The 142573-nt window shown below is 51.6% G+C and overlaps 2 protein-coding genes across 6 annotated transcripts; one reads left to right on the forward strand and one right to left on the reverse strand.

The window, feature by feature from the left end:
* Nucleotides 1-16802: 16802 nt before the first annotated feature.
* Nucleotides 16803-88617, reverse strand: FAM120B (family with sequence similarity 120 member B). 5 transcript variants are annotated; one of them, XM_082855819.1, is made up of 12 exons: nucleotides 88010-88210; nucleotides 78975-79085; nucleotides 76088-77557; nucleotides 70896-71076; nucleotides 58452-58553; nucleotides 51662-51834; nucleotides 47926-48018; nucleotides 35966-36172; nucleotides 34425-34533; nucleotides 31690-31782; nucleotides 25946-25997; nucleotides 16803-17956 (listed from the first exon to the last, which is right to left on the reverse strand). In XM_082855819.1, the coding sequence occupies exons 3-11, from the start codon at nucleotides 77534-77536 to the stop codon at nucleotides 25957-25959; spliced, it is 2448 nt and encodes an 815-aa protein (XP_082711945.1). In that variant the 5' UTR covers nucleotides 77537-77557; nucleotides 78975-79085; nucleotides 88010-88210; the 3' UTR covers nucleotides 16803-17956; nucleotides 25946-25956. The 5 variants fall into 5 exon arrangements, with proteins under 5 accessions (XP_082711945.1, XP_082711944.1, XP_082711946.1 ...); XM_082855818.1 differs by lacking the exons at nucleotides 78975-79085; nucleotides 88010-88210 and adding an exon at nucleotides 88552-88617; XM_082855820.1 differs by lacking the exon at nucleotides 78975-79085.
* Nucleotides 88618-101714: 13097 nt separating this feature from the next.
* DLL1 (delta like canonical Notch ligand 1) lies at nucleotides 101715-108974 on the forward strand (the record flags this gene model as incomplete). Its single annotated transcript, XM_082855430.1, has 10 exons — nucleotides 101715-101793; nucleotides 101982-102278; nucleotides 103003-103063; nucleotides 103295-103552; nucleotides 105342-105402; nucleotides 105919-106049; nucleotides 106171-106340; nucleotides 106456-106672; nucleotides 107803-108598; nucleotides 108788-108974. The coding sequence occupies exons 1-10, from the start codon at nucleotides 101740-101742 to the stop codon at nucleotides 108972-108974; spliced, it is 2232 nt and encodes a 743-aa protein (XP_082711556.1). The 5' UTR covers nucleotides 101715-101739.
* Nucleotides 108975-142573: the final 33599 nt, after the last annotated feature.

A 142573-nucleotide genomic window follows, 5' to 3' on the forward strand; every position in this document is an offset into this window, starting at 1 on the left:
ATGTTCCATCGCTCATCAAATCCTTCAACAAATATTTATTGCGTCCCTACTGTGTGCTAGGCATTTTGTATGTTATATTATGCATTGTTTTCCTTGGAAAATAATTTAGCATTTCTTAAGCCGCCCCTGGACCTGGCTGTTGAACCCGCAGGCAGGCCCGGATGTCTGCTTTAGATCATTTGGCCAGATCCCCAGAGACCCTCATCTCAGGGGCCTCTGATGTGCGGCCTCCTCCCATTTTGTGGTTACAGCAGCTGGGTGGCAGCCCCTCTGTCTGACAAAGTCACGCAAACTTCGTGGATTAGACTGTGCGGCAACACTGCCAGCTTCTCATCATCGCCATTTGATGGGAGGGATTTGTAGTATTTAACAGTTTTACATATTTAATAGCTATTTGTCTAAGAAGCTTAACACAATAAACACTGCCAGCCACACGGGCCCCGTGTGCTCGGCGTGAGCAGAGGCTGCCGTTGCCCTTGGGTTTACAAGTCCAGGCACCACCCGGGACCACAATCCTCCTCTGGCCTCCGGGTGCCCTCAGGAAGGGGTCGGGGGCCTGGGTCGGGAGCAGCTGGGACTCCTCAGTGCTTCTATGCTAACTTGCTCATTTTTGCGAAAGCAGGAAGAAAAAGAAACTAGCCTCAGCAGTGGACAGCACCAATTTGGATCCGGGCAACGTGAACGCTTCTCTGGGGCCCTACATCCCTTACACAGCAGGGACTGTAAAATGCGACTTTCCCAGGCTCCGGGCATGCCAAGTCCTTGCCACTCAGCTCAGGAAACAGGAGGGGTCTGTGGGAGAGCTTCTCTGTCTGTCTCAGCCTCCAGAGAACCTCACACTCAGGGCTGCTCTCCCTGTCTCCGCCCATCCTACCGTGGGCCAGCAGCCTGGAAAGCCCACCGCTGACGTGGGGACAGCGCCCAGCGCTGAGGCTCCCCCGCCCACCGTGGCCCCGAGCGCAGCAGAGGCTCGGCTCTGGTGGCCCCATGGCTCCCAGCACACGGCAGCCACGAGGGGCAGGCCCAGAAGAGGAGGGAAGGCACGGGACACCCCACTGACGGACGGCCCTCCTCAACACACTGGAAACATGGCACTGTCGCCAATCCCCGAGCCTCCAGGAAGGCAGCACGGAGCGACGTCCTGAGCACCCTACACAGGACCATCGTGTCTCACCTGGGTTTCCCAGATGCCTGTGGCACTGTCTCCCTTCTCTTTGGACCACCGCTCACAGCAGCTGCTCTGTCCTGCAGGGTCTGTCTGAGAAAGCATGAGGCCCAGGCGCTAGCGACACCCATGGAGGGAGGCTGCCTCTGTCTCGCAGTGCTGCCCGGTGCACGGGCGTCACCAACCCACAGGCAGCTCCACAGAGGGAGCGCCGTGTGCGGGGCACTGTCCCGAGTGCACAGCCGAAATACCCCTCATTCAGAGGACCAGGGCGTGTTCCTGGCATTGGATGTGTTTCTGGGAGCCATTCTGGCCTCGCTGATCTTGGCTGGGCCGGTGATACTCTACAGAGGACATGGGACGAGACGGGCTGGGCTCTGAGACAGCAGACGGCGTGGCCAGACTGTCACTAAGGTGGTCTTCAGATTGGCCAGGAACAGGGAGTGGCCGGTCGGACAGGCCTCATGGAGTGACCCCCCCCACTCCCCGTCTGGTTCTGAAGAGTTCAGCTACTCATGTGATGGGTCAAGGTCCATGTTCCACTTTTCTTACTTCAGGCAGAGTTCCGAAGTTCACCTCTTTCAGTCTGCGCTTTGCTGCCCGTGAAGCTGGCCTGGTGCGTCCGTCCCGCTGTTTCCTTCTCCTTGGATGGGTCCACATGCTTCTGCAGCTCTGCTGGTCACACACAGAGACTCTGGGTTCTCAGTGGCTGGGAAAAGCTGTCACTTTCCTGCCAAGCCAAGATTCTTTCATGCTAACTCCCACTAGCTGGACGTTTTCTTTTTTCTTTCTTTCTTTCTTTTTTTTTTAATAAAAGCGAAAACTACGATTTTGCTGCCCCTGTTATGGGACACCTTGCACACATTATGTTATTTGTTTATTAATTAGGTGGACGTTTTCTCACCCACTCCTTTCCCTCTGGCTTTGTGTAAGCATATCACACTTACGGCTGTGCAGCCACGTTGTGGCCATGAGGAGGCGCTCACCCAGCAGCCTGGTATCCGTGAGCACTGAAATAGCCCTGAGCTCCCCACCTCAAGACTCCCTGTTCTGTGAGAAGAACAGCTTGTTTGCTGAAGACACTGTTATTCCAGGAGTCTGCTACTTGTAGCTGAAAGCATTCCTTTTGACGCGGGGAGGATTTGGACAGACCACTGGGTAGAAAGGGGGCTCCAGGGATGTGCTGGGGGGTCGGCCAGTTGCTGGCCTGCTTCTGAGGACACAGAGGGTGGGCTTTTCTAGAACACCAGCCAGCCCTCGCAGGGCCAGAGTCACCAGGCAGCGTCAGGGCAGCGGGCGTGGACGTGAGGCCGGGAGCCCTGGCACTCACGGCTAGCGTGGCCCGGCCCATCCGAGGCGCCACGAGTGTGTCCCAGAGGGGTCGGCCCAGGCACCTCAGCCCAGGCTTTCTGACGGTGTGGCCTGGCCTGAGCCTGCCCCAACGCCTGCTCCCTCTGGCTTTACCCCAGGCTGGATGGAGGCTCAGACATGCGGCCCCGTTTGCCTGTCCAGCAGAAGCCACCTCCCTCCCTCTTGTGCCCCTGCCGCTTTCCCCAGGATTTACTGTGTGTCTGCTCCACACCTGTCCCACCGGCTCTCCCCACCCTCATCGAGACAAGGTTTGCTGCCCTGATTGGGGGACCCCGTTTCCCAGAAGTCTGACCGAAGCCTTGGCGCAGGCCTGAGCGTGGCCTGAATCCCACCCACTGCAGCGCTGGCTGCCCCTGGCCCCTCGGGCCCCCGTGTGTCCTCACTTCCGCTTCCTTCGACATGCACGTCTGCGGTTCTCAGTAGGTCATGGGGTGTGCAGGCACCCAGGGGTTGTGGCCGCTCCTGTCTCCTGAGGAGTCGGAGCCCGGGGGGCCTGTGGCTAGGTGCTGGCACAGGGCTTTCCTGGCTCGGATGTGGCCTCCGTCGCCCCTGACAGGGAGGGGCTGCGGCGCCGTGGGACAGGAGCAGAGTGCTGGGCCCCCTGGGAGCCAGCAGAACCGGGTCGCGGTGACCTGGGTGGGTGCCTTGTCTCCCAGAGCCTCGATTCCCTGATCTGTCAAGTGGGTTAGAGGCACGCAGCTCCCCGGCCAGCGCCGGGGCCCACCACCCTCCCTCCTGGGCCCCGTGCCGCTGCCTCCGGCCTCCAGGCCGCGGGCTCCGGGTCCGGGGCCCTCCACTGTGGGAACGGAGCGTTTGGGGCCCCGCCTCAGAATCTTCTCAAAAGCAATATTCTGAGCACCCCTGGCGGCGAGGCAGGCCTGAGTGGAAAGCTTCCCAAAGTGACTTTTCTTCCACACCCAGCCTCACCCTGCAGCCAGGACCCTGGAGGGCTGCCCAGGGCCCGGGGCCATGACGGGCAGCGGGAAGCCTGGGGGACGTCGGTCCCCCTGCCAGCAGGTTCGGGCTGCACCCCTCCCTCAGCCTTAACCCCATCAAGTCCTCGGGGGCCACACGGCTTCATTGCCTTAACTGGCTCAGTAAGCCCGCCGGCTTGTGATCCAAGGGCAAAGGCCGACGTAATCCTGGCTTTGGGGGTTCAGACCCCTCTGTGGAGTTGGAGACCCGGAACTTGCTCCCCACCAGCTTCCCAGCAGCGGAAGTGTCTTTGCAGCAATTCCCACAGAGAACAGCCCAAGCCCCCCAGGTGGCACCTGGAACCCCAAGCCATTGCTGGGGTTAGGTCTGCGGCCTGGGGGGGCCCACAGCTGACCTTTCTCATCTGCCAGCTGCCCTGTGCTGCCACCCCGCCCCTCCTCTGGGTTATGCAGATCTGTGACTCCCTCGGAGGAGGCACCGGGCAACCCTGCAACCGGCGGGAAGGTGTGATGCCCGCCAGGCTCCCACCCTCTGCTGGCCGAGGTGCAGGCGTGGCCACTTCAAAGCCCAGGGAGGGCGGTGTCCTGAGCGCCCCCTGCCGGCCCCTCGCAGGTGGGAAGTCCAAGTGTGAAGCGGTTCACGGCGGCACATTCCTCTGCGGCCGAGGCCGCGGTCGGGGCGTCGCAGCTTGCAGCCCCGACTTCCGATCGCTTCGCTCAGATGGAGGCCCAGGCACGCTCCCCCTGCGCCCATGCCGTCGGCTGGAGGGGCGGGCGTGGTCGTCCAGCTCGTCCTGGAGTCTCCTCAGCTCAGAAACGCTGTGATTTGTGACACTGGTGTGGGGCCAGCACGAGGGCAGGAGGACACCGTCCGCCGGAGAGAGGGGCCTGGCGTGTCCGTGGCGGGTCGGTCGGTGGAACGGTCGCCTGCCCCATATCCCCAGATAAGGGCCGGAGGTCGGCTCATTTTTCTTTCTCACGTGTCACGTCTGCATGGGAGGCTGGGAGGGAAAACTTCAGAGGAGGAAGCCTGGGCCGGGAGAGCAGCGCGGAGGGCAGCAGAGGGAACTCTTCTGCCCGAGGCTCTGCGGCGTGAGGGGCGTCGCCCTCGGGCGATTCAGCGGCTGGTCCGGGGCGGGTGTTGGGTCCCGGCACCCAGGTGGGTAAGCCTGGAGCCTGGGTGGGGCACGACCCGCCGGCCCTCTAACCAGGTCCTCGTCAGCAGGTGAGAGCCAGCAGGACAGACAGAGATTTTAAGCCGTTTGGGGTTCCGGCCACCGGGTCGGGCAGGAGTTCCGAGTCCCCCGGAGCAGGCTCCCGTGGGTCAGGCAGAGGCCTCCGGTCGAGAAGGGGGACATATGGACCACAGAGCAGCCGCGGATGTCGGGGCCTGGTCCCCAGCACCGAGAAGCAAGGTGGCCCCTGCGATGTTCTGTGCTGTCAACACTGATCACAAGGGGGACCAGGCCTCCTGAACCAGGATCCCCAGGAAATTTACACACAAATTCAGGTTTCAGCAGCATGATGTACCTCTTAACTGGGCCTTCCTGCCTCCTAGGGGCCCTGGGCGCCTCCCGCGAGCCCTGGAGTTGAAGCTGAATGTCAGCAGTGAGGCTGGGTCCCCAAGTCTGCTTCCCGGGCCAGGGGCACCAGCAGCTCCTCAGCAATGTTAGAAACGCAGGCTCCTGTGCCCGCCTGGTCCTGAACTCTGGGCGGTTCTGGCCACAAAGTCTGCGATCCACTCAGTCCGCTACAGGAGCCTGAGGAAATGTGGCCGAAGGGGCTGGGTCAGCGGTCAGCGAGCACCTGACCCAACGTCTGGGTCACACCTAACAGCCACTCCAAGCGCAGGTGCATGCCCACTCTTGTTTAAAGAAAGCAGATTCCTGTGTCTGCGGGTCAGGGCCAGAGCCCCGCCCCCTCGGGGCTGAGGCAGACCTCCGTTCTGTTCCTCATTTACAAGAGAAGTGGAGGACCCACCCTGGTCCCCAGAGGACCCACGGATGGCCGTGCCGACACTGCCCCAGAGGACACCAGGGCTGGTGGGACGCGCCCCCGGTCGGAGGTGAGGAAGGTGTGCCTGGTCCTCCTCTGTCCTCTCGCACGAGCAGAGCTGGGTGGTGACGAACCAGCCCCACTGCCCTCTCTGCCTGACCCCCACTCAGGGTCATACGGCTCCCTCTCAGAAGAGGGCAGGGACGCTGCCTCCCCCAAAGTCACGGGGACTCCTTCGGCGGGGGGGGGGGGTGTCACAGTGGCCCAGAGAGCTCCAACTCCGCCTGAGTTGAGCCGGGGGAGGGGAGAGGTGGTGGCCGGCTGAGCAGTGACCCCCCCCCCCCCCCCCCGCCTGGCAAGCTGCAAGTGGACACTCCACAAACCCCTGCTGCGTCAGGTAAGGCCCCTTCCCCTGGGGGCAAGAGGAGAAAGAAGAGCTGGCTGGCCTTGCGTGGGCGGCAGCTGCCGAGAGATGTAACTCGCGCGCACGCGCGCACACACACACACACACTGTAGACCCAGGTGAGGCAACACGGCACCATTCTCGCCAGGAGGGCGGGGCCCCTGCGGATCTGCCGGGACAGAGGATTTAGAGGTGCCTGTTGTCAAGGCGATCACCCGAGTATCCCATCCACATACTGTCAGGTTCTGCGATGAAACATGGGCTTTGGACACAAACACAGCAACGGCACTGCCGCCTGGGTCCCAGGCAGATGGGGCTGCACGTCTGTGGCCCCCTGGCCCCACCTCCTCCTGCCCTGCCCCCATCCCCACTGCTGAGGATCCCACGGGGCGGGCGTGGCACATCCGCTGAGAAGCAAGAACCATGGCTCAAGGGTGACTCCCAGTGACATCGAGCTTTGGGCCCACCCCTCGGGGGTCCCACCGGGGGGGTGGGGGGGGAAGGGAGGAAAGCAGCGACTGTTCAGACCTCCCGTGTGCTGGGCACTGCATGCCAGTCCTTACATGATACCCAGTGTTGTCCTGCTTTCCGAGCTGAGGGAACTGAGGCTCAGAGAGGGTAACTTGCTGAAAAGTCACACAGCCAGTCTCCCAACCACCTTGGCCACATGGCCCCGGCCCCTCATGCCGGCCACAGTTTCTTATGGAAATAAGGGTCAGCTTGTGCCTTGCTGGGGCCCTGGGAGAAAACAGGACTGGCTCAGAGAACCATGTGTGGGGCCGGGGAGTGGGGGTCCACCCCCCGTGAGCTGGACGTGCTGCAGGGAGTGTTTGTGATGGGAACCCCAGCCCCTCCCATCTTCTCCACCTCCTCTGCAGTCCACCCGACGTGGGGCGGAGGGCGTCCCCTGGCCCCCGGCACAAAAAGCAGCCGACAGGATCACTGGGCGAGTGGCTAAGGCCACTTACAGTCACAGTGCGAGGTCTCTGTGTGCTCAGCAAAGGTGCTTACAGAGGAGCACCTGTCTCACCCGTCATCACAATCACACAGCCAAAACACAACAGCTACGTCTGTGGGCAAAACTAAAACTGAACCGGGCAATCAGACCTGGCTTTGCGGCCCGACTACATGTAGAGGCCGCGGCTGTAGCTTCTATAAGCCAGATGCTGTTCTCCCCACAAGAAACAGGGACAGAGGGGTGTCAACGAGGCTCATTTGGGAGATCGGTTTCCCACCTGTTACAGATACTCCAGAATGAAAAAGCCTCTTCGGCTGCTGTGCAAATCGTAGTTTCTTCTCAGATCCGTGGGAACAGCTGGAAACTGGAGCTGGGCTCCGGGGGGAGATGGTCAGCTCGGGGAGGAGGACAGCGTCTGGACAGTGGGCAGGTGCCGCAGAGCTACAGACCCCGGACAAGGGGACAGCCTCCTGCCAGCCCGGTCGACCCCCCGAGGGGGGCCCACCTGGTGCCAGCCTGTAACTGGCACAGGACTCGCGTCCCCGGGAGAGGGGCAGGTTCACAGACTTGGAGACCTCAACCTTAAACCCGGGTCCCTAGTTCCAAGGCTTTTCAATTCTTGAGTTTATTCCACAACATACATATGTCCAGCTTCCTCATCTCTTCCCGGTGAGTTCATCCCATGCGATCACTGCTTCGTCCGTGTGACATGGGTTGTGTTGGGAGAAGGGGTCCGTCCTCGGAGTGGAAAGGCAGGGCTCCCGCCCTCCGTGGGGTCAAAGTCGCTTGGCTCCACTGGCCTCCAGGAGCAAGGATCCTGCTCAGACAGCCCTATGAATTTGAGTAAGTGATCAGAAAAGGCAGTTCCAGCGTTCCTGTGCCTTTTCAATTTGTACATGTTTCTGAATTGCAGTATTTTCTCTGCAAATTAACCCACAGGGAGAAAAGCCTCGCCCAGACACATGCTGAGATGTACATGAGATTTGAACACACCTCGTGGTTTCAGTGAACACCCAGCTGGTGGCTCCTCGGCCCCTGTGGATGGGCCCCCCCAAGCCCAGGCTGCTCCGGGCCCTGGTGAGGTCTCCCACAACAGTGCGGGTACGGGCGTGAGGGGCAGGGTCTCTGGAGGGACGAGGGCCCTCAGGATGGCCTGTGACCTGCAGGAACTTGGGCCCCATGACTCGGGGCTCACAAAGCCACCGAGGGCTCTGGGGGGCACACCTGTCCCAAGCCAGCCCTTCACATCGGGGTCCTAACGGGAAACAACGGTGTCCACGGGTCCGAGTCTCAGGTGAGGATTTTGGTGGCCACAACGCTGGGCTCCGAGCTCCGCTCTGCAGGGCCAGCGCTCAGCGGGCAGGTGACACGCAACAGCATCTGCACACACGTGTGACTGTAACTGTGGAACACATTCATGGAAATAGAGCTCTGATGGACGTGCCAAACCTTCTTCGTCCCTTGAGAAGGGAGGGATTTCGTATTGCCTGCTCAGCCTGACCCAAGTGGAACACGGTCGCTCGGGGAGTTTTATGAGAAAAGCTGGGCATCTTTTCGTTTAAGGGCGACTTCTCCTTCCTTCTCGTGAGCTGTGTCTCACGTCCTTTGCCTCCTTTTCCTCACTGACCTATTGGTCTCTTTATTATTGACTTAAATAACAAAGAAACTCCTCTCAGTTTCTGTTACAAACATCTTTTACAGCTTATCTTCATCTTCTGACTGGCTTACGGTGACGGTTTAGTTCCACGCAGAGTATTTTTATCCTTATGTCATCTTTTTGTTCATATCATTATGGCTTCTGGGTTTTTGTGCTATATTTAGGCCTTCCATACAACATAAAAACCCTCCTGTGGTTTCTTTCAGTCAGTACACGTCTGTTTCTCTTCTTTAGCATTCAGATCATTGATCTGTCTGGAATTAACTTTGATGAAGTACGGGGCCAGCTTTATAGTTTTCCAAGATGTTTGTCTATGTAGCACCACTACATTCCCCCAACGATTTAAACACTTTTATCATAAATGACATGTATTTTGGGTCTGTTTCTGGACTTCCTAATTATCCATTTGCCAGTAACAGAGAGTTTAAAATATAACTTCAAAATGTGTTTTAATATCTGATAGAGCTAATTCCTCTATGATTTTTCTCTTAGATTTGCCCTACTTTTATTTTTTCACACAAATTTAGATTTAACCTGTCTAGTTAAAAAGAGTTAACATTTTAGTTGGGGTTGCACTATGTGTGCAGATTAACTGTGCAGAAACTGGCATCTTCAACCCAAGCGCACGCGTGCTGGTCCCTGTCCCAGTGTGCGTGTTCCCCAGAGGCGCTATACAGTTTTCTTGCTGTAGGACTTTCATATTTCTTCCTAACCACATTGTTATACAGCTTATCTTTTTTTTGATGCTGTGATAAATGAAGCTTTTTCTTCTGTCATATCTCCTACTGGTTCTTGTTTCCAGACAGGAAGCCTGCTGATTACTTTGCCAAATTCTCTTATATTTTTGTACATATTTTTCAGCTGCTTCTCTAGGGTTTTCCAGATATACAATGAAATAATCTGTAAGTAATCATCACTTTATCTCATCCTTTCCCAGTTTTGTACTTTCTTTCTCCTGACTCAACTGCATGGGCCAGAACCACCAAAGCTGTGTGAAGGGGCTGTGGGATCGTGAGGGTCTGTCTTCTTCCCAGCGTCTCCAGGGTTCCCCAGGATGTGAGCTTTCAGGCTGAGACAGCACTGATAATATTAAAGACGTATTCATCAACTGCTGTTTTATTAGGAGCATTTTAAAAGCTGAGAGTGGATGTTGAATTTCATCCAATGTTTGTCGGCATCTATAGAGACATTTTAATCTTTTGCTCTACTAGATGGTGGTTTATATCAAAAGGCCTAGTATTGACCCATTCTTACTTCACTGGAAAAAAACTACTTAGTCCCTTATTAGTGTATAATCTTTTTAACAACTGCTGGATTCTGTTTGCTACTTACTTACTTAGGATTTTCACACTTGCTGATACATTAGATTAGTTGATAGCTTTCGTTTTTGCTGATCTCTTTGGTGTCAATGTTATGTTCGCTTTCTTTCTACATTTGCGATGGCTTAAATAATGTTGGAACAGACAGGGTAAATGGCACAGAGAGAAATCAGCACTTGCCGCCCTTTACCCAAGTAACCTGGAAATGGGCCTTTTATGTGCATCTGTTGGAAATTAAAAGATACTTGAGATATTATGAAGAAATTCCTATTTTAAAAAGCCATCGAGATAATAAGTCTAACGGGAGTTTTGCTTTCGGTAAAATTCCAAGTTTGACTTGCTCTTAAGGCCATTTGGTGCCCAGCAATGTGTGTTAATTTTATTGAAATAACACTATTTTATGCTCACAAGTGCAGTGGCGAAAGGCCAGGAAAGTGTAACTTAATGAGCAGCCAGGCACCTGCTTTCTCGTTTCCGGGAAGCGAGGACCTGCCTGCGGTCGAGCACCGGGCGGGTGACTGGAGATTGGAGGGAGCCTGGCAGGAGGTGGCCAGGGGCCCGGCTAGGGTGCGGACGCTTAACTAACTCCAGCGGGCAGTGCGGTGCGGAAGGCTGAGGGCCACTGCCGAGCTTGGGGGGCCGTGCTGATGAAGTGACCGCGGGGCACCAAGACCCTCGTGGTGACACCCAGCCCCTGGGTCTGAGGGAAGTCGCGTCCTAGAGCCACAAATGAACCTTTACAGCAGATTTTGTGAAATTCTGGGGGCGCTGCCACCACGGCAGCCGGGGGCCCTGTGCGGGACGGGCATCTCAGGAGGGGCTTGGGTGGGTGAGTCTGGCCACGAGAGGCTGACTCCTCCCCAGAGGTGGCTTCCTATACCGCACGGAGTCGCTCGGGTCCCTGGCTTCCCACTGACTCCCTGGAGACCATAAGATGCCTCAGGTCTTGCCTGGGCATCCGCTCCTGCCCACGCCCAGGGTCTGGCTGAAAAAGCGCCGAGGGGGCCCCAGAAACCCTGGAGTAGGTCCCGTGCTGCCCTCCTGCCTGGTCCCAGCTCTGGGTGGTCCCATCAACTTGGAGAATACGGAGGGCGGCCTGGCGCCCTTGTTTCTGGGAGGAACTGCCATGCTCTGCCCTCTCCTGATAAACCTGGGCGTGGGCCCTGCATGTGCAGCTCAGCAGCCTGTGAGGCCTCCTCGTGCAGGTCTGTGTGGTGCCCGGTGGAAGTGCCCCGGACACACGCCATCCTGATGGAGAGAAGCAGCCCAAGGTCACAGCCAGACCTGGGAGCTGGTCTCCCCAAGAACCAGCAGGAGAAACAGAATCTCTGTATCCCTAGGTTCTCAAAAAAGAAAGTAACCGTAAGCAAACAGGGTAGGGGGTCCCTGGAGAAAGAACCAGGCATGGCCTTCCTGACATAAGAAGCCATTTGGGGCCTAAGCCTTCTGTGATCTGAACGTGGACACAGCGCTTGCCCTTGAACAGGTCTCAGCAGTTAATGATCTTAATGGAGGCGAGGAACGCAGGAACAAAGGAAGACCAGTCAAGAAGCAACGGAACAGCGATGCGACAGAGTCCCAGCTCCTCCCCAAGGGGCGCACACCACAGTCTGAGTTACTCTGCAGGAACTAAGTCCTCCCCAGGAGGCGAAGAGTGATGCTGACCGTCCCAACTTCAGTCAGCTAAAGCCTGGGCTGCGTCCACCTCTGCCCAATTCTATGTTGAATTCTCTTCTGCTCAAGCCCCCTCATGAAGATGCAGGTACCCTTAGCTTAAGACATCCCCTATTTTGCTGCTCTGGGAAACACCCCCGGTGCTCTCCTTACTTGCTGCAAGTAATCAATCCTTCCTTCTCCCGCACTGGGCTTGGTTGTGTCTTCTGGCTCGACGCTCACCAAGAGGGGAACTCAGTTTTGGGGTAACGTAGCAAAGGTCTGGCTTTGCCCTAGACCCCTCCTAGCCTCCCGCTGGGGGGCTCCAGTCTCACCACCTGACACCTCGGTGGAGAGGAGGCTGCAACCGGCCCGCTCCCTTCAGCAGCTCTCAACCCCAGCTGAAAACACGGACTCTCTAGGAGGCTCCGCAGCTGCGCCCCCTGCAAGGAGCCCCCTGGCGCTGCCGGGAGGGACGTGGATCCCACAACAGGGCCCACGAAACGGTCCTGCTAACAGCTGACGAAAGCCCACCCATCTGTCCCATTAAACCAGCTCCCCAAACTGCGTGGGTGGACAGATGTTCCCTGGCCAAGGGGCCGTGTCCCAGCCAGTTGGAGCTCTCCCGTGCGGGCAGAGACTCAGCCCGCAGACACCAGCCTGAAATTTGGGGAAGGGTCCATTCCGGAGTCAGGCGCCAGGCGAACAGAAATACACGGCCACCCAGCTCTCAGACTGGCCAGCTCTCCTTCCAACCGTACGTGCTCCGAAGTGGGGGGAGAGGGCCAGGCCAGAGGCGGAGGGAGCGCTGAGGGAGGGGCAGCAGGGCCGGGAGGAAGGAAGACCGACCCCTCCCCAGCCCCATTCCAGAGCACAGATAAAAGTGAAACCTGACCGGGGAGTGTTTGTGTTGCCACGGTAACGGGGACACTTCAGCAACTCGGAGCAGATGGTCAGTGAGCAACAGGCAGCATATGCTCCCGTAAGCCCTGCCGTGGGCACAGATGGAGGGTGGGCAGGGCGCTCGCCCTGGTACCCTGACATTTCCTTCCCTGCCCTCCCCTTGGTGCTGCGTCACGGACATTAGCGCCTGTGTGTGCAGCTGGGCTTCAGTTAGCCGAGTGGGACGCTGACGACCAGGGGCCCAGAGCCCAGTGAGCAGCCCTGCCAGCCCTGGGCTGTGCCTGCGGCTTTTACAGAAGCAGCGCACTTCCCTGTGGGAAGGAGGAGAATTAAACGTCTCCTTCAGCGTCTTCGGGGACAGGGTGGGGCAGAGACAGGTCCTCGTGGGGACTTTGGGGACTCAAGGGCGGGAAGCATGTGGTCACGCTGCCTGGCCACCAGCCAGCGTGTGACCCTGGATTCTGCGTCTTGTGCTGTTTGTAAATCTTCACCGCATCTGGTCTGACCCCCTTCGTGGGAGGTTTAAGTATCAGCCTCCAGCCCGGCCGACGGGAGCAGACCCCTGCACACGCCACACCTTCCTCTGTCCCAGCTGCATCTGAACGTGTCCTGTGGCCCCTGTTAGGTCGGACACTCCCTCTTCCTCGGGCTGCCTGACTCAGAATGAGCCTTGTATGGACAGGACGAGAGTAAATTCCTATCTGGACCCTGGGGACAGAGTCTCCCACACAAATGTCCCGTCAGTACGTCTGCCCACAGAACGGCTGCGTCAACCTACGTGGCTTCTCCGCTGTCCCCAGGCTCCCACACCTCCATCCACGCCTCCTCCAGGCTGTCCTGCGTTAGCTTTTGGCCATTTTGTTTCTGATGCTTTTTTTAATGCATTAAATTCTAACCCGTATCTCTTCCCACTTTCCCTTTCCAGAGGTGCTGAAGTTGTCATTTCAGGGAAAACAACACAGAAACAGTTTTGTTGCCAATGAGGAAATCTGAAATTTCAAGCAAAAATTAGAGTTAGGAGCCCTTGTGTGAGCCACAGCCGCTGGAGGGTGTCCTCAGGGAAGAGCTCTCAGACGGAGCTGCGGGCGACAGCAGCGAGTGTGACTCTCGTGTAAGGAAACATGCCAGCGTTTGGAAGACTGCAGAACTCAGAGAGCCAGTATTTTCCACATGACCAAGCAGGGTACACAACTGTGCGCCCAGAGTGCAGGGCAGACCAATGCCTGTCACACACGCTGGGCCGGAGTTACTGAAGCGGTTTCAGATTCCACTGCAGTTGCCTTCAGAGAACTCCTGCCTGTGGAGTGTGGGATGGTTTCCAGGAAGCCTGTCCATCTCTGAAAAGGCACCAGAGGCCTCCTGCTCTCGAGCCACAGGCCTGGGGCCGGTCCTCCTTTTCTCTCAGACGAATGGCGCACTGCTGCAGACGGCCTCCTGTCTTTCCTAAAACCGGACACTAAATGGATTTGCGAAAGTGCAAAAGAATGCTGCTCTTCTCACTAATTTTTTTGGAGGAAATATGTTATTTTTAAATGAATTAATAAATACACATTTAAGGTTTTTTACCCTTTTTAATTTTCAATGCAGTAACCTAGAGTCCTCAATAGATTCTAGGTATAAAAGGGGTCTAAGACCAGTAAGAACGAGAACTGTTCCCAAGAGGATGAAAAGCACATTTTCTACGACTCTGTGTACTTGCTAGGGGCCACCAAAGCCTGGGAGTCTACTGTAGTGATCTGCTGCTCCTCCGTGAAAGAGAAATCCTTCATATCCAACATAACAAGGCGATTTTCCTGACGTCTGTCCACACAAGCTCAGAAACATTCAGTTTGACAATCAGCTCATTATAATGTGCTGTGAACGTTTCTACGAGGGCCAGGGACTGAACCTCGCTACATACCATCCGGGATTAAAACGATTTTAATCCAGCTTTAAGACTTGGAAAGGTCCAGCTGTTAGAAGGAAATATGCTGAAACCCAGAATATGAGAAAAGAGCAAAGGAAGAGGAGGATTTCTAAGGGGGGGGGGGGGGAAAAGAGCATGACTCTTTGGGAAAACCTTTTCAGAAAGAAAGAAAGTTCCGTAGCCTTAAATTGGCGACTCATGCTGAGTCATACGATCCCTTCAGCCACTGCGGTACTGTCTTCTCAGAAGTGCATTGCTCCGAGACCAACGCCAAAGGGATTAGACAATTTCCTCCTTTCGAGCTGACTGCATCCCCCTCGCCCGGCAGGGTGACCTGTCACTGCCCTGCTGCCTGGGACAGGAAGGCTGGGGTGACACCAGATGTGTATCAGTGGCTCAGACTATTTCAATATCTCTTCACACGTGACAGGCTTTTATCTTGGTCTGGATCCGAAGTTAAGGGCTGTGGCCTGAACATTTGATTCAACAGACAGGCTGGTGGCTTAATTTAATCGAATCATCTGCTTTTCCTGAATTTTAACAGCTACATGGATCAAGAAAAGGGAGAGTGTATCTCACGCCATTTTACACAAACTTATGAGCTAGCTGCTAACGCAAAGGACTGACAGGCTGGAGAGGCCGAATCAAACCACAAGACAGATCTTGGTGCCGGATCTGCCTCCAAGAAAATGGGGTTAGGAGACGACGAAGCTGTAGAACAGCCGGCGAGAAACCTGCAGCCCGTGGAACCTTCCGGAAGAGGTTTCCCCCGGCTGCTCAGCTTTACTAACATTCAGTGGCTCTAGTGCAGACAAGTGTCCAGGCGCGAAGCCGTGACCAGTGGGCCTCGCTCCCTCCTGCCCTCAAGTCACTGCCTGCCGGACCCCCTGCCCTCCGGCTCTGACCTCCGGGCAGAGGTGGGCGCTGACCTGGGTGCCCGCGGGGACCTAGTCGTCGGCACCAGCACACGTTTCCCCCGCAACTCCCTGCGTGTCCTGTGGGCGCTGACCTGGCTCCCCAGGAGAGAGGCTTTCTGGGAAAACCACCGAGACGCGAAGACCAGTCTGGTTTGGAGAGGCTGCTGCTTCTCCTTCTTTTTAGTTCAGACAACTTGCCGAACAGAGAAGGTTGAAGTCAACTTCAGTTTTTACCCAACCTCTAATAAAGCCGGCTTTCACCATCCACCTCCTCATTCAGAACTATAACCGCCCCGCAGACCCGCGCTGCTTCCGCAGAAGGCGGGTTCGGTTGGGCCGGGAACAGTGGGGGAGGCACGAGCCATGGCCTTGGGTGCCACCTGAGACCGTGAGGGAGTAGGTTTTCTAACCACACAGGACCTCGACGTGAGGGGACGTTTGCCAACAGTTGGTTGGCTCACCTCCGTGGATGGGGTCTCACGGTCAGTCTGCAGAGCCAGCTCCAGCCCTTCTTAACGCTTCACAAGGAGCTCCCAGAACATCTGGGAGACGGGAGCCACGGAAGAAGCCACGAGTCAGCTTCTGCTACACTAACAGGGAGGCAGCCGGCTCGGCCGTGGGTCACGTTGGCATCAAACAGGAGGAAGTTATGGGCATCAGGCCCTGCGGGGCCCCCCAAACGCAGCACCTGCAAGCAGCCCGGGTCCCCTCTCCCCACACAGAACTCCGGCTTCCCCAGAACATGGCGTTCAGCGTCCCTCTTTCCACCAAGGGACGCAGTTCATGGTCTGACAACATCATGGTCCGCAAGCCTGCTCTTCCCCAAAGCCGGCAGGACAGTGGGGTGAGGAATTCACTGGGCACTAAGCCAGGCTGACACTGAGGACCGGTGAAGATGTCCAGTCACCTGTGTGTCACCAGCCGAAGCTTCAATACCACGTACAAAACACAGACCCGCCTCACACCTGTGCTTCATTTCCCTTTTGCAAAATTTTTTTTTCTTTTTTGTGAGTCAGGAAATAGTGGTGCCTGCTTATTTATTTTTCTTCCTAAATTGTGGCAGGTGCCTGAAAGAGCTTGAAATTTTAAACAAGAAGCTCGAAGGATGGAAAAAAATGAACAGAACCAAATTCTGGGTGTTGAAACCTGAAAAAAAATCAGACTTATAAAATCCAACTAATTAGTACTTTAAAAAAGGACACTTCATCTCAGACGAAAACAGCGTCCCTGCCGTGCTGTGTTCCTCCACGGGATCACACACACATTGCTGCTGCAGAAATTCCCACAGCACAGTTCAGGCAGGAGCCTTCCTGAAACCCAGTCCCCCAGAAGCTCTATCAGTTCAAGGGAGCAGCGAAGTGGGGGACTCCCGGCCTGGTACCAAGGGGCGCGAGGCACAAGAAGGACCCACCGCACCACAGCTGCAGGGGTGGGTGGGCGCCCGGGGCAGGGTGCCCCAAGCCTCGTTCCCCCCAAGGCTCTGCTCCCCCTTGTGCCGCCACCGCAGGCCCTGCAAGAGGCTCAGCCGCCACTGTCCCGGCACAGCCCTCCTCCAGCACAGGCTACGGCAGCCCATGGAGAGCTACTGGGGTTGTGATGCTGACACTATTTGCTTCATAATTTAGCTTCCTTTCATCTACATAATGTCTTAGATTGAAAGCTGTATCAAGGAAGAGCTGTGAGCATAAGGAATCTAAGGTGTGTCTGCACGAATTTAAATCACATTAGAAGAACAACAAATCAGCACAGAAATCACTTTTTTCCTTTTAGGGAGTACGTGTGACTCGCATTTGAAGATGAGGACACCGGGGCCACAAAGTAGGAGGCGGCCAGGCAGAGTCAGGACCAGACCCTGCTGTCGCCACGGTAACCTCGTGGGAGTCGTCTGCTACCTAAGAGGCCTGGGTTAGAGCCCCAAGGCCTTTCCAGCTCTAGAACTTTAACTACAGGTCCACATGAAAAACAGAAGCAAAGAAGTCAGTCATGTTTTCTCATTAGTAACAGACTAATCATTTATATTTGGCATAAACCACACACTTGCATCACACCACTCACAGATCACCGTTACGACACGCAGAGAGATGGCAAACCCGACCAGACCACCTGTACAGCTGCAGGCTTCCCTGTGGACCTTGTGGAGAGTGCCGAGGAACAGAGCACGTGGAATGCGGCCCTGGTGCCCCGCTCCTGGATGGGTCACAGCTTTTCCCTGGTTCTTGCATGTGTCTCCTTTAATGATGAGGTCTGGCTAATTCCTAGGAGCAAAATGCTCACCACAAACCAGTCATTTCCACTCACCCGTAGAAAACTCTAACTCCTGACAAAATGGCCTTTCTGACAAATTTAAACAAGGAATCAAAACCTAAAAGCTGTACCATGGACACATCAATGCATTTTACAAGGATCCTTGTATGTCAGAGGCCTGGGCCCACCACTGTGAGAAAGTAACTTTCTGTGAAATCGTGTTTTTAACTCAAGGACAGCTGTACGAAGACACGAGTGTGCACTGGGCTGTGTGAAAATGAAGCAGGAGCTGTAACCACGCGCTCTGGACAGACAGCGAGGCCTCTGCCGTGCGGCCGACCAGAGGCCTCCTGCAGTGTGGCTGAGTTCTCCGCTCCCACGAGCGTCTCTGCATTTACATTCACTGTTAGGACGATACGTGTATTCGGGGTGAAGCTGCAGTGATGCTTCTGGGCGACATGTCGCAGGTGGTTTTCCGTGAGTGTCTTCAGTTCTGCCTTGTCTTCCTGGCTCCCTTCTCTACCCGCTGCCTGTGAAATGCACAAGGGGAACGGAGTTTAAAACACACACCACGTCCCATGTACGTCTTGGACTGGGTGCCGGTAACGTGTGAAACACAGTGTATTTTATGATGTGTCTTGACTGTAGGTAAGCCAGAGGCACTATGTTCAATGTCCAAGTTTTACACCAATTCTCTCTCCAATGGTGACAGGGCTCTGTCCCACCCAGCAGGCAGGCGTTGGCTGGACTGCCTGGAACACAAGTGGCTGCGTGAGTCTCCGTGGCAACCGCATCTTCTGAGCCAGCCCGCTCTTCCTGCCAGGACAGGACAGCTTCCTAAGCTGGAGGGCCTGGGTGTGCGGGGGGGTGAGCAGGAAAGGAGGGGTGTGTCAGCTGCAGTTCCCTCCACAGGAAGCATCACACCTGAGGCCGTGTGTGTCTGCATGGGTGCTGTGCTGCCTGGATGTGGAGGAGGGTCTAGGAGAAGCTGAGGGACCCCCTGCCCCTGCGGTGCCCCCTCACTGAGTGTGGCCTGGAGGCCCACAACGGGTCTCCTGATCTGACGCCACCAACCATGTGCTTCTTCCATGTGACCCCTGCTGTCCTCAGGGCTCAACATCATCCTTTCTTTGTGGGTCGCTCCTGCCTCGGAGATGCTGGAAGGTGCCAGCCCCTCCCCTCTGAGACGCTCCTCCCCGCGACCCAGGGCACCTGCACCCAACTCCTCCTGCACCCTCAGGCAGCTCTCCCTCAACCTGCCCTTTCTCCGTGGTCTGTGGGTGCTGGTGCCCCAGGGGCTATTCCTAGTTCTCTACAGATGTGCTCGCCGTGTGCGCCTGCATCCGTGTGCGTGTGCGGCGTCGGCGTCTCAAGGGCAACACACCCACAGGTTACTGCTGTTCCCCCCATGCTCCCAAGTCAACGCTACTGAGATCTCAACCCAACACAAGGCAGAAACCTGGAGGTTACTCCAAGGCCCCTCACCCTGTTTCCAAAGGTCACGCAGAGCTTCAGATTTTCTCAACTACGTCACCCCTTCTGTGCCTCCAGAAGAAACTAGAGGTCTCTGCTCTAAGGAAACTGAGCAACCCGAGGCAACAGAGCGAAGGATTCCAGTGTCAGGGCTTCCACAGGGGTCCCATGACTGAGAAGATGGCGGGTAGAAGGCCCGCCAGGCACAGACTTCCAATCCCCTTTCTAATGCCTGACTCTTCAACAAGAGCGGACACTCAAGAGTCACCTGGCATCTGAGGAAAAAAACTAAAGTAAAAACAGAGACCAAGACAAACATACAGAAAAAGAAACTTGGAAGGACAGTCTATGAAGGAAGAGAAACAAAATAAAACGAACTTACGGGTGTAATTAATCTCAGATGTGAGAGAAAACGTGCAGTCTTGACACAAAGAAGAAAATGTGATAAAAATTAAGTGTGTTGAGCTCTCAGAATTTGAAAACAGCACAATTAAAAAATTAACAGAAAGGATGGAAAATAAAGTTTAGGAAATTTCCCACAAAGTAGAGTAAAAAGACAAAAAGATATTAGGAGGAAAATGTAAGATAATTATAGGACTCAGAATACAGTGTCTAACCTCTGAGACAAATAATTGAGAGCAGAGAAAATGAAAGGAGGAAATCATCACAGAATCACTTGAGAAAAGTTTCCGAACCTGGAAGATGTGAATTGGCTTCATGTCACCGTCCATTCAGCAGGTGGGCCACGCTGGAGATGGACTGGCTTCCCCCACCGCCCTGAGCAGGGGCTCCTTGGAAGCTCTTGCTGGTGGTCAGGTGTGTGCCAAGAAGCTGGGCTGGGTGCTCTACGTCCCTGACTTGGGGCCCATCAGGATGGCCAGGCCTAAGGCCTTTCCTTAGAAGCTCACCCACACCGACCTCCTTAGAGAGTGAAGGACACACCTTCCTCACCACAGGCCAGAGACAGACCCAGTGTGTAGAGGTTGTTAATTAAGCAAAGGGGCCATCAGACTGACTTGGCTCCAAGGCCTTAGCAGCCTAAGTAAGCAAACCCTCAAATGCCTTGAAATCAAGGAACCCAAACCTAAGGACAACCCATCACAAGCAGCCAGAGAGGCTACGAGCTTCAGCCGGCCAGCAGCCTCGGGCCTTGCTTCGCCTCCTCCCGGCTCTTACTGGTGACGCCTCCAAACAGATTCTGCTCTGGTGCGGCCCAATTTGAATTGACTTTTTTCCTCAAATAAACTCTTAAAAATTTAATATGCTTTACTTTGTCTTTTAACAAAGTGAAAGAGAGTTAAGTCAGCAAAGAAAAGACATGGAAAGTTGAAGCAAATGCGGCCAAATCTTGATAATGAAGAATCTGGAACGTCCATTCTGAAGCTGAAGCTTCCATTACTGCAGGACAATGGAAAGAACGGCACGTGCTAATCAGAGCATAAAGGTGGATTAGAAGAGGGAGGTGCAGAGGTGAGGGCAGGCTGCGGGCCACGGAGGGAAAGGAGGAGGACGCAACCGAGTCACTCACGAAGGAGGCAAACGCCTTCAGACCCAGCTTCCTTCCTCTGCAAACCTCGGAGATAGAAACAAAACCTCAACGACGTGAGTGGTACTTTAGAAGCTTGACAGCGGCCTCCACAACAAAGCTAAAGGTCAGAGATGAACTGATGCCGTCACACTGTTGTCTGCTGAGGCCAGTTTTAGCTGCCAGACACGTCTCCCTATTTCTTTGTATGCCTTGTGATTTTCTGCTGAAAACTGGACATTTAAAGCGTATACTGTGGTAATCCTGGAGATCTGATCCTCCTCGTCTCCTGGCGTTTGCTGTTTGTGGCTGCCGCCTCTGTGCTGGGGACCAGCCTGAGGGGGACACGTGAGGCCTGCTCACGTCTTTTCTGAGCCTGCACCCTTCCCTGGCCATGTGTGGTGGCTTTCTAAATTCCCCTGTATATATGCTTGCTTTCGAATGTCCTAACCCTTTAATGTCTGGCTTCCAGAAGAGCACAAAGGGAAAAAAGAGGAAACAAAAGCGCCACAGGGGTTGCTCCTCTAAATACTGTGGGGTTGAGACAGTGGCGGCCAGCGCCTGTCCCTCAGCAATCAAGAAGCCTGATGTGTGGCCCAGGACCTCACTGCCCATCCTGGCTCCAGCAAGCTGCACTAGGAACGAGGACACGGCTGTCTGCCGAGGGCTGGAGGATGGGCAGCCAAAGGGGATGGATGGAAATGAATCACAACTAACCAGCCACGCCTTCCCCTGGAAGCTGCAGGCCTTCAGACTCCAGAGTTCCACAACAGCTCCTTCACACAGTTTCTGCCAGTACAACTGCTGTCCAGGCAGATGGGTCCTGGAGCCTCCTACTGCAGCATCGTCCCTGACATCACTCTCCTGCCATGAATTTTTGAATGTAGTATTTTCATTATTATTTCTAAAAGTAATTTTGATTTTGATTTCCTCAGTAAAAGTTCAGAATGGTAGATTAATTTCCAAGTGGGAAGATTTCTGCTTTTTGTCCTTCTGTTGTTGATTTCTTAAGTTATTTTCTTGTGGACAGAAAATATATCTTATGTGATTTCTGCTTTTCACTAAATTCGTTGAGATTTACTTTGGAACCTGTAATACCCAGTTAGACTTTTTAACTGCCCATTTATTTTTGAAAATAATATAAATAAAGAGGGCATATATTGTTCTGTATATTTCTATTACAGTAAACTTGTTAATGAAGTTATTCAAATGTATATCATACTTTTGTCTACCTGATCTGTATCTCTGAGAGAGAGATGTATTAAATATACTCTTATTGGGTCTGTTTCTCCTTGTATGTTGCTTATAATTTTGATTTATGTCAGGTGCATAAAGGGTATGACAGATTTTCCTCTATCATCTTTCTTCCCCCCTTTCTTTCTTTCCTCTAGAGTGTACCCCTACATTTTACAAACATACGCAAACTTACATTTTTCTAAAAACTGCTAGATTTATTCAAAACCTATTCTCTCTCTAAGCAAGATAAAAAATTTAGTCTGCCTTTACTTTTCACCTTTTTTGTAAAAAAATAAATAAATTTATTTACTTGTTTATTTATTTTTGGCTGTGTTGGGTCTTCGTTGCTGGGCGTGGGCTTTCTCTAGCTGTGGCGAGCAGAGGCTACTCTTCATTGTGGAGCGGGGGCTACTCTTTGTTGCGGTGCGTGGGCTTCTCATTGCAGTGGCTTCTCTTGTTGCGGAGCACAGGCTCTAGGTGCATGGGCTTCAGTAGTTGTGGCACACAGGCTCAGCAGTTGTGGCTCCCGGGCTCTAGAGTGCAGGCTCAGTAGTTGTGGCGCACGGGCTCAGCTGTTCCGCGGCATGTGGGAATCTTCCCAGACCAGGGCTTGAACCCATGTCCCCTGCGTTGGCAGGCTGATTCTTAACCACTGCACCACCAGGGAAGTCACTGCTTTTCATCTTATGCCCCAGAAACACTCATAACTTTCCTTATAATACTCTGATATTTTAGTCTCTAATTGTTTTTGCGTATTCATTTTTTACAGTTAATAATTATACAGCAATAACTATACATTTTGCTGATTTCTTTGTTCAACACTTTCCTATATCCCACGCATCCCTGTTAGCTGAAGTGCTCATTTTGCTAGAGCATACCCACTTTCTCTTGGAAAAGATCTGTTGGTCAAAATTTTACAATTCCTAAAAGTGTATTAATGTTTTGCTCTGATGTTACAATGCTAATTTGGCTGACTATAGGAGTCTGGGCTCAAAATTATTTTTCTCCAAAGGAAAGCAAAGAAGTGATGTGACTGCTGGAGAGAAAGCAGATTACAAAGGGTTTTTGCAAAATGGGAGGAATAACCAGGGGATGTAGCTGATGCTTCAGGAGCCGGGCGGTGGAGGGAGGCTGTGGTGGAGCAATGCCACTGACCAGGTGATGGGGACTTGAGAGCACAGCTGAAGAGACTCATGGGCAGTCCACCCACAGGAGGAGGCGCAACAGCAGATATTCCCTCTGTTATTCTGGATTTGTCTATTTCTCCTGGCATTCGCTTACAATTCAGATTTGATAACGCGCTGATGCTTGAAGAGGGCAAATGTGGCTGTAGGAATGTACAGAAAGCAGCGTTGTCAGCTGTGGCTGAGGTTGGGGAGAGTGCTGGAAAACTAAGCGGGGAGGAGAGGTGAAACGTGTGGACGGTGGGACAGAGTGGAGGCTGGCTTCCCTGAGGTCGGCGAGCGTGAGTGTTAAGGTGGGGCTGGTAAGGGTGACTGTGGGTTTTTCTCTAGCCACAACACAAATGCAAAGGATTGGATTTAACCGAAGTTTGCAGTTTTACCACAAAACATAGTAAAATGAGAGAGGCAAAGCAGTCAAGAATAGATACAAGAAAGTCACTTTCATTACTGATCATGGAAGGTAAACAGGGAGGGGATACAGCAGAGAAGGAATGTGAGGACCAATGAAGGGGGCTGGACAAGTGGACTGGGGTCCTGATCTGACCAAAGGATCACCCAGATCTAGAGGCAGGAAGCTGTGTGGCTGGACAGTAGGTGTTTAAAACTGAAGTTATTTTTTTAGTGACCACAGAGGGGACCCAGAGCAGGCTTCTCTCCTTCCCTTGAACTCTACGAGGCATTGGAACTTTGTACCACCAGAGGCCTCTTGTGCCTGTCTGCCTCCCCAGAGAGTCCAGATAAATTGGGGAGACTGGTTCAAGATGGCGGAATAGAAGGACGTGCCCTCACTCCCTCTTGCGAGAGCACCGAATCACAACTAACTGCTGAACAATCATCGACAGGAAGACACTGGAATTCACCAAAAAAGATACCCCACATCCGAAGACAAAGGAGAAGCCACAATGAGACGGTAGGAGGGGTGCAATCACAATAAAATCAAATCCCGTAACTGCTGGGTGGGTGACAGACACTGGAGAACAATTATACCACAGGAGTCCACCCACTGGAGTGAAGGTTCTGAGCCCCACGTCAGGCTCCCCAACCTGGGGGTCCGGCAACGGGAGGAGGAATTCCTAGAAAATCAGACTTTGAAGGCTAGTGGGATTTGATTACAGGACTTCGACAGGAATGGGGGAAACAGAGACCCCACTCATGGAGGGCACACACAAAGCAGTGTGCGCATCGGGACCCAGGGAAGGAGCAGTGACCCCACAGGAGACTGAACCAGACCTACCTGCTGGTGTTGGAGGGTCTCCTGCAGAGGCGGGGGGTGGCTGTGGCTCACCACGGGAACAAGGACACTGGCAGCAGAAGTTCTGGGAAGTACTCCTTGGCGTGAGCCCTCCCAGAGTCGCCATTAGCCCCACCAAAGAGCCAGGTAGGCTCCAGTGTTGGGTCAGCTCAGGCCAAACAACCAACAGGGAGGGAACCCAGCCCCACACATCAGCAGACAAGCAGATTAAAGTTTTACTGAGCTCTGCCCACCAGAGCTACACCAAGCTCTACCCACGACCAGTCCCTCCCATCAGGAAACATGGAAAAAAAGATCTATTTCCAAAGCTGGGAAATAAGGTTGTAGGTCCTACAAGACTGAATGAAAAGTGACTAGACATGCAGATGTCCTTAAGAAGGACCAGCAGGAAGTGGTGAGGATATTTCAAACGTAAGAGATATACATGTATTAAAATAGCGGGAGACTATATCCCTTTTTGGTAAATACCAGATGGGATTCAAACACAAGACAAAGTCAGGAGCTATGCACACAGAGCTGTCGGTCAGGGTGAAGCATCAGGTGCAAAGTTACAAACTGAACTGTGATTCGTTTAGGGTTTATTTTGTTTTTAATGACGTCAACTGAAGGACACGTCTCATGAGCGCTGGTGAGCATGTCTGAGAGTGCTGGGGTTCTCCCGAGTCGTGGTTGTGGCCCAGAAGGGGACTTGGGAGTCACAGCAGCTCCAGGCCAAAGGGAGACAGCTGCTAATGAAGGGCCTGTCTTCTAACCCCTAATCTAGATTTTCTTCTATTATCAAAACCTCAGGGGTTGAGTTCAGAACAATCTGGGGCTTACTATTTCAATTTTTGGATTATCTGAAAATTCCTCCATGAAAAGAATTTCTCTGAACTTGGATTCATTTAAGATATTTTTTAACAACAAGAGCCCTGCAGGGCTCACAGACAAAGAGCAACAAATGTACCACTCATTAGTGGCATCATAAATTAGGCTTCCTGTCTGATGCCTGATGTCTGCTGAGAACCCGGGTGTGTCTTCACATGCACAGGCTCTGGGCTTGAGCCTAACAAGTGCAAAATGAAAAGGATGACACAACAGAAGCAGAACCACGAGTCTCATGCTGTGTCAAGACTACGCAGTTACCTCTCCCACCAGGAAGGTGAGAAGGAAGCTGGTACCTCTTTCGCTATACAAACACTTCTGAGGACCAACAGAAGATATGGTTGGAAACTTTACTTTAGGTTAGAATTTATAATTAGAAAACAATTCCTGGAAAATGACATAGCTAGTAGACATCATGTCTTCAAAGACAAGATCATTTGGGAAACATCCTCACTATCTAGTGTTAAAGTTAGAAAAAGTGGGATATAATGAGATTCCCACTCATTAAAAGAAACCAACCATACCCACATCACAGATGAAGACACTGGAATGAAAATGTTAACAATGACCGTTTGGGGCCACGGAATCAGGTACAATGTCTAAAAATAAGCCATCAAAGGTGTTTCTTATATGATACGAGGGAGAAGACTGACAAGGATGTTTGTCCTCTTTACGTGATGCTGGGTCTAGAAGCCCCAGGTCAGCCCCTCCTCAGAGAAGACAGGCACTGTCTGATTACTTCACTCTGAAGGAGGGTGCTGGGTTTCATGGCCAGACTCTGCATCTTTTTCTGTGCACACTTTTTCTGAAGGAAGCAAACTCATCTTGAAACCAAGTTAACTTAGCTCCTTGTTGGGAGGTTTTAACATCTGAATTCTTTTAAAGTTTGGCACTTGACATGAAAGATGTGTGTTATAAAGACAGATATTGTACTTCAACCTTTGATAAAAGTGATTTGTTCTGAAGATATAAGTGGTGGACTTACCCAGAAGATGATTAATATCTTCTCCATTGGTCAGGGTCATACTGTCTACTTCCTGCACCAAATAAATATGAAAACAAAAATTCAGAATCAAATTTCTCTAAAATTCAAACAGAAAAAATGGCACATTTCTAAGTATGTATAAAAACAACACCTGAGTTATACTTGGGGCCGGAACTTTATTCTCTTTTCCGTTTTGGCCACCATAATTATTCCATTAAAGTAGGAAGCAATTAATTAAGAGGCAGCCCTGTGAGTGCAAGGAAGCAGCGTCAAACCTGCTCCCCTCAACTCCAGTTCCAACCGTCTGCGCTGCGCCTGCGCAGCCGCTGCTGTCAGTGAAGTCTGGAAATGGCCCTTCACGTGGAGACGGCTCACGGCACACTCCGCTGATGCGGAAAAGCGCGAGTGTGGTTCCCTCCGCAGCAGAGCCCAGGGCTTCCTTGCCCCTGCCCATGGGGCTGCTGCCCACCTTCCGCCGTGCTCACGGATGATGGGCAGTCTCGTCACCCACACCCCCAGGAGGGTAGCAGGAGGTCACAGCAGTGGCCAGAATGAGGTTTCCAGGCCCCTCCCTTGTTATCACAGATGATCGGAGGCAGCTTTACAACAGCCCAGGCCTCCTACAGAATTACCACAGAGAAGTGAAAATCTGAAGAAATCACAGGCAAATTTGTGACTACTGACTGTGGAATTTAACACATCATTTCTCACCAACAGCATGCAAGAGGTTAAACCATTCTCACTTTAGCTGCCGGCTAGCATTTTAAAAGTTCCGAAAGCTTTGATGTTCACCCCCTTAGTGAGGGGAGGTTCACACCTCTGCTGGTCCAGGGTCCCCACCCCTAGTTCACTGGATCTCAGCCCAGAAAGATCTCACAGGCTTGTGATTCTCACCTCTCTCGGCCGGCCAGGCCCAAATGGAACGGCTCGGCTCGCCTCTCATCAGGCCAGGGGGCGGCCGTGGGAAATCTCCCAACTTCTGGGCAGTAACTGAATACTCTCATTTTGAGGCATTCTTAGTTTTTCACCAATAGGAAGAATTTTGCCTGTTAACTCTGCCCTGGAAATAGTGACAACCTTCTGCTTGGACTACCTTAGTATCTCCAAAAAATACTAAAACAGGAGTTCAAAAGTAGACAATACCCAGCAAAAAATGTGCTGGCCAAGTGAAGATGACATAATTCAATCATAGCATAAAACTGAAAAAGTGGATTACCTAACCTGAAAAAACATATTCCTGTCCCAATAAAAGACTTTATGTATACAAATGTGTGTGTGTGTGTGTGTGTGTGTGTACGAAACACATACTATATGAAAACATCTGCAACTAGGAAACATGCGTGCACTGCAGTAACATTTTCTGAGCACTCTCCGTGTCAGGCAACATGCGAGTGCTCACACTCCTGCTGTTCATGTGCGTCCTGTCGGAACTTCCACCACCTACTCCTCGATTCCGAAGTCTGACGCCAACTCAGCGCTCACCACCTCAACTTGCCTCTGATCTGTGGCCCCCCAGAGGAAGTTTTTCAGCCCCAGCCCTCTGGCACTAGCACCCCTTGACTTTGGGGTGGCTACTGTGGCCCCGACAGAGCAGGGGTTTCCTTCAAAGACCCCTTATCAGACGTATGTGCTGGGTCTACAGGGAAAACACCCCGGAGGCACCGGCACCAGCTCGGGAACCACCGACACCTGAAAGAGGAGTCGCAGCTGCACCTCTGGCCTCATTCCCTGAGTCAACGGTTCCTTAAGTCCACGTATCGACCTGGGTCCTGTGACCTGCACTTGAGGTTTGGTAGTGAGACCTGTGGGGCCCAGAGCTCAGGTCTCTGGCAGAGGAGGAAGAAGGGAAGAGACAGCACGTTTCCCCGGGGGCCTCTGCTCTGCCAACGTGCCCGAAGCCCGAGACCAGGTGGGAAGACTCAGCAGACACACACAGGCCTTGCTGGCATGCGTCCTCGACCCCTCTCATCAGCCCAAGGTGGTGGCAACACCTGGCCTTGTGCTCCTGCAGGTGACAACCTTTCACCCTCCTTCCCCCAGACCCAACCACTTCCTTGAATCATTCCTCCCAGCACCTTAAAGCCCGCCAGACCAACGAGGAGCCCCTCGTTCTCCAGTCACCAGCTGCCTGCCAGCACTCTGGTCCAGTCCCACTGGGACACTGCCGCCCCCAGCCTCCCAGAGGCCCTCAACGTCCGGGTGTCCCCGTCCTTCTGCACTGACCTGCTTACTCTCAGGCTTGCGTCCGTCCACTGCTCTCTTCACCAACACCACTCAGCCTGACCTCAACCTCCACAGGGCCCAGTCCACACATGTAGGATACGTGAACGCGGGCAGCACCTGGGCCTCCGCACGACCAGCAGGGCTCCTGCCACTCCCCAGGGGGCCAGCTGTCAAGTCACGTGGGGTCTCAAGAGGAAGATTCCTCCCCAGCAGGGAACCAGGGCTGATGGTGGGCGTCTACGCTTCCGCCCTAAGGAAAGTCACTCTGTTTTTCTAATTTGCACGAGGAGAAATTGCCAGACACTACTCCTGTCTGCCAACAGAATTTGAAGAAACTTCTTTGTTTACTGCAGATCCAAGGAGAACTGTTTCTCCTTCAATGTTAACATGCTCCTGAAATTTTTGCCATCACAAGGAAGTAAGGACGAAGCCAACATTCACGACCTTTTCTCCTTGGCCCTTGGCCGGCAACCAGAGGAAGCTTTGACCAGGTTGAGGGCAATGTCCTGGAGAGGACTTGGTGTTTAAGCAATGGCTTCTGGTCCTGTGGTCAAGTGATGGCTGAACTCATACAGGCCAAGCCTGCACAGTCAAGCTTTGCTTTGTTTCCTTCCTTTATTTTATTTTTAAAAAACAGCTTTAACTGAGGTATAGTTGACTTTGCTTGCTTTTTAATAGAAAAACAACTCTAATAAACTAATAACTCTAATAAAACAGGTCAACGTGAAAATATTAAGGGAAACACTAGAGCTAACAGCAGGAGAGGAACAAGGTCTCAGAAAGGACAGCGTAGGGGCCACCAGAGGCCAGGTCCACGGGTGCCTTCCCTCCAGCCCTCAGCACAGCCTGCAGGAAGAGCCCGGCCCCAGGTCAGACGTCAGGGAACAGCCCCAGGGGATCTGTGATTTGCTCAGGCCAGGCCTCTGGCAGGTGGTGGACCCAGGTTTCGAGACAGCTTCTGCCTGTCTGGACCCAAGTGAAGTAAGAAAAGAAAGTCTGTAGCGTGTACTATTCTACAGGCTTCAAATTCAAGGGCGCACCAGGCCCAACGCCACCCGGCGTGGGGCAACACGAGGCCTGCACCCGATGGTGCGTCCCAAGGACACAGGTCTGCCTCTTAACGCACTCTGCAGGGCCACTGTCCCAGCGTGAAAAAGCAGCAGCAAAGGACCTCGGGGCTCAGAGCCAGAAGGACACTAGGGGTACCTGGGCCGGACACCCAATGATGAGGCCCAGGGGTGGTGCAGGAGCTGTTCGAGGTGACACACCCTCTACAGGATGGCCTGGTGCTGGCCAAGTGCTCCCCCGCAGGCGCCCGAGGTCACAGCCTCTCCCACCCGGTGCCCGTCTCAACCTGCAGCCTCCCACCCTGGCTCTCCTGACCCGAGGCCCAGCAGGAGGGAGGGGGCACAGGCCTGAGCGAAAGGGGCGAGGGAAGGTGGCCGTTCACAGAACACCAGGCCCCGATGGGGAGCGCAGGGTGGTGGGGGGAAGGGAGACGGCTGGAGAGACACTGGCAGGGGCCTGTCTCCTGGCTTTGGGAGCGGACTCTGGAGGGAGGGCTGACTCTGGCCATGCCGGGCCAGGCAGCTAAAGATGGCCCCCAGCTCCCCCACCCTCTGCGCTCTGCTGGGGGCCTGACTCCAGGGGGACCAGCATCGCACTCGTATCAGGAGTGGGGGATCCGGGCCCCCACCCGGCTCCAAGCCCACCACACAAGGCCTCGAGGCCCCAGGGCCAGCACCGAGACCCAAACCCAGTCAGAACCGCACGACGTTTCCTCCCGGCTCCACACTGAAGGCCGCGGGCTCTGGGCATGTGGATGACAGTCTGCTGCCTGACGGCCGCCCCTCCTGGCATCGCCCTGCTCAGGACACCAAGGGCATCTTGTGTGGCCCTCGCGAGGGGAGAGCACGGCCGGGTAAGGGCCGCCCCTGCTCCTCCGCGGCTGTGGCCCCCTGTGCACGGCTTTGCCCCTCTCCTCGGACCCCTCGTGTAACCCAGTGGGGGCGGGGGGAGGGGAGCCCCGCCTTTTTCCCTCCAGGCCTCCGCATATCTGTCCAGGGTCCTCCTTCTCTCAGAAACACCTTCCCCCTGGTTCCCCTGAGGAAGGCCCATCGTTCTCAAGAGTCAGAAGCTGAAATTCTGCCTGTTTCCAAGCAGTCCCACTGCCCAGCTAGAGGGGGATGGGGCTGACGGATGAGTGCCATCGGCAGCATGTCCCTGTGCACGACGCAGGTGTGACGGATGGACAGCCCCCCAGCCCAGTGTCTGAGGGGCTGCGCCCTCGGCCATGAGTCCACAGCATTGCTATCGCCTTCGGATTCCAGAGCGTGCACAGACCTGCCTATGGTTTTCCGGTGCCCTGTCTGCAACCGAGCCAGCCTCAGCGCCTTCTCGCTGTGAAGTCATGGGAAGGGGGCATTCTCCCTGCTCAGTGACACGGCACTACGTGATCGTTCAGATGACTCAGCTGGCACTGGGCGGAGGCAACCCCGGCCCAACAATGGACCAGGGATTCTAAGAAGATGGAACTTTACTCACTTTGTTCAACCAGCCCACCTGGAAGCTTCAAGTGACAGAGGGTGGCGTCATTTGTGAGGGCAGAGACTGCAGGTGAAGTAAGCTCAAAGGAACAGCTGCAGCAACTGTGAGTCTAACTCTGGGAAGCTTTCCTCTCCCCACAGGGATGGGCATTTCCGAAACAGTCATCATAAACTCTGGCCTCACGGAACCGTACAACAGACTCCTAACATTAGGTAAGTGCAGATTCTACCAAGAACCAGCGGGAAGAACTCAGCCCCCCACAGGCCACCGCGGGACGAGCAGTCCACACACAGCCTGGCTCGGAGTCCACGTGGCCACAACGTACTAAATTCATCTTTATGCGTTCAAACCAGGTATCTGTATTACACACATAAGAAGCAAAGGATTCATCTTACTTCCCAGATCACACTGTTAAGGCTCTTACGTATAAAACCAAGTCATAGGGCTTCCCTGGTGGCGCAGTGGTTGAGAGTCCGCCTGCCGATGCAGGGGACACGGGTTCGTGCCCCGGTCCGGGAAGATCCCACATGCCACGGAGCGGCTGGGCCCGTGAGCCATGGCCGCTGAGCCTGCGCGTCCGGAGCCTGTGCTCCGCAACGGGAGAGGCCACAGCAGTGAGAGGCCCGCAAAAAAAAAAAAAAAAAGTCATAGAACAAGTCATAGAACGTAAGAAAATGTGTTTGTGTTCTTATTAGAAGGGTGTATGTATATGTAGCCTTTACAAGAGCCTTCCTTTGAGTAAATCACAAAAAACTGGGTCTTGAACAGATGAATAAATTGACAGAAAATGAATAAAGCGGTGAGCAGAGGCAGGCTAGCACCGAGCATGGCAATTACGTCTCCACTTCACTAGGCAAAGCAATCAGATCTATCAGTACATTTATCTGTTTATTTACTTGTAAACATAAAACATATTTCCAAAACAGCTGCGAGGCAGTCTCCGGAACACTGCCGCCACCCCGCCTGCCTCTTACCTGGCCCCTGGTCCCTCCAGTGCTGTCCTTGGCCAGACCGGCTGTACCCAGAGCTCATCCTGTGGTCGCTGGATCCCTGTCGGCCCCTCCGCCCTGTGGGGACACGTGATCAGCACGTCAGCAGCTACCAGACGCAGAACTCCAAATGGCAGTCGTGTTTAAGAGTAGAGCAAGGTGACCCTGGGCTGGCAGCTCCCAAACTTCTGACGTCCTTACCATCACAGGGAAAGCCCCTGAAAAATGCAGATGCTGGGGCCACGGCACCGCGGCCGGGTTGGCTCAGGGCTGCACTTAAACCTGTTCCCAGGAGAGTCTGTGGGGGGGACGAGCAGGCTATCTTGTCAGGTCCCTCAAAGCAGGGCAGTAAGTTCTCCTTTCTGCCTCCTCGGGCAGCTGCCCTGGGCAGCGGCCACAGGCCCAGGCCCGCACTGCTGGCCACCAGCACGCGGGGCTCTGGGACATGGTGGGCCTGACCAGGCCACGCTCTCCTCCCAATTCCCCGCAAACTTCATCGGCACGCAATCAGCTCACTCTAAATTCTTCTTCTAAATTCCTAAACCCTGACGCTTTCTTCTGTCTGTCTCTACCAGAATTCAGTACTAGCAAGTCTAAGTACATATTTAAATGTGATTCTAAACACTACCCTGGTACCTCACACTATTCCATAAAGAAAGGAGGCCAAGCCTGCCCGGCACCAGCCACAGGGGCGAACCAGCGCTCTGAGGACACGGGCAGGCGGCTCCGCACTGGCTCAGCCCCAGGCCCCTGCCCTCCATGCACACTGTTGCCAGCCGAGGGCGGGGAGCGGCCTGAAAGGCACCGGCAAGTCCCGGGAGGAGGAGACAGCGGCTGCGTGCAGGTGACCGAAGGACGCTGGGCTGGGGCCAAGGGGCTGGGCTCTGCCACTGAGAACCTGTGTGGTGTTGGCGAGCCACCGGGGCCCAGGGGAGTGAACCACAGAATATCAGGCTGTATTTGTGAAGAAAATGATGACATCGAGGACAGAAAAAAGGTGCAGTTTCCAAATCACGTAAATTGACTCATGATTATCTGCTGAAACCGTTTCTTCCATAATCTGGAGTAACTCGACAGGATCACCCAGGTCTGCCATCTTACGGACACTTCACCAGAAAGAGATCACAGAGTTTCCTGTCTGTATTAGGAGTGACCGTACTGCAGCATTAACCTCTGTGAAACCACAGGCTGTCTCAGGGCTTTCAAGAAAACTTGTCACATGTACAGCCCTCTGAAGCCTGAGTGTCAGACTCTGAAATGCAGAAAGAGCTCAGGCATCCAAATCCCAGTGACTGCTGCAGCTGACAAAGCCTGCATCCTGCCATCTGCACGTCTGCAGCCAGCCTGCCACTGCTCTGCTAACCATCTCACTAGTGACAGGAATCCTGGTGCGGTGCTCACAGGGCAGACGGCCTGAGTGACATGCTGCCAACAGATGTGGGGAACAGGGGACACAGAGAGAACGCTGCCTCTTTCTTCTGCAAGGAATAAACTTTTGCTCTGGGGTCTCAAACGCCGCCTATCTCCAGGCAGCTGGAGAAAGGTAAAGGATGGGGAGGGGGCGAGGCCAGGAGGGACTCTGTCACCATTAGGAGTGGGGAGGGGCCGGAAGCCCCTTTACACAGCACTGACCGGCAGCAGCTGGACGCGACCTGAGGCCTCACTGACCTCATGGCACAAAATTTCTCGGAGCGAAACGTGCAGGGCTGGTGTGAGCAGAAGTCAAGACGGTCTGGGGGAGTAGGAATTTGGGGTAATTCTCTATTCCATCAAGAAAAAATGGGGCTGCTACAGTTACAGGCAGAGATCCTACCCAAACGAGGACATGAGAACGTGATTAAAAATGAACTCAACACAATGAGCTACTGAACAAGATGTCCGACTTCACTGATAAACAAAGAAGCACCCAATCAAGGAGACAGGCTTTTTCATCTATCAAATTAGTCAGAAAAACAAACTTTTAAGTGGTGTCAAGAATGCATGAAACAGGAACTCTTAACCCCTCTGGTGAAGGTGTGAAGTGACCGTGTGTTTTTAGAAAACAAGTTGGCAACATTTATCTAAAATCCAATTATGTTTGGATCTATAATTCTGTGAACAACGGAACTCTATCCTAAGGAAACAACACACAGAAAAGCATCAAGTATAACGAGAAAAAACGGAAGCTTGAGGCAGGGGGCTACGACGCAAAGGCAGTGCGTGTGGTGGTGGGGCTTCTGTTTAAGGGGAGCCTGACCACCGTGACCACGATCACGCTGGAAGTCAAGTGCCGAGGAGAACAGAGCACACAAGCATGCAGAGTATAATCATAATGAGACGAAAACACAGGAAAACATCTGTCATCATCTGTTACCTTCAGGAGACAGAATTAAAGGTTATTTGGGTTTCATTTTTAATTATTTTCTTTATATTCTAAGTGTTTTCTCATGTACTTTTATCATGAGAAAAAATAAGTCCAAACCTCTGTCAAATAAAGGCCCACCAGCCCAGCGGCGTGTGTACTTCAGGGCCTCCTGGAAAGGAGGCTGAGCCCCAGAGGAGGGTCCTTAACTCTCAGCACATGAACCCTTTGAAAACTCCCTCCTAAGGGGACCAGAACTTAAACCGCTCAGCAGCACACTATCATCTTAATTTTGTGTCTTCTTCCAATTTTATCAGCCTCTCCTTGCAGCTGCACGTGGCAGTGGGGCCCCTCCCGGGACCAAGAGGCTGGGACCCACCTGAGTGGTGTGAACGCCAGTGCCGCCTGCTGACGATGGGTCTGTTCTCCTTCATGCAGGCCTTGCACACGACTGACTTCAGGGCATGGAATCTGGTGAGCCAGGGCCTCTGCAAACACACCAGATGGGGCGGAGCAGTGTCACACACAGGCAGGCACTCGGGAGGCGCAACTACGTGAGTGAAACTACACAGTACACTGTGGCCAAGGACACTGCAGCGGTGTGGGCGAGCGTGGCTGCAGTTTCGCTTCCACACTGCAACTCAGCAAGATGTTCTTAGAAACTGATCTTCTCCTGCACGCCCTGGAATGGCGACAGTGGCAACTACACCTTCTCTGTCCCCTGTAGGTTATACAAGCATTTCCAAAGGGGCCTTCAAGTTCTACTGTGACATCTATGGCCCTAACACACAATCATACCTAAAACATCCATGCCGGTAATGTGTTATCACCTCAGTTCCTCTTGGTTGTAAGACAGTAAGTGGAAAGAGCAAGGCCACAGACAACAAATTAACATGCGACCTTCCCTTCCAGCCTCATCTGTACTATTGAATATTCGATCCTATCTGCCCTAACTTGTTTTAAAGCAGTGAGTGTGAACCTGTAATCATTTTGTACTTGGTCAAGACATTAGGAAGGAAAGGAGGGAGGGGTCCGCGATGGGTGATGTGCAGGCCATGAGCCCGGCCTACTGTTACCTTTCACTGATTCGGTACTAAGGCCACACTTACAGGACATTTTTGTCAGTACTCTGCTTTTGTTGACTACATAACTGTGGCTGCTTCTAAATTCTGAACACTTACATTCCTATGACGCCCTGGACTGTGTCTGTGTGTGAAGCAGCACTACCGGCACATCAGTCAGTAATGTTTTCCATCTGATGTGAAGGCGTGGAGCGCTGACCTGTCATAGACAGTCAGCTCTCGCTGATCACAGGGTCCTGTGGGTATTAACACACGTTCCAAATGAGCTTGGCCGGGGCCCGACTTGGAAATCTTCCAGGAACCGTGTAGCAGTTGTACTTACAAAGCCAGAACAGCAGCCAGTGACCCCAACTAAACTGTCAGCCTTCAGGGAATATTTTCAAGTAACAAATCATCACCGCTCCTATTGAATTAGTCTGATGTCTGCAGAGGCAGCTCTGCAGGGAACGTGCATTCTTAACTCAAAAAGGGGAAAAGCAGCGAAAGCACTCGAAAATTCAAAATGTGTGAGACTGGGCAGGACGCTGCTCGCCCGCCTCCTCACAGGTTCTGGCAGAAGCTTCAGCAACGCTGACCCTGAGGCCTGAGGCACAACCACAGCGGAGGAGACCACCGGCACCAGCAGCCTCACGGACTTCTGGGTCAATTTCAAAGCCTGGGATCTGCAGCTCCTCAGAGCGGACTTCTGGGGTCTGTTCCTAAAGTAAAATGACCGTGAGGACAGAAAGTGCTGCGGACCCTTTTGACCTCCAGCCGAGGACTCTGAGTTTTCGTGATGCATTTGAGCAACTGATTTCAAACCTACTTTTTCTAAGCGTAAAGAAAACTGTGAACTCACGTGTTGTTCCACAAGCGCCTCTGCTGTGTACCCTTTCTCAGACTGCAGGTACTTCTGATGAAACAGCTTCCCGTCGAACAAATTCCAGGGCATGAAGTCCGACGTTTTCCAGGGGAAGCCGCAGGCACTGTTGACCAGCACCAGGGTGGTGAGGCCGCGGACCAGGAGGGTACCCAGCTGCACGGCCCTGGGGTCGACGTGGTCGAGCTGTGGAGACAAGACGCACAGAGAAGGTGAGGAGGCAGCCGCCACTCGGGCAGAGAACCAGAGGCGCTGCGCCCTCGGGGTGCGACGTGCTCCGCACACAGAGACGCCCTTGGAGCTGCAAAGGCCAAAGCTCTGACCTGCCAGGAAGGTGACAGGATTGCAGCCACGGGCCTACTGGGAAACTTTCTTTAAAAGCAAAGGCAAAGGAAGAGAAGCCAAGACAGGGTCATTTTAGACACTGATGAGTCATCGCATTTTTAAAAATCACACTGAGTTCTGTGAACATTATTAGATATGTTTTACACGAATGTCTATCATTTAAGAATAAAATGGCTTATTACTGCATAGGGTTGATGGTCTGTTACTTCTTACAAATTAAGGTCACACCCATACAAAATATTTATTCTGCTGTCAAACCTCCTTCCTGTTCTTGGACACAGCAGGGGCTCCGTTTGGTGAGAACCTGCAGAGACGCCCTTCGCCTTCAATCGCTCGTGTTTCTGGAATTTGTGGCCTGTGCTGACCACACACAGTGAACTGACAGGCAGCAACTGTCCACGGGGTTTTGTTAACAAGGCAAGTTCAACTCAGTCTGTCGGCATCGGGTGGATCTGTGTTGCTCAAAGTAAACAGCAGCGATTTTAAATGTCATTATGTATCTCACATAGTTTACAAAATTGAAGTAAACCAGGAAAAGGGACAGATGTTCATGCCCTTTTTAAGTCAGGTCTCACCTCCCTTATTGAGAGAAGCGTGGTCGTGACCCTCAGGTCTCTCTGCCCGCGCCCTCACCAGGCTATCTGCCCCTCGCTGTCATCAGCACCTTCCACCGTCTCCCTGATCTCAGTCGTCGAGCCCTCACCCTGTGCACCCACGCACACGGGGTACTGTCTGTCTAGAGCCGCACTGTCCACACCAGCAGCTGGGGCCCTGGGTGAGGTTTGAATTTAAGTGCAGCAAGATCAAATGCTCCATTTCTCAGATGCACCACCCCACTCGGGGGCCTGAGTGGCAGTGGCAGTCGGCACCTTCCCGCCTGCCCACCGCTGGACCTTCTCCACCTCCCGCATTCCCCTTTGCAAAGCGCCCAGCCCCGAGGCTGCACTGCAGGCCGCACGGGTCGGGGCAGGTCTCAGCCCCAGGTCAGGGCACCCACCATGGCTGCTCAAGGTCAGGTGAACTGACGCAGAGGCTGCGTATTTTCTGAGTATTGGGGGCAGTTCTCTCATGAAGCACATTTTCCAGTAATGGAGTCAGTTTCTGCTCATCTCTTTGACACCTGTCTGTCTGTCTTAAAGTAAAGTTTAAATGAAGTATACCACTCTGCAAAGCACAGATCCTATGTGCGCCACTTGAATTCTCAAACAAACCAGGCAACCAACACCTGGGCCACAAAGCAAATGTCACCAGGACCACAGAAGCCCCTCTGCCCCTCCCTGTCACACCCACTGTCCCCAGAGGCAGCGCTAACCGACTCCTCAAAGCAGGAACAGGCTTGCTCGCCAGTGAGCTGACGGAACCGGCTCCGGAAGTGCAGTGCACACACGGGCTCCGGCTTCCCTGGGCTGACGTTGCTGGGGTCTCCCCAGGCCATTCACCCCTCCGGGCTGTCACACGCCACTGCCTGCAGGGCTGACTGGGGATGCTGAGCCTATGAACCACGCTGCGGACAACGGGCATCTTTAAACAGTGAGCCTGTTTCCAGCCCAGGAGCGCATCCTGTCAGCAATGCTTTATGGTTGCCAGTGTGGAGACCTGGCCCAGCTGTTGATTTTTCCTAAGGACTTCATATTTTTTCTTTGATGTTAGTGTAAACACAAAAAATGCGGGGGCTATTTTTACTTGTTATTGTTTCTGTAGAATATACCTGGATTGTGTATGTTGACTCTGCACCAGCCCCTGTTAAATTTGCTTAGTAATTCTAATGGTTGCCCTGTGGATCTGGATTTTCCATATACACAATCACGCCACCTGTCAATAATGACAGTTTTATTCTTTTCTTCCAGTGTAAGGGAAGTGGTGAAAGAAGGCACCCCTGACTCACTCCCACCAGAGTGGAAAAACGTCCACTGTTTTACCATCAGGTCTGATTTCTGTTGTAGATACTCTTTGTTGGATTAAGGAAATTCCCTTCCAGTCCTGGTCTGCCGAGACTTTTTACGACAAACAGGCACTGAATCCAACCGAATACTTTCTCTGCACCATGCGTGGTACTAACGAAGTGAATCACACCGGTTTTCAAATGTTAAACCAAGTCTGTATTCCAAAAATAAACAGTTGGTTGTGTTGAAAGAGCAGAAGATTTTCACAGGTTGCAGAATCAAAATCTGCGGGTATCTTCCAGCAACAGAGAAAGTCACACAGCAACTCTTCTTCTTCCCCAAAGAACTGGAATTTAGGGAACAAGTCAGTGTGGCAGAAGGCTGACCCTGAATCCAGACTCGGAGTCGCTGGTGAGCACGGACTAATTCCATGTGGCTAAGGTATGGCCTTACCAATAAAAGTCATAAATAAAAGCGGCCGTATTTTGGAAACAGGATTCAAGGTGCTTTGGAATGAAGACAAGGAGGAGCCGAGCCCTGAGCACTTCCTGCTGAGGTGATGGAGCATCTAATGCGGACACAGAAACCAGAAAGACCAGTTCTAACGCTGCAAAGCCTCACAGTCAATATTTTAACAGTAAACAGCTCAACTGTGTGGTGTTTATACGCTAAGGTATTAGCAGTTATGTATACATGGAGGCCAAAACCCCCTAGTCAGCCGATGCTCCCTTTCAGGCATTGCTTCACCAGAGCGACTGTCCTAAAACCAGGTGGAAATCCAGACACGGCAAGGAGAGCACTGCAGACTCGTTACCACTCACCAGAAAACAAAGCAAAGGCAAACTCTGAGCTCCTCTGGTCTGAAAGGCCGGTTGGACTCAGGCGGTTCTGCACCTAAGTTCTCTGTGGCTACAGGCAGGCACAACTGTACAACACAAGCCCAAGGAGGCCGCCTGAACCTTGCGGGGCAGGCGCACGAGGGGCTGGTCCGGCTTTTCCTAACAGCCGGCTGCTCCTCAGCCCTCCTGAGTCACACAGGGGTCCCGCGGCTTCCAGGAGAGCTTGTTAAAGATGGCTCCTGAGGGCAGAGGCCACCGCAAATGGGGCCGTCTGCTGAGATCCTCCCCTGCAGGCTTCTCATGTTGCGCTGAGTAACTTACCTGTGACCCCCAGACTCTCTGCGTCCAACAGGGGTGGCACAGGGCTCGAATCCAGTACTAACAGTCCCCCGGAGCCCAGCAGCTTCCCAACTTTACCTTCCAACCCTCCCGTCTCCGTCCAGCACTCCCTCCTGCCGTGAATCAAGACGCGGTGCTGCTCAGGGGCAGGAGGCCGCCTGAGGCAGCGGCGCCGGTGGCTGGCACCTACACATCACCCACACAACCACGGGCCAGGTACCAGAGTCAGCTCCAACCCCCAGGACGGGGAGAGACGCGAGCCAACAGGCAGGAGACAGGGAGTCAAGCACGTGACTCGTGATGAGTGTGTTGGGGGAGAAGACGGGAACCACAGGAGCAGGGCTCTGCGTCTGTACGGAGGATGCCGACACTACCTGGTAGGCCCTGGAGAGCCACTCATCTTTAAGTGGAGGATAACACGAGTGCATCTGTCTGACACACAGATAAGCCTGTGAGAACACAGCAGGGGTAAGCGTGTCAGGTGGGTCACTGCAGGAGGGCTGTCCGCACAGTGGGTACTTTAAAAACAGCTGCTGGATTTACATGTAAATAAGTGACATGTGAAGGCTGTGTGGGGAAGCCTACCACCTTCTGATCCTACCTTAGAGGGAAAAAGAAATCAGAGGCAGGGCACCGTTTAACGAGGCACCAGCAGTAGTGCACCCAGAAAGCTCTTCTTTCTCGCGAACACAGGGTCACCACGAGAGACGACAGGTGCTGCCCCAAGGGTAACACTGAGGCCTGCGTGGGCAGTCGTTACACGGCTCCTGCCCTCAGCAAGCGAGATGAAAATTCCATTTCTCCTGTACACGTTCTTATCCAATGTCGTTTTTACGCCACATCTTTAATCCAGGCAAAAGTAAACTGTGTTGAGATGCACTCCTAGAATTTAAATGGACACTTGCAAGGAACAAAAGCGGAAGAGAGTAAAATGAAATAAGTGAGAAACTGGCAAGGGCCGCCTGTCATAGGATTGGGCCAGCTGTAGCACCCTGTAACATCACTAAAATACCCACAATACCCTGTGGAACAACTGCAGGTTTTCTGAACTCACCACACATAGAAACAAAATCTCCACCTGGCCCAAGTCAGTGGCTTTCTCGGGCGTGCTGGGTCCGGCAGGACTGACAGGCCTGCCAACCATAACCTTCTGATCTGCAGCCCCCGCACGTGCAGGGCATGAGGAGACAGCCTCTGAACACACTCCTAACTTCCAACTCCATCCTGACCTACACCTAAGGTTCAGAATGGATAACCACAGGTAACAAACAGGAAAAACAATTCCTACTAGAGTGCTTTGTGGCTCACAGAAAGGACCCAAGAACAGAGGAAAGAAGAGAACATGCAGCTTGGTCTGAAGTCAAGTTTTCCTTCACGAAAAACTATGTGACAGAGGAAATACCTATGGGAGCAGCACAGCCCACGTACGGCTGGCAGGATGAAGCCTGCTATTCCCACAGTGTTACCACCCGCAATGTCCACTCCAGACCACCTCCTTGGTCCTGACCCCTCTCCAGACTCAGAGCCACCTGAACACATGCAGACGTCCTATGGCTTCGAAGCTGCACTCATCTCCCCCGCCCCGTCGCCTCATCTCAGGCAGCTCTTGCAGCCTTGAGTGATCCAGTCAGAAGGAAGGTGGCTCCAGGGTCCACGACCACCATGAGGTCTGCCATTATGTTTACAAGTACAAAACTGCAGAAAGGGCCCAGGACTGAAAGAATGGTAAAAGGCTAATCTTTACCAAAAAATGTAGTAAGGTAATTGTAACCATAACTCCACCCTTCTTCCCGTTCTTCCTTAAGGCCTTCAGTCACCTAAGCCTCTGTGCCATCAATACCTGGGGACAGGAAAGGGCAAAACTGCCAAGTTCTGACCTCTCACTTTCAAAAGCCTCACCCCCGGAGAACCTGAAAGACCTCCGATGTGCCCCACGTGTGAAGAGTGAGCAAGAGGAAGGGGCAGGCGTGGGGCAGGAAGGGGAGGGGCCTCGGGGGAGTGGAGCTCAGAGCCCGCAGGGGGACTGCCAGGCAGCCAGCGAGCTCCGCCTCTGGCAGGTGGGGTCTGCGGAAGAAACTCTGTGCAAGGTGTCAGAGCTTTGCTGCCCGGCTGATGTGGGAGGTGAGCAGGCACGGGGGCAGCGGGGCGGGGGAGCCCGGCCCCCACTGGTAGAGCGAGTTGGCACAGTGTCTCGGGGGGTGCCCACCCGCTCAACCCCGGAATATATACCGCAACCAATGGGATGGGGTTTGTAAAAGAAAGCACATTGCTGTAGAAAAAGAAAGGTGAAACTGAAATTACGTCTGAGGTCCGTTTCTGCTGTAGAAAAACACATTTTATGTGAAAGGCTCTTATTCGTGAAGATAAAAAGGACATCTACCAACATCACAGCGGTTTCTACAAACATTAAGCAAACTGACAATTATTTGAGTACATACGACACACAAGGGGGCTCCATGGAAGTTATAAACACTTGACCTGCCCCCTACTCTGCCCCAGGAAGGATGTATCTCAATTCATTTGAACAAATACTAGCTGAGTACCTGCTAAGTTACTCAGAAGCATAGGTACCAGAGAATACACAAAGATGAATAAAGCGGAGTCCCCACTCTTGAAGAAGCCACAAGCCAAGGAGTTTAAGAACAGTCTGAACGACATGAGAAAGGGGACACGTATCCAAGAGCAGCATTACAGTAAGAGACCCACGCTGAGAAAAGGAAGAACACGGTTCTGAAGCAGATCCTGCAACACTGGAAGAGGGATCACACATCACCTGTGTAATTGCCAAAAACAGGTAACCAGGAGTAACTACAGGTATTTGCAGAAGGAAAGAAGTCACCTTGGTGGTGAGCGCTGGGTCTTGGTGGGCATGGAAAGCTGGGGTCTGTGGAGGGCCTGCTTCACGGGGGCTGGACTGCAAGACAGGCACCAGGGCAGACAGAATCAGAGGGCCTGGAAGGCCAGCCTACTTGGAAAAGTGCAGATTCTGAGCGTCAAAATCTTTAATCTACCCTGGGGTGTGAGTGGCCTGGAAAGGGGAGAACAGAGGCTAGAGACAGTATCAAAGCCAGAGTGCTGAAGTCTTAATACCTGAATGTTTGTAGTAAGAAGCAGCAAGAAGTTGTAACATCTGCTTATGATTCAAGACAAAAACAGGAGAGGGACGAAAACCCAAATGTGAATAGCTCAGATTCTAAAGCTGGGCAGCTGTGAACTATGCCAGGCATGTACACACGGACCCCTCCTCTGACCCTGAGCGTCCGTGCCCACCAACCAGCTCTCAGGTTCATGCCCAGGGCTGCTGGCCAGCTGTCTGGGAAGGGCAGACAGCATCTATCGCAACCACCCGGTTTTGCGGCTGGGATGTGAACGCGTCCACAGACAATGTGTGAGTGACTGAGCGTGGCTGTGTCGGGGGCGGGCTGGGTTTGGCCCTCCCTCGCTCTCTCCTGCCCGAGCGCACACCCCGGGTGTCTGGTAGGGGAGAGATCCGACGCTGCTGAACCGTTACGGGCCCGGGAGGGCGGGCCAAGATCTCTCCCGACTCTCAAGGAGGCGACTCTCAAGGAGGCGTCCCGCCGGCTCCGTCGCTGCCCTCACACCCACACGCCTTCACTTAACAAGGGCCCCCAGCCCCCTCCCAAGGGCACAGCCATTCTCCCTGGGCTCCTCTCGCCCGGAGAACCTGTCTGAGCACTGCAGATGGACTCAGGGAGGAGGCGTGACCAGCCCTCACGGCCAGTTCCCTCAAGGGCTCGTCAGCCGTGTTCCCCACTGTGCACCTTACGGTCTCTTTACAACGCTCGTGCTCACCCGGAAAGACCGCATCTTCTGGACCGAGTACCAGGACCTGTACTGTGATACAAACCACGCGAAACTGGGACTGCTGCCACCGCTGGGCACCAGGCCTTCTGGACTCTGGGCTCCAGGCACCCTAAGCCCTCTCATTACCTCTCTTCCCTCCCAAAGTCACTCAACGATATCCTGCCTGGGAAAAGCATTTGAAAGTCGTAAGCATGCCAGAGAGAATAAAAATGAGGAAAATATGGAAACCAGGTTTCCTACCCATTCATCTAATTTAATCTGTCTGGAGCACTCATCTCCTATGTTTACAAAACAACTTTAAAAAGTCTACTAAAACTTTCAATAGATTCTATTTCTACTATTCACTCATTCATCCAATTTTGAGCTGCCTAATAATGAAAGCATTTTTCTAAATCTGAGTGTACTTTTACACAATCCTGTGTTTCTGTGGCTGTTCCAGTGAGTTAATCAGCAAAGCATACATACTATTTTGATGTGCTCTGAGAATGTGATCTCAGTACGTCCTCAAAGCATTTTCATTTTTGCCTATGGGACTTAGAGTGATTTAGAAAGTGAGGATTTACCAGCCAAGGCAATATTACGTAGAGGTCTCTCGATGAAGACGTCTACACCTGCTTTTCACACACGCTGCGTTTGCTCCCCACCTGAGAGGTGCATGGCTGCTGGGGGGATGACACGACGCTGGGGAACCCATGTGGAAAAGGAGCTGTGGCCTCTTAATGTGGCTCCAACGCACTCTGGAGTCTAAGCCCAAGACGCAGGGCTCTGACTGAACTGCCTGTGGTCCCGTGCACTCAGCGCCAAGGCACAGCACTGCCTTCAATACGAAATGTGCTGAGCACTGGGCCTTCGACCGGCACCCAATAGGAGGCAGAGAGGGTCCAGCCGTGGAGCAGCCCCAATCGTCACGTGTCCAGTAAATCTTGAAACATCCTCACCGGGGCGATGAGATGCTATGCTCACAGCAGACCCCTTGCTAATGTGGTACAGCTCAAATTTCAGAACAGAATTTTCCTTTCCATTAACTCCTATTTCTTTTCCTTTTAATTTCCCAATCAAAAATGACCAAGAGGGCTTCCCTGGTGGTGCAGTGGTTGGGAGTCCGCCTGCTGATGCAGGGGATGCGGGTTCGTGCCCCGGTCCGGGAGGATCCCATGTGCCGCGGGGCGGCTGGGCCCGTGAGCCGTGGTTGCTGGGCCTGCGCGTCCGGAGCCTGTGCTCCACAACGGAAGAGGCCACAACAGCGAGAGGCCCGCGTACCGCAAGGGAAAAAGAAAAAAAAAAAAAAAAAAGACCAAGAACTTTCCAAGGAGCCCTGGTAGTGCCAGGAAAGATGCCAGCCACCTCCTGTAAGCTAGGCTTCAGGGTGGCTCAGATAGGTCTCCCCGAGCGCCGGGGGTGGGAGAGGTGAGCCTGGAATGTTCCAGCAGTTGGGGGCCTCCCCCTGAAAGCAGATGGTTTATCGTTTTGTTGGTTTCAGGGACCCAATGCAGCAGAGAGGAACTGACAGGCAAACAAAGCCCCAGTGTCTCTTTGGCTCATTCCAAAAGGAAAGACTGAAAGCAAATTTAAACCACGGAGCACCCTGGGGCGGAGCAAAGAGGCTCTGAGAGCACGCAGTCTGGCTGGGACGCCAGGCCTGGGCTCCGCTAGGCTCAGTGACAGTAAGCTTCATAGAGGACTTTACACAACACTCTGGGCACGTGCCCAAGTCTGACGAAACCCTGGGGGTGAGCAAGGCAGCTACGTGCACCCCTTTTACATTCCTGGACAGGCACACAGGGCACCCAAGTTAGAGGTACTGCTCACAGGACACAGCAGGAGCCAGGGTTCCTGAGGCCCAGGGCTCCTCCCACCACCGCCCGATGGGCAGGAACCAAGAAAGGACGGGGGCAAGTGACCACAGGAACTCACACATCATGACATGTGATACCTTACCCGTGATTATTCTCTGGCTGAGGCATCCCTGTCTTAAATGATACAGATAGAAGAATCTAAGAATCCACCCTCCCCCTTTCAAGTCGCTTAAGACGGGGGACTTACTTGCTATACAATTCAGAATATTACTTAACTGACTTTCCCTGCTAGCCATGCACCTGCATCTCTATCTATACGCATGCACGTGTGTTCATATGGGCTGTACAAACCAAGTATGAAAGGACCACGTGAGCAGTCCCTGTCTTCTAGAGCTGTAGGCTGAACGCACACACGGACAGTTACGACACTGACAGGAAAACTAGCAAGTACATTCCCAGCATTCAGAGAGGACAGAGTAGCGACTGGAGACTGACTGACAGATGGACGGCCTGGCCCCACCGTGCTCTCAGCACCCAGGAGACCAGTGTCCTTGGTCACTGCCTTCCCTGCTTTATAAAAATGCCTGTCTTTTTTTTTTAGTGCCAAGTAATACTGTTTTTCTTCTTTCTTTTTTTATATTCCTGCAGATTAAGGGTTCCTGTATTCTTTGATTTCATATATAGCAGACTTCTACGTCTGTAAATGAATGTGTGTACAGTATATATATATAAAATGTGATATAATCTTTACAAATATAATCTAATCACCTGGATTTTTTTTTTTTTTTTGGCGGTACGCGGGCCTCTCACTGTTGCGGCCTCTCCCGTTGCGGAGCACAGGCTCTGGACATGCAGGCTCAGCGGCCATGGCTCACGGGCCCAGCCGCTCTGTGGTATGTGGGATCTTCCCGGACCGGGGCACGAACCCGTGGTCCCCTGCATCGGCAGGCAGACTCTCAACCACTGCGCCACCAGGGAAGCCCCATCACCTGGATTTTTAATAAACGTGTAAATACACATATCATTTAAAAGGACCTTTCCACAAATGGAAAGATATACCATGCTCATGGATTGGAAGAATGAATATTGTTAAAATGACCATACTACCCAAGGCAATCTACAGATTCCATGCAATCCAATCAAAATACCAATGGCATTTTTCACAGAAATAGGACACTCCTAAAATTTGTAAGGAACAAAAGACCCCAAATAGCCAAAGCCATCTTGAGAAAAAAGAACAAAGCTGGAGGCATAACACTCCCTGACTTGTGACTGTATCTCAAAGCTACAGTAAACAAAACAGTTAGTACTGTCGCAAAAACAGACACAAAGATCAACAGAACAGAACAGAGAGCCCAGAAAAAAATCCATGCATAAGTGGTCAACAAAGGAGCCAAGGATATACCATGGGGAAAGGACAGTCTCTACAAGTGATATTGGGAAAACTGGACAGTCATATACAAAACAATGAAACTGTATCTACACCATACACAAAGATCAACTCAAAATGGATTAAAGACTTGAACATAAGAGCAGAAAAAATAAAACTACTAGAAAAAAACACAGGCAGTAAGCTCCTTGACATCAGTCTTGGCAATGACTTTTTTGGATTTGACACCCAAAGCACAGGCAGCAAAGGCAAAAATAAACAAGTGAGAATACAGCAAACTAAAATGCTTCTGCAGATTAAAAGGTATAAACTACTATGTATAAAAAAAACAAGCTACACAGATATATTGTACAACACAGGGAATAAAGCCAATATTTTATAATAACTATAAAAACTATAAATGGAATATAACCTTTAAAACTGTGAATCATTGTGCTGTATATCTGTAACATATACTATTGTACATCAACTATACCGAAAAAAAAAGGAAAAAAAGCTTCTGCACGGAAAAGGAAACCATCAACAAAATGAAAAGGTAACCTACTGAATGGGAGAAATCATTTGCAAATCATGTATCTGAGAAGGGGTTAATATTCAAAATATATAAATAACTCATACAACTCAATAGCAAAAAAACAAAACAATCTGATTAAAAAATGGGCAGAAGATCTGAATAGACATTTTTCCAAAGAACACATACAGATGGCCAACAGGGACATGAAAAGGTGCTCAACATCACTAATCATCAGGGAAATGCAAATCAAAACCACAATGAGATATCACCTCGTAACTGTCAGAATGGCCATCATCAAAAAGCAAGAAATAACAAATGTTGGAGAGGGTGTGGAGAAAAGGGAACCTTTATGCACCATTGGTGGGAACGTAAATTGGTGCAGCCACTCTGAAAAACAGCATGGAGGCTCTTAAAAGTTAAAAATAGAACTACTATATGATCCAGTAATTCCACTTCTGGGTATTTATCAGAAAAAAATAAAAATACTATCTCGAGGAGATCTGCACTCCTATGTTCACGGCAGCACTATTTACAACAGTCAAGACACGCAAACAACCTAAGTGTAAGTGTCCACCGATGAGTGCAATGGATAAAGAAACTGTTATACACACACACATACATACACACACACAATGGAATATTATTCAGCCGTAAAAAAAGAATGAAATCTCGTCATTTGTGACAACATGGATTGAGGGCATGACGCTAAGTGAAATAAATCAGAGGAAGACAAATGACATACGATTTCACTTCTATGTGGAATCTTAAAACAAAACAAAACAAAAACAAAAACAAACTGATAGACACAGAGAACAGATTGGTGGTTGCCAGAGGCGGGGTAGGAGGTGGGTCAAATGAGTCAAGGGGTTCAGAAGGTAAAAATTTCCAGTTACAAAATAAATAAGTCATGGGGAATGTTCCTGTAAAACAACCAAATGTAAAGAAGGCTGGCAAGTGTGCCACCCCTTTGGTCAGGCGGGCCATCCTTAGAGGTGTGACAGTCAGTACCTGCAAGTCTGCAAGCTCCATGGTGGTCTTTCCTTCGAGGCACAGCGCCTGTGCAATGAAGGCATGTAGATCCTCCAAACAGAGGGTGTCCACCTGCGTGGGAGAGAGAGCCAGCGTCAGCCCCAGGAAAACCAGCTCGGACCAAATATAGGCAGGGGACGCATGCATGTGCACACACACACACACACACACACACACACACACACACACAGGCAGCAGAAGAGACGCCAGTGGAGGTGAGCAGGGTCTTTTCTCCCACCACCCACAGTCCCTGGTGTGAAAATCTCCACGACACCTAGGGCCAAGCTGGACTGGGGAGCCTGTTATTCATTAGCAAGGCAGAACGCTCCAGAGCGCCTGGGGAAAGCCTGAGCTATGACCAAGTCTAAGTCTTGGAGCAACACAGGTCATCAAGTTTTGACACATATTTCCAGAACTGACAATTCAGGGGTTTGCAGACGGAGAGCACCCACAGCTGGCCTGAGCCAGAGTGATGAGAGCTGGGATAAACACCCACCCTTGCCAGCCCCAGACATCAACTGTGTCCTCAGATCCCAGTTTAAAGGAAACCAGGATTCCCCAGATATGAGTCCCCTCCCATCCTTTGTGGAATCAAAGAGTCTAACCAAAGTGTGAGTGAGAAGCAAGGAGAGACAGAGATATGGAGAAAGAGATGGACCCTGGAAAGGAAGAGGGGATGGAGATCAAAGACGGCGCCAGGCCCGGCCATCGGCAACACCTCTGCACCCTCCTCACAGGGTCACAAGGCTCAGCCACCAAATGCCACCCTGGTCCCGTCACTGTCCATTTCCATGTTTACTCCAAAATAGTTGCTGCCTTTGTATAAATGACAGCTGTAATTATTTCAGGGAAAAACCAAGAAATCTACAAACGTGCAGCACTTGTGACCAAGAAAAAAGATCCCCATCCACGGAAGCAAGGCCAAGCAGGAAGTATTTTTTTTAAACCCATAAACCCTCACCTCTCTCTGCTTAGACAGGTTTGTCGGCATACAGTTAGTTCTACTTCTTGCCATTAGCAACTTCTGCAGAAGGCTGATTTTAAAAGACACTACCTATGAGAAAGGAATAACTCTTTCATGTCCTATTTTTTTCAGTTAACCTATTTCATACTCTGCCACCACCTTTGTAATTAACAAATCTATAACATATCAGAGGAGGCAAGTCTTAGTAATACCAATTTTTTAGAATTTTGCATAATGGATATTATTATTATAAAGTATTTGCTCCAGTATAGATTATAAAAAATATGTAAACTTTCTATGATGCAAACTTACGCTCCCAGGAAAGCTTCTCAGATAAGCCTCTGATAAAAAATGCTGCTCACTTGGAGGCACGAATCCAAGTGAACAAAAGAGAGGGTTTTGTTTCTCTACAGATTCTGTGCACTGAACAGTATGTAGTTAACCCGTATAGCACATCAAAACATCTAATATAAGCTTAACTATATAAAAGTACAGTATTTTTTAAAAATTACCTTTTTAGTCTTATTAATCCTGAGAGAAGTTATCCCCGTGAATAATAGCACAGTACAGTACCTTTTGATCTGAGGGACAACGCTGATGTGTCGATTTGTTTTCTAGTTTTAAAAAGTTCCAATTTGAATGTGTCCTTGCAAGTCAAACCAACACTGAGTCTATCTCATGCTGACTGACTTACACTAAAGAGATGTTCACTGAAAAGGCAGTTACTAGTGTAAAGAAGGTAAAAGTAGAAGTTTTCCTGATGCTTGTCTTGCTTCAGGGTTATATAAATATGAGATGTAAAGTGACTGTTCTGTGATTTGGAATTTTTTTCCTGTTGGAAGTGGATTTTCATAACTAACGATCACTTGCACAGCTGACAAGAAAGCAGGGCTGTATCGGGTGGCTGTGAATGGGTTCAAGGACCTATCTCTACTGCTGGAAAAAAATAATGCAAAACGTAGTCCTAGGAGCGCTAACACATGGCATCACTATCCGTATGTTCGCAAGGAGTACTGAGAAGAAAGCCACTGATCCTTCTGGAGGAGAAAACTCAGCTATTGGTCATCTACCACTTCCCAATTCCCTCTATAGGTCCACCTCAGCCACCTGTAGATTCATAAACAATTGACAGAAAATATTAACTGACAATACATGCATGTACATTTAGTAAAAATATAAAAAGAAATATATTTTTACATTTAAATACTAAATAACCCTGCCATCATTTATTGATTTACACTTTGCTGAGTCTGGTGCAAATAAAGGAAAATTCTACTCAGAACTAAAGTTGACACTGGTGCATGTGAAACCAATAAAGAAGCAATAAAATCTCTAAGGGTGATTTAACTATATATACCACGTTTGTACAAAATGCAAAATACAGGACTAGCTATAAAATGACATAGGATTTTTTTTTTTTTGGTGGTGGTATGCGGGCCTCTCACTGTTGTGGCCTCTCCCGTTGCGGAGCACAGGCTCCGGACGCGCAGGCTCAGCGGCCATGGCTCACGGGCCCAGCCACTCCGTGGCATGTGGGTTCTTCCCGGACCGGGGCATGAACCTGTGTCCCCTGCATTGGCAGGCGGACTCTCAACCACTGCGCCACCAGGGAAGCCCGACAGAGGACTTTTAGAAAGGAAAAATCAGTATATGATTCCCCTGAAATGTAATTCTACCATAAGTTTCTTAAAGACAATGAATTCAGGTTTGAAAAACAGAAACATAATTTTCTATTCCAGACAAATGAAAACTTGATAGTTACGGCAAAGCAGACGCAGACCTATCACCTACGGAGACCAGAGGAGGGGACAGCTGCTGGGGATCAGGAAAGCTGGTGAGAAGGTCTACATGGCTAAAGAAACAGACACTTGATGGCAAAGGACTTGTACAAACAGTTCAGCTGGGGAAGGGAAGCAGGAGATGGAAGGTATTTAAGCCCTTCTTTTGTTGAGGCGTCCCAACGTTATCATGCACGTGGAAACTAATAAGAGGCGAATGTTTTCAGTGGCCCTTGTAAGCTCCCTGCATAAACTAACAAACCGCACGAACGAGGAGCTGGCGGCGCCTCCCCACGCGTGGCTGTGGCCTTCTCCACCCCGTGCGTGGCCCAGCTCCGCGGGTGGGGGTGGCTGACAGTGACAACCACCCTGGTGGGCTTTTCTCTGGGCACCTGTGCAGGACACTTCTCGCCTTCTACAGAATGCCTGGCCAGTAGCCTCAGGAAGAAGGTGTGATCCCGTTCGCAGGTTGAAAAGCGAACGCTTGTTAGATGACTTAGGAAAGTTGAAGTAGTCTCCCTTGGTAGCTCTGTGCTTCTGGGAAGAGCTGTGACTCTAGCCAGGTCAGCCGGACTGCAGCGCTGGACCTTCTCACCATTACGTGAAACCCCACCAACAGGAACCACCACCCACATAGGGACACGGGAACAGTCCAGAGCCCAAAAAGCTCAGCAAGCGTGAGCAAAGTGCAACAGGGCTCCTGCACGGGTCAGACGCCTCAAGCCTCCATCACACTTAGGTGCAGCGCCCACCTCCAAGTCCGGCAGCAGACGGGGCTTCTCAAATGTACGCCCACACGGAACCCTCACTTGAGTCCGAGCATTTCGAACGACTGGAGTTTACAGAACAGACACTGGGCAGAGATGGTGCAGGGGACCAACCCACGGCTACATCCCAGAGCACCACACCCCACGAAAGGCGAGGGCCAGGAGTGAGGGGTGACAGCAGCAGCTTCGACAGGAAAGGAGGTTACCTGCACAAAGAGGTAGATCAGGAGGCAGCACAACGCTTGAAAGGGGCTCTCGACCACCTGCAGCTCTTCTCGCGAGGAGGAAAGGTCAAAACAGGCCAGGAGTGTGTCCAAGCGCTGGGCCTGTAGTCCTGCCTCTTGGCTCAGCCACAGCAGCTTCAAACTAGGCGTTCCCCCTAGTTAGAGGAAAGTCCATTTACCATTATTCTTTGCACTAGCAGGCTATAACACGCGTCTGCAGAAATACAATAAAGGAATAAAGGGCACTAACCTCTTCCCTTCCCGATATCCGTGGGCTTTAAAGTGTAAAGCAACTGGAAATAAACATGAACAGAACTTCCTGGTTTAAACAAGCAGAAACCCTAAAAGGTCAGCATATATGTATTTCACTGAAACCAGTCTTCTTTTTTAAATGGCTACATTGTGGGGGAAGAGGGCTTTCTCCTACCCGTGTTGCTCGCTGTACTGTCTTAGGGCGTGAGACACAGCACAGCTGCGATGGGGTGCTTGGTGGAAACACCACCTATTTGCTGTTAGTTTGCTGTTATTTCCCCAGACTAGTGGTTTTCAAACTTCATTGTGCAAAAGAACCAGCTGCCAAAATTGTAAAAAATACATTTCCTGGGGTCTGTATGCAGAAATTCTGCTTTGCTAGGTAAAGTACCTAGGAGTCTGCACTGAACAAACTAGAGACTGGGATAAGCAGGGCACCTGTGAGCCCCATGCTTTGGAAAGCACATCCCTAGAACTATTAAACAGAAATTCCTAAAATATTAAAATTCTACTAAATTTGTGTTTTATTCCTACATTTCATATATATGTTTAAATTATTAAAATCAAAGAAAAGAAAAACTTCTCACTCATTTACCCAAGTCACCATCAATGGCAGCACGAGTCTGGAGGAAGACACAGCAGCCCTGCTCCTTCTGCCCAGAGGGGCCAGGCCTGGGCTGGGCCAGGTCCTGCCAAGAGCAGCAGCTGAGACTTTCTGTAGGTCCTGTGGCTGTAAGGCATCCTCAAGTGCAAGGACGGCTGGACCTAACCATCCCACAGCTTCACTAAGAAAACAAAACTCACTAACCAAATGGTATCAGAATTAAGTGACTCAAAAAAGGAAGTTCTTCCCCTTTTCTGTTTATGCTTCTCACAATGTCATTCAATATTCTCAGGTATGTATTTCCCACCATCAGAAGTGAAACAGCCCAGCAAAAGTCACTTGCATTTCTGATATGGCTGAAGTGTTCCTTCCTCCCCAAAATACTTTTTCATTATTTATTAAATCATCTTTTCCCTTGGAAGAAAGAAAATGAAGGTAATTTTGTTTTGGCAAAAACAAAAAAAAACAACGGCACTAGTCTTTAAGATAGAAATATTATTCCAAGAGAATCACAGGGTCAGCTATTCCTTCTTAGAAACGCTTTTCCGGAAACAATCCTCTTGCAGGGGTCTGCAAATAGCAGCCTGTGGGCAAAGTCCAGCTCATTGTCTGTTTTTGTACAGCCCATAAACTATTAATGACTTTCACATTTTTTAAATAGTTGAAAATAGCAAAGTAAAAAGATTTCACAATATGAGAAAATTGTGTAACTCTGCCAGAAAAGATCAAGGGTAGCCCTTACACTTTACCCAGAGTTCCATGGGCAGTTGGGATGTTCCAAAGAACAATGCAGAGATCTCAGCAGGTGACCTGGTCTGTAGGTCACCAACTACGATACACTGCCTCTGAAACACATCAGCTTCAAAAACCAAATTCTGTCACTTGGCAAAGGTTTTTGCCTGAATCCGTGGACAGACAGGAAAGTCGCAAGGCTTTTCGGAGCAACCGAGCCCTGGAGGGGCACGCAGACAGACAAGGGAAGTGGTCATTTCTGTGAATGACAACTTGGAAGACCGTCTGAGATGCCTGGGAGGACCCACCCCAGGGTGGAGGCTGCTGGATGCCTCACTAGTAACAAAGCGATGGTCCGGAGTGTGCTTTTACAGCTATAAGTGCACGAGTGAACGAATACACTCCTCCACTCTAAGCCATGGCATTTCTGTGTGCTTTCTATACGGAAATAATGTAATCGCTGGGTTTTAGAGTTATCCTATGATTATTTTCCTTGCATATTCCTAGGGTAAGAAACCATAAAACTGGTTTGTGTGCACTCTGAGAACGAGAGAGGTGACACTTCCAGAAATTAACCTGCATACACTGTGTGTCTCAAGTTTACTTATGAAGGTTTTAATTCATAAGTCTGATTTAAATGAATATTTATTTAGCATTCTGTTTGAAAGAGCACCCCTGGCCAAAAAAAGACAAAATAAAAAACGCTGACTACTCACATGCAAACTGAATCTTTATTCTGGTTGGATAAACTTCAGTAGCTTATTTACAATAAGTTAAAAAATTCATTCAGATACAAACGGACTAGAATGAGTTGACATCGCAATATATTAAACTCTAAACTTCCATGGATGAGCTAATTTCATGCTTGCAAAATGACAGTGTTATACTGCTTCTACCTAATACATTCAAAATATAGTGAATTAGGTATAAAAAGCTGTCAGTGCAAAATTCAACCACTGGCTTGTGACTCATACGTGTATTTGTAACATTTAGTTGACAAAGCTTCCAATTATCTTTACAAATGGAAGAAAAACACGACTGAGGTTTTAAATCCATTTATTCTAATCCACAACATCAGGGAGGTGACTTCAGAGGCTGGGGCCCTGACAGCATCTCCTCACGAGGAGCACATGCTCTCACCCACAGAGCAGGTTGGTGACCTCCAGTTACCACCCACAGAAACCTCCAAGATGTGACAACACTTTTTTCACCTGTATTAACAAGTGTCAAGATGGAAACCTTCAACAGTACATGTTAAGAGGAGCTGAAACAAGAAAACTTCACTATAGTTGTTTACCAAATGATGGAAGGAGTCAAATATAGCCCCTTCTTGTCATAAAATATACCACTCCACCTCATTTCATTTTATAAAATAGTCTTCTAAGATGATCTGCAAGATTCTAGTGAGTCAAACATCTTTACATAGCCAAGAAATACTAAGTTTACTCACTGATTCTTGAACAACACTTTAAAAAAATCATTCTATTGGGTTGGCCAAAAAGTGCCCTCAGTTTTTAAGTAAAAATGAAAGACACATTATTCATTTTCACCAAGAACTTTATTGAACAATGTATTCACCCTTTTGTTCCACTACCTTCTGCCATCTTTCAGGCAACTTCGTAATTCCATCTTCCCCAAACTTTTTATCTTTTTGAGCAAAGAACTGTTCCAGGTGCCTTTTACAGTCTTCCAGGGAATGGAAATTTTTTCCATTAAGAGAATTTTGTAAAGACCAAAATAAATGGAAATCCAAAGGTGCAATGTCTGGTGAATACAGAGGATGAATCAGAACTTCCCAGCCAAGCTGTAACAGTTTTTGCCTGGTCATCAAAGAAACACGCGGCCTTGCGTTATCCTGATGAAAGATTATGCATTTTCTGTTGACTAATTCTGGATGCTTTTCGTCGAGTGCTGCTTTCAGTTGGTTTAATTGGGAACAGTACTGGTTGGAATTAATCGTTTGGTTTTCCGGAAGGAGCTCATAATAAAGGACTTCCTTCCAATCCCACCATATACACAACATCACCTTCTTTGGCTGAAGACTGGCATTTGGTATGGTTGGTGGTGGTTCATTTTGCTTGCCCCACGATCTCTTCCGTTCCACGTTACTGTACAGTAACCACTTTTCATCACCTGTCACAATTTGTTCTAAAAACGGAATGTTTTCATTACATTTCAGTAGAGAATTACATGTGGAAATACGGTCAAGAAGGTTTTTTTCGCTTAACTTATGTGGAACCCAAACATCCACATAACCAGCTGGTGCAAATCATTTTCAGCTCTTGACTTGGATATTTTGAGCATGTCGGCTGTCTCCTGCATGGAATAACGTTGACTGTTCTCAGTTAATGTCTCGATTTGATCGCTACCAACTTCAGCTGGTCTACCCGACCGTGGAGCATCATCCAGGGAGAAATCTCCAGCAGGAAACTTCGCAAACCACTTTCGACACACTCGATCAGTCACAGCACCTTCTCCACACACTGCACAAATCCTTTTGTGCATTTCGGTTACATTTTTACCTATCTTGAAATAATAAAGCAAAATATGCCAAAAATGTTGCTTCTTTTCTTCCATCTTCAATGTTAAAATGGCTACACAAAAATTCACCAATTTTGGTAAGTCTTTTATTAAACGCATGCTGATATGACAGCTGTCACATACAATCTAACAGAACTGTTTTGAATGAAGTTAAAGATAACTAAGTGCTACTAGAGCCACCTTAGGAAAAAACGAATGAACTTTTGGCCACCCCAACAGACACACAAATTACCAATTAGATATGTGCAATCAGCTTTCCTAGGTTTGTAAAATAAGGATATGCTTATTATGACTAAAAAATGGCTCTGTGAAGAAAAAAGAAATCATCTACACTTTGTCTAAAGAAGAATCTCCAGTTCTAGAGCTAGAAAGCTATTTCAAATGCTTCCCTGTTATGTGGTCCAAGACACCACAAAATGCAGAACATCCGTAAGTGAAGTGTGATGAATGAACAAACACACATGGACGCAAGGATCCTGTAAGGGTCGTCTGGGGAAAGGAAGCGAAATTTCAAGGTACACCCTTCTTGTGTTACCAGGAACATCATCTTTCATGACATATTGTAATATCTTTACAATTATAAACGTAATATAGCTAGTACATCTGGATGTGTGTATATGTACACACACATTAAGATGGGGATGTGGATGGAATATATGCATGTAAATGAGCTCCATGAATAAAATATACTAGTAATGAAATTAATTTTTCTGCTCCCTGGCTGGTCATTTATAATTCTTTCCCCCTTTTAACTCTTACCTAATTTTTAGGTAATCTTTATAATTTTTCTGCTCCCCTTCTGTCTCCTTTCCACTTTGTTAAAAAACATCTGATTTATTTTTTATTTCCACCATTTAAGAAAGCAAGTGTTAAATCACGTGTGCTGTTAGAGGAAAAAGTCTTGTTTTCTACATTGGCCACTACATGGGGAGACTCACTGAAAATGTAACATCCAGGATACCAACCTAATGGCACCATCCCAGGAGAACAAGAAGGATTAGACACGGTCTCCCCCAGAGCAACAGCTCTAGCAGCGCCGCTGGCCTGGCTGGAAAGGATGGCTTTAATCAGGCAGCAAGGACACCTTGCACCTGTGCACAAGGGGCCTGCCAAGGTGAGGGTCAAGCGCAGGAGTCCACTGGTTTTACTCCCACATGTCAGGGTGAGGTTGGAAAACACCTGAGATAGGAATTAGCTAGTCCATTTTCCAATTTAGTCTAAAACCACTTGGCACTTTTCCTCATGGATATAGAAAGCTATTTATATAAAAATCTTGTCATCTTGTATCACTACTAACATACGCATGAACAGAGTAATTCATCTAAACCACCTGCAACAAAAGTTCAAGATCCCATTTCCAGTTTCCTAGTGATGGCAGACGTGCCGTCCCCAGCTCCTTCTGGAAGCAGAGTTCCAACTGCAGTCTGGGTGTGCCACACGCACAAACCTGTGGTTCACAAGACCCAGAAGCAGTCTCTCTGATAAATGAATGACTTCTAGAGCTTATTAAAACCTTATATGGAGTGGTTTCTAAAATTAACTCATAATAATGAATAACCAAATATTCTCCATAATTCAAATGAGGAAAAGAACTATCACAATCACTTTCCACATTATTTTTGGAAAGATCCTATAAAATGAAAATTACATATATAGCAGAAAATTACTGGGAAACGGTTTTGGCTATCCTTTAAAAATACTTCTTGCTGTAAAACCAAATGTCAATTCATCTTAATTTGTTTTTGTGATAAGCACCTTTTTAGGTCTGAGTATATCACTCACCAACTGAGAGAGTAAGGAAATATTCCTTCAACTTCTCTCCCTATACAATTCCACTTATAAGAAAAATGTTTTGCAGTGTTCAATCCTTATTTGGTAAATTATAGGCTTGAGTGATAGAAAATAATAGTGACTTAAGAGAATTTAATACATACAAAAACGGAATATAAAAGTTTTAGAAAAGTATTTGTTTTCCAAAACAATAACGAGGGCCACTAAAATAAACCCTAAACCCCTCTTCTTCAGCTGTCTGTATGTAAAACACTATCTCCTACAAACATGCTTGACCTTTTTCAGATACTAAGAACTCACAGGAAGGAAGGATTTACTTCAACTAATTTTTAGGAGAACTTTGTTTTTTCCTCCCCTCCCATTATGTGTTTTAAGATACCTCCCTTGAAAAAACTTTTTTTCCAGTTAAAATAACTTTTCTTCGCCTCCCCTCCCCAGTTCCTCAAGCCCACTTTCAGTGGTGGGAACAAGACGAGAACTGACTCAAACAGAGTAGCAAGAACCCAGCCTTGTTAGTTGGATGGGTTTCACTGAGTGACGGCCAGGCGTCAGGTCCTGGGGCCCGACCCATGACGACCTTTCTTCCCCCTCCACCCCCCGCCCCGCATGCACCTTGAGCAGTGGGAGGGGAACGAGGCAGGACGATTCGGCAGACTGGCCCCGGGAAAATCGGTATAACGCCCTTTCCTCAGGTGTTTTAGAACTTTATTAGATACATTGCTCTGGGACCCACGGTAGAAATGAAAATTAGTACGTGTACAGTTCTGGAAAAGTATGTTTCCACAGAGATCAGTACTGGACTTGCATCACATCAACAAATCAATGATTTATTTCAATCAGGGCTGTCTGTACCTGGAATGCTCATCTGCAGAGGCCTGACAAGGTCCGGCTGCCTCAGTGGGTTCCCAGAGTACACAAACCACTCCTTGACAGTGGGGCAGGTGCTGGTACCACCTGAGTAAAGACAGCTGCATCAGTGGACATGCGTGAGTGCCAATTCATCACCAGGTTAACACTGCACCAGACCCACATTGGCCAGGACCAACTCCATGCTGGTGAGCACAGTGAGTTCTCACATCCAAGGTCACTGAGAGGCCTTGGGCTTCCAGCAGTGGGCCCCCTACCCTCTGATCTGACGGCCATCCGTTCATTCCAACAAGAATGATAACCTTGTGGGGGGGATGGCAGGATCACCCGGGTAAGTGATTACCAGGCAGAGAGGCAGCCACGGAGATGACTCCTGCAGCATTCTGCCTTCCTTCCTTCCCACCCTCCCACCATTCCAGAAAACACTTACAGAGAACTGGAGGAATAGGACAGTCCTTTCTGTTCTTAAATTCACTACTTTACGCAACTATCAAGACTACTGTTACGTCAGACAATTCAGAAAGCTGATAGAAATCATCTAGAATTGAAGGCCTTTCTGTCTGTTGCTGGATTATTAATTGCTACGGAAGTTCCGCTGGCTTCCATTCTCGTGCCAGCCTCAGCAAAGCGGAGGCGGCGGAAGCCTGTCCTCCTCAGCGTCCTCACTCAGCCTCTCCAAGCCATCAGCGTCTGGCTCCCCTGCGGCCTCCAGACCCTGTCCCCCGCAGGGCCCTCACCACACCAGCCCTGACCTGGGGCCCACAAGGGGAACTCTTGGCCTTCCCCCTTCACGCCGGCACTGCCCTGGTGAAAGCAGGCTCCTCTTCAGTCTCATCCCCTTTCAAGCCATTCTCCATGTCAATGGGGCTTTTGGGGTTTTGCTTTTTTAAAAATGAAAATCTGACCAGGTCGGTCACTCTTTCTAATTAAGATTCCCCAACAGCTGCCCAGGGACCAGAAGCAAGTGCGGACCTCGGAGCCCAGCAATCGCCCAGGACCCCTGAGTTTCTCTGGGGGTGGTGACCAGTTCCCAGGCGGCTGACACTGCTGGTCTGGGGACCCTGGAGAACCACAGCTCCGGCTCACGTGCCGTGCTCCACTCAGCTGCAGCCCCCCAGATCCCCAGGCTCACCTTGTCTTTTCTTACCTCTGCATTTGGTCCGTACTCTCTTCTCTGCCCGCCCCCCCCGCCACCCCGCAGAGGCCCACTTCCCTTGATGGGCACTTGGTGAACTCCCCCTTTCTCTTTCCCTCACTCTCAGTTAGGCATCAGTCCCTCTAGTGTGGGGCCAGCGCCTCCCCCTGCACCCCCCAGCACCCCATGCCTCCCTCCCCTAGTTCTCTGGCCAGAGTCCCGCATATGCCTGCAATTTTCCCGCGGCTGCCCACCCTAACTGTGAGTTCCCCAGAGCAAGAACTGTGTCTTCTTCATATAAAACAAAGCCCAGAGCAAATATTCATTAACTGTTAAGCTTAATGAGCAAATTCATCTCAGTCTAAATTTCACGCATACCAAAAAATTTTTAAAAAGAAAGAAAATATGAGAAGTATTCTTGATGTTATTAAAAACAAAACAATCCACTTTCTATATAATCCTCTTGGCCTAGGTTTCCATTACATTAAAAAACAGCCAGGGGGCTTCCCTGGTGGCGCAGTGGTTGAGAGTCCGCCTGCTGATGCAGGCAACACGGGTTCGTACTCCGGTCCGGGAGGATCCCACATGCCGCGGAGCGGCTGGGCCCGTGAGCCATGGCCACTGGGCCTGCGCGTCCGGAGCCTGCGCTCCGCAACGGGAGAGGCCACAACAGTGAGGGGCCTGCGTACCGGAAAAAAAAAAAAAACAGCCAGGGCTTCCCTGGTGGTGCAGTGGTTGAGAGCCCGCCTGCCGATGCAGGGGACACGGGTTCATGCCCCGGTCTGGGAGGATCCCACATGCTGCAGAGCGGCTGGGCCCGTGAGCCATGGCCGCTGAGCCTGCACGTCCGGAGCCTGTGCTCCACAACGGGAGAGGCCACAGCAGTGAGAGGCCCGCGTACCGCAAAAAAAACCCAAAAAACAGCCAACTGAGTGAATACTGTCCTACTCATGCCAATAGACAAACCTTAGGAGGTTTGGTAACTCACACTCAACCGCTGCCATTGATGAACCTAGCCTGCCAATTGACTCCTTGGGAATCACTAAAACATTCACAAAACCGCACTTCACACCGCATGCAAGTGACCATCTTTCATCTAAAACTGTTCACAGCACAGAGGTTCAGAGTTGACACCTCAAAGTTTTAATTCTAAATAACACACAAAGAAAGTAAAGATAGGTTCACATTGGGCACTGGTATCCTTTATTTAAAAACACCTGATAGGGGCTTCCCTGTGGTGCAGTGGTTAAGACTCCGCCTGCCAATGCTAGGGGACACGGGTTGGAGCCCTGGTCCAGGAAGATCCCACATGTCACGGAGCAACTAAGCCCGTGCACCACAACTACTGAGCCCGCGTGCCACAACTACTGAAGCCCGCACGCCTAGAGCCCGTGCTCTGCAACAAGAGAAGCCACCAAGATGAGAAGGCTGCGCGCTGCAATGAAGAGCAGGCCCCCGCTCGCCGCAACTAGAGAAAGCCCGTGCGCAGCAACGAAGGCCCAATGCAGCCAAAAAATAAATAACTGAATAAAAATTAAAGAAATAAAAAAAATAAAAACACCTGACAGACCTTCTGTTATTTCCTTTCTTGTTAAGACCCAGGGAAGTCATCTTTTGGACAAATATTCCAAGAGAAATGCCACACAGCATCAGTCGTTCAGCTGCAATCCAGGAGGAAACAGCTGCCCATCGAGAGAGCCCAATAGGAGCTGTGAGCTCACCTCTGCGTCAGGCCCGGCAGAGAAACAGGCCCAAGGCCAGCACCAACAGCAAGATCTCTCTTCCCTCAAAATTTAGACCACCACTGATGCCCAATCCCCTCTTTCCTCATTATCTAGACCAGCACTGACACCAAATTCCCTCTTTTCTCCATAATTTAGACCATTGAGGGTTAAGTGAATATTAATTACAAAGTATTTCTTAATTAACAAAAGAAGGGAAGCTTTTGCTTTTACAATAAAATGGTTAACTGACATCTGATGAGTTTAACTGACTAGGTCTCAGCACAACAAACTATGTTGCTTAAAATGCAGTACTTACAGCTATCTACTTACAGAGCCTTGAATAGGAAACTCTTAATTTTCAAATAAAATTAACTAGCCAGAGGATAAAAGTTCAATCAGAACTGCTGATCTGAAGTTTCATTCCCTAAACAACATTTTATAAATTGTGGGGAAGGATACAGGAAAAGAGGGATAAAAACAAGCATCTTCTCCGAAGTGGAGGGCAGGTGTCTGCAGGTTCTTCTGCGTCCTGCCCTCACCTGGTGAGCTGCCCGGTGACAGAGACCCTCGATACACCTTCGTTTCCTCCTTCTGCCAGAAGAGGGTAAAAAGGCAGTGCAGAGCAGCTAGAAAATGCTATCAACATGGCAGAGTAAGTCTGTAGTCTGGATAAGGTCTCTGTCCAGACCTAAACATTCATTTGGAAGCATTTTCACTGTTAATTCAGACTATGCCTACCACAGACACAGTTACAGCTCCCCACTCCTTCTAAAGGCCACAGCCGGATGCAAAGTGTTACCTGAAATCTTCTTAAAATAAAAATAAGTGCATTTTGCTTGAAAATGCTATAGTTTAGCACATTCTCTGGGGTACCACATAATTTCAGAGGTTTTAATCTGGTATGCACTTTGAAACAACAGCAGAAATGTTTGCAATAATTTGGTTTGTCTGAATTAAAATAATCTTCTTAAATACCTACACATCAAGAAAAAGAGAAGAGGAAATTGAGTTTGGTAATTCCTAAAAGAAAAGGTTGATTTTTTCATTTGAACTCTCAATTTGCTAGGCTCTGAGTTCAAAAGAGCAAAGTAAAATCTCAAGTAAAATTTCTTTGCTAGTTTTACTCTCTATTCACGCTATAACATTTTATACGGAAAACAGAAAAGTAGCATAATCAAACTTGTTCTTCTGCTATTCCCGAAGGACAGACACATTATACTGCTTTATAAAAGCTTCTAGTATAACTAAGACATTTTCCCCTGGGAGCAAAACTGTGGAACTGTCTACATGCCCAACCGCTCTCCCATAAAAACTCTTGATTATGCCAACACACACTCCCAGCAGTGCCCACTCCTCTCACACAACCTGGAGGGTCTGTGAGCACTGGGAGGGGAAAGAGAACGAGCAGAAGCAACGTCAACTTTAACCGCTCAAGTACTGTACTTTCAAGTTTGATAACAATCCTCCAGGCTTTAAAAAGTATACATATGTCCTTATGATCCTGTAATATTTTTTATATTGCTGGTTTAATCTGTAATTATGTGTGGCTTTAGTCCTTAAAAATACAGAAAAACTCCCCATTCTTTTTTGTATACATTTGAAAAAAAAAGTCACCTTTTAGGTCAACCTCTAGGACTTGGATGAGCTGATGGCCTGTAGGCGCTTTGTAAAGGTGCCACACGGATGACATGACTCCCTAACCGCCCATCACAAGACTATCATTCTCCTGCAACTCCCATGGATTCCCAGAATGTCTGCTAAGTGAAAACGAGGAGAGAATGACAAGGAAAAAGGACAGTTAACCTTAATTGTTAGAGACTGCCATAGGCGTGGGCTCTTCTCCAGAGCTGCAAACCAGTGAGACAAGAGGAGGAGAGCAGAACAGAATCTGCCTTCTTGCATCTTTCTGAGTTCCTTCTATTGCCTAAAATATATCAAGTTTTATGGTGATTTAACCTAATCTTATCATTAGGGAGACTAAAAAATGGAGACAGAGTTAAAATCAGCGGTAAGAATGGGTATGAAGCCAAGGATGGGCTGAGGTCTGAGTTGATTTCAGGGTTTCTCCCTACTTTTGGCCATGATGCCATTGAGCTGTCTAAACACCATATATTCAACTATATAAAATACATGTAAGAGTGACAGCGACCAACCACTCCCTAAAGAGGCACCCTGCAACATTCCAGATGAACTGCAGTATCCAACAGATCCATTATCCAAATCTTGCCCATAATTAGGAACTCTGAAGTATGAAGCCATCAATTCAGTGCTGTGCTTTGGCTCAGACCTCCAGCGTCCACAGCTGTGCACCTGCAGGAGCCCCAGTGCTGAGAGTCAATGACCGTGGAGTTAAAGGCAACTTTGATCCAAACGAGTGGGCTCCTGCCTGCCAGTCAGACGGGGCTTAGAGACAGCTGCTTACCTAGTGGGATTTGAGAGACCATCGCTCTCCCTCCCATGTCTGAAATTCAACCATTAGGGTAATCCTTTTCTAAGGAATGCCTTGCTAAATGCAAGTACTCCTGAAAAGGTAACTTTTTTTTTTTTTTTTTTTTTTTTTTGCGGTACGCGGGCCTCTCACTGTTGTGGCCTCTCCCACTGTGGAGCACAGGCTCCGGACGTGCAGGCTCAGCGGCCATAGCTCACGGGCCCAGCCGCTCCACGGCATGTGGGATCCTCCTGGACTGGGGCACAAACCCACGTCCCCTGCAGTCTCAACCACTGCACCACCAGGGAAGCCCAAAGGTAACATTTTAAACACACACTCAACACACATAATATCGGTCACCTAACTCACCTGAGAAATCTGCCAGGTGTGGCAAAATGCCCCCTGAACAGTCCCTGCTCTCTCAGCCTAGTGGGGAGGAGGGCCACTGGACAACACCCATGTGAACAGGGCGCAAGTATGAACTGTAATAAGCTTAAGAATGAAAAGCACAAAGCTTCTTCAGAGGAAATCAATTTTGATGATGGCATAAGGGAGGAATCTGGGGGAGTTGGTTTTCAAGGGCATGAGGGACAAAGAGAACTGGTCAGAAGGATGGGTCATTTGTAAACATGTGGATGGACCTAGAGTCTGTCATACAGAGTGAGGTAAGTCAGAAAGAGAAAAATATCGTAGATTAACGCATATATGTGGAATCTAGAAAAATGGTACAGATGAACCTATTTCCAGGGCAGGAATAGAGACGGAGACGTAGAGAATGGACATGTGCACACAGGGGTGGAAGGGGAGGGTGGGACGAATTGGGAGATTAGGACTGACATATATGCACTACCATGTGTAAAAGAGATAGCTAGTGGGAACCTGCTGTATAGCACAGGGAGCTCAGCTCAGTGTTCTGTGATGACCTAGATGGGTGGGATGGGGGGTGGGAGGGAGGTCCAAGAGGGAGGGGATGCATGTATATGTATAGCTCATTCACTTCGTTGTACAGCAGAAACCAACACAACACTGTAAAGCAATTACACTCCAATAAAAAATTTAAAAAAAAGGATGGTCTGAGCCAGAAAAATAAATTTTGTATTTTTCAACATGGATTTGGTTTTTAAAGCAATGCAAGTGAATGAAATCACCTGTGGATAAAGGGGGCAAACCCAGCTTTGATGGCCTCCCACCAACAGAGCCACTGAGAACAGGAGCCAGGCCAGCAACCTGAGGCTTCCAGCAGGAATTCGACGGTCCAGGAGGAGCTTCAGGACGGAGAAGAGAAAGGCCCTGATGGAGAGAGGAAGGAGAGAAGGACACTTCTCCAAAAAAGCTGAGGTTGGAGTGGTGAAATGTTACCCAAATGCAGCAAAAACAAACCAGGAAGTAGAAGATGAAGAAACAGAACATCAGACCAGGAAGTGCAACATCTCTTAGCAGTTCCAATAAAGGAAAACGGACATATGGATGGGATAAAAATGTATAAACATGCAGGATAAAACTCTCCAAGGGGGAAACAGTCACAAAAAAGGAACAAGAACCACACTAGCACTCAACGCCGTCAGCACCCGGAACACTAGAGGAGGGTGGGGTTGGCTGAGACAGGGCAGTCGTGCTGACGACTCTTCCCTCTCCAACAACTCTAGAAGCCACCGCATTCTCGAGTGGACACTTTTTACCCTGAGGCACCGTGCAGACAGCAACCTAGGGCGGAAGAGCCTGGCAGAACAAGCCACTCTCTGAGAGGACGAGGCTGTCGTGACAGCAGGGGCTGCAGGTAGAACCAGGAGCTGGTGCCGTGCAGAGACGGCTCCAGAAGTCTGCAGAGGAGCGTGCTCGAGGTCCTGGTGGGTCCAGGGCAAAGCTCAGTGAGGCCAGACAAGACAACCATGGGGAACCCTGCTGACCGACCCGGGGGCCCCTGCGGCCAGTGTGCAGAGACGTTGTCAAACACCGGCACTAGGGTGACAGCCCAGGAAGGCCCAGCCTCAGAAGCAGGGCCACTCTACCTCCTGAAATTCCCTATAAGGCAAGCCCTGAAAGGATTAGGTAAATGAACTGCCCGACAGGACAGAAATCAAGACCCTTCACAGATCCAAAATCTTCTAGAATACAATAAAAAATACTGGACATCAGAATAAGCAGAAATATGTGGACCCATTATAAGGAGGAAAAGTCAATAAACAGACACAGGCCCAGCAATGACAGGGATGACGGAATTAGTAGACAAGGACTTGAAAACAGCTACTGTGAACAAGTTCAAGGATTTAAAGGAAAACATGAAGACAGGGAAGAAAGAAATGGAAGATTGTTTTAAAAAACTGAAAAACACAATATCTGAAATGACAATTTCACCGGATGGGTTACCAGCAGATTAGATAGACACTGCAGAGGAGAGACACTGGAAATGCGAAAATGACAAGAGTGACCCGAATTGAATCACAGAGAGAAGAGGCATAAAAACAAGCCTTGGTGCCTGAGGGACACTGTGAGGTGTGAACCAGGCACGTAACTGAAGGCCCGGAGTGATAGGTGAGAGAGAGATAGAAAAAGTTGAGCACCGTTTCATGAAATGTTGTTTTCTAAGTCAATAGGGAATAGAAATGGACCCAAAGAGCTCAAGAGTTGCAAGCAGAATAAACAGAGAGGAAACGACTCCAAAGCTCAGCTTAAACAGTGGCTGAAAACCAGCAATCAAGAAGAAACCCCAAGGACAGCCAGAGAAACACACACTTGCAACCTGTGGACACAACAGTCAGAAGGACCATCGTCAACTCATGAGAAACACAAGCCAGAGACAACAGGATGACACTCTGAAAGTGCCCGACAAAACACCTAAAATTCTACATCCAGCAGAATTATATTTCTGAAATAAAGAGCAGCAGAGGGCTTCCCTGGCGGCGCAGTGGTTGGGAGCCCGCCTGCCTACGCGGGGGACGCGGGTTCGTGCCCCGGTCCGGGAAGATCCCACATGCCGCGGAGCGGCTGGGCCCGTGAGCCGTGGCCGCTGAGCCTGCGCGTCCGGAGCCTGTGCTCCGCAACGGGAGAGGCCACAACAGTGAGAAGCCCGCGTACCAAAAAAAAAAAAGAGCAGCAGAAATGGTGCACACAGAAGACCTCATCTCACCTATTAACTCCTTTAAAAGACAAATGACTGGGACTTCCCTGGTGGCACAGCGGATAAGAATCTGCCTGCCAATGCAGGGGACACAGGTTCAATCCCTGGTCTGGGAAGATCCCACATGCCGAGGAGCAACTAAGCCTGTGCGCCACGACTACTGAGCCTGCGCTCTAGAGCCTGAGAGCCACAACTACTGAGCTTGTAAGCCACAACTACTGAGCCCATGTGCCACAACTGCTGAAGCCCGCACGGCCTAGAGCCCATGCTCCACAACAAAAGAAGCCACCGCGATGCAGTAAGAAGCCCGCACACTGCAACAAAGAGTAGCCCCAGCTCGCCACAACTACAGAAAGCCTGCATGCAGCAACAAAGACGAACGCAGCCAAAAAAATAAATTATTCTTAAAAAAAAAAACAAAATAAAACAGGGCTTCCCTGGCGGCGCAGTGGTTGAGAGTCCGCCTGCCGATGCAGGGCACACGGGTTCGTGCCCCGGTCCGGGAAGATCCCACATGCCGCGGAGCGGCTGGGCCCGTGAGCCATGGCCGCTGAGCCTGCGCGTCCGGAGCCTGTGCTCCGCAACGGGAGAGGCCGCAACAGTGAGAGGCCCGCACACCACAAAAAAAAAAAAAAAAAAAAAAAACAAAAAAAAAAACAACTGACTGTTCAAAGGAAGGGTTGGAAAAACTTGGCTCATAGGCCAAATCTGGCTTGCTTGCTTTTATACAGTCTGAAAGCTAATAATGCTTTTCATATTGTTTTAAATGCCTGGAAAATTATCAAAAGAAGAATCTTCTGTGACACAGACCGATGACATAAAATTCAAATTTTGTGACATGGGAAAACTAGACAAAGCTTCACTGGCACAGCCACACCCTTCTGGATGTAGGTCCATGGCACCTGGCTCAGCAGGGCTCAGCAGTTGTTGCAGACTGTGGGGCCCTCAAAGCCTAAAATATTATCATCTGGTCCTTCACAAAAAAGTTTGCCAACCCATGGTTTAAAATAAAAATAAGAATTGTGTGTTATGGGATTTAAAACATATGCATAATCTCAAAAGGTTACCTACTATGTTTCCACTTATGTGACATTCTCAAAATGACCAAAATGTTGAGTTGGAGGACAGACTAGTGGTCACCAGGGGACAGGGACAGAGGGCAGGGTACAAAGGGGCCGCATGAGAGCGTTCCCCTGTGGTGATGGACCATTCCTGTACCTTGACATGGGATAAAACTGCATAGAACTATACACATACCAAATGAATGGGAGGACAAAATGCTGAAAAGTGAATAATGTCTATGATCTAGTTAACAGTACTGTACCAATGTCAAATTCCTGGCTTTGATATTGTACTTTATTATATAAGATGTCATCTTTGGGGAAGCTGGGTTAACGGTACATGAAACTCTATGAGCTACTTTTTGCAACTCCCTTGAGTATATAATCATTTTAAAAGTTTTAAAAATATACAGAATAGCAGGGAGAATGCAAGTACACTGTTGTAAGGTTTTTACAATACACATTACGTGATATGATACGGAAGTCAAATTGTGACACGTTAAAGACATATATTATAAACCTTATAAAAACTGCTAAAAAAACAAGCAAACAAAAACAGGTAAATCTAATAATCCAAGTCCAATAATAAGCCAATATAAAACAAAATACTAAAAATTACTCAATTGATCCAAAAGAAGTCAGAAAAGGAGAAAATAAGGGAAAAAAGAACAGAGCAAAGAGCAAAATGAAGACTTAAACCCATGAAGACATTACATGTACTGTCAATAAGTACATTAAGTGTAAATGGCCTAAACAGTCCAATTAAAAGACAGAGATTGAAAGACTGTATATGCTGCTTAAAAGAGACATACTTTCAATATAAAGAAATAGTTTAAAAGTAAAAGGACAGAAAGAAGATACACCATAATCATAAGAAAAGTGGGGTGTGTATACTAGTATCAGACAAAGCCAGCTTCAACATAGGGAATATGATCAGATTTTCTAAAAAAGGGAAATCTCATAATGTTAAAGGAGCCAATTCATTAAGAAACATACAATCCTCTATGTACATTCACTAATAACAGAACCTCAAAAACATCTGAAGTAAAAACTAACAGAACTGAAGGGAATAAATAAAAACATCCACAACAGTATCTGGAGATTTCAACACTCTTCTTAAAAACTATGAACAAGCTGACAGAAAGTCGGTGGAAGACTCTCATAGCCCCCTTCGCAATACTGGCATTTTATAGAACACCACGCTCAGCTGTAGAAAAGACATCTCTTTTAGGTGCATGTGCAACAGTAAGCCAAGCCAAGCAAACAGCATAGAATACGCTTTATTACATTCATCATAAATAAACCTGCAACAGCAGCTTTTTATGTTTACATCCTAACAATGTAGACTTCATGTAGAAAGCCAAAAAGTTGAGAAAGAAAAAAGGAGAGTGAAGGTCAGTTGTGAAGATAAGTTCAATCTGAGTAACTTTCCTGTTATTGTGGTTATCTAATAAAGTGATCTCTATGGCTGTCAATAAATTGCATTAACAAAGTAGGAAATTTAAGTTATGAAGTTTATATATTTTAACCTCATTTAACAAAATAAAAATAATTCTAGGCAAATGTTATTCTATAACATGAAATTTTTTCATGATGAAGATATCTTTTCTTTAATCATTGGAGTCAACGTGCCATCATTCATGTTAAGAAAGAGTATATGGGCAGAGAACCACATAAGAAAAATAGAAAAATTATTTCGATAATATTTGGTTTCAAAGTTTACATAGGTTCTTCTGTTTCTGTCTTCAAATCAGCTTAAACATCTTTCTCATGTCCTCCTTAGGCCACATCAGTGTCTGAACTCTCACAGCACCTATGGGAGAAGGCAGCACGTGCTGGGTGGTGCTGGGAATCTAATAAAATCTGGGTACAAAGGACCTGCCACTCCCTCTGCCCAAAAAAAGAATAATCACAACACTTCAATCTGATGATTCTATCACCACCTTTAGATTATGTAAATGTTTCCTTTCTGGAATAATATTAATAGTAATGTTGGTAGGTTTGGAGATAATGGAGTTTAGGCAAATGGGCCACAGACATCCTTTCACCAGGACTTTTCTGCTTCAATCCTTGCCCTGACAGTAGTGTGCCAGACTCTGTTTCTCATCCCAGCACCATCCAATCAGACCATGATGTTCCAGCAGCCTGCCTCAGGTCAGCAAGGCCTTGCACGGAGGTAACTGCATGCATTAAGCATCACTAGTCTGCGCTACAGAGCGCTCTCCGACACTCCCAATTTCCCCAGACTGTTCCTAACAGAGGGTTACAGGGTCTGATTAATTTTATTCCTGGTGTTAAAAGTCCTCTCAATTTTACTGGCCTAGCCATGGACAGTCCTCTCCTTATCCTCTTGTTCCTACAGTGAAATTGAAATACAGATGGAAAAACATAAACTTAATTACAAAAACTCCAAAGGAAAATTTTGTTTATATTTTAAAATATGATGATTATACACTATCGTTTTACGAAACTCACATTTTGAGGCAGAGTAACTAGACGCTGTCTTCTAATAATAAACACACCCTACACTCCTACAGGAGGAAAGGGTTTTCACATTTTTAATAAGGACGAATCCTTTTAAGGCATAAAAATACAACATTTTAGAGACTTCCCTGGTGGTCCAGTGGCTAAGACTCTGTACTTCCAATGCAGGGGGCATGGGTTCGATCGCTGGTTGGGGAAATAAGATCCCGTATGCTGTGCGGCGGAAAAAAAAAAAAAACCTCGACATTTTACAGAAACAATGCACTTCTCTTTTAATGAATACTGGTCAAATGCTTGCTAATTAGATATAGACGTCCCAAGGCATTTACCCTTTATTCTGCACAGATGCGAGTGGCATTCTACATTACAGATTTCACAGAGAAATAAACCCCAAGTCCTGAAAGAATGCACTCTACTTTGTCTGGCCAGCTCTCAGAATTCAGGTCCACGAGCACAGTCACTGCGTGACCATGACTCACCTTCGCCATCCGCCAGCAAGAGGGAGTACACCCGCTGCCGCACTGGGCGGTAGACGAAGGCCTGGCTGGGCAGAGCTTGGTCCATCGCATCCTCCAGACTGTTGCTGCATTCGACCTCCCCGCTGCTCATGACGTTGTACACCAGGTAGCTCTCTGCCTGGACATGATGTGTTCTGGCGACCTGCCGGAAATTTAAATGCAACTGGTTTCTCGCTGAAAACAAAACAGTGACCTTTAATAGGAAATCCAACGTCTCTGAGGGCTCAGAAATAGAGTAACTGTCACTCGAACTCATGACGTCAAGCTGGCCTCTGTGCCTCCTTTCCTTTGGGCTTCTGGCTCAAAGCTTTCTATTACTCCTCTTGCTCCTCCTCCAATTTCCAATCACCTACCAGACTTGTCGTACTTCCTCCTGCCGTCATTCATCATCCTGTCCACCTGACGGAGAGATGCTACCCAGGGCTCCAGCCGCCCACACCAGTCTCTCCTCTCTCCAAGCCACCCTTCATCCCAGCGATACTCTGCCTTCCTGGAAACAGAGGCCCAGTCAATGCCTCCTCAAAGCATCTGGCCGGCTACCACAGATTCTTCAGCCTGAGACTCAAGGGAGGCCCCGCGGAGGCCTCCATCTCCTTTCCCACGTACACCATTGCCCTTCGTGGACTCTCTGGGGCCCAACCTCCAAAGTTCTGCAAGAACCCTCCCTGTGCTCCGGAAAACTGACCTCTTTCAGCCCTTCCCAACCAGCCACTTCCCAGTCTCTGCTCCTTTGAGGGTCCCCTAAAGCGTCATCTCTCCATAACCCTGTCATACTCTTTGAGCAGGAACTCACCTACCCCTGGCCTGATGGGCTCAAACTCACATTTACCCTACACTGGTTACCTGGCCTTACCTCTCCTATTAAACCATAAACTCCCTGGGATTAGAAACCATCACGTTCATTCAACTGTTCAGGGATTTTTTATTGAGCAGAAACTATGCACTGGGCACTCATTTCTTGCTACTTCGAATGCAGCACAGTGGCAGCACATGGTAGGTGACGAGATGGATGATTTAAATGGATACCACTTTCTCATTCAATGAGTAGTTAAGATCAGACGGCCTATAATATCCTCCATACAGGTTTCATGTTCCTGCAAAAACATTCTTATTACTGCAGGAATAAATTCATCTAGATTACTCTTCAGAATTTAAATCCAGCCTACCACTAATGGCCCTTAAAATGTGTTGCCAATAACCTGGAACATCAAAACCTCTGTGTGTCAGTGTCCCGTTGTTACTCATACACGTGAAGCAGCTCAGTCACGCCCATTCATTATTGTAGACTTGAGTCCTAATCCCTTTAACTCCTCACTTCCTTCATATGTAAAACAGGTTTAACAAAGGTGCTGACCTCACAGAACTATTGTGAGGATTAAATGTGTTAATATACGAGGCTGGCACACAGTGCATGGCCAATAGGTGGTAAGTACTGGTCTCAGGCTAGACATACTCGAGTGTCTATCTCATGGCTAAAATTTCTTTAAATCAGGATGGCAGACAAGCTAGCAACTTTAAGGTCAGCAAGGATTCCAAAAGAGTTATTACTTGATGCTCTAACCAATCAAAGATCATTAGAAGTAACCTATTTCTCTATAACACCCCTTTTGATACAGAATCTATCAGAAACAATATGGTTAGATATTTCATGATCCTTTTAAGGCAGAATACCTTCTAATTTATTCTCCTATTCCCTCTTCCATTTCTTACTCTTTTTTTATTTCAGAAGAGTTAGTATTTTGACAAATTTATGTATATAGCTATAATAAATTATATTCACTCTACTAAGAAATCTTCAATTTTGGCAACTCTACAGAATTTGAGATGTAACATTCTTTTCTGGGTATACACAGGGTTTTCAGAGAAGTTCTCTACAAGCATAATATTAATTCATTAATTAGCTCATCACCTCAGTATCTTTTTATCTCTGCCCTTAACTGTAGATATTATATAGCATTTCACACTTGGAAAAACTTTAACATATGCACCTAACCTGAAGACTCTAAAGCAAGAATTCAGTTACCCAACAGTGTGTAACTCTGGAGGAAACAGCAGTGGTTGTGGGTATGTACTCAGGTAATTGCTGCATTCAGCAACTTTGCACCTAAGGATTTCCAGGGTGACTATGTGTGGTCAAAATGCACACATTTGAATTTTGGTTACCTATTGACAGGGCTGGAAGACTCCATTGCAAAAAATTTTTTTAGAAAAAATTAAGGGAAACTTAAGAAACTTCAAAATTGTTTTCAAAGGTATCACTAAGCTCAGTAAATGGGAGTGTCACTGGAACAGCACACTATCTGCCCTTACCCTCCCCCCGCAACCAGCAGACAGGCCTACCAGATTCTGCCGGCCTCTTCCCATCCCAGGCTCTTTCTGCCAAACTTCCTGAAAGAGCAACCCCATCCCCAGCTCCTGCCTTTTTTGCATCCAAATTGCTCCCCAAATCCCTGTAATCTGAACTCCCCCAGGCCCCTGGGAGACCGCAGCTCTCTGAGGCCACCCAACCCTCCTATGTGCCAACAGCCATTCTCTGCCGTGTACCCAATGTTTCAAAAAACAAAGATCTGATCTCACCACACCTCTGCTTGATAGCCAATGCCTCCTTAAAGAGTGTAAGAACTAAGTCCTGAACTCTTTCAGCACACACGTGCTACCCTTGGCAGTCAGACCCAACCTGTCTGCACTCCCCTTGCAGGAGACTGGGTGAGACGGCCAGGACGCCCATGAGCACAGCGGAAGCCCAGGTGGGTATGGGGTGGGTGTGGCGGATGAGCCAGGGGGCGTGACGAGGAGCCCAGACAGGACAGGTGCAAGGTGTACACAGACGGGAGACCAGAGCGGAAGTCGGGGACTGGCAGGGGCCAGAGCAAAGGAGAGTGAGCAGAGAGGGCCTGGAATGGCGCTGTGGATGTGGCAGGTGATCGCTCAGTCAGAGTCTTGGGCTGGCTGAGACGCAGACACCGCCGCCTCTTGAATGAAGACTCAGAGCAGGGGGGTTCCCTTACACACTCCTCCACTCTCCTGCTTCTACACTACCGACCACGACTGTGTCACCTCTCTAAGCGCCAATGAACTTCTAGACCAGCAGGGAAGGCAGCGGTGATCTTGGAAAGCGTCAAAGGCTTGGGTTCAACGCCAGGGTCTGCCAAGCGCTAGTCGTGTGACTACTGCAGACCATGTCACTTTCACACCTATGTCCTCACCCACGCGTCTAGCGACAGAGCTGTGCGATGACCGAAGGAGACTCAGTGAGGAACGCCTTCTGGGAACCATGAACAACTACAAAGAGATGTGTCATTGGAGAGCCACCTGCGCGACCAAACTGAACACATGCAAGTCGAGCCCAGGTTTAGTTCTCTGTCCTTCCTCCATGCTCTTCTTCTTCCTCATTAGACGACTCCTCATTCTCTGCTGAGGCCCACCTGTCCCCGTGCTGTCATGTTCTACTCATGTCCCACTGCCTGGCAGCACCTCCACGTGGAGGTCCACTTCTAACCTTCCTCCAACGTCCACCCCACATTCTTTTTCCTCTAAAAAGCAGTTAAGAGTGCTTCCCAGTAGAATAAATTTCTTAACTTCTTAATACTTTTTCACCTGCAACTCTCTTAAAACATGTATCACCTTCTACCTCTTAGCTCCTCTGCTACAATATATGTAACAGAGAAAGAGGGGAAAGACCTTTCGGACAGGAGAACCCCTGCAGTTGTACAGGAGGGAGGGAAGAAGTCACTAGAGAAAACCTAAAGATACAAGAGACAGAGAACATCCCCTCTGAGACTGAACTAGCAGCCCCTACCAGACAGACAGCAGGACAGGACAAGGGGCTTGGCAATGACAAGAACAAACAAGGTCCTGCCCTCACAGAACCGCCCCATCTAGCAGGAAAGACAGGAACCAAACACGACATTCCAGGGGCATGCGCTGCAAACGTCAGGCACACACACACAGGGTGGGCAGCCAGGAGGCTTCTCTGCGTGTGTGGTGGAAAAGCCGAGCAGGCATCGACTAGCAGAAGGGGGCAGGAGAGCCGTCCCGGAGGGCGAAGAGCACATGCGAGGCTGCAAGCAGCCGAGGGGCAGACAAAGGTGGAGCTGCAGGTAGTGCCTGGGTGATGGCTGCCAGCCTTGTTCCGGTTACTGTTTCCCTCCTAAGAGCTACGGAATGCAAATAAGGGTTTTATCTCTGTGTGCAGCATGACAAATGGACTGGAAGGGGCAGAAGTCTGTTTAGGAAGAGCGCTCAGAGATGACTGCAGTCATTCACACAAGCGATATTTTGGCCTAGGGTGGTAGGATCCACCGAATAGATCAAAGTACCAAGACTGGGGAGAGACTGGTTACGAAAAATGGGAGAGATGGTTCCCAGGTTTTTAACTTGTGCAAGATGGTGACAGTCAATGCCAGAACAACGAAAGGTTGTGGTCATGTTTGGTTCTGCACTTGCTGAGATGCCTCAGGGCATCCATGTGGACATGCACCTTCTCTGTAACCCAAGGAGAACGAGAGGATTCAATGAGCTAAAATACACGCGCTGCGCGTGGACAGATCCCCCACGCAGCAGGCAGTTAATAAACAGTGGCTCTCCTTCGCAAACCATCAAGGCTCTATATTACCTTCGGGACCGCGTCCAAATTCCCAGCACGGCGTGTACCAAAGTCCACAAGCTGGCCGCAGCCTATCTTTCGCAACTGTTTTCTCCTTACTTAGCGCTTCAAACCGCATGCCTCTGCTACTGTCCCAGAACTGTGCCTGAGGGGAGACTCTACAGGCCACCCCTCCAGCGCTCCCACAGACCCCATCTTCACCTGTTCACAACAAATCTCAGCCCCATGAAGGCCTGGCTTCACTTATCCCTCCTCTGGGAGCTTCTCTCTGTACTTAACCCACAGTGATTACTCTCTTTCAAATTTCGAGCACTCTCTCTGTAACAGTGATGTAACAACGTGAGACAGAGTTTATAATGTGGGTTTTCACATGTATTGTATCTTACTTCCTAGCTAAACTCCAAGGGTTCTGTCCTGTGCCTGCCACCCCCACCCCCCGCCCCAGTGTCTTAACCACTGCAGGCAGTCAATAAATACTCACTGTCAAATCTATCAATGGGTACACTTTCCATCATGACGTTAGATCTGGGTGGGCACATCTACATACCTTCAAGATCTCAGGATCCGAAACCATAGTTATTTGTGGCTTGACTTCAGGCCCCACATTTACAAGATCTTCTTGTTTAATTTCAGGGTTTGTACACAGGGGTGCTTCTAGGTTAAATTGAGGGTCCGTGTCTACAGGTAATTTCCGCTTGGATTCAGGGTGTGTGCATAAGAGAACTTCTTGCCTGGATTCAGGGTGTGTACATAAGGGAAATTCTTGCTTGGGTTCAGGGTCTGTGTACATGGGAACTTCTTGCTTGGATTCAGGATCTGTACACATGGGAACTTCTTGTTTGGATTCAGGGTCTGTGTACACGGGAACCTCTTGTTTGGATTCAGGGTGTGTATACAAAAGGACTTCTTGCTTGGATTCAGGGTCTGTACACATGGGAACTTCCTGCTTGGATTCAGGGTCTATACACACGGGAACTTCTTGCTTGGATTTAGGATCTGAACTCATGGACAGTAGCTGCTTGTCCAAAGTTACTACGCCTTCAGGTTTTTGGAAAAACCATGGAGACTTCTGTCCTGGCAAAAGATACGATGCCACTCCTTTATAAAAAAGAGCTTTGTTTGGCCCCAAAGGTAACATCTCTTCCAGCTTCTTCTCACCTTGATGCAACCGAAGAACTTTAGATATGTGGTCCGCTACAGCTAAGATAATGTTACCTTTTTTGTCAAAGTTCTCTTTCACAGAGGTATAAGAAGACAAGCACTTGTAACGAAAGCTTTCGAACATGCCTTCTGGGATGATGTCATTGCCAAGCAGGCAGGCCAGAAGAGGAAGGTCAGACAGGCTGAGACCCAGGCTCTGACAGAGCTTCTCTCGGCACAGCATGATGGTGTCCAGACTGTCCAGGGAGAGCTCACTGATGGAAAAGTAGGGACAGGTGTCATAAATTAAATAGTCAGTGTCTTCTCCAAGAATCCCAAGACAGTTGTTCTGGAGGCCATAGGAAGCCACCTCATAGTCGGCCTCCTGTAACGAACACAGAGTTTCCTGACCCAGGGCCTTCAAAGCAAACTGAGTAAATATGGCCAGCCCTGAGGGGATGAAGAACATGTTTCTGCCAGGCTGCTCCCTGTGGGACTTGATATAATGGAAGATCTTGGCTATCTCCCTGTTGTTCTTGAGTCTTCGTTTCACCCACTCGTCTCTCTTGGACTGCTCCACCATGCCATCAAAGAAGAATACCAACTTGATGCCAACAGCTGTAAAAGTTTTCACAAATTCTCGCAAAGAAGAAAAGTATTCCCGCCACTGGCCACCACAGATCCAAGAGTCCGGCGTGTACCAGTATCTGAGGCAACACATGGCATCGACCACAATGGTAGGAGTCCCTCCAGGATGCCTGCTTCGGTGGTGCTCTGCCAGCTCTTTGAAATTTACTACCATACATATATGTGGGCAGCTACTTCTCACAAATCCCTGTAAGCCTCTCACACCCATAACTGACCTCCTGGAAAGGATCTGGAAAGGAAAAGAAATGAGTACTTATGGCGTTATCACCAGACATATGGCGCCTTTCAGAGCAAACACAGACAATATTTAACATTCACTCTCTGTCTCCAGCACGACACAGAGCACGTCACGCTGGTCAGGAGCCTGAAGAGGCTTCCCCGGACACACCCGTGGGGCTGCGCCTGCGAGTTAAGGTGCTGAGTCGGACTTCCACCAGGACAGCACAGGGCAGCACTCTTTTAAGATTGTCACTAAGACGATTACTCAAGAGATTTCTCAACAAAGTTCGAAAACAGGTTAACAATTTCAAAGAAGTAATACTGCCCATCTAGGAGCTCAAACAGAAGTTAATTTTGAAAACATAAAATGTAAAATTGATACGTGCAACACTGATGTTTCTCAAAGTAATTCTGCTGAGTGAAAGCTGGACCAAGGAGCGCACACTGCACGGTCCCACTTATGTAAAAGCCCAGCCCACTGAGAGCTGAGCTGCCCGCAGTGGCAAGAGCCCTGTGGTCGTCTGCAGTGGGGCAGGAGACAGGGTGATGGACACATTCACCACCTTGGCTGTGGGGATGGTGTCACGGGTGAACGCATGCTCAACCTCTCGAATCATACGCTGTACATATGTGCAGTTTCCTGTGCATCAAGTGCATCTCAATAAAGGTGTTAAAAAGGAAACTACATGAATATTCACTAGGCCAAATGCAGCAACATTTGAGGTGGTGACTGACTGACTTTGGATGGAAAACTGCCCATTCTAAAATGTAAAAACACACAAAATAGTTCAAAGGATCAGAATTCACAATCTGGAAAAAATCTAAGCAGAGTCCTTTATGTAATAAGTATGATGTCCTTACTCATAACAAAAGATGTAATATAGCCAGTAACATCCATCAGTGGTCAGACATCTTTTATCTTAACGGCCTATTCTTTTCATCAGGGCTTCCGGTCCTCTGATAAAACAAAACAAAAATATCCTTACTATGCAAACAGCAGCACAAGAGCAAATGGTGCCTCTCCCAGGCTGGGGACTGAGGGCAGCAGCCCCAAGCTGCCCACGCACAGCAGTAACAGCTCCTGTCTGTGCCCACTTCCTGCCAGACAGCGCTGGGCACTCAAAGCACACGTCTCCACTCTTCAAAACAACCCTGGCGGGTAAAAAACTGTAAGCCCTATTTCAGTAAATAAATTACTAGGCTGGGAAAAGGCCCCCTCGTGGATTATCTTTTAAGAATTTGCTGCCTGTTAATGGACGCTTGCCCCTAAGAGAATTTGGAGTTATCTGTTTAATAGCCATTAATAATAAAGAATATCTAAAAACTGAGTGGACACAAATAGCACACATTTAAGTTGAAATTGAGTGAGGCCTTGCTCATTAAGTTGCTACACATAATGGATCCATATACCCCAAACCACTGGAGACCTATTACTAGCAGTGGGTTCATCTTGGAAGGTGTGTTTCTGAAGCAGGAGATGGACTTCATAACATGATTATCTCAGCCATAAGGCAGTTCTCCAGTCGGGCCCTCCGGGCCTGCTGTGGAAAGGGGATATGTTTCAGAACACAATGTCAGACTGTACAAAATACCAAAATGGATTAAAAAAAAAAAAGGCAAGGTCTGTGGACGACGAGTGGATCCAAGGTAGATCTTACCCAGCGGGAGGCGGACTCTTTCTATACTGCGAGAGGAGACCTGCTTCTTTCCCCGAGCTCGTGCGGGTGCTGAGGACCCTCCCACCAAGCCCACGTGGAGATGGAGCCAGGAGGGCAAAGCACCGGCACCGCCTTCACTCCCACCCCTCACAGACGTGGGCCCGTTTGTGCAGCAGCTCTGCCACATTTGCGTTGGCTGCCTTCCCTCACCGATAAAAAGACATTTTTGTTTCAAGCATTTTTCTACTAAAACTGCAAGTGACAACACTGAGTTTCTTGAAACACTCTCCTCTTTATTTTGCAAGAAGTCGGGCTCAGCCTCTGCTTTGATTTTATTCAAATGTTTTTCCTCCTTGCTTACCCCAGTAGTGAAAAGCTCACTATTTTTTAAACATGTACTGGTTTTTCCTGTCTTTCACACTGCCAATTTCTCACAGTTTGAATCACAAATTACCTCAGGAATGTTATGTTACAATGTGCTCTTCTATGGCATTCACAAAGACAATTTTGGATAGGCAAAGGTTTGGGGACTTGGGCATTAGAGGATGCCTTCCGGCACTTCGGCTCTTCAAAGCATTGATGCAGTGTTAGCCCGCCATCAATGCAGTCAGTGTGGTGTGAAAGGAGATGCTTAAAAAGAGAAATCTGGATATTACCTTTTTAAACAACTTTCTTCTGTTTTTTTAAGCCTTTTATTGCTAACAACATATACTCTAAAGGTAGTTTTTAAGATGACTGCAAATACATATAATATGATTATACAATATATATATTGTAAAATTATACTTATATATACACACACATATATAAAATTTCATTTATTCTACCTGCAAATTATACAGGAAATTGTCATTATCTAGATAACTGTTGCCTGGAAAACAAAAGTTATGTCTTACTAGGTAGGAGTCCCACTGCCCAAAATACAGTCTGGGAGTCACGTGCATTAACGTGGGCCTCAGGGCAGAAGATGTCACCCTGTCAGATCCCTAACACCCAGCACAGTATCAGGCACATGAGGGCCTGGCAAGCACTTGTGAACGAATAAATAGATAAAGGCATCAAAGGGCAAGTGTATAAAGAGAAATCAGGAATCAACAAGTTTATAGACTCCAACTGTGGGCAAAGAGTACAGAGTAGAGTCTGCCCTTGAGTAGCTGACAAACTGGTCTGGGAAACAAAGCATCAGTGCAGGAGATTTTAGGAAAGAGCAGCAGGTGCACAAGTACAGCCAGAGTGTGTGACACGGGAGGAGGCCTCGCTCCTAGCAATGGCTCTCTTCTCCTTACATCCAGACCAATCCCAATGTACTGGGTTACCAGTAAATGAGGCCTGGAGAGAAGAGGAAGGAGAAGCCCAGAAGCTCCTTTATTCACAGTCTTTCAACTGACAAACACTTGGAGAAATGAAGAGAGAGGCAGCAAAACACATATGCACCCTATCTGCCACTGAGAGAACGCGGTCAAAAGCTACACATGGAGAGTCACTCTGGACACAGCAACAGTGGACCCATGGACAGCCCAGGGCACACACCCTGCGCCCATGGAGCAGTGTTTGTAGGCAACCAGTACCAGCAGTTGTGGCCACCTTGAGCCACATCCAGCATCCCAAAGGTGTCAAGGCATAATGTTCAAAGGTGAAAAGACATAACCCATGCAAATATAAATTAATGAAAGAAACCGTAAGACAGGAAGCCAGTTCCGAGCGCATCTGAAGAGCTGGCCGACCAAAGTGAGCTTTTTAAAGTTGGAGAGGAATTGGGTAAATGTCCTCCAGAAATAGAACCATAACCTTTGGATAGATCTTTATCAGACAAAAATAATGTCTCTACAAGACAAAAATCTACAAGTTAACGTGTAACATCACAGTGTTTGAGCTCTCATGAAGAGTAAACAGCAAAGTAAAACAGAGAGGGACCTTCTGTTAGAAAACTGAATATTGGAAGAATCTCTTGGACAATGTCCCAGGATTCAGTGAAGAACATACAGTCCTCTTTTTCCATGCTCCGTGTCTGACTCTTGGACCATTGTTCTCCCAGTGGTAACCTGCTGCCCGGGGCCTGGGCCCTCTCATGAGGCCCCTCACACCTTTAAGTGGAGGATCTGAAGTCTGCTCTCTCCTCTCCTCCCCATTAGCCTCAGCTTAAAAGAGGAACTTACAGGGACCCTTTCAACACAGCAGGGTAAGAACAGGGACTGAAAATTCAGGGATGAACATGTGTCCCAGGCCAGCACACGAGACACGGCAACTGCCCAGCGCTCACTGGAATTCACAGCCAGGGCTGCGGTTCACCGCAGGTGGTCCGGGCAGCTGCACCAGGCTGCTCTCCCTGCTGTCAGAGGCCTCCACACGGGACAAGTGGAACTACTGGCCGACACGCTCTCCCTGACCAAACTCAGGCTCCTGGGCCCTTTTCTCGACAGGCCTCCACCTTGAGCTGCAAGTTCATCCTTACCAAGTTTAGCCAGATTCCTGCTGAGTCAGCTTGAGTAACCCCACCCTTGACACGTGACCCTCCTCAAGATCTGATCTAACTGCTCCCCCGCCCTCCAGTCCCAGTGACCCTCCCTCTGCTACAGGCTCTCAATCCCCCGGTGTCTGTGCTGTGTTCGAACTTGAGCCCACCTCTTTCACCACTCAAGTCTCGAAGAGAGTCCTTCTCACTGTCTTAACAAGTGTCAGAGGGATATTTTAACACTAACTTCAACCTCAATAAAGTTTATTCAAAGTGGAAATGGAAAGCCTACAGCCGTCACGACTCCAGACTCAGGGTGCCCTCCCTGGAGGACCCTCCGGACCAGTCTGGCCATGACCACTGACGCCAACATTCAGAAAACCGTGCATGGCAGATGCACCGAGTTGGGAGCTCGACCCCTCTTGGCTGCGTCCTAGGGAAAAAGACAGAACGCTGGGCAGCACAGCACTGCTGACAGAAGGGAAGGCTCCACAACAAAACTGAGCTGAGTTGAAATTCTAACCTCCATTTACTAGCAGTGAATCTTGGAGCAAGTTACTTCATTCTTCTTATATGCAAAATGAGGTTTATAAGACTCAATTGTTGTGATGCAATTTTATTTATATTATAAATTTGGCCATCATTTTTCATTAGTTGCTAAAGTTCAGTGAAATAAGCCCAGCACAAATCAAAACTATTAAATTATCTCAAAATTTAAAACAAAGCCATATAAATTTTAGTCAGGCTTTACTGTATTTATGATTTTTACAACCTATATTACTTTTTAATATCAGGAACGTACTTATTTATAAAAATTTTTTTCTGATTAAAAAAGTAGCCATGTTCTTTGCAGAAAATTCAGGGCAGCACAAAAAGAAAAAAACTACTCATAATCTCACCTTCCAAGGGTGACTACAGCAAACATCTGAGTACATATTTCTAGTTTTTTTAATTATTCCTTGTTACTAAAAATTGGGATCATGCTTTTCTATAATCTACTTCTGTGTCTTAGTTTATTATGAATATGTTCCCAAGTCGTAATGTTAACCTCCTGCAGTGTCACTTTTAATGGATGTACCATGTAGACATAATAGGAGTTATCTAACCCTACTGCTGAACATTCATTTCCAATGCCGTATGCCATAAATAAGAATGTCAGTCACATCCGTGAATACACATCTCTGAACACACCATCTCTGATCATTTCCTTGGGATTAATCTTAGGTGTGAAACTGCTGAGTCAACGCAAAAGACCATATTGGTCATTTGTGCCTAACTGTAGTTGTAACTCATTCACACTTACTTCTCCTCAATGACACCAGGTAACTTTATTTAGACATAAGTCGGGTTTACTCATTCAGCAGCTACCTGTGTCATCGCTACAGCAGCCGTGGAGCCATGACTAAGACAGACAGGGTCCCCGCCTTCTGGCAGCTTATGCTCCAGCAGGAAAGCCTCCAACAAGCAATGATCACTTGGGCATTACTGCAGGGCAGAGAAAAGCGGAGGGCGTGCAGAATATTCAGCAGGAAGACCCAACCCAGACCTGGGATCCACGACGGCCATCCTGAGGAAGGGCATTCCAAGCGGCCTTGACATGGGGCAGAAGAGCTGGCAGGCACAGCCAGAGGGAGAGGGGAGAGCAGGCGGATGGGGGGGCGTAAGCAAGAGGAGTAAGGGATGAATCTTTTTTAAGTCCATAAGGTGTCTTTTTTATTATTAAATCAGTGTTTCTAAGGTGCTTAAAATATCTGTTCTATTAGGTAGTTTAACCTGCACTTTATTTACTGTATTATAAATGTGTTCTTCAACGTGGAAAACGGGGGAAAAAAACAAAAACAAAACCCCTCAGTCTGGCCAGAACCTCTGTAGGGAAGAAGAGTCTAGAGAGACGAAGAGGCGCAGCGACCAGAGTTTGCACAGCCGCACACACGTGCACACTTCATCCTAAGGGAAAGCAGGTGCTGCTCGGGGCTCTTAAGCAAGCGCATTTTAGAAGCACTGCCCTGCCTGTGCTGTGGAGGAGGGAGAGAGGCAGGCCCGACTGGGGAAAACCAGCTACCCCCCCACAAAGCCCAGCACCCTCCCTTATGTGGATGTGGAAGAACCCCAACGCTGCAGGGAGGCAGAGCCCTGTTTCCTGCTGCAAAAGACAAAGGAGGGTAAAGAGAGGCTCTTCTGCTCCCCCACCCTCCCCGATATACCAGAGATCTAGCAGCTGTAGGCACAGCAACCAGCAAGACGAAGTCCCTAAGACATGCACCTTGAAAGAAGGAGCAAAGGCTCAGGGTCCATCAGGAAAGAAGAAAGCCTGCGGGTGTGCAAACACATGTCAAAACGCACCAAGCCGTACACTTTAAATATGTGCAGCTTATTCTACGAGCCCCACGGCAGACACCCCTCTCGTCCCACTGGCACGCTATCAAGTTTTGCTCGGACTCCACTGTGGGGCACACCTGCCAGCGACAAAGGCAGGAACGAACGGCTGCTGGGCGGCAGCCAGCAGTGTGAGCTGCTCAGTCACCTGCCTGAGGTCACAGACGGCAACGGCAAAGCCGGGATTTGAATCCACCTGCCTCCGAAACCGGTTCCTCTCACTAGGGGAGCCCCCACCCCAACACTGCACTTGCTGCCGGCACGCGCGGAACACCAACTCGCGTGGCAGAGTCAGCCTGCGGGGCACGCGCTTAGCCCAGAGCGCTCCTTTCTGAAGGTCCTCCCAGTCCCAGGGGCCCAACAGAAAGGCTGGACTGAAGGAGCAACCCAGAAGGCTGGACCCTGGGCCTTTCCGTACCCGACTGCAGCGCTACAAAACCCCTTCAAGTCAATGAACATAGAAAAGGAAAATGTCTGCCACCTACAAAAACTTATGCCTCATGTATCCAGAATTCAGGATAAGACTCCAACATAAATTTTAAAATTCACAAGTAAAACTGAAACAATTTATTCATAAACAACTTCTCAGGCTCTGATTTATCATCTATAAATTCTTCTTCTACATAGTTCTAACAATTAGCTCCTACGTCCACAGTGAAGAAAAGTATGGAAAGAGCATTTGAGGTAGGCACGCACACACTGACAAGGGTCAGAACCTCTAACAGCTGACCTGGGGAAAACAAAGGAACGAAAACACTGAAAGAGGCCGAAAGACACAAAAACTCCAAACAAATAACAGGGAAAACAGTTGTATGTGCCTCAACCAGCCCTAACACTGTTTGCATCACAAATTTTATGTTTAAAATGTTTACTTGAGATCATATCACAGGGATTAGGGAAAGTTCATATCACATTTAGCACACTCTATTAAGAAAGCAGGGAACGGCTCCAGTGGTTAGGACTCCGCGCTTCCACCGCATGGGGCCTGGGGTAAGATCCCGCAAGCTACTGTGGTGTGGCCAAAAAATTAAAAAAAAATTTTTTTTTTAATTTATAAGCAATTTTTTTTTTCAATTTAAAAAATGTTTTTAGGGCTTCCCTGGTGGCGCAGTGGTTGAGAGTCCGCCTGCCGATGCAGGGGACACGGGTTCATGCCCCGGTCTGGGAGGATCCCACATGCCGCGGAGCGGCTGGGCCCGTGAGCCATGGCTGCTGAGCCTGCGCGTCCGGAGCCTGTGCTCCGCAACAGGAGAGGCCACAACAGTGAGAGGCCCGCGTACCGCAAAAAAACAAACAAAAAAGTTTTTAAAATTAAAAAAAAAAATTTAAAAAGAAAGCAGGGAAATACTCTATTTTAGAAAGATTTCCATCCTAAATGTGAAATTTTGATGCTTAATGGGCAAAAATCCAAAACTCAACTATCCAGCAAACTCTGCTGTTCAAAGTGTTACTGTCCCCTTGTCCTGGTTTCAGACCGTTTTATTATAAATGACTTACAGTAACTTACACGAATCTGTACTGAGTTAATTCTTCGGGCTCAAGGACTGATGGGGAAAGCATCCATCTCTGCTGTGTACTTTCTACAGCCTAGCATGCACACGGGCGTGCAGCTGGACAGGTATGTGGAAGTATAAACTCGATGCATGCTATAGTAAGCACTCGACAATAAGAGCTGACTCAAATGGACTCCTCCTTCTCTGAACCACACTTGTTTATAAGGAAATGGGTGCTTAACCTGGCTTTTTTAGCTAGCAATGGTCCTGATTTACTGGCTGACTGAAGACAAATCACTGACTCTCTTTGTACATCACTGATTTCCTTATTTGTAAAAATAAGATAATGATTTACCTCTCAATTTGGCAGATTTTAAACTACTACTATAAAATCCTTTAGAAATATCTTATTATATTTATATAAATAATTTAAACCTTAAATAACATGTTTTAACTCTGAAGACTTTTCCAACAGAGCACCTTATAAAGAAACAGAAATTTCCTTCTAAAAGCAAATGAAAATGTAAAAGTTATTCACACTTATTATAAAGGTCTATAAAAGTAACTGATAGCATAAGGGTTGCCTCAGTTTCAAACTAATAAAATAAGGATGCAATTAATTCCTCTGAATGAATTTCCAGTGTATGATTCTAGTTTCCATAGAGATAAGAGCTGCTTTTATGATCTCAATTAAGTGAACTTCCCTTCTTACTTTCAACCTTTTCTTGAAGGACATGGCAACCCAGCAGACAAGCAAATCAAATACATGCACTGCTGTAAAGATTCTGCCCACTGTGCGAAGTTGCCAATCTCTGACACCTCTCTTCCTGACCCAAGAGCAAACCAAAGCCAGGTTACAGCAGGAGTTTGACCAGCTCCATTCATTCATATTTTCTCTCTAAGCCTCAATAAGAGGCACACACAAGGAGGAGTAGGAGATGGGGAGGGGAAAGTCTGAAGGACAAGAACACAAAAACCAAGACAGCAGGATATGACTAATGGCCAGTTTAGTAGGGATCCAAGTACTGTAGGGCCTGAAACTTATATAATTTGAGGTCCCTCTTCTAAAAAAGAATACACTATTATGGGACTTCCCTGGTGGCGCAGTGGTTAAGAATTTGCCTGCCAATGTAGGGGACACGGGTTTGATCCCTGGTCCCGGAAGATCCCACATGCTGCAGAGCAACAAAGCCCATGAGCCACAACTATTGAGCCTGCTCTGTAGAGCCCGCGAGCCACAACTACTGAAGCCCACGCGCCTAGAGCCCATGCTCTGCAACAAGAGAAGCCACTGCAGTGAGAAGCCCGCGCACCGCAATGAAGAGTAGCCCCCGCTCACTGCAACTAGAGAAAGCCCGCGTGCAGCAACAAAGACCCAACGCGGCCCAAAATAAATAAATTTTTTAAAATAAATAAATAAAAATAAAAGACACACAATTATAAACACAAGACCACTGAGGTCCTTCCCAGTGCCTTGAAAGGGGCCCGTGAAAGCGAGGCCCCTGAAGCCTGAACTTCATTAGCTTTACAGTAAACCTGCGCCATAAATGACACTGATTCAGGCTCAGAATAGTAAAAACTGTAAGTGACCTCAACCAACACCTACTGCGGTCTTCTCAGTTCACAGACGAGAAAACAGAGGGCCAGAAGTGATTAGAGATTTCCATGTCTGGAAAACAGACATGTCTGTTCGAAATTACACAAAGACAACTGGGAGGTAAGGTGGTCAGGAAACGGTATGCATGGAGATGAGTAGTGTGCGACCTGACACAGCCAAGGTGTTCTCACTGCTTTCCTTGAACACAACCTATAAGGAATGCACCACTGCAGTCCTGTGACAGAGGAATGGCAAGGTTGGGGGAAAACCCCTACGGCAGAGCTTAGAGATGGCAGAGATGGGGTGATGGGGAAATCGACACATAGAGAATGTGTGAAGGCTGTGGTGGTGCAGGAGTGGTAGTTCCTCACAGAAAGGTCCAAACGTGGGCAGGCCAAAGAGCACATGAAGATGCGAGGCCACGATTCAGAAATGACAGAGATGGAGGACAAAACAGGAGGAGGACACCAGATATGGAGGAACCAGAGCGTAATACATTTGGGAGGCGACAGGTGAGGAACCGGATGCTGCAGACCTGTCCCCATTCTGTGGTTCTCATTCTCTGCATTACCTACTCAAGCGCTCAAGCCAAAAATGTGGAAGTCACTGGAAATACCACGAGCTCACTTTTTCCCCATCAAACTCACCTCCAAGTTCTCCCCACTATCATTTCCAGATTTTCAGTCCTAAAACTTCTTCCCTAAACGGCTGCAAAAGCCCTCTTATCACATGCAGTCACCCAGCACCACCATCCCTACGCCTGCCAGATGACTCTTAACACTCCGATCCGATCACATCACTTCCCTGTTCCCAATTCCCCCGAGTTTCCTGCCATCCCCAGCTCTAGCGCCCTGTCTCTCCCAGAATATGTCAGGCAGTCTCAAACCTGCAGGTCTTGAACATTCTGTTCCCTCTGAAGGAATGAATGGCCTCTTGCCCCTCGGCACCTCCCAACTCCCACTTATTCGAAACTCAGCTGGAATCCTCCCCTTCTGTATAGAAACTTCTGGCCCCTCCTTGGCCGACATGCACAAATCATCCTCTCAGCCACCTAGGCGTCATCCCGCCGTTCTTTATTCCCCAGAGGGCATGGTGCTTGCTGGGTGCTGGGGCCCCGGCTCAGGACAGCCGGGTCAATGCGGAAGGCGCCCAAGTTTGGAGACGCCAAGTGCAAAGGTCAGAGGACGCCTCCCTGGGGTACGGCCGACAGGGACCACACGGCGACCCGGAACTGCACACCTCTTTCCGGGGAGGGGTCGGGCCAAGGCGGCACCTGGAGGAGCAGGCAGGGCGCACGGCTGTGGGGACATGCGGTGAGGGAGACACGGCCCAGGGACCGCGACGGCGCAGAACCACGAGCGCAGCCGCCGCGCCGAGGCGACGACCGAGAGCGGCCCAAACGCGCTGGCCCCACAGGCCCAGCCCTACCTAGAGATGCGCCAGCACAGACGGAGACGCGCCCACGCAGCCCTCGGCCCGCCGCAGCCGCCGAGCACTTCCGCTTCCGCTCGGGCGTTTCCGCTCGAGAAACCGCCCCGCCCACTCGGTGGGCGGGGTCTGCGCGCCCGGGCCCCAGAGGCGCCGGGAAGCGCGATGCGCCGGCGCAGCGCCCGTTGCCCCGGAAACCGCGCGGTGCGTGGAGGTCGGGGTCACTCCTCGCTCGGCTCCCGCTGGCTCACCCGCTGGCGCTATGGGCCACTGGTGGTGCAGACACGCGAGGCCGGGCCCTGACGCCGCAGTTTGGCGGAAGAGCGCAGAGAGGGCGGTGTGGGCTGTTAGGAGACGGCAGGCTGGCCCTGAGCCCGGACCCCGCAGGAGGCAGGCGGCCGCGGGTCCAGAGCGGGTGGATTTTCCAGCCAAGGGACCTTGGCGCGCTGTCCACCTTGACCATGGGCCTCGGTGTCTGTCCTGTCTGGAGGAGGGCGGCGCTTCCCAGCCTGGGCTGACCAAGGACACAGCAGAGCACAGCAAGCACTAGGTAGAGAGGAGCCTTGCTAGCATTGCTGTGACGGCGGCGGCCACCCTAACTAGTCTGGAGCCCACAGTTTTAGTGGGCAGGCTTGCGGTCTGGAACGGGGCATGAGAGCTTCGGGGCGGGCAGCCACGGCAGTGGAGGAGGGGAGGAAGCGAGGACGCGCTTGCCTGGTCGTGCGGTGTCTGCGTCTCACGTTAAGGAGTTTGGACTCTGGTAGCCACCGCTTCGACTTTGTTTCTGCAGCTGCTTTAAGGCCAGTAAGGTTCCCACTAAGGACATCTCCCCTGGGCTGGGAGATAGGCAGGCTTCAGATTATACACAATTCCCATTCCTCTGGTCACAACACCACCCTTTTCTCTACAACCAAGAGAACATTTTGGTAGCCAAGTGTTATGACAGAAGAATAACTTTGAAACCAATCTAACTTATTTTTTAAGTAAATACTCGACAAACTTCAATTAATAATATCAAGTTATTTAAGATGCATCTCAAAACCTATCTTTACGTATGACCTATCTCAGGAGGGCTGCTGCAAGCCCCAGGGAGCTGGAGGCTTCCATCAGGGAAATAAGATGGTCAAATATTGTTCCTGCAGGGTCTCTTGAAGATCAAGCACTCAAAAAGTATTACCACATTGATGGGAATTCCCTGGTGGTCCAGTGGTTAGGACTCACCTTCCACTTCAGGGGGCATGGGTTCGATCCCTGGTCAGGGAACTAAGAATCTACCCGCCCCCCCGCCAAAAAAAAAAAAGCATTACCAAATTGAAGTGACACCATATGTATGTATTAAATAATTTGGGAAGCAATCTCTTCATTGGGCCTACAAGGCTTTCATTTCCTGTTGATATTTTTTTCTAAAATCAGTAAAGAGTGCTCAGCACCTAATACTTGTTGGGTGTCATAGGGTCGCACCAACAGCATGTGAAATGGTCTCAAGCCTTGAGTGCACGGGTGGTTGGGGAGACAAACACACACTTCAGGTATCAGGGAACAAGTGACACATAAAGTCTTAGAACACATGGATGAAGAAGGCAGCAAGGAGACAATGTGCGAGCTGAGCCTGGAAGGGCGGGTTGGGCCTGAGGCAGGATTAGAAGAAGAAGGACTTGTAGGCAGAAAGGGCAAACGGAGGAAAGCGATGGAGGTAGGGATTCAGGCGGTGTGAGGGAGAAGCCACGCATCCCGGACTGTGGGAGCAGGAGCCTCACACTGACAGACAGTGCAGACCCCCGGAGCCAGACCGTGGAGGCAGAGGAGGCAGGCCGACCACAGCCCCATTCACCACCCTGTGTGAGCCCTGCCACTCGGCGGCACTCGGCTCTGCCCCTCCTGAATGTGCACAGATGACCAAGGCCAACAGACGTTTGAGGAAGACAGCAAAAAAGGGAACAAACAGAAACTAGGAAGAGGGAAAATATTATAAAAAACTTCATGGTCTGCAGTCTCTGAAGATCACATACCAGGGAAAGGAAAAAAAGTATATAAAAGAACATTCAGAAAATGTGCTCTTGAAAATTTAAGAAGCAGTAATTTAAACTTAAAAACTGATAGAAGGGCTTCCCTGGTGGCGCAGTGGTTGAGAGTCCGCCTGCCTATGCAGGGGACGCGGGTTCATGTCCCAGTCCGGGAAGATCCCACATGCCGCGGAGCGGCTGGGCCTGTGGGCCATGGCTGCTGAGCCTGTGCGTCCAGAGCCTGTGCTCAGCAACGGGAGAGGCCACAACAGTGAGAGGCCCACATACCGCAAAATAAAAAAAAAAAAACTGATAGAAGATAAATTTGATATCTCTCAGATAACAGAACAAAGAGAAAAAGATGGAGAAAGAGAAAGACATAAGAAAATTAGAAAATTAAGAAGTTTGACATCTGAAAAATAGGAGTTACATGAAGGAGGACAGAAAAATGAAGTAGAGGACATTATTCAAGCAATAATTCAAGAACAGTTCCCGGATCTAAAAGACATGCTCTCCTGTGGAAAGGACCCACCAAACGCCCAGCACAACAAGTCAATGAAGACCCACGTGAAAGCACATCATCACAAAATGTCAGGACACCAGGGGCAGCGGAAGGACCTTAAAGATCTTCCATAAGGAAAAATAGAAAGGTCGCATTTAGGGAGTGGAAACCAGCGTGGCATGGAAAGTCTCAGTAGAGTTACAGGCAACTGAAATTCGGTGGAGCGCTAAATTTCAAAATTCTGAAGAAAATAACTCTAACGTGGAATTCTACTCAAAATCAAAATATTAGTTATAATTGTGAGGGTGGAATATTTTCAGATATGCAGCTCAAAAATATTTTCTACCAAATACCTTATCTCAGATACCTGCTGGAGGATATTCTCCAAAACTAAGAGGCCAAGAAAAAGGAATATTTAGGACCCAGACAGTAGGGAATCCAAGTGAAAGAGAGAGGTGGGAAATCCCAGGAGAAAGCTAGAGACACATGTCCAGGAAAAAGCCAGTCCATGAATGCCTGAGATGTTTGAGTGTTATTTCGTTTGTTTGTTTTAATTTATTTTATTTATTTATTTATTTTTGGCTGCATTGGGCCTTCGTTGCTGCGCGCGGGCTTTCTCTAGTTGTGGCGAGCGGGGGCTACTCTTCGTTGCGGTGCGCGGGCTTCTCATTGTGGTGGCTTCTCTTGTTGCGGAGCATGGGCTCTAGGCGCACGGGCTTCAGTAGTTGTGGCTCACAGGCTCAGTAGTTGTGGCTCGCGGGCTCTAGAGCGCAGGCTCAGTAGTTGTGGTGCACGGGCTTAGTTGCTCCGCGGCATGTGGGATCTTCCCGGACCAGGGCTCGAACCCATGTCTCCTGCATTGGCAGGTGGATTCTTAACCACTGCGCCACCAGGGAAGCCCTGCTTGAGTGTTTTAAAAGGAGATATTCAGAGTTTGGTGACAGTATGTAATAGGTACATAGAAAGGTCAATAAGCAAATAAATTTGGCAATTGTTGAATCCAGTAAAGACAAAATTGTACAAAAAAGAAAACATAATCGTGGCATATGCCTCAGCTGTGAATAATGATTCCATAATTTTAATGAGGTAAATGCTGAATGGTAATTTAATCAAAAGGATGCTATAATTATTTTTGAAAAAATGGGAGGTGATCTTCTATGCGTTCATAAATATGCGTGTGTCTAGGAAATCAGGTGGAAGTGTTAAACCTTCATCTTCTAGAGTTAGGAAGTCCGTAGACAATGTACACAACTGAAAAAGACATAGCATTAGAAAGTTTTTTAAATACGAGTAAATTTCAAAAGAAGTAGCTACGAGTTAGAAAGGAAAGAATTGGGAGTGGGAATGCATGGTGTAGGAAATTGCTATTTTTTTTGTAAATCTAGAAGTACTATTTGAATTTTAAAATCTGTAAGTATATTACTTTGATAAAAGGAAACTATTATAAGTTTTAAGAAGTGATTAAGTAACTAGTACAATGGTAGTAAGTGGCACAATTATTACTCAAACTCGAATCTTTCTAAATTCTAATGGCTTCTTAACATTTTTTACGACTACATACACTACGGTGAAGGAAAGGAAGAGCCAGCGATTACTCCCAGGTCTCTTTCCTAGGATCTAAAAGGAAAGTTGTACATAGAAATCAGTGTAAAAGGAGCACAAAGACTTACATGAGACTCTTCACATCCTTTTCCCCACCTTCTGCTTCATACCACCTATAGACACTTTCCTGTGCCCTACTGTACACCTCAGATTTATCAGTTTGGGGATGAAGGATTTACATAAGAGAGAAAAACAGGGACAAAAAGAAAGGAAGAGAAAAAGAAAACTGTAGGTTGAAAGTAGGGAGAAGTTGGGAATTAAGAGACAGTAAAATGTTTCCCAAAAACTGGGAAAGAAGAAAAGCTACAACCGTTAAAACATACTGACTTCTACATGGCTGATCCACAGTAAATATTACAGAATTGTTTTGTCACTGAACAAAGAGCATCATACAGAAAGAAATTGTCCTCTTCCTCTACTGGCCGTCCTTGTGTCTATTTGTGACTTCTTGGGTCCCTGCAGGCTTCATGCAGTCACAGGAGACAGCTAACCCATGTTGGAAGCCAGCAAGGCAGGAAAGGTGGGGCAGAAAGATGGAGGGCACATTGTGCCTTGACGACATGGTTGAGCCAGAAGTTAACTAAAACCACTCTACCTCCTCATTCTATGAGACGGTGTCTTTTTCTTAAAGTTAAGAATATTAAATTAGGGTTTTCTGCTATTTGCACCCAGAAGTATCGTAACTGTTTCAGCTTCTGCCCATGAAGGAATAATTCCTACAGAACTTGGCCTTCCACTGTAAACAACTAGATAAAATTTATGAAATTACTAGTTTTAGACATTAGGCAACAGGAAGTGAAGGATGGAGGTTCTGAAAGAAGACTGTTCTTTGATAAGATCAATTAAGCTGATAAACCCATAGCTGTATTGATCACGATAGAAGGATAGGAGGCACAGATTACCCGTAATAAGCATGAAGGATGGTATCACAGATTTTACTAACACCAAAGGGTAAAAAGGAGACTATCTGAGCATCTTTAGATGAGATGAAGAAATTCCTTGAACCATATGAATTACCAAACCTGACCAAAGAAAAAATAGAAAATCTGAGTAACCCTATATTTCTTAAACCCCATATTAAGTTGAATTTGTAAGTAAAAATCTTCCAAAAAGGAAAATTCCAGACCCAGGTGGTCTCACTGGTGAGTTCTATTCAAACATTGAAGGAAGACATATTAATCCTACAAAAACTCTCTCCAAAAACAAAAGACCAAGCGACACTTCTCTACTTCTACCACTCATCTAGTGGCAGGAAGCAGGTCTGATTTCACTCTGGACCTCCAGCCCCTTGAGCAGTGAGTGGATGAGTGAATAAACGACTAAACGAATTGGCCTTCTCATTGCCATGTGCTCTGGGCCTGACAGTAGCCCCAGCTGTGAACTGTGATTGACATAAGCCAGTCGTGGTTCTCCCATTTCCCTCGACTGCGTTTGGATCGGTGGTGGCCTGTGACTTCGTTCTAGCCCCTGAGAAACGCAGGTGGTGGTGGTGGGTCATTCCCTAATGTACTCAAGCTGGACCCTTGACCTGAAAACAGCTATGTGTCTTGCTTCAGTTAACCTACCTATGTTAATCAGAACAGTTCCAACTACCACGAAAACAATTCATAGTTCATGATTGTTCCTTAAATGTCCAGACTCACCAACCCTGCCCCTACTTACCTAGCAACACATCCAGGCATCCATTTTGAGAGCAGTTTGCAATCCTTAGTTATTAGCAATGATGACTGATAAACAGCCCCGTGCCCCATTCTACTTTCCGGAGACAAAGCAGCATTTGGAAACAGATCTCAATGGTGAGCCAGTGCTGTCCCCACTCTGCGTCTCCTAGGAGGTGTGGGGGGTCGGGGGGAGTAAGAATTACAGTGACAAGAAGGAGGGAAACTGCTGGAAAGTATGTCTTAGTTTTGAGATTAGGAAAGGTGTTGATGCGAAGGTGGAAAACATTTGCCTAAACTTGTCCCCCTTTTTTCTCCAATACTTAGGCTGTTTATTGGGGTCCCTTTCTCTCCAGCCCATTTACTGGAGTAGGGCTTTGCAAAGCCGTCTCCTAGCAGCCGAATGCAGAAGGCCCATTCATAGTACAATGGACGGAAAGGAAAGAAAGAGCTTGGTTTGTTTAAACTGCCTCTGTCTTCATTCACAGCCCGATGTCCGTCTGCATTGTGACACCCACAATGGCACTAAGGGACTCATTGTGACCGAAAACAAACCAAAACAGAATACGGGATGCTAAGATAAAAGAGTCATGCAACAAAATCGCTTAAAAAAAATCTAAGTCGAACATCTGAGATTTATGTTACCTTTTGGCTGTGTGGCCTATTGACCAGTGTTTATAATGACCATCAGAGTTTAATAAACAAAAAGATAAATGGGAACTTGTACATTTTCAAGGCGCTTCCACGGAGAGGATGGGTATGCTGGGCTGCTTTGGAAGCTGTTTAATAATCATCGTTCTTTGTTTGCACAGCATTCGGGAGCCACCCTCGCACGTTGCGCTTATTTTCCTTCTGGTACACAGGCCCTGGCGGTGCCCGTGTGGCCAGGCAGCATCCCCCGCACAGCCGCCCCCGCCCGCCCCCAATCCCACCTCCACCCCCTGCCCCGACCGACATCAGATGCTGCAGGAACCCACGCCCAGTTCAGCAGGCAACAGGTGGAAGGTTGAATAGCTTCACACGTTTTTCGGGAGGGGGTGGGGAGAAAGAGGAAAAAAAGGAGGGCGGGAGGGCAGGCTTTTGGGAGCCGATTTAAGGATTAGATCAGATGTTATTGCTAGTGAAAAATTAAACAGCCCGGTGCTCTGGGGAGTGCAGATTAATATATTTAGTGACTGTGCGCACAAAGGCCGCTCATTGTAGCCACGTCTGAATGCCTGTGAATAGGATGGAACATATGCGGCCTGTCACCGCAGGTGCCCACATCTGTTCCTCTGCGGGCAGATGCTCGCAGAAAGGAGGTGGGAGGCGGGGAAGGACGGCGCAGTCGCGCAGGGCAGCTCGGGTCCGGCTGGGACAAGCGGGCGGGGCGGCCTCCTCGCGGTTCCGGCCCGGCCCGCGCCCCGCCCCGCGGGCCGGGTGATTGACGGGCGCCGGGACCGGCGACAGGTGCCCGCGACCTCCGGATGGGGCGCGTCCCGGAGCGAGGCCTCGGGAGGGCCCGGGTCGCTCGCGCCGCCCTTTCTTTCCCATCCTCATTGTCTGACACGGTCACGGGCCGGCGACCCCCAGGTGGGGCCGCGCCTCGGTGCAGGTGACCGGGTGGGCCCCCCCCCCCCACCGCCGCACGCCCGGCGGCCGGGGGTGACCCGCTGACCTGGCCTTCCCAACCCGGCGCTCATGCCCCTGCGGCGAGTGCCCGGCCCGCCGCCGCCACCCCCTCCAGGCAGCCCTCCGGAGCGCCCACTGGCGCCGCACCCCCTCCAGGCAGCCCTCCAGAGCGCCCGGCCCGGCGCGTTCAGTCGGGGGCCGCTCGGGCGGGTGAGCGGAGCAGCTGCGCGGTCATCCGATCGGGACAAAGGCGCCCGGAGCCGCGCCAGGTAAACAGCGCTTTGTCATGGAGATGAGCGCGGACCGCCGGGCAGATGATCCCGGGGTCGGAGGAGCGGACTCCGCGCCGCCAGCTGAGCCACGCGACCGCCTTTCTCATGCAAACCAGCGCATGCCTCCGCAATCCCGGCCCGCGCTGCGCCCCAGGGCGCGGGGTCCCCGCTCCGGACCACGTGGCCGGGCCGTCCTTCCTCCCTACCGCGGGTGTCTGCGCTTGGCGGGTGGAAGGGAGGGCGGAGGGGAGGCGTCAAGCCCACTGGGTCTTCCCTGGGCTCTGTCCTCCGGTACCGGCGCCCTCCGCCTCGCGCCAACCTGCCGCCCACCAGGAGTGGTCCTGGGCGTCTGCAGGCCGCCCCTCCCCCGAGGGAAACGTCCCAGGGAGGGCAGGGGAGGCCGAGCTGTGGGGCCTTCCTTGGTGTGCCGCGTAGCGTTTATCCTTAGCGAGAGGGAAGCCCCGGAGCCTGAATATAAAAGCTAGATCTGCTCCTCTTTCCCGCCGTGGACAAACGGATGGCTTGGGTTAGGATGTATCTTCAACAGAGTGATCCGGAAGGAACTTGATCAGGTGCAAACACACCGTGTATACATTCGGGTCAGTGCGTCCTGTAAATGTTCACGTGTCTCTGGGGTTCTGTCCTTAAGAAGAAGTAAGGGACCATCCATCACAGCCACCCCGCGCGGGTGAGGTTGTACCCACAGATGTCTGTGGAGCTTCCTGTGTGTGAAGCAAGCAGGCCAGTTCCTCTGCTCTTTCACCCGCTGAAGGATTCCAGACCTGTGACTGATGGGGAATGGGCAGAAGGGTGTGCTGGTGGGAGATGTGATGCTAATGCCAATGAATAAACTTGCTTTAGGTTCCCTTCATCATCTTCTTCTTTTTCAAGTAAGCTGGCATGTTTGATCAACACCAGATTTGCTGCCTGGAAGTTTTTCATTTTCTTGTTCTGAACAAGGACCCTAATTCTTCTTAGGAATAAGAGAACCTCTCTGTTGGGTATACAGTATTCAGTTGGTCTAAGAAAACACAAACCCCACTCAAGTCTCCAGACTTGTTTACACAGAAAACTGAACCTGGGGCTGGCCTGGAGTCTGGGTCCTGTTCTGGGCATTGTTTACTGCAATCTGCCCAAGCCCTCCTCCCCCGCCACACACATACCTCAGGGATAGAACCTTTCTTTGGGCAAACGGGGATGGAAACAGGATGGGGCTGACCACAGTGTGAGTCACACTCACTGCTGAGGATGGGCATATTTAATCTGATAAAATGATGGTCATGAGCTTTTATTCCCAAGTGGCCTAATAAAATGATCAGGGTCGCCAACAAGCAGAGAACTCAGCTGTAGTTGGTGCGGCTGTGGTTCTGATTATACAGCTGAGCCTACCCTGGTCATTGGGGTCACTCGGGCTATAAGCTCTGAATGCCCGGCAAAAATAAAACACCAACACCAGGTGGTAAATCCCTCTCCCCACTCCTGTGTCTGATGTATTGGGTGCCTTCGAAGCCCTAATGAGCCTCACTTTGTACAGTAAATTTGCTGAGACATCAAAAAGTATTTAAAAGAAAGTTTCCTACTTTTTCCTAATGAGCAAGGTGAGGATTTATGGTGTGTGTGGGAGGAGGGAATCTGGCTGCTAAAGCCAGCACGGGGGCAACTCTGTTTAACATAGTCGAGCTTAAGCTCCCTCCTGCATTTAGGGGGTTCAGAGCGATTAGTCGCAGGAGTATACAGACATGCAGTTAGGGAGTGAAAAAACGCCATTTGGTTTGGAGCAGATGGCTGGCTAGGGGGCTGATGGCGTCTAAAGGCGTGTCATCCCCCTTCAGCCTGAATCCCTAAGGGCTCCCCTTGTCTTCCCAATCAATGAAAATTAAAGTGCAAAGAAAGGATGAATAGTTGGACCTCGAGTCTCTCCTTTGTTCATCTCAGCTACTGGTGTGCAGGAGTTAAACTACAACAGACTCCTATAGAAACACTGAAGTTAAACAGTCTCCCGTTAGCTCAGCTTTGAAAGGGAGAGGGGGAGAGGGCCCAACGTGGGGTGGGGGGAAAGAGAGAGAGAGAGAAGGAGAAGAAGATGGAGAGAGAAGAGGAGGAAGAAAGTAGAGGAAAGAAGAGCCGGAGGAGGAGGAAGGGCAAGAAAAGGGCTTTCTGCTTGATTTCCCCAATACAGAATTGCGTGGCATAAATTAAGTTGGAAAAGAATGAACGCTTTGGGCAGGATTCTGATGGATTTTACGATGCCTTTCAGTTCCGCTTTGCCGCTGTAATCGAGAAATCTGTGCCATGTCAATTTAACAAATACTTGATACTGAGGCGGGTTTGTTAAAGATTTGGGGCAAGTCGTTCCCCCCCCCAAGGTTTAAGCCCTTGGGCGTGGAACTTTTTATTTCCAGTTTTCTAAACAGGCATTCAGATGAGCCTGTTTCCCACTTCCATTTTCTAATTAAAAGGTTCCCTATATTTCATTTCTTACCGAAATCTACTCTCAGTCTGGAAGCACAGAGGATTTAGAGTTCACATTCCTTTCTTCTTTTGGCCTCTCCTGCTCCTGGAACCCTCTTACCTCTCTCCCCACCACTGTCTCTCTCTCTCTCTCTCTCTCTCTCTCTCTCTCTCTCACACACACACACACACACACACACACACACACACACACCAGCTTCCATGCAGTAGGGAGCAGAGTTCTCAGAAATTAGCTTTCAGAGGAAACATGGATGTAGTGAAAAAAGGATGCTGACACTAGGTGGCAAGATTAAATTAGGATTCGCACTGGCCCAGCCCTGTGGTGATGCAGCGAGTCCTCGAAAAGTCCACAGAGGGCGGCCACGCTGGGACTGCCACCGTCCTGGGGGCACAGGAGGTTTTGAAGTCTCCATTTGTTGTGAACCAAACCGTAGGGGGTTCTGATGGGGTCCAAGCCTGCCTTTCTCACCTCAGCCTTAAACATTACATGCACATTACTTTCGATCAATTCTTTGCTTCTCTGGCATCAGTGGAAAACCTACAATCTGTCCTGAAGGTATTTGGGAGCCTGTTGCCTAACAGCTGGAGGGATGGCCATGAATGACTTCAACTGATTACTTTGGTATTTGAGAATTTTCCCTCTTCCCGTGCATTACATGGTACACTGTGATCTCAACATCTGCCTCAATGAAAGTCACACTTTGCCAGGACAGTGCACGTTCCCACTAACAAGGCAGCCGTAGCACACCTAGAGCAAGGCCCTTGTGGCCAGGCGCCCTGGGGCTGTGCTGCCATCCAAGTGACATGTACTCCAACGCTCACACTGCTCGTCCCGGATGAAGCTGCCCTAGGTGTTGGGGGGGAGGGGGGAATAAAGGAGGAGCAGAAGGGGGTGGGAGAGAGACCTCGAAGTGCGCCCAGCAAGAAGCTGGATGCCGGAGTAGGAGTCCAGGCCCCACCTTAACTCTGCATTGCGCCCGCAACCATGAGAGCAATTTAGATAGCTCATTGTGTGATAACGTGTGTTCTCGGCCCTCCCAATAAACTCATTTCCCTTAAAAAAAAAATGAAAACAAAAGTTCTAGTGTCTGATGGACGTGTAAACCCTAATAAGGTGATGGTTGTGCGAAGGTTGCGGGTTGAGTCGGCCAGGCTAGAGGGTCTTTAGAACATGTGCCGGACATTGTTGCAGAGGCCGCGGCGCGCGCGGAGGGGAGCTCTTTCTCTCCGCATTGTGCGGGGAGCAGGTGCGGTCTGCATTACCATACAGCTGAGCGCACAAAGAGCCACTGATTCAGCCTCGCACAATAACAGACTGCCTTAATGACAGCCACGCGAACGACACACACCAAACTCACTTTTTACCAAGCAGAGGGAGGCCGAGGGGGGAAGACACAGGAGAAAGGGGCCGGAGACCCAGGAAAGGTGTCGGAGGCCGAGAATAGCGCCCGGAAGGGTGCGTGTGTGTTTTTGGGGCGGAGGGGGGGCGGTGGTTTAAGGCGTCAGGATCCCGGGCGCTAGCCGGACCCCGCCCCCCAGCGGCCGCCGACCAGCGCGGGGACACCCCGAGCTCGCGGCAATAGGGTCCCCGGGGGCGCCGCGCTCGCCCCTGTGTTCCCAGACGCAGAGTCGCCGTCCTTGCCCGGAGACGTCTGGGTGTCAGACCTTCCCAAACTTCCCGAAACTGCCGCTGCCCTCTCGCCACCCTCTGCCCGCCGCTCAAGCCTGCCCCCTCCCTCTCGTGCCCGGTCCCCCGCCCCGGAGACTCCTCCTTAGGAAGAGGCTGCCCGGGAGAAGGGGCGGCCCACCGGGAACTGGGCCTCCGACTTCGCCCCCGCCGCCAGACCCCGGCCGCGGCGCGCAACAGGGACGAAGGCGGGCGCCGCGGCGACCGGAGAGTTCCCGAGGCCGGACGCGGCCTCACCCGCCGGGTGGCTCACGGCAGGGCAGGGGCGCAGCGCCACCCCCGCGGGTCCCGGGGCCTCTGCGAGCCTGTGGCCGGGAGGGCAGCGCCGAGGAGCCCGGGCGGCGGCACCAGCCTCGGGCGCAGAGGGGATTCTTGCGGAGAACGTTTTACAGGAATGTAAATGAGTGCGTTTCGTGCGGTGGGGGGCTGGGGGCGGGGGCAGGGGAGGGCCGGGGGCGGGGAGGGTGGGGGCGGGGAGGAGGGTTGCACATTTTACAGCTCACTGACCATTTGGCGATCCATTGAGAGGAGGGTTTGGAAAAGTGGCTCCTTTGTGACAGCTCTCGCCAGATTGGGGGGCTGCTCATTTGCATCTCATTAGCCATGCGGGCGGCCGGCGGGATATAAGGCGGAGGCGCGGGGCGAGCCCGAGCCCTTGCGCGCCCGCGGAGCCCCGGCCGGCGCCGCACCAGACGCACAGCCTGGCGCGCAGCCTCCGCCGGGACCCGGTCCGGGACCCCGGGTGTTGACCTGGATGGCACTGGCTGGGTCCCTGGGAAAAACTCGGGTCCAGGGCGCTCCCCGGACCGCGGCCGCCGAGTGAGCTGGCCGGGCCGCACCCGCGGGCGCTCCGCCGGCGCCGGATTACCGCCTCGCGCGTGGGATTTCCAGACCCCGGCTCGCTAATCGGACTCGCGGGGAGCCCTGCAGCTCGTCGGGAATTGGGCTGAATATCTGGACGCTTTCTCTCCTCTCTTTTTTTTCTTTCTTTCTTTCTTCCTTTTTTTTTTTTTTCTGCGAAGAATCTTGAGACAAAACCAGGAAGCAGACGACCCCTACCTACTCGTGGATTGGAAGAAAGAGGGGAAAACCGAAAGTTGCCGCGCCAGAAGCAATCTCTCCGGGGAGCCTTTTTTTTTTTTCCCCCTCGTGCATCCCCGGAGCCGCAGTCGCCTCCGCAGGGAGGATCTAAGGAAACTCGGCCTCCGAAAGAGCCGGAGACGGACCCTTGAGGAAAGAAGTCCGGATAATCCCAGCCCGAGGCAAAGCGGCGGCGCTTTCCTGCCCGCGCTCCTGGAGACACCTTCCTCCCCGAGCATTCCCTGGCGATTTCAGAAGAGAAGGGGGACGCGAGGAGAGCGAGCGCGGCCGGCGGTGCACCATGGGCCGGCGGTGCGCCCTGGCCCTCGCCGTGCTCTCGGCCCTGCTGTGCCAGGTAAGTTGCCAGGCGGGGTCCTAAGGGCCGCGCCGTCAGGTAGGCTGTCAGCGGGGCTCTCCGGCTCCCTGTGGCGTCAGGTGCGGGGGGACCCGGGGCGCGGGCCGCGCGGGGGGCAGGGCCCGGGGCAGGACGCGGCCGGGCGGGCTCCCCGCGCCTGGAGCCCCACGCCCTAGCCTCGCCCGCAGGTTTGGAGCTCCGGGGTGTTCGAGCTGAAGCTGCAGGAGTTCGTCAACAAGAAGGGGCTGCTGGGGAACCGCAACTGCTGCCGCGGGGGCGCGGGGCCGCCGCCGTGCGCCTGCAGGACTTTCTTCCGCGTGTGCCTCAAGCACTACCAGGCCAGCGTGTCCCCCGAGCCTCCCTGCACCTACGGCAGCACCGTCACGCCGGTGCTGGGCGTCGACTCCTTCAGCCTCCCGGACGGCGCGGGCGCGGACACCGCCTTCAGCAACCCCATCCGCTTCCCCTTTGGCTTCACCTGGCCGGTGAGCGCCGCACCTGCGGGCGCGGGGCGGGCGGGGCGGGCGGCAGGTGGGCAGGGAGGCGGCCGCCAGCCCTGCTCCGGGGCGCGGCGGGGGCGCGCGGCTGGGCCTGGGCAGGTGGGCGCCGCGGTCCGCGGGGGCCTGGGGCATTGACTCCACGCCCGGGTGATCTGCAGGCGGCGGCGGCGGCGGCGGCGGAGAGGAGTGTGGGAGGTGACAGCCGGGATAGAGTGAGGCAGAGAGGCTGAGGACCCGGGACATTTCCGTATCCGGTCTCTGCGCCTAGCCCCCAAGTTGAACGGGCCCCTTCACTTGGGAAAGTTCTAGTTCCCCAGCCCGTGGACTGGCTAGTTGTTCAGTCGCCCTCGCAGCCTGACAGCCCCCAGGCCCTCTGCTTGGCGCCTTCCCCAGGAGACTGCAGACAAGCCCCTCCAGCCCTGCCTGCTGCGCGCAATCGTTTTTCCTTTTCTTTTTCTTCTTCTTCTTTTTTTTTTTACTGCGATATCCTGTATTAACAGGCTGAAAAAACACGTCAGGAAACCACTCTTTAAAAAGTTCTTCCATTTCCTTAAGGAAAGTGAAATCAGACAAGAGATGTACAGAGACCCCCCACCCCCACCCCCACGACACACTGCACACAGACCTGCGACGACTTGGTCGTCCCGAAAGCTTTGATTCTTTTTTAAACATTTCTGGTTTATCTTCTGTCTCCTCCCCCTTCCTCCAGGGAACCTTCTCTCTGATCATTGAAGCACTCCACTCTGATTCTCCTGATGACCTCGCAACAGGTAAAAACAAACCAAAACGCTCCCAAACTGTGCAAACTGCGTCTCCAGTTATTATGTATTTGAGTTCAGATCTCCCCAGAAACAAACGTCTGCATCTTTCATTCTGCAAGTTACTCCGGGAGGTTGAGGAGAAGAGCCTTCAGCCTCCTTGCCCAGCATCCTTTCCACCTCCCTCACTCCCCGAGCCTCTGGGTTCCCAGTCAGAACCAACAGAGCATCCTCTTCCTGCAGAGAACCCGGAAAGGCTCATCAGCCGCCTGGCCACGCAGAGGCACCTGACGGTGGGTGAGGAGTGGTCCCAGGACCTGCACAGCAGCGGTCGCACAGACCTCAAGTACTCCTACCGATTCGTGTGTGACGAACACTACTACGGGGAAGGCTGCTCCGTCTTCTGCCGTCCCCGCGACGACGCCTTCGGCCACTTCACCTGCGGGGAGCGAGGGGAAAAAGTCTGCAACCCTGGCTGGAAAGGCCAGTACTGCACTGAGCGTGAGTCCCTGCGGGAGGCCGCCGCTCCCTCAGTTTACCCCTCCCCAGGCCTGCTCCCCCCCCCCCCACCCCCGGCAGTGGGGACATATTCTCTGAGCTGCTGGCATCTTGGGGTTTTAGCCCCGGAGAGATGTTCTGGTGGGGAAACCGGGGCCAGGGAACCAGAGAGATTTGCTGAGACCCCACAGTTAGCCAGTGGCAGGTTGGGGTCAACTTAGACGTTTCAGCTTCCGCTATGGGAAGCTGCCTTTCTTAATCAGGGAGGATTTTGGACACAGGGCCAGGGGTCAGGACGTAAGCCTGAGGGAAGGGAGGGAGGACGGAAGGGAGGAACAGAGAGGAGGCTGTGTGCAGGGCGTGCTTCTACCAAAGGAGTTCTCTTTGCCCAGACAGCTTCTCATTGAAAAGTGCTTCATTTTCTCTCCGGAGTTGGTGTGCTTGGCCCGTTTAAAAACACTCCACTGTTCACGACACTTTCACTCGCGGGGTCTATGGACGTGGGTGGGTGTGTTTCGAGGCCTGGGCCTGCCAGCCCTGCTTGTCCTGCTTGCGGGATGCTCACGTAGTACCCTGCCTGGGAGGGGGGACATACCTTTACAGAAGTGACTTAGGCCCTGCCTGCCGTAGTTCTGTATTCTCCAGGCAGGCAGGGTAGCTGCACAGGTGCAGGGGGCATAGGAGGGTTGTGAGGACCGGCTGGCTCCTGGGCCTGGTTCAGCTGGACCCCACTTGCCTCACTGCCACCTCGCACTCTAGGTGTCAGGTGGGGTGGGTCCTAGGGCTTCCCCAGAAACCCCAGGGAACCTTGCTTCCGCCCCCGAGCCTGGGAACCTTCTCTGGCAGGACAGAACCTCTCGCCGGGAGGCGCAGCTTCTCAGTTTGGATTTGCGCGTACCTGCAGCGTCATTGTCGCTCAGCCCGCACAGCTTTCCACAGCTCCTCTGAGCTCGCCTTGGCCTGAGCTGGCTCTGTTGTCTTAAAAACTTGTGGAGCGGCTTGTTAATGAGTTTCATAACCAGGAGAAGGGAGCCAGCTGAAACCTCAGCCTCCAGCCTCCCCACCCCCTCCGGGACCTCTGGCCGGCCTGCCGCCTCCCTCCTGGCTACCCTCCCTCTCCCTCACCGTGGGGTTGCCATAAACTTAAACTTTTTTTCTCCTTATTCAAACACTGGAGTCTGTCCCCGCCCCCAGCCCGCGCGTGCCATCGATTAGGTCTCTCTGGGGATAGGCGGCTGGGACGCACGCCTGTTCCCATTGGTGGAAAGGGTGCACGTGTGTGTGTGTGTGTGTGTGTGTGTGTGTGTGTGTGTGGTGTACACGCTGGGGTGTGTGTGAGGGGTGGGGGCATGGGGGGCGAGGGGGAGGCCGGTATTGTTGCACTGGGGCAGCTGCTGGGAGAGAACAGACAATAGAGCAGCTGTCTTGCCCTGGTACTCTGCATACCAGCTGTCCACCCTTATCTACACACACACTTTCTGGGTATTAAGAGGTGGAGCTTTGTGCATAGAATTGGGAAGTGGGGGAGGAGGAGGGGGAAGGACTTCTGACCCTCTCTTAGAAGAAAAGGGGCCGGGTGTGGGGGGGGGGCTTCCGCGCTCTTTTGTCCTGGAGCCGCTGTGTTAAGAAGAATGCTCCTCCTGGGCTGAGTAAAGTCTGCGGTGGTTACCGGGCAGGACGGTCGATGCCCGGGGCTCGGCGAGGCTCTGTGGCGGAGCTGGGCACGGTCTGTAGCCCTGTTGTGCTGGGGGCCACTCTGGTGGGCTCGACGCTGTGCCTTTTCTTCTCGCAGCCATCTGCTTGCCGGGGTGCGATGAGCAACATGGGTTTTGCGACAAGCCAGGGGAATGCAAGTAAGTTTGCAAGAGCTGCTTTCTTCTTTTTCTTGTTGTCCTTTTACACCTAGTGTATTAGTAAAGCATCTCTAGATGTGCTTTTGAAAACCGCAGGTAAGATTAGCTGGTTGGAGGGAGCTGTTTTTCTGTGTTTCTACTAAATAAATACATGGACGGGCATAGGGTCAAGGGCTGTCATCCATCTAAGCTCCTCAGTGGTGTGGAACTTACAGATGGAGATTTAAAAAGAATTGGCACAGAAGAAGAGAGAGTTTAGTTGGTTCTCAAACTTCGCAGCACATTAGAATTACCTAGAGATGCTGCCCCGGTTGGCCCTTGGACCCAGAGTCAGACCCTCTGACGTGGGACGAAGGCATCCACGTGGTTTAAAGCTCCTGAGGACGGTCCAGTGTCCTGCCTCATTTGAGAACCAGCGGTGTTGATGCTGTTGGAAGACAGTCTCTCGTGATTGGGAAAGGTGTTGCTAGGAAGCCGGTAGCGTCAGCGTCCACTGACTCTGTCCTCTCCTCCAAGGTGCAGAGTGGGCTGGCAGGGCCGGTACTGTGACCAGTGCATTCGGTACCCCGGCTGTCTCCACGGCACCTGCCAGCAGCCCTGGCAATGCAACTGCCAGGAAGGCTGGGGGGGACTTTTCTGCAACCAGGGTAAGCCTCCTGTCCCCCGCCAGGCAGCCTGGCTTCCCGGGCTCTGTCTCAGGGAAGTACGGTCTCCCGAATTTAACCCTGGGCCTCCCTTCTCCTCCTCTTCCCGTCTCCACCCTCACAGACCTGAACTACTGCACACACCACAAGCCCTGCAAGAATGGGGCCACCTGCACCAACACGGGCCAGGGAAGCTACACTTGCTCTTGCCGGCCTGGGTACACGGGGGCCAACTGCGAGACGGAGGTGGACGAGTGCAGTGCCAGCCCCTGCAGGAATGGAGGGAGCTGCACGGTGAGTCTGGCCACCGTGGGCTCTCCTGCCGAACCGGGAGCCCTGGTTTGAGACAGACCGTGTGGGTCCCTCGGAACGATGTAGGAAAGCTTTCTTCATCTTCTCCATTACTCAGGACCTCGAGAACAGCTACTCCTGCACCTGCCCGCCTGGCTTCTACGGCAGGATCTGCGAGCTGAGTGCCATGGTGTGTGCCGACGGCCCCTGCTTCAACGGGGGACGGTGCTCGGACAACCCCAAGGGAGGGTACACCTGCCGCTGCCCTGGGGGCTTCTCTGGCTTTAACTGTGAGAAGAAAATGGATTCCTGCAGTTCCTCACCCTGTTCCAATGGTAAGGGGGCCACCTGACCCATCCGAGACGTTGTCCAGTGGTCCACACTGGTGAGAACGCGTCAGAAGCGCAGAGTTTAGTTTCAGGCTGAGTTCATCACTTTGTGAGTTGCCTTGCGTTTCAGAAGCCCTTCCGTCTGAACAGTGAGAAACTGTTCATAGAAATCTTATCCCCGAGTCTGGAAGCACCCAGGGAGCTAGGAAGGCAGGCAGGGGCGTTCCCTGTCCGCAGGGCCCGCCCGGCGCAGGTGGAGATGCAATGACCTGCGCGCCGTCCTGCGGCGCCTCGGGTGCCCGAGACTCCGAACATCAGCGGGTCAGCCCCAGCGCCAGCCCAGCCACTGTGCTTTTGGAGGGAAGCCCAGCTCTGCTCTGTCACCAAGCAGAGCCGTCTGCTGCGAGGATGTATGGTCTCCACGAGTGGGGGGGATGCCCTAAGCAAACTCACAGAGGGGGAAGCTGGGCCCCAGACAGGCTGGACCATTCTGGAAGCTTCTGGAGCTTCTGCGTGGGGTGTGATAATCGATGGAGAGGAATCAGCTTGCTTTGCTCTCCATGTTCTGTACAGAAGGTGTGGCGTCCTGGGGTCAAGCTCTCTCTCCTGTTGGTTTCCAGCCGCTGAACCAATAGAGCAGTGGGTGCTTCATGTCTAGAGAGGAAGAATAGGGAGGTTTAGCAGGCTTGGCTCTGGAAAGACAAAGACCAAACCCCAGCCTCCTCCCTCCCTTCCTTTCTTCGTTTCTCTTTCTTTCTGTTTCAAGTCTTACTTGTCACTAACTGTGTAACTGTGGGCAAGCACGTCATCCTCTTTAAGCCTTGGTTTTCTCATCTGTAAACTGGGTCCTTTGTTGGCTTGCTGTGAAGGCGAATGCAGCACTGTAGGCAAAGCGTTTTGCATGGTGCATGTCAGGAGGTATTAGCCTGTATTTTTCAGGTGATTTATGGAGCTTGACCAGAAACCCCACCCCAGCCCTCGCCGTGGGCCTGTGTTTGATGTATGTTGTCTTAAGCGGTGGCCTCTGTCCGGTCTGCCCCTGTGTCTCTGCTTTGGTGTGTGACGCAGCGGCCGGGGCAGCACGTGCTTCAGGGCATTTTCTGGGTGACAAGCCGCTGCCCTTGTCCGTGTCCCAGGTGCACAGTGCGTAGACCTTGGCGATGCTTACGTGTGCCGCTGCCAAGCCGGCTTCTCTGGGAGGCACTGTGATGACAGCGTGGACGACTGTGCCTCTTCCCCGTGTGCCAACGGCGGCACGTGCCGGGACGGCGTGAATGAGTATTCCTGCACCTGCCCCCCCGGGTACACGGGCACAAACTGCAGTGCCCCCGTCAGCAGGTGTGAGCACGCACCCTGCCACAACGGGGCCACCTGCCACGAGCGGGCCCTCCGCTACCTGTGCGAGTGCGCCCGGGGCTACGGGGGCCCCAACTGCCAGTTCCTGCTTCCCGAGCTGCCCCCGGGCCCCGTGGTGGTGGACCTCACCGAGAAGTACGTGGAGGGCCAAGCCGGCGCGTTCCCCTGGGTGGCCGTCGGCGCGGGCGCGGTCCTCGTCCTCACGCTGCTGCTGGGCTGCGCTGCCGCCGTGGTCTGCGTTCGGCTGAGGCTGCAGAAGCGCCGGCCCCCCGCCGACCCCTGCCCGGGGGAGGCGGAGACCATGAACAACCTGGCCAACCGCCGGCGGGAGAAGGACATCTCTGTCAGCGTCATCGGGGCCACGCAGATCAAGAACACCAACAAGAAGGTGGACCTGCACACGGAGCCCGGCACCGAGAAGAACAGCCTCAAGGCTTGCGACCCCGCCGTGGGCTATAACCTGCTGCAGGACCTCAAGGGTGCCGCTGCCAGCGGGGAGTCCCACAGCAAGCATGAAGCCAAGAGCCAGCCCCAGGGCTCTGCGGGGGAGGAGAAGAGTGCCCCGACCCTCAGGGGGTGCGTGCTACGGGCCAGAGGGGACAGGTGGGAAGGCCAGCAGGGGGGAGGGTGCCCGACCCTCGCGGGGTGCCTCGGGCCAGGCCGGGCAGGGGGACCAGCTGGCTGTGTTCCTCCAAGCTCTGGTCATTGTACTGTTCAAAAATGTTTTCACGTGCTGACTATGGATGTCTTTCATTTCCCTTCTAGTGGAGAAGCAGCTGAAAGAAAAAGGCCGGACTCTGTGTACTCCACTTCGAAAGACACAAAGTACCAGTCGGTGTACGTCATATCCGAGGAGAAGGACGAGTGCGTCATCGCAACTGAGGTCAGCGCACAGCTGCCCGACCCACCCTCGGCCCGGCCGGGTCGGAACCGGGCCTATGACTTGCGCTAACCTCCCCTCTGTCTCTTGGCCCCCCTAGGTGTAAAGTGGAGGTGATGTGGCGAATTCCCGTTTCTCTTAGAATAAGTGAACTTCCAAGGATATCTGCCCCGACGATGCTGCTGAGAGGAGCGGAGGTGCTCGTGACTGCTGCTGGGAAGCCAGGTCCTCTTCCTGCCGAGGGGGCGGCCGGCAGGCGTTCCAGGCGCCTGTCGCACTGCCTTTTAGGACGTTTCCATTGCACTATGGACAGTTGCTTTTAAAGAATATATATTTAAATGAATGGACTTGATCACTACGTGAGAAGCTCGCACTGCTTGGAGTGTATATGTTGGATTCTTATGAGCCAGTCTTTTCTTGAATTAGAATCACAAACACTGCCTTTATTGTCCTTTTTGATACTAAAATGTGTTTTTTCTAGGTGGAAAAAAATGTGCGTTATTTTTTGGATTTGTAAAAATATTTTTCATGATATCTGTAAAGCTTGAGTATTTTGTGATGTTCATTTTTATAATTTAAATTTTTGGTAAATATGTACAAAGGCACTTCGGGTCTATGTGATTATATTTTTTTGTATATAAATGTATTTATGGAATATTGTGCAAATGTTATTTGAGGTTTTTTTTTTTACTGTTTTGTTAATGAAGAAATTCCTTTTTAAAATATTTTTCCAAAATAAATATTATGAACGACACCCAGAGGTGTACTTACTCACCCCGCGTCAGAGCGGACTTTCACTCATACTCGTCCGAAGCCGTGAGGACAGAAACAGCCTCTGCTTTTCTGTTTCCCAGGTCTTTGCATAGTTTCATTGGATTGATGAAAAGCAACTTTCCTCGCTCCTCTGCCCACCTCAGAGAACCCTCCAAGGTCACTGTCAGGAGAAGGAAGGGGCGGGCGCAGTGCTGCTGGTCGCTTGATTCCCTGAGCACCCCCTGAACTGCACGGAAACCTGAGGGCTCTTCACGTCCGGTCAGTGCTGAGAAGCCTCGGAGCTGGCCACCTTCCATCGGAGCCTTATTTTTATCAGGACTGGAACAAAGCCTCATTTTGGATTAAATACCCACAGAGCACTTTAATGTTGTCATGACAAAGGCTTTCGGTCCTCGAATAATACTTCTTCATTGGTTTGTGGGTTTATCTCTAGCCAATTCAAAAGAGTTAGTTGCCTCCTAATTCAACCACAGTTGCCATGGGACAGACAACAGCAATGGTAAAAACACTCTTCTCGGGTGGTTACTACCAGCCAGGCCGCTCCTCCACGTGAATTATCTCGTTAATCCTCCGAGACAGGAGCTTCGTTACTCCCGTTTTATAGCTGAGGAGACTGAGGCTTGGGGAGGTGAAGGTACTCGGGGTTGGTAAGTGGCGAAGTCAGCATTCAAGTCTGGGCAGTCTGGCTCCAGACCCTGGTTTGATCATTATCTGTCAGAACTCAGCTTCTTATCGAGAACCAGACAGGGATTTAACAGACCGCATCACTGGTGCCATTCAGTGGTCAGCTCTCGAGGACAAGTTAGTGTTGGGGAAAAGTGCTTTACTCCTGGGGTCAGAGGGGAACAGGCAGAGGGCTTAACTAATGAGAGGGAAGAGGTTGCCTTTGTCTCAGTGACTGTGATGAATTTATTCCATTGGTCGTTATCGTACAGTCAGAAATTCTGGACTCTTCCTGCGGAGGAAACACAAAGCGCGTTGTGTGTTAACCAGTCCTGATGCCCATCCTCGTGTGTGTAAAGGATGGAGAAGCACGTGCAGTGGACTGGAGACCAAGATAACAACATTGGGGCCAGACGGCACCCAGGAGCCACCCGGCTGGGGCTTCTGCCTCTGAAACACAACCCCATCCACTCCCCACCCCTCTGGCTTGTTAGTTTGGAATAACTGCTCACGGGCAGAAACTCCAGTGGAGAGACTGCATCCACGGAAAGAAGTCAGCGTCAGGGCCAAGTGCGGCTCAGGGAGATTTAGGCTTCTGTCCCCTGCTGACTTTAAGGGTTAGCAGCATATTCTAGAATAACTGAGGGGGTCACCAAGGTTTCTTTCAAGAGGCTACAGGATCTGGTGAAAGAGTGGGGTGAACTCAATCCAGTTGACGCTTGTTAGCCTGGAGTCATCCATAGCTCCCTCTCACTTTCAGCAGTGACCTGACTCGGATAACAAATTAAATGGCTTATCTAGTTTCAAGAATATGGAATATTCTGGGATTCTCGCAAAGCCCATTCTATGAAAGGACCTCAATGCGCTTAAAGATAATGCCACTTTCATCTTTCCCAGGCTTCTAGTAAAATCAGGGAAGAAATTCATCCTTCATCTAGGTAAGCAAGTAACACGGCAAACTGAGACCGAAAGGTACAGCTTTGGAATTGCCAGCCAGTTGAAAATTGGTGCACGTGGTTCCCTGGGTCCCTCCTGAGACTTACGTTTTAATTGGACATTGAACCAGATGGTCCCTCAGCTTTCAGGGTTTACGTCATTTGCAGGGGAAGTTCAGGTACATTGACCAAAACATCCACATGAACACATGGTATTTACAGACAAGTGTCCACGATTCACCGCCCAAGCGACGCCGGCATGACTAGCCTTGCTAGGAGCCAGGCAGGAAGGAGCATCTGTGACAAGAACAAGGAGGTGAAAAGGCAGGTCCCTTCAGCAGGGGTGAAGCTGGCGCTGGACCTGTGCTCCCAAGTTCTGAGGAGCACGGAGCGTGGGTGACGCCTGCCCGAGGGCCCGGCCTGCAGCCTCAGCCCCACGCTCCAGGCACCGCCTTCCGGGACTTTGGTGAGACAGAAAGGAAGGTGGGGCGCACATACTTTTCCTTAGGCCTTTTTCCTTTAACTTTTCATAGGGACGTAATTTTGGACTTCCAGAAATTCTGCAAAGAGTTCTCGTTATGACGATGGCTGTCACGTCCGTCCTCCTTCCATCCTGACTGGTTGGCCCTCTGCAGTCAGGACGAGCGGTCCTTTCTTGTCCACAGCAGTGTAGATGTTCCTCAGTGGCTCACAGTCTGCTGCTGCCCCAGGGTGGGGCGGCCCCCACCCTCCCCGGTGTGTCTTACCTTCAGGCTCACAAGCCCTCCTGGCCCAGCTCTGGAACTGGCCCCTCTCAGTAACCCTGCTTCCATCAGTGGAGGAGGGAGACAACCGTGTTTCTCATTTTGTGCCTTTGTGAGCCTGACAGCAGCCGGCAGTTACCGGGACGTAAATTGTGAGACCCGGGTGCCAGCCCCAAGCAGGCCCTTGAGCGAGCGTGACTCGGGTGCACACTCTGCGTCGTTGAGTCGACAGCCAGCAACACAGTGGAGGAAGTATTGTTGCCAAGAAAACTGAACTTGAATCTGGTCAGACGCCTTGATCCCGTTGACAGGAGTCCAGGGCGCTGAGGGCACAGTCTGGACACCAGTAGGATCTGCTTGGCCGAGTCCAGGGCAGAAGGAGAGGGATGAGGGGACCCGCAGATTAGAAGCGACTTAGTCAGAAAACGGTTTAAAAATTCATGAGCTGACTGGAGAGACGTAAAGCCCGACTGGATGTTTAATGGTGTTAAGCAGTACTTGTAAATTTTTTAGATGTGAGAGGTTATTACTGTTAAGTCGAACACAAAAAGATTACTTAAGTTTTAGAGAAAAATTCTGAAATATTATGGATGAAACAATATTATGTCCGGGATTTGCTTAGAGGTAACGAGACGGGGTGCTGGCAGCGGGCGGGGTGCAGGTGAAACGCGAGGGCTGCTGGCGGACAGCGGGCGGGGTGCAGGTGAAACGCGAGGGCTGCTGGCGGCCAGTCGCGGGGCTGGCTGTGGGTGGGGCTGGCTGCACCCTTCTCGCCCCTGGTGTGTGTGTTGGAAACTTGCCATAACTAAAGGCATTAAGATGACTTACACAGTGAGTGCACGCACCCAGGTGACACAGTCACTGGTGCGCGTGTAACGCTGTGTCTCGTAGATGTGCGAGCACAGTGGGTTTTAGGGAGGTTCCCGGTCTTTGCACGTTCAGATGAGGAATCTTGCGAGACCAAACCAAGGCCATCCTACGGCTCGAGACGCAGCGGGGTTTGCTCAGGGCTGTGGTGCCAGGTCCTGGCCCTGCCCCCCTGGCTGGGCTCAGTGACTGTCAACTCCGCTGAAACTTGATGGTCTTTCCTGAGCAGCTTTGCAAGGACCCCGTTCTCCACGTGACTCCAGAGGCTCCCAGAGCACAAACCCGAGAGTGTCGTTCCTGAAAACCAGCTAACGTCTGCTTTTAGCATAAAGTTCAAAATCCTCACCTTGGTCTGTCAGGCCTTGGTGTAATCCGGCTCCTGACCGTCTTTCTGCCTCAGTCTGTGTCACTCTCCCCACAGTCCCTTCAGCGCTCAGTTCCAGCCACACTGGCCATTGGCATGCGGCTCTGTAACCCTCCCCGGTTCCGAGACTTGGCTGTCACCTCCCACCTGCTGGGCCGTGCTGCGCGGCTCCTCCCCGAGCACCTGCCGACAGGGAAGACCCCTCTGGGCCTCCAGCTGGGGCACCTGGCCTGTCGCAGTGCTGTCCTCTGGCCGGCCTGTGGCTGAGTGTGTGCAGCGACGGTGGAAGGCCTGTGTGTCCCGGGGGCGGGCAGGGCTCTCACCACCTCCAGGCCCAGCTTGGAGCTTGAGCGAGAGCTGTCGTCTGTGCACGCTCACCACCCAGGAGGGAAATGCGTACAAGTGTGTGAGGATTTGGTCATGACAGAAGTTTTATTCCTCCCAATGTGACTGGTACTTTGGGACCATAGCATGAAGCCAAACATAGATATGATCTGAGTGGGAGACCACATGACTTTGTTTTTATTCTAATAAGTAAAAGGTCACCTGGACACAGAGTGTGCTGTGAGGATGCTTGCTTGGTACCCAGCCAACGGGGCCATATGCAGTTAGTAATTTCTTAGGCCGTGAATTTTGTAGAAAAACTGTAGGGAAGTTAAACGACTTTCCTAAAGGGCAGCTGCTGGATGTCTGTAGAAACACTGAAAAGAAGAGCGGGACTTGGAACTTGGGCGGAGCTGGGCCCCGAACGTGTGGGTGTGCGTCTGTGGGGCGCCAAGCCTCACGCGACCGGCGTGCGCACCATGGCACGCTCGACCGTGCCAGGCAGTTGTCATCTGGAAGTAATTCGGAGACAAACTTTTTAAAGATGATGCGTGTCCATGCAGAATATCAGCATTTCCCCCCAGAACAACCTTGAATTACATTCATTTGCTCAAATAAACCAATATTTCCATTTTGGAGAAACCTGTCTCACCTGCGTCACCCTGGGAGGTGGGGCGGTGTCGTCCTTGCCTTTTCTTGCTGGCAAGACTTGAAAAACAACCACACTCTCTTTCTCACCTTTCTTGTTTCTTAAGAAAACATCCACTGCTCCACATCTGGCATTTGCTGACTCCGCATTATGGAGATTATAATCTTAAAAGAAATGGGGGTGGTGTCCCTGAAGGTGCCAGCATGAAGCAGCATTTTAAAAGGTACGACGCAGCCTCGGGATCGCTTCCTTTTCTGAAGCTCACGGATGAACACGATGATGCCACGAGCGGCACTCCTAAAGGGCACCGGCTTCAGGGTAAGAGCAGAGAGTCCAAAACAGCAGGGACAGGATACACGGGGACCAAGGCGCCGCCCGCAGCCTCGGAAGGCTGGCCGGGCTGGTGGGGGGCTGCCGCGGTGGCTGAATGTCCTTGTGATGTGACCTCTGAAGACCACGTGAACGTGCAGCGGGAACAAGCGTGGAGACCTAGAAAGCTGCGGGCCTGCTCAGGTTCGAATTCTCCGCCACCGATTTCTGCTGTCTACGTCTGCGCTACACACGCACTGGCTTCTACCTCTCATGTGCTCAAATCAATATTAACAAAAAGTTAATAAATCTTTAAGTTAACTTGAACTTTAAAATGACTGGACCAGAAGGAAGAGTGTCAGTCCTGGGCACTTGACCACAGCCTTCGTGGCTTGTGAGCTCGCATCTTCGGAGACGGAATTGGAAGCTGAGACTTTCTGCCATTTTCGGGGCCCAGCGGTGCCACGCAGGGCTTTTACGGGAGTGACCTGCGATGTGCTTCCGTAGCACCAGTGATGTTTCCATGGGGCCCTCGGGCTGCGCTCGCTGCTGCTCTGGAGGCAGGGATGGCGCCCACGACCTCCTCCAGAGTTAGAGTGGCTTCCCGGGACTTTGTGAATTTCAGCCCTTTCTGAGAAGCTTGGAAACCACTTGGGAATAAAAAGTCAGGTTAAATGCAGCATTAAAAAGGGCGTGTTCCTAAGGGGAAAACGTCCTAAATTTAGGAGGAGTTTAAGGTGGAAGAGCCAGGCGTGCTCCCTTTCTGCTCCTTTTGACCCAGGAGAGGGAAGGAGGCTGGTCACCACCAGCAGAGCAAAAGGCCCCGCATGCGTGGTCCTGACCCAACAGGACCGCGGGCGCTGGGCTGCTGGCGATGGTCTGACCAGCACGCACGAGGGAGAGGAGCAGGGTCACCGAGGCTCCAGAGGCAGGCGCGAGTCCGTCTTGGCCAGCGCCCCCTTCCAGGAGGAGGCGCTGCCCTTGGTCCCCGTTCTCAGGCCTCTCTGCTGACCCCACCCTATTCCAATGGCATAAACTCGCCTCTCGTTCCCAAGAGGGCCCTACAGAAAGTAGTACTCTTCCACGCCACTGAGGAAGGGAGGTGGCCTCGGTCCCCCACGGCTCGCGGTGGGGACTACCTTGTGAGGCCGTCCTGGTGGCCAGGTGTTCCCCTGGATGCATTTGGCGTGTCCCCCAGCAGACACACTGATGTTAACAAACTGGCCCAAACAGAACTTGGAGGGTGACCACTTTGCAGTTCCCCTTCCTCCCTTCCTGCGGCGCAGCTCATTCCAAAGCCAAGGATGCTAGTTTTATTTATCTGCTATTTTGAGTGATCTTCGGGTGGATCGCTTTGACAGCCCAGGAGGTGCCCCTTCGGCTGTGAGGCAGCCCGGACCCTCCTGGGCTCCGAGGGCCCCCGCCGTCCTCAGCGTGGGGTGAGCCTGGCCTGAGGAAGCAGAATTCTCAGTTGGAGGAGGAATGCTCTACCCTGCAGCTGTGCCCTAATATATTTGATCTTCTCCGTTTGTAGACATTTGGATGGTTGTCAGTCTAAGTAATGTTTCATTGAACAACTTTGTACATAAATCATTGTGATTATGTCTCATTTTTTCATTATGATAAATTTCTAGTAGTGGAATTAGTTTGTCAAAGGGAATAAACATTATAAAGGCGCTTACGATCTTTAAATTCCCACTAGAAGATTTGTACCAATTTGTAATCCTGCCCGTTGTTCACCAACAAAATGAATCATGATTAAGAAGTTCATTTTCCAATTTGGTTAGTGAAAATAGTGATCAGAGTTATTCCACTCTAACCTGTTAGGTGGAGGCTTGAGTCCTGGAGGCCTTACTCTTCCCACGGCACCTGCTGTCCACCAGTGCGGACCTACTGTGTGTTGGGCATTTCATAGACATTTTTAAGGTAAGTTCATAACACACCTGGGTGGAGATGATTATTTCCTTTTCCTGCGGCACAGAAAGGTCACAGGTTCAGTGAAGGGCCCAGCAGGCCAGCCTCTGACTGGTGAGGGCTGGCATCCCTGGGAGAACATCACAGACCCCCCAAGTGTGTTTGCAGCCAGCACTCTGCGTGGCTTGGGTTTTCTTCATGGGTGGGTGTGCTTTTTGTGTTAATTTTTCTAAACAACTATATTTGCAGTATAATTCACACATGGTAAGATGCACATATATTAAACCCACAGTGGGATGGATGTTGAGAAACATGTACACTCATGAGATCAGCTCCACAATCAAGATGGAGGACTCCCACCCCCATCGCTCCAAAAGCCCTGTGCACAGTCCCTGCCACGGGTCAGATGACTCGGTAATGGAGGTGCTGGGAGCTCGCGCACGTGGACCCTTCTCACCCCGCTGGCCCTGTCTCTGCTCACATGCATCACACGTCTCTTTTCATTGCTTCGGAATTTTGTAAGAACTGTTCCACCCAAGCCCCCTGCCTGAGGGAGGTAAAGGGACTCCCACCTTACCTCTGCCCATGAGGAAATTGGTCGCTGCACAGTCTGTCCTCTGCTGACCTCGTCACTGATTCAGTCTTGGCTCAGAGAACCCACCCCCAGCATGGAAGCTGATCCCCGACATGGAAGCTGATCCCCGACATGGAGGCTGATCCCCGGCATGGAGGCTGATCCCCGGCATGGAAGCTGATCCCCGGCATGGAGGCTGATCCCCGACATGGAGGCTGATCCCCGGCATGGAAGCTGGTCCCCGACATGGAAGCTGATCCCCAGCATGGAAGCTGATCCCCGGCATGGATGCTGATCCCCGGCGTGGAAGCTGGTCCCCGACGTGGAGGCTGATCCCCGGCATGGATGCTGGTCCCCGACGTGGAGGCTGATCCCCGACGTGGAAGCTGGTCCCCGCCATGGAGGCTGATCCCCAGCATGGAAGCTGATCCCCAGCATGGATGCTGATCCCCGGCATGGAAGCTGATCCCCGGCACGGAAGCTGATCCCCGGCACGGAAGCTGATCCCCGACACGGAAGCTGATCCCCGACACGGATGCTGGTCCCCGGCACGGAAGCTGATCCCCGACATGGAAGCTGATCACCGACATGGAAGCTGGTCCCCGGCACGGAAGCTGGTCCCCGACATGGAGGCTGATCCCCGGCATGGAGGCTGATCCCCGGCATGGAAGCTGATCCCCGGCATGGAGGCTGATCCCCGGCATGGAGGCTGATCCCCGACATGGAAGCTGATCCCCGGCACGGAGGCTGATCCCCGGCACGGAAGCTGATCCCCGACATGGAAGCTGGTCCCCGGCATGGAGGCTGGTCCCCGGCATGGAAGCTGGTCCCCGGCACGGAAGCTGATCCCTGCTCTAGATGCTGGTGGCCTTTTTCAGCTTTCCTTTTCCCGTGGCTGCCTACCCCCTGGAGCCTCCCTGGGGCTGCCGTCAGTGCCTCGCCTACTGCGCCCCTTCTGCTTCTGGAGACTGCTCCCTCTCTCTGTTGAGGGCCAGGCCTCTGGTGGACGTGGAGTTCCGGTGCGGCTGGGAGAACAGGATGGGAGCGGCGGAGCAGGCGGCGTCTCCCAAGCGGCTTCACAGAGGGATTAGGAAGCAGCCCAGGTGTCCCCGCTCTTCCTCGGGCTGCTCCTCGTGGTGTCTGCGTAAACTTTCATCCGTCGCCACCAAGACCAGGGTCATGGGGTGACTGGTTGGGACCAGGTGGGGAGGCAGGATGGGGGCTCAGGCTGAGGGGTCAGGGGCAGCGAGAGGCCCAGAGGGCAGCTTTGTTTGACTGGAATAAATGAAATTCTACAAATCAGCAGCAGGGATACAAAGGACCGTGCCCCTCCTTACCTGCTTCCACCACCCCCCCTCCTGGCTGTTGGCAGAGAAAATATAAAGCCACCCGCTGCAGCGCAAACCAGCGGGAGCTCTGGGTAACGCGTCTATCGTGTCTCTCCCGACGCTGCTGCCTCACCCTTCTGGGCCTTGCTCCATGCCCCTCATACCTGCCGTAACATAAAAAGCTCTTGAGACCTAAAGACACCTTTTTAGACAGACCACCTGGTGAAAGCAAGGAGTTCTGCCTTGGTTCATTTCACCTGAATTCAGTTCACATCGGAGCACTTGGGCGCCACTGCTCCGCCCTCTGGGGCCTGAAGCTCCGAACACCTCACCGTGAGCATCGCAGGTCGGCCAGGTGGCTGCCTCTGGGGTTTGCTGACACCGTGGGAATCCCAGAGGACAAGCCCCATGACACCGTGGCTGCGTTCGTTAAAGCTCCCAGCCTGCGGCTTCGTCAGCTGACATCGGGGACACAGCGCTGGGTCTTCTCTGCTGGAGGGTCAGCCGCAGGAGAGCTTGGGAACACTCGCTGGACAGAGAAACAAGTGGGGTTTGCTGGCCTGTCGTCCTGCCTGAGCCCAGACGGCAGAGTCAGGTGGCAGTTTTGTCTTCTGGTCGCAGCTGGAGACAAGCTGGAGGCCAGAAGTCCTGCCCCTGCGGCGCCGGCCACCCGGTTACTTTTTCTGCAGCCCTCGCGCACCGGGGGGGAAGGGAGGCACTGTCCCTGCAGCCAGGGCACGGGCCGGGCACCGAGCCCACAGCCCGAGGGGCCCAGGGGAGTGGTCGGGCGGGAGCTCGGGCCCACGTCGGCCACGGGTGTCGGCTCCAAGCGAGGTGGGATCTCTGTGTTGCCACCCTGCAGGCGGGGACACAGGTCACTGTCACAGGAGGCCGGCTCGAGTTCCTGTATGCTGAACACCTGCCCCCAGGCTCTTGGCATCTGACATAGCGAGACGGCGTTGGAGCAATTCTCCACTCAACATTAGGGTTCAAGTGATCTGACCACACTGATTAAATTAGGCTGTCATCACGAAGCACCTTCTGACGCTGCGCTGGGGAGTCTGGCGTCAGTACAGCGTTACTCTGCAAAAACAGAAGATTCAGGAGCGAGACACTGAAAATTGCACGGTGCTCTAGTTGTGAGTTGACTGGTGTCCGGGGCCAGAGGGAAACAGTTTCAGGACGACAGTGACTGCCGGCGTGTGGTCCCGCCAGGACCGGAAGTGAAAACGGCAGACGTCAGTGCTGCAGAGGCGGCTTCCGTGCCCGCCGTGCCAGCCGCTTGGATGGCCGCGCAGAGGGTGGTACCAGAGGGGCCCTGCCTGGGCCCAGATGCCGGCCAGAGGCCGGGCCTCCCTCCTGCCCTTTAGGGTCAAGCCTCCAATCCGCTCCTCAAACGTCCACCCAGAACTGGGGTCCCTGCTCTGCACCAAGTGCATTTCATTTAATTCTTAATTTCAGATGTGGAGGTCGAAGCCCAAGGTCACAGCACCAACAGAGAGAGCAAATCCCAGAGGTTTCTGAGCTTCCCCCTTCGCACGGCTTCCCGGTGGCCAGTGGCAACGTTTAAACACCTTTTGAAAAGGATTTTTAACATGCTGCCATAGTTCTCGGATTCTAAGTGAGAGACACAATTTCTATCCTATCAGCAGGGAAACGGAGGCTGGGGCTGCCTGTCTCCGGTCCACAGGGCCTCTCCCTGGGTCCCCGTATGTCCCCACTCATCTGCAGACCCACCCCTTCTGGGGGGGAGGCGCCACGCTCTGCACCATGGCCCAGGAGGCCTGTTCCTTTACGTCTCATAAAGCTGGCATCCCCTCCCTATGCCTGGCCTCTCTGTGGATAAGCGCTCTCTGGTTGCTTTTGTATCTCTGGTGCCCATCATCTCCGAGGTCCCAGTAATCATGGAAGAGAGGAAGGAGAAGCCTGGGAACACGGCCAAGATACGGGGCTGATGGGGAACTTCTTTTCTCTCCTTGCGACACCGGGCCTCTGTGTGGCTTTATCAGTAGCGAGGAGTCACTGCTGGTCCTCTGCCCACCCACCCATTAGGTGTGCTGAGCTCAGTGCCACCAGCTCCGAACACTTACAGACTAATCTTCTCAGCAAGGTCTTCCTTCCGGTATCAAAGTCCCTCAGGTCCTGGGACTAGCCTCCTGGAAATGACCAGAATTTACCTGGGATATTAACAGCCCTCACCCAGAGCTCGCTGAGTTAAGGGCCTGGGTTAAGGGCTTTAGAGATGGAAAAATTGAGGCAAATAGATGTTCAATCACTAGGTCCCACAGCTCGCAAGGGGTCAGGTGGCCGTGAGACCCGGGCCGCCCAAGCTTGACTCAGAACAACAGACGCGGATGCTGAGACACTGTGATGATCCCAGTTTTCCTGGGTCGCCGGCTCTACTCAGTGCTGACAGCCTGCCGTCTCCGCAGGAAATCTAACGACCTCTAGAAATTTGGGAAGTTCTAGCAAGTAGGTCTTGACCTCTTGCTACACTTTCACTTTCTTGCTCTGGTCTACTGAGGAACTGAAAATTCCAAATTAGCATGTGACACTCACTCAGATCAATGGGATTTGTGTTGTTTGTGCATTTTCCCACAAAACTGGCAAGAAAGCACAACCCGAGGGAGCCTTTTTTGATTCAGCCTTGCTTCTGGAGGAAGGACATGACCACTGGGAAGCTCTGTCCCTGCGGCTGGACTCTACACAGCACGTGGGTCTCCTGATGACCATTCAGGACTGTGTCCTGCCCACCTGTGGCCTCCTCATGGCCCTGGTCACCCTGAGCCCGGCGTCTTCCATGGTAGGTGCTCATCAACACCTGTTGAACAAATTATTGGCAGAAAGATGTAGGTGGAAGAATCCCTTCTCAGCTGTCCTTTCTACATCCCAGCGTCCTAGAAACAGAACCCAGTGAATGGCTGGGTGAAGGGCGTCAGTGGCGTGGATGACAGAAACTGATCCAATTCAAAGAGGTCGTTAAAAAATTACGTGGATCAAGGATGTGGTGGACAGAAGAAGGCCCAGAGTTGTCCACCTCCTGGGCCCCCAAACCAGTGAATATGTTGCTTCATGTGGCAACAGGACCTCCCTTTGGGATCAGTTAAGGACGTGGGGATGGGAGGTTATGCTGGGTTACTGGGTGGCCTGATGTAGTCAAAGGGTCCTCGTACAGGGAAGGGGCGGCAGGAGGGTCAGGCAGGAAGGAGAGGTGATGGTGGAAGCAGAGGTTAGGACGAGAGAGATGGGAAGATGGAGGATGGGGCCAGGGGCCAAGCAATGTGGTGTCCTTGAGGAGCTGGACGAGGCAGGGAACAAATTCCTCCTGGAGCCCCCAGAAGGACCAGCCCTGCTGACACTTGTACTTCGCCCCGTGGGACCTGTCTCAGACTTCTGCCCTTCAAAACTGGAAGATGATACACTGGTATTGTTCTGAGCCACCAAGTCTGTGGCCATTTGTTACCGCAGCAAGAGGAAGCGAGTTTGCGTTTAGCTCCTCAGGGGGCCTGCGGACTGACGCAGGGAGAAGTGAACCTGGCTCCAGTAGCGGCCAGTGTCTGAGGGATCCTTAGAGCCCTGAAGACCCTCCCTCCAGATATTTATTCTATGAGAGTGAAAACTACAGATAGGCGACACCTTAGTCCTTGCAGAAACGGGCCCAGGGCGGGCAGGGAAGCAGGGGAGGGGGCCAGGAGGGGTGGGATGGCCCACGGCCTCCCCTTGTGTGGCCTGGGGGAGGCTGCTTCTGCCGGCGGTGAACCTCATGGGCCCTCTGTCCCCGCAGCAGTTGGGTGCAGTCAACTGTGATCCAGAACCCAGGGTTTTTCTTCAGGGAAAACGCTCAGTTCTTTCCAAAATGCCATGAGAACAGTAATGATGGGAATAAATAACAGGTGCTGGGGCAGCTGCTACGGTCCCCGCGCTGCTTCTTTGAATCTGTTTTCTGTGGGGGACCCAAGGGCTTGCAGAAGCATTTTGCTCTGAAATATTCCAGGAATGTTTCTTGCTTTTTCTTATTACAGCAATAGCTTTAGTATTTATAAGCTGATTCCTGAGACCTGCAGCAGAGCTGGAGGAGTGGCCGGCTGGGGAGAATCTAAACTGCAGCCCCGGCAGTTGCTTTGAGATGGCATTTGGTTCTTCATGGCATCTTTCTGAGATGACTGTTGTCTCCTAGGCTGAAACCGCCCCGCAGAGCTGTGTAGACGGTACGGGCATCATGCACAGGCGTGCTGGGTGAGGCTCATGGGTGGTGTGTCTGCTCCCTGGGCTGCCCCCTCCAGCTCCCACATTCCTGGTGGGGTCTGTCCTGAAGGTGGGTGGGTCGCAGACAGCACCCTCTCCCTCACCACCGGCGGCACCATTTTGTGCTGGGCCCGGATGAGCAGAGCAGACGGGATTCTGGCGCTCCTGGCAGAGCGTTTATGGCCATGAGACAGCTGTGAAGTGTCCTGCGTTCCGTGCACAAAAGACAAAACAGGTCCCAGTGTTTGCTGAGCTGGGTCTCTGGTATTAGCTGGGTTCTGTGTTCTTAGACTCTGAGACACCAAATGCCAAGAATTTCTGCGTGATTTTCTCACTCGCTTTTAGTGTGCCTCCTGAAAACGCGATTAAGTCACTTTAGCTATTTCTTTGGTTTGATGACTACGAACTCCCCTCCTGACGCCTCGGCCCGGACACCGGCTGCGTTCAGGGTGAGGGCCGCAAACACTCTTCCTGCCGAGTTCTAGGGCTGCTCTCCAGTGTTTGCAATAACAGGGCTGCCTGTTTACCACGGGTTCTAACCTGTTCAGTGCCACGGGGTTGAATGTTTGAGACCGAGAGCCAGGAGCGTGCTCACCCTGTCAGAGTTCAAGTGCCAGGCGCCCCCCGGGCATCACATTCAGGGCAGGACTTGGGCTCCGTGCTGTGTTGTGTGGATAATAACAAGCTGCCACGTCCTTGACTTTGAGTTAAAATCTCTGGGCTTCTTTCGTGTGGGAGAGTGAGAGTCTGGTCTTTTGCCCTTTTCTGCTGTTTATCAACTCAGAATGAGATGGGAAACTAGCCAATCAGCTCAAGCCACAAACTCCGAGGCTTCTACTGAGGACGTGTCCCTTTGGGGTCCTGGGCAGTCCCGTGGCCTCCCCCCTCACTGAGCCTGCTGGGCGTGGTGCCCAGTTCACCCCCCAGGGCAGCCGCCCAGGGGTGCACCGTCCTGCAGCGGTTCCCGGGGGGCGGGGGGTGACCTGAGGGCCATTCTGGATGCGACTCTGAATCACTGGTGGGTTTGCAGGCTCTTGCCTTGGGGGCAGCGGCTTCCCTTAGAACCAGCTGTAACTTGCTATGCTTCCTGGGTACTGGGTTAGTTCCTGGGGCTGCCGTAACACGGTACCTCCAGCCGGGTGGGCTTAACCGACAGCGATGTGGACTCCCGCCGTTCTGCGGCCAGAATCTGATGTCGCTGGGGCAGGTCCCCTCTGGAGGCTCCGGGGGGCGGTGAGCACCTTGGCGCTAATGGCTTGGGCGGCGTCCATCTTCTCAGGCCCTTCCCTGTGCGTCTCTCCGCCTCTTATAAGGACACTAGTCACTGGATCTAGGGCCGCCCTACTCCGGTATGAGCTCACCTCCATCCTGAATTACCTGCAAAGACCCCGTTTGCGGACAAGGTCACGCTCTGAGGTGCTGGGTTTGGAGGGATATCATTTAACCCACTACAGAACAGTCATTATAACTGGTGAAATGGCTTCTAAAAGGGCGTTGTCTGCTTGAAATTTTCCTCAGTGAGGACTTTCTGAGGACCTACTTGTTCAAAGCACCCAGGGAGTAGAAATGAAATAGAAAACACAAGAAAAGACAAGACGTAGAAGCTGTACATGAAACGAGGAAAACACCCCAAGACAGTCTATGTGAGTAGATGCATGATAGAATGTTCTAGACTGGACACCAACAGACACCGCAGGAATGACCGGGAGCTTCTAAATTGTAAGGAGATTGGCCTTATGCCTACAAGATCCCGAGACAGAACAGGCGGTAACAGTGGCCCTCATTTCTGGTTCTGCTGAAGGACCTGCGGGTGGATGTGGGATTCATCCCGGGGATGAGGCGGGAGGCTTGAGCAGCCCTCTTGTCCCTCGGGACCACGTCTAGGCAGCAGGGAAGAAAGTCACCTTTCTCTTGGTCTAGAAAAATCCATTCCACAGTTTTCACCATCCCTTACTGACAAATAGGATTTCAAATCCCTTTATCTGGAGACGGAAAGTGTGCGCTCGCTCGTGGCCGATAATTTGAGCTGATATTCTCGCCAGCTGCTAAGGGACACATGCAAAAAAAAAAAAAAAAGCCAGTGACACCTGGTCAGCATTGATATTTCATGACAGAAGTATTTTTTCCTGGGGGGTGTTTTCTAAGAAACCACATCTCAGAATCCCCAGTCTCTCCAGCCCTCAGCCCCTGACCTTTGACCTCTTTGAAAAACAAAGAAGAAAGTGATCATGTTGACGGAAGCCCCTGGGCCCAACCTGGGGCGTAGCTGGCAACACGGGGTCAGCCGGGAGCTGGCCCAGCACTTGCTTCCAGGTCCTGCCGCAGCCCTGCCCTGGGGGGCGGGAGGGGCCGGCAAAGCCCCCCTGTCGGCCTGCTGGGCTGGCGCTTCCCCAACTCCATTCGGCCACTCCCCCTCCCCTGCCCTCCTAACCACTGTGTTCTGGGGGATTTAGACTAACTTTTTTAAGTGAATAATGTCCAGTAAACGCACTAATGAAACTGATTTTCCTCCTGCGGAATCGTCAGGCCTTCTTTGCCTCGTCTTCCCAAGAGCGCCAAGGAAACAGGCCAGTTTTGAAAGGGAAGCTGAGGAGGAGGCGCTGTTTCCAGACTGGTGAGTCCCTCCCCCAGGAGCTGGGGCTGCTGGGATGTCCCTCCGAGGGGCCCCTGGGGGTACGGGGCGTGAGTTTGGTGACCTGCTTGAGGGCAGCTCTGGGCAGGGGCTCGACCCACACCGCGTGTGTTCAGAGAACCGCCCCGGTGCACGAGGACTGGGGGTCCCCTTGCGGGGGACCACACACCCAAGCCTCTCATTTCACAGACGGGGAGACCGAGGCCGGCTTCTGCCGCTCTGAGATCCTCTGTCAGCCCTGCAGCCCCAGAGCCTCCAGGGTGAGCCCCGGGGCACAGCGTCAGGGGCGCTCCTGCCCCCTCCCAGCTGGGTCTTTCCACGGAAGTGCACACGGCCGGTTTGGTAGATGATAGAAGCCTCGGAATGGCAACGTGTGGGGAAAAAGCTCTTTTCTGGGGTCAGCACAGGACAGGAAAAGACTTGGCAATTACTTCAGGAGCAGCTCAGAGAAACACGAATCTCTGTACAGAGCAAGTTTGCGAGTCCTGGTTTCGGGGGCCAGGGAATAGTTAATAACCCCCCTGACACCTTCTACCTTTGTCACCTGGGGGCAGCCGGGCTGTGGAGCAGCTGCTAACATGAGGCCGCTCAGAAAGCGGCAACGGCCCTGTGGTCCTGGCAGTTCCGCTGCAGCTGATGCGCCCCCTCCTCCGTCACCTGGCCGCCAGCTCTGTCCCCGGTGACAGCGCATCATCTTCTCCTTTTGAAATTGCACAGACGCCCAAGATGCCCCAACTGAGCTCAAAGAAGTGAAGCTTGTTCTGTGTGGGAGATCCTGAGAACGGATGTTGCACGATGAGGTTCAGGTTACTGAAGAAGGCCCAACTCTTCCTCAGGATTTACTCCAGAGAACGGAGTCGACGGAGGGGCCTCGGCGCCCGTGGGGGAGCAGGGGCCCGGCGGGAGGTGACCGCTCAGGGCGTGAGGCAGTGGGCACCGTGGCGGCTCAGACTCAGGTTTGTAACTGTCCGCCCAGTAAGTGTCTGCCTTGTTTTGAACCGATGATACAGATGATAAACGAGCTGGAATAAAAGCTCCCACTCCGTCGAGCACGGGTGGACCAGAGCGCCAGCCTGGGTCGGTGCGATTCCACTATAGGGGCGTTGGGACCGCGCGTGCCAGGAGGGCCCTCGTTTGCAGCACGTCGGGAGGGGCTGCTGCTGCCACTGCTGCAGCTCTCGCAGCTGTGATGTGCCGTTGACTTAAAGCTTCTCTGAAGATGTGACTTCGTGTTGCCGGCACTGCAGTGTGGCAGATGGACATGAGGGAGAGGGTGCAGGCCTCCGCGGTAGACCGAGAACTTTCTTCCTTTTACGGAGATGCTCAGGTGGGACTCCACCCCGGCACACAGAAGGTTCTGGACTCAGCCCACGGCCTCGTCCATGAGAAGCTCTGTGTGACAGCGTGAGTCAGAGTCTTCAAGTGTCGTTCTGAGGGTTCACAGGCAGCGACGCTCGGTCTGGAGTTTCTAACCCGCAGCCCTCATTGCAAGTGCTGCACAGCTGGACGCCAAGACTTGGACTGGCGACTGGGCACCTCAAGGTCACGAAACCTCTTGCGCACGAGAGAGGCTGTGGCCGCTCACACGCTAGCAAGGAAATTGCAAGTTTGGAATTCTCGCCCGCCCCCCTGGCCACGCCTGGGCCTGGGTGGGAATCCTCACGCACCAGCCCCTCTTCCTTCCTCGCCCAGATCTCGAGGACCGAGAGACCGATGAGGCCCCTTCCCAGCTGCGAGCCGGCCACGCCTCCCTTCCCCTGGGGGCAAGTTTCCGATGTTTTCCAAGGAACAAAGAATGGCATGTTTCCACACTGATCTCTGGTCGTCCTTTAATTGGCTTTTCTCCAGGCCTTGCCCAGTCTTTTTTTTTTTTTTTTGCGGTACGCGGGCCTCTCACTGCTGTGGCCTCTCCCGCTGCGGAGCACAGGCTCCTGACGCGCAGGCTCAGCGGCCATGGCTCATGGGCCCAGCCGCTCCGCGGCATGTGGGATCCTCCCGGACCGGGGCACGAACCCGTGTCCCCTGCATCGGCAGGCAGACTCTCAACCACTGCGCCACCAGGGAAGCCCTATCCTGCTATTTTTAAGCAGCATTATATTATCAGCAATTTCTGTGTTACTACATGGTCTTCAAAACCATCATTTTAAAAGGCTACTTAATACTCCATAAAGGGTTTATTTAGAAAATTCTTGCTACTGTAATGACACTGGCCAACAGCTCCTGCCACCTGCCACACTGGTTACTGAGTCAAAGGACCTGAGCGGATTCTGTTCCCCGGCGCTCATCGCCAAATGTCAAACGTCTTCCCCCCCTGAGACGGGACCAGTTTCCGCGCCCCTGATGTATGGGACGCCTGTTTTACCACGATACACTTATCAAGGAGATTTTATACCACAACGGGTAAGCAATCATTTTAATTACACTATTTGACCATGAGCGAGTTGGGCTGTTCTCTCACTGAGTTATAATTTTCCTTCACCTTCATCTAGTAGAGCAGTAATGGTTTTCCAATCAGTTTGGTCGACCTCGTTCCGTGATGAGTGACCCCTTTTCAATGTTGCTCTAACTCCTCAGGCTCTCTCGTGTTATCAGAACTTATCAAGGATGGTGACATTCTCAATCTTTTCATCATCAAACACCCCTTTTATTGTTTTCCCCATAGAGCCTATGTTCATTTTTATGTTTGTGTGTTTTACCATTTTGTGGATCAAAGGCATATTTAATTGCCAAAGAGAGCAGCTGGTGAGTGTTGGATGACCTGTGTACCAAGGCGATTTGAGATTCCACCAAAAGTAAAGACGCTGTTTTAGCACATTTGTGCAGTCTGGGTGGTAGGTTGGGGTCCCCGTGACAACTCTCACCTCTCGGATGGTCGACTTGGGTGGGTGGAGCCTGTGCCATCCTCTTCCTGGATTCATTGGGGGCTCAGTTCCTGCTGGTGTGTCAGCTTCCTGGGGGTCGGGGGGCGTGGGAAGGAGGTGTCTGTTTGTCCATCCTGCCCCCTGGAGCCTCAGGCGCCCAGAATTCACCCACTTTTGCAAAGTCACGTTAGGACTCAGAGCTTTGGGAAACTCACGGAAATTCCCCAACTAATGCTTCTGCCCCAACATACGGACGAGATGTGGGATCACGGACGGCTTCCTGTGGGTGGCGGCCAGCTCTCCACGTGGCACGAGGTGCCTGGGAGCAAAGCGCGCTTTGCTCCGTGATAGTCACTGAGGCCCGGCTCCTCGCAGCTGAAGTGTTTTATTTCCCTGAGGTCTTGGGCCTAGACCCACGAGAACCAGCATTTAATGCCAGTGGTAGCAGGTAGGCCTGACTGGCTCGTGTGCCGACGGCCTGCGCGCAGCAGGGGCCCTGGACCAGGCAGACCTGCTCTGGGCGTGGCCTCACCTCGGCCGGGGTGTTTAACCGCAGTTCCCCCACCTGAGGAAGGGGGTGATAGCTCTCTAGAGTTGCCGTGAGGTAAATGGATAAACACATGTAAAATGCTCAGTAGGGGCTTCCGTGGCGGCGCAGTGGCTGAGAGTCCGCCTGCCGATGCAGGGGACGCGGGTTTGGGCCCCGGTCCGGGAGGATCCCACGTGCCGCGGAGCGGCTGGGCCTGCGCGTCCGGAGCCTGTGCTCCGCAGCGGGAGAGGCCACGACAGTGAGAGGCCCGCGCACCGCAAAGAAAAAAAAAAAAACTGCTCAGTAGAAGCGTGCTTAGTATTAATTCTCATCACTTTCATTTCTGCCGTCCAGAAAAAAGAGCTCTCTACTGGGTCCAATTTTATATATTTCTCAAGGCTCAGACCAAATCCCAAGTGGTAAAAAGCTTACAGGAAAGCCTGCTGACATCCCAGGTAAAAGCCCTCTCTGACTAAAATCCTTCAGCAATTACATCCGGCCTCGTGCTGCCATGTGCCGGTCTGCGTCTGTGCCTGACCAGCAATTCCAGGGCAGTGACTGAGTGTCAGCCGTCCCGGGAGATTCATGGCATTTGGCACAGGCGCTGGTCCTCTGTGCCGGGGCTTCAGGAGGTGGACTGACACATATGCTGTCCCTTGTCCCACCTAAATTCTCGGGGGCGGGAACAGGGCAGGACCAGGTGTTCGAGCACTTGTGTCAGCTGATTCTGAAGATGGGTCTTGGTGTGGCAGCGATGAACCAAAAAAAGAAATCCTATTTTGATTTGGTCACTATTGTCATGGGGTTTTATTTTTGCCGCGCTGTGGTGAACCAGACCACTGCTTTGTGCTCGCCAGGGGCACCGAAGCCCTGCCATGCCCAGGATCCGGGACAGACGGCAGCAGCTGACCGCGTGGAGCCCGGACCTGGTTTCCAGTTGGATGACGTCATCGCAAACACGCGCACCCTTGTCCACTGTTTGCAGCGAGCACCACTGGACCTTAGAGTGGCAACGAGGAAAGGACAGAGGCAGCAGTGAGGGCCTGGCGGGGTGTGTTGACACCTTGCGCACATCTTTCCATGAAGAAAAATGGAGAAGGAAGAAGTAAAAGGAGGAGGAAGAGGGATCCGGAATTAAGAAAGGAGTGCTGACTCCTGCCTCTAGTCTTCTCTTCTTCAAAACCAACGTTCCTGGGGCTGCTGGCTCCTCGGGGCCAGAATTTTAGTGAGTGGGGCTAGCAGTTCTAGAATATAACAGATTTCCCAATCATAACCTACCTCTGTCTTTCTTCCAACATGTCTAAAGTATGCAAAAGATTACACCCCATCAACCTTCCTACTGTTCGGGAGATACAGTCAGGAAATAGGCACTATTCTTCTCAGCGTCTTTGCGAGGGGTGAGTGTGAGTCAGAGGGGGGACACTCTGCAGGAACCGATCTTCCCACGGAGTCTGGATCCGTGTCTCAGCAGCTCCCAAGGCTCTGGCACCTTCCTGTCGGCGGGAGCCCCGTCTACTGTCCCTGCCGAGTTAGGGCAGGTGCCAGGGCAGCTGTCCTTACCTGACAAGCTAGAAGCGGGGCTTCCTGTCTCTCAGCTTGTAGACTGTGGGTGGATTAAATTCAGGGCCAGAGCAGGGATCTTATCTGAGGTCGCGTTGTCCACTCTGGTGGCTTTAGCTTACCATCTCCTGGGGCAGCAGATCTTCACAACCTTGACCGCCTGTCCCCCGCCCCACGTTGACACCAGACATGTTGCCAGCGAGAGTGTCTGACGTAGATGAGCAAACCTTGTCTTGACGGGGACAGAAATGCCGTCTCCACCGCAGGGCAGGCAGGAGAGGAAGCCCCCAGAACCTGCCACGCTTGGCGTGTCCTCCGTGTGGAAGTGGTGGGGGGAGGGTTCACAGCTGATCAGTGCAGGATTCAGGAAACGATGTTCTTTCTGTTTAAATTACCTTCTTCCTCTAATTATTCCACAGCAGGCATCCTAGAATAGAATAGTGAAAGTGAAAAGGGTGGACGGTCACTCAGAGGGGCTTCCTGAGGTGACACTGCCCAGCAGACAGTCCTTGTGGACCCTGGGGACAAAGGCCTGGCCTGTGTCTGGTTCATAGTCTCTCCAGGGAAGCCCCCCCTCCCAGGGACGCCGAGTCACCCCCTGCCCGACAGGGTCTGGTAAACAAGTCAAGTGTCTTATCAGGCAGCAATGGTGTCCACGCGTCACGACACAGCGTGACCCAGGCAGACGCTGGATGGGGCGGCACACACACTGGCCTGGGGACCCAGGACGATTCAGCCTGCAAACCCGCGGCGTTCCGCTGTGCTGGGAGGGGAGCCGACAGGCAGCCGGCTGGGCCCGCAGAGGACAGGGCTCCGGGTGGGGAGCCCCTCTCCAGCCCCAGGGGCCTCGGTGGCAGGGCCTCAGTGCTCTGCGGTCTCGGTTCCACTCCTGGAACTGGCCTCCTCCAGTCCGGAAACAAAGTGCAGGGTGTGTGGTCTTTGCGCAGCCAGATGTCACTTGTTCAATGGGCCACCCCACACTGGGACCTCACTTCCCGGCCTGTGTCATGCCAACTTAGACAACAGATCTTCCTGGCCTGAGCTGTGCCGTTCTCTACAAGCCGGGCAGTTTAATGTTTGCTAAAGGAAAAGGAAGTGCAATGTCTTAGGGATCCGGGGGCCTCGTGAGATCTCATGTTCACCTTCACCTGGAGGTGGGACCCCACCAGACCGACGAGAATCTGTTTGCAAAGGCCTCACAGGGCAGGGCTGCCGGATAAAAATAGGAGGCTCAGTTAAACTCGAATTTCAGATGAACTAGAAATGTTTTACTATAAAGTGTGACCCAAATATTTCATGGGACAAAGTTAAGCTAAAAAAAACCTGTTTATCTTAAACTCAAAATTTAATTGTACGTCCTGCATTTTTATTTGCTAAATCTGGCCATCATCCTGAGGACCTTCTCTGAAGCTTCGTTTCGGGAGAAAATGGCCCAGAGCACAAAGCTGACCCCCGGGGCCGCGGGGAGGGGTGACAGGTGACAGAAGTGGCGGGTGCAGCTCCAGCAGGGCTGAGGCACTGATTTATAGTAACACAAGGTGAGATATTTTAGGCGCCTGCTACTGGCTGGGCTTAACTTGGCCTTCAGAAGTTTCTCTCTGAAGCAGCTGGTCTATTTCTAGGGAGCGACTTTCCTGCACCGTGAGTCTGCCTGTTGCTTTTAAGGGGCATTTGGCAGACACAAGGGCCAGTGGTGGTCAGAACTCATTTCTGGCAAATAATTGAAAGAGAGGCGTCAGCTGTGCTGGGCAGCCCTGATCACATTCGTGCTTAAGGTCGGCCTCTCCAGGGCACGGCTTTATTAACCTGAAGAGCACCTTTTATTAGCCTTCCAGGATTAGAAGGCCGAGCGCTGTCACTTCTCGAGGTGATGGAGAGCCCTGCTGAGGTTTGGGAAACTTCCATTCTGACCCTATCCTATAAAGAGCAGCTTCAGAAGGGAGATGCTGAACAATGATGATGATCATAAGCGCTACATTTATGGGGCAAAGCATCTAAATACGCCGATGTATTCATCCTCAAAGCAAACTTACAAGGAAGGTAGGATTTCACAGATAAGAAAATACAGGTCAAGGACTGCCCAGGACGCACGTCTGAGCCATGACAACTGCCCTGCAGTCTGGGGTCTGGCGATGTCTCTCCTGTCCTGGAACACAAGGAGAGACAGAGACACAGAGACAGGTAGATGATAAGAGACAGAGAGACTGAAGAACTGGGGCCCGAGCACCACCCAGAACACCGGGGGCTCCCAGCCTTCCCTCCTCAGACATCCTGGGCCTCAGGTCAGCCCGCCGGCTGCCCCCAGTCAGCTGTAGGGACCATCTTGCAGACAGCCCTGCCGGCCAGTCTCTGAGCAGATGAAGAGCTTCCTGGGGACCAGGCAGCCCCCACCTCTGTGCTGCTTCCCCGCACAGGCTCCTCGCGCCCCTGTCTGGGGGCCCTTCCAGTCGCCCTCAGCTTGGAGCCACTGGGCTCGCTTCCCAAAGCTTCCCAGGCGCAGACCTTCCTGGCCTTGTCTTTACAGCCCACTCCCCAGGGCCTCTGAGTCTCAATCCCCAGGAAGCCGCCCGGCTCAGACCACCACGAACTCTTGGTCCGTCTGTCCTGAGTGACTGGCTGGTCCACAGTCGCTTAGGCACCCTGTGGTTCACCCACCTCGTCTTGAAGGACGAGGTTCTCCCGGCCATGGAGTTGCTGCCCTGTGAGATGATGATTCCTTGGTGGGGGGCTTACTTTATTTTTACGTTTAATCTCAAGTGTTCACTGCGCTGCTGGCATATAGTAGGTGCTTAATAAATGCTGATGGACTGATTGCCCTCCACGGAGAAAAGCATAGTGGTGGCACCCTCCTGCTAGGCTGCGTAAATGTGTAATTTAAAAATGTAACTGCTGTTTCTTTTTTTTTTTATTTTATTGGAATACAGTTGCTTTACAATGTTGCGTTAGTTTCTGCTGTACAGCAAAGTGAATCAGCCACACATATACATACATCCCTCCTTTTTGGATTTCCTTCCCATTTAGGTCACCAGAGAGCACTGAGTTCCCTGTGCTGTACAGCGGGTTCTCATTCGTTATCTATTGTATACATAGTAGCGTGTGTATGTCGGTCCCAATCTCCCAATTCATCCCTCCCCCCTTTCCCCTCCTGGACACAGACATAGAGCAAACGTGTAACTGCTGTCTCTATGATGGCATATCTAGACATCATTTCTCCTGATGGAATTGCAAGGGTGTTCTTGCCTCTGCGGGAAGAGGCCAGCCTCCCAGAGGTGCCTCCCAGTGCCCAGGGACGGGCAGGTCTCAGACGGAAGCCAGCCTCTGAGCCGACAGCAGCCTTAGGAAGCGAGAGGGCTGGAGTGACTTCCCCAGCTTTTCCAGAGCAGCTCTGGGAGGGAGGTGGTCCCTGGGCCTCTTGTGAGCAGCCGGGGGACCTCCACTTCTCTGCCACACGTGCTCCCCTCCCGTCCGGTGTCTGGGTCCCTGGCTGGGGGGTGGTCCTGCAGGTCTACATCCACCACGTGGGCCCATTTCGAAGGGCAAATTTAGCCAAATCTCAGTGTTTCTGTTCAGTTGGGGGGAGGCTGTGGAAAGTAGTGAAAAGCTAAAAAGCTTTTGACATAAAATATATTTGTAAAAAAGCAGCTTACTATTCTAAGTATAGTAGAAGGAAGGAAGAGAAAATTTTAGGAAAATCAATGTGGTTTCAAAAGAAACAGTAGGTGATAATTAGAATATCTCTTAGAGGCACATTGGTACTTCCACAGCTGATTTGCCTGGAACGGTTACACTACTGCTGTGCTTTTCCTCGGGGAACTCCAAGTAAAGGTCAACCTGCCACTCTGGGCGGGTCATCTCCCATCAGGAGCTTCAGTGATCTCATTGGTTGCAGGATAAAATCACGTTCACCTGGTCTGTCCCCTCCTCTCACTCTACCTGCAGTGATACTGAATGCAGCTCGCTCCTCATGGAAAACTCCTACTCATCCTTCAGGGCCCGGCTCACAGCACCTCCTCCTGGAAGATGTCACTCCTTCCTCTGGTGTCAGTCTCCTCTCCAGTCTGCAAACTTCCCTGGGGTTGACATGTCTTTCATCTCTTTCCTCTGCTTCTAGCACATTCCTGGCACATATTAGGCACTTACTGAATTTGTAGGTGATCAATGTTTAGAAGGTGAAAAGTACTGAATTTGTATCAGGTTTTCTCTGTATCAGATTTATAAGATTCATGACCTCGGCCACACACAGCAAAAAAAATAACTGGCATTGTAAGACATGTCCCTGGCTTGCTCAACTTGTGGTCTGCGAGGGGCCGTGTGGTCATGCTGTTTCCACCACGCTTCTTTCCCAGAAGCATTATCCTGGCTTCTCTGCTGCACCTGGCTGGCAGGGCATCTGTCCTCCGCTACAGACGATGGCTGTCCCAGGCCGTCCCCACCACAGTCACAGTTCTGTGTCCTGGAGCTCAGGCTGAGACCAGGGTAGGGGAGGTTGGAAGCTGGCACAGCTATGTGGTTTCCTTGCATAAGGATTTGGGTGCAGCAAACAGGTGAGATTACACTTTGGTTCTCTTGGAAATTTCAACTAAGAATCTGGCAGTGTCTTTCAAGAACATACTGGGCAGAGAATTTAAATCTTCACTTTGGGTTTAGGTAACACAGGACAGAGTGACACTTCTTAGGGTCACACAGAGACCCTGAACTCCTGGTGCCTGTTGTATCCAAAGGCCACGAGCCACATAGGCTTCACCTCTGCATTTCCTCAGTGCCTTTGTCCCCTCCGTGAGAACAGGAGGTCGGAAGGCATCATGCCATCTCCGTGGGTTGTCCTGTCAGTGTTGAGGGAGGTTTCTATCCTGATGGACCTTAGGATCCTGATGGACCTTAGGACTGGGCTGGTTTGTTTCTGTCCCTGTGTCGGGGCCTGCGGATCTCATTTCCAGGCAGCCAGGCCGAGGCTGCTCTGTGCAAGGCGAGGTCTCACTCAGCACTTAAACCTGGGGGAGGGGTGCATCTGAGGTTCAGCCTCTGGGGTCTGATCCAAGGCTGAGTGTGAATCCACCCGACCTCCCTCTTTCTTTATCCAAATCTCCTTTTGCTGAAGCTTGAACTTGCCCCTCGACGAGCAGGTGGACCTGGGGCTGCAGATCCAGGTTTCCAGGAAGTTGGTTTAGGGTCAAGTGGTCATTTTAACAGAGACTCTGGTACACACACTAAGCTGATCAATGCAGTCGATTAATGATTGAGATGCCAACGCTGCCCTAGTGGGAAAAGGCTGGAGAAAGGCCATCTTAAAAATGTGTTTGTTCAACTGCTGTTATCAGCTGGGGGCTGGGCTGCAGCTCGGCACAGAGTGGACCCCAGCGTGGCTCTGCCTCTGCCAGGGTGTCCACTTCCCTGGTCTGAACGGGGATGGGGAGGCTCCTTGGATAAACGGACAGGACGGGTGCTCGTGAGGGCGGCGGCAGGTGCTCCTGGCTTTCCCCACAGCGAACATCTGCCCCACCAGTGGGATCCAGCTTCGGGGTGACTTTTGCTCTCCGAGGCCCCAGGGTCAGATCTGAAAGCCTGTTGGCTGCGACAGACTCCCAACGTGCAGAGGCTGCCCGGGGGGTGCCTCATGGGGAGGGGACGGCCCGGCCTGCTGTGGGCTGGCCCCAGCCTCTCCGCGGTCTCCTGCGCATCCAGCCCTGGGTCGGGGCCTTTCTCACGTGGTGGGCTGGCCTGTCCCTGGAGACGCGCATGTCATTCCTCGGGGCTGTCCAGGCCACTGAGCTTGGGGCCGACACGCCGCAGCACCAGGGGGCTTCAACGTGGCAAGTGGCGCTGTGTGCTTGCCGAGGGCTTCCCCATATGGACGCCCTGACACGCGCGCTTGATGCACGACTGGCCGCGAGTTCCAAGTAGCGCAGCAAGGACACTGGGAGCCTCTCCGGGGAAGGGAGTGGCAGGGAGTCTGGCGTCTCCTGGTTCTTTGGGCTGCAGCCGTCCCGCCGCTGACCCGGCTGCCGATGCGCGAGTCCCCTGCGGCTCACACACTCGCCCTTTGCCTGGAGGATCACCCGGCTGGGACCAGAGCCAGAGCTGCGGGAGCTCTTGGGCTCTCTCAGATGTGGCCTAAACGGAGAGCCTGTGGGTCCCATGGAGGGCGCAAGGAGCATGTCCCCTCGTGCGTGGATGGCAGTGGGGCCCGGGACTCGCGTGAAGTGGTGCTCTCCGGCTGGATACTCATCTTACTCACAAGGGCCACGGTTACATCGACCTGCGGAGGGCTGTGGATCAGACAGGTGATGTTCCTCGTGCTCTACCCCAGACAAGTAGTTGTGTATCTTAGTTCCATTATGTTGTTTTCCAGATGAGAGGCGTCCACGGGAAGGCAGGAGCCATGCAGCCCCGGGTGCAGGAAGCCAGGGAAAGATACAGAAACAGCGTCTGGACCTGCAGACCCCGGCTCCACTGTAGGAACAAGCTGTTATCTGGTCCCGATCCAGGTAGGGTCTGCTGGCTTCAGCTTCATCTTAATTTTATTCTAAACAAAGAGCAATCGTTCACGACTGTCGGTCTGAGAACCTCCCTCTGTGTCCCTTCCCTGGGGCCGAGCTACTACAGGGCGTGCCTGCACCAGTACCCGCCCGCTTCCTTTCTTTCCCCTTTTACCTTGGACGTCTGAACCTGAACATCTGCACAGCTCTTAGAAAGAGTGTCAGAGCACGGGCCTCACTGTCATGGGAGACGCTATGAAGCTTTTAATTAAAAAAGAAATTGGGGGCTTCCCTGGTGGCGCAGTGGTTGAGAGTCCACCTGCCGATGCAGGGGATGCGGGTTCATGCCCCCGTCTGGGAAGATCCCACATGCCGCGGAGCGGCTGGGCCCGTGAGCCATGGCCGCTGGGCCTGCGCATCCGGAGTCTGTGCTCCACAACGGGAGAGGCCACGGCAGTGAGAGGCCCGCGTACCGCAAAAAAAAAAAAAAAAAAAAAAGAAATCGGACATAGAAAGGAAAGCCCCAGGGTCTCATGGAAACCAAAGGTTTTCTTCCAGACTCAGTTAAGTGGCTCTGAACACATCTTGGGAGATTTACCCATTCTCTGTGCCTCAGTTTCTCCCACTCAACATTGGTCTTATGAAATAATTCCCCTTCACACCTTGGAAGGCCCTGGGATGGATGAAGTCATTTCTACACACAGTACAAAGTCTAGTCAAGAGTCGGAGGCTGATTTGTGTACCCCTCATGGGAGGTCACCTGGCCCTGCCTGGCGTCCTGGACCTTCCGCAGTTCAGGGCATGCAGTGGGCCTGCCCCTTCTGCCCACTGCCTGATGGGCCCCTGCATTCCTAGGACTGGTCTCTGAGTCTTTGGAGTTAAGACTCTGAACTCTTTTCTTAAAAGTAAAGTGTGCCCAACAGGAACATTTAAAAAGTTAAGTAAACAAGAATTCTTTTTTTTAGATAAATTCTAAGAACCCTTAAGGAAAGTGGGGAAGCTCCGAGGTCCACAGACCAGGTCTTGGGGTGAATGGTTTTTCAGGGTCCTCTGTGGAGCCATGTCCAGGCCTTTCTGCCTGTGGTGGGCAGGCGTGCTCCCGCCCAGGGAAGGGGGTGACACGGGCTGTGGGTTCTGTGTGGCTCGGGAATGACTGTGGCAAAGCTGCTTCTCCATCACGAGACGGAGTCTTGGAAAAGCAAAGATGAGCAGACTCTGCCTTAACAAAACCCAGGACGGGCAGCTCTCAAAGTAGAAAAGTGAAGCAGAGGGAAATGCACCAGTTCCAAAGCAGAGAGCAGCAGGGCGCCCGCCACGTCCTCCCCACAAACAGGCACCTCAAGGTCACCGCAGGGTGCTCACATCAGGCTGCCCCCGTGTGCGCGGACATCTGCGAGCGGCGTGCTCCACTGGGGGCCGTAAAGAGGGGCCCCTGCCTCAGTTTCCCCACCTGGTGGCCTCTTCAAGAGCCACCCCCATAGGCAACGCCCATGACTAAATCACTGCCAACTCTAAGGGAGGATTCTGTCTTTCAGGTGAGAAACAAAGCCTGAGTCAGAGGCCAGATTTTGGTCTGGGTTCTGGGTTTGGTCTGTACTCCCTAGGCCCGAGTGTGCAAGGGCATCCGGATCCTGGGTCGGGGCAGTTGGCCTCCCACCCTGGGCCCAGCCGATGGTGTTGAATGGCCAGTGGAAGGTGGGAGACGAGCAGAGGCACCCAGGGCCTCTGGGTGGGCGGAGGGGTCCCCCTGGTCCCCCATTAGTGTGACAAGAGCATTTTACCGTGTCAGCTCTGAGCATCTCCTCCGCTCCCGGCGTAGAGGCTGACGGCCCGGGTCCCCAGCCTGTGACCCCAGCCAACGTGCCCACCTCTAGGATGGACAGCAGGGGAGTGGGGACACCTGAGGGGCTGTGCAGCTGAGACCCTCTCTGCACCAGGGTCACCTGCGCCGGCCTGGCTTTGGGGACGCTGGTGGCCAGAGTGGGCAGGTGGTGTAGTGGAACCTCCCGCCCTCTCTGTCTCATCCCCTGCCCCGAGCCTTTCCCTCCTGGGGCAGAAGGGGGAGATACCCGCGCAACTAGACGCGAGCAGGAATGAGGCGGGTGGACTGCCTGTAGCACAGCACTGACACTAGTGGACGGGTGCGTACGAGTGCGCCTGCGTGTGTGTGGGGCGGGGCGTTGGGGGCGTCGGGAGCTGAGAAATCTGGCAGAAATCTGTTCAGAGGGTTAAGGCCCCTGGGCTCCAGGGAGACCACCCGCCCCCCACCCCCCCCACCGGCAGGCAGGGCCTCAGGGCGGGGCAGGGTAGGGTCTGACCCCTGAGGGGAGGGAGACAGCCCTCCCCTCCCAGCTCCCCATCCCCCTGGTTGTATCGTTTGCTGTTGGCCGTGGGGACCTCGACTTGACTTGGGGTGAAACTTGTGCTCCCTGTTCTCCAGGGCTGCTGTGCACCTGCGTGTGCAGCCACTATTCACAGAGAGAGGACTTTTGGCCCCTTCAGTCGGGGTTAAGGCAGCGTGGCCTTACAGACAGACCAGCAGCTGTGCGCTTCCCTGCAGAGCCGCGACAGCCGCAGCACCGTCTCCTGGTCGGTCACCCAGACAAAGCCCGCGAGCCACACCCTGGCATCTGCTCCCACATTCTGCCGGCCTGGCCCCCCGATGCCTGCTGTGTGCCCAGGGCAGCTGGAGGCTTGCCGACGGCTCTCCCAGCGCCGCTGAGAGCGACTGAGCCGTCGTTTCTGCCCCGAGCTTCCCGTCCAGGGTCGGGGGTGTCCTGTTGCTTCTGGGCGGCGAGGAGACGAGGACTCAGGCGCACACACTGCCAACGAGAGACGGGCCGCGTGGCCCCAAGCACTGCCTTTTCTGCCGGCTCAGATCCGCCAGGAAGGCCCCGCCTTTCCTGTTCTTTTCTGTCCAGCAGACACACGGTGTCATCCCAGACTGGAAGGAGGTTGACAGGGAGCATAGGGTCTGAGTGCCCGCAGGCCGCGGGGAGCTTCCTTCCCAGAGATGAAATGCTCCGGGCGAGAAGAGCCGTCATCAGCATCGTGGGCAGAGATCCTGGGCGCTCCTGTGCCTTTTACGTGGTGATGAAATGCTGACTGGGACTGGACACTTTGTAATTAATAACAAGAACGGAGGATCACAGAGTGGGTTTGTGAGATAAGCGACCAACTTGTAAAAGGTGGCTTCCCAGGCTCTCATGTGGGGAGGGCACACCTGTCACGCAAACAGTTTCCTTTCAGCCTTCTGTGCACCCCAGGGCCAGGCTCGGGGCTCCCATGGAGCCTGGGCTGGGCCCACAGACAGCAGCCGCTCCTGGAAATGGAACCACACAGGGCGACGCAGCAAAGGCCGTGCGAAGGGCTGGGATGTGTTACGAGTTGTGGTTCCCAGACCCGCGAGCGGCACCTCTTCAGTCTAGCCTTTCTCTAAGAGCGCATGAGGACATCCAAGTTGCTTTGTCAGAGCAGGGTTAGATTCTTAATTACCTCTGAGTGTGACCTAACCTAGTGCGATTTCCCTGAATTTCGTGGGTTTATTTTTTTCATCCGTGTTTGCAATAACAAAGACTGAGGAGTGTGCTTGGGCCGGACGTGGTTCTGGACCACACTCCACCTGTAGGTGCCCACACTGGGCATGCCCGCAGCTCCTCCGGAGACATCTCTCACCCGCGGAGGGGGACACCCACGGTACCTCCTAGGGTTCAGCACCAGCAGAATCCCTATACTGCAGATGCACAGTAGGCGCCCTTCAGACGTGCCCCTCTCTTTACAAATTGCCAATTATTCACAAATTTAGGGTATTCAGAATCACTGAGCTGACACTCAGTGTGGTAGTGTTAATATTTAGGAACATTAAAAATGCCTCAATTTAAGAAAATCTTTTCCGGCTCAGTACTTATTTTCCAAATCTGGGGCCCTGCAGCCTGAAAGAAAGCCCCACACGGACGGGAGCCAGAGGGCCTGTGCGGTGACCGCGGCCTCTCGTGCTGGATGGAGCGCACAGCTTGACCAGCTCTCGCCATCCCGGGGATGAGGGACAGAGCAGAGAGCCACAGAATGGAGGCTGCCTGAGGCCACGCCCGTGGATGCCCTGCTCTCCTTCCCCTCTGCCTGGTGCCCCAGGGAGAAATAGCTTCCGGAGGAAGGACTGTTCCCCATAGAAGCCCTTGACGTGCTCGGGTTTGACAGAAGGACACGAGGGATGACAGCTTGGGACGCTGCAAGATCAGGCTGCACCCCATTAACAGGAGGTGTTTAAAGAGCAGACACCTGAGTAATAGCACCCGCACACACATTTTATGCCAGGGCTTAGTAGCTGCATCAGGAATCGGGAGAAAAATGAGGCATCCTTTCCCAGCATTTTAAAGTTAACAAAGTGAGAGAGGAGAAAGCTGCCTGTCAAGAAGCGCCTCTGGTTCTCTGAAAGGACGTGCTATTTTGACAGTGCTCGCTGGTTGCTGTCATCATTATCCTTGTAAACTTTCTAGCTTCCCTCCCACCAGAAATGGGCTGTGCCTCCCACCAGACGGCCCTCCCCCTCAATCTGCTTCTCCTGCCGGGCTTAATTGAATGTCCTGATGCGTACGAAAAGGGTTAATGGCATAACCCAATCACACAATATCTTGGATTACAGACAGCCAGCGAGCAAAGGCCGGCAGCATGGTAACGAGGCCGGCACCGTGGGAACGCGAGGCGGACAAAGGTGGGATTGACAGTGAGCGCGGAAAGGCCACCTTTGGGAGAAACCGTATCCCGCAGCGATCGGGGAAAGTGAGAAATAGTAGCAGATGCTGCAGGGCTATGAGCAACAGATGCCTTCTGGCCGGGGCTCCGCCAGCCAGCCAGCTCGCACCGCCCCGAGCAGGGACGGGCTCTCCCGCCCCCGCCTTTGTCGGAAGAGGCAGCAAATACAAATATTGCAGAGGAATTAAAAACAGCAGATGGTGGCAGCAGGATTTGATGAGATCGGGGTCAGGTACGGGCATACATTTGGTGGCAGCATTAATCACCCGCCCCTCTGGGGAGCGGGAAGTTCAGGCCTCCAGCACCGCGTGAAGCCACCTTGGGCTGCGTTTACTCACTCGGCCTCTCCCCCTGCCTCCCCCCTTTCCGCAGGCTGACCCCGGATCGGCTCTGGATGTCCCATCAGATTTAGCAGAGTTTAAAGAGAACATATGTTGAATATTTTGTTAATTCAATTTGTGTTTAAATAATTAACGTCAGCCAATTCCAATCGTGGACATTTAAAAGCCGCATGTGTTTGGTTGATACATTATCTACCACCCTATTGTGTGAAGTCGGTTGTTTTCATTATGAGACGAATGTTTGCCCCTTTGTCCTCTGGCCACTGTGAAGGGCCTGCAGCTCTGCATCCCCACACCTGCCTTCTCTCGGGAATCCGGAGGAGGGTCTCAAGAGTCCTGGACCCCTCGCAGAAGGTCTAGGCAGAGGGAAGGTGTGGCTCTCAGGACCCTTGGTGGCTTCCTTGAGGGGGCCGCTCTGCCCCCGTGAGGATGTGGCTCGGCAGGGGCACCGCGGTCACCCCAGAGGGACCCCGCTGGCGTGCCGGCCGCGTGTGCGTGGGGCTGGGCCGGCCTGAGCTGCTTGCGTGTGCGTGTACCTGCCTCGCGTGAGGACGTGTGGACACGTCACGATGCGCCGCATGAAACCCAGGTTTGAAAAGCTTTCAGAGGTGAGTCGAAAGGCCCTTTGAGGTTGACCTCATATCCAAGGTCCACACAGCCGGCGGTTCTCTCGCGAGGCTTGTTCTAGCATTTTCTCGCCACGGGGTACCCTGGTGGAGGCTGGTCCTTGGGCCTTCGTCCTCGATGCTGGAGAGAGTGGGCAGAGGCTGACGTCTTGGCTCATAAAGAAAATGTTTCTCTCCTTGAGGAAGGAAATCTAGATATGCTGTT

This window comes from Leucopleurus acutus, assembly GCF_964270905.1.
Source record: "Leucopleurus acutus genome assembly, chromosome: 15".
Lineage (NCBI taxonomy): Eukaryota > Metazoa > Chordata > Mammalia > Artiodactyla > Delphinidae > Leucopleurus > Leucopleurus acutus.

What these genes read in the sequence shown, in the direction of transcription:
- FAM120B (XM_082855818.1), bottom strand. Translation starts at nt 77,536, where the DNA reads ATGGGTGTGAGAGGCTTACAGGGATTTGTGAGAAGTAGCTGCCCACAT. An exon ending in CTTGCTGGCGGATGGCGAAG is followed by an intron (nt 58,554 to 70,895) that starts GTGAGTCATGGT and finishes GTCTTTACTCAG; the next exon opens with GTGGTACCAGCACCTGCCCC. An exon ending in TCTGCAGATGAGCATTCCAG is followed by an intron (nt 51,835 to 58,451) that starts GTACAGACAGCC and finishes TCCTCTAACTAG; the next exon opens with GGGGAACGCCTAGTTTGAAG.